The 144,179-nt window shown below is 34.7% G+C and overlaps 1 protein-coding gene across 2 annotated transcripts; it reads right to left on the bottom strand.

Annotated features, from left to right (window-relative positions):
- Positions 1–45,612: 45,612 nt before the first annotated feature.
- LOC118205719 (uncharacterized) lies at positions 45,613–142,871 on the bottom strand. Of its 2 annotated transcripts, XM_085812029.1 has the most exons (4): positions 142,708–142,871; positions 95,500–95,604; positions 66,714–66,912; positions 45,613–57,500 (listed from the first exon to the last, which is right to left on the bottom strand). In XM_085812029.1, exon 4 carries the CDS (start codon positions 57,408–57,410, stop codon positions 53,328–53,330), a length of 4,083 nt encoding a protein of 1,360 aa, XP_085668155.1. In that variant the 5' UTR covers positions 57,411–57,500; positions 66,714–66,912; positions 95,500–95,604; positions 142,708–142,871; the 3' UTR covers positions 45,613–53,327. The 2 variants fall into 2 exon arrangements, with proteins under 2 accessions (XP_085668155.1, XP_085668157.1); XM_085812031.1 differs by lacking the exon at positions 66,714–66,912.
- Positions 142,872–144,179: the final 1,308 nt, after the last annotated feature.

The raw sequence follows: 144,179 nt of genomic DNA, 5'->3' as shown, positions 1-144,179 counted from the left end.
TTTGAAATGGAAAGCCATTTTGGGACCCTCTATTCTTGGGGAGGGAGAAAACTGAAGTCTGCACTTCGCTGTCTCTGAAAAGCGGACCCTTTTCTTCTGATCTTGAAGAACTGGAAATGAACGCTCTACACGATCTCTCTTTGAATTCAGAAGGTATTTTGGGACCTTCTAATGTTGGAAAACTGAAATGAACGCTCCACACCTTCTCTCTCTCTCTCTCTCTCTCTCTCTCTTTCTCTGAAATGGGTAGCCATTTGAAAACTCCCTAACTTTGGAAAAAAACAGAAATGAACGCTCTACACCATCTCTCTTTGAAAATGGGGGTTGTCATTTTGAGACCTCCCTCCCCTAAACTTGAAAAAAAAACTGAAATGAACGCTCTACACTTTCTCTCTTTGGACATGGGTAGCCCTTTGGGGACCCTCTCCTCTTGGTAGGAAAAAAAAAAGAACTGAAGTGAAAGCTCTACACAATCTCTCTTGGAATGGGATCCATATTTCGGGAAACGTGGATCACCTCATGCTGGAAAACTGAAGTGAACCACCAAGATTGGACTCTATATAATATTTTTTTTAATTGACATCATGACCCTCCTCCAATTTGTTATTAAATTTTTTTTTTGTTTTGGTTTTTATCCCATTTCCGATGTGATTTCAGAAATGCAATTCCATAACAGTTCAATTTCATTCGAGGTTAAATGATCTAAACAGTCTTTGACCCACCCATCCGTATGATTATTTTCTTCTCCTTCCTGTTGCACCAAATTTTGTAAGTCCATATAATCATTCCATACGGGAAGGGCTGGATCCTCACAAGGCTGTCTTGAAACACTTGGAGTCTCTTTGGGATGAGTGGAGGGATCTAGGATGTCTGGACCCGGCTGCGATTCTACCTCCATGATTTCTGGACCCGTTGGAACTTGTTTACCCGGCTGAAATTCTACCTCTACGATTTCTGGACCCGTTGGAACTTGTGAACCCGGCTGTGATTCTGCCTCCATGATTTCTGGACCTGTTGGAACTTGTGGACCCGGCTGACATTCTACCTCTACGATGTCGGGACTTTTTGAAGCTTGTGGGCCCGTCTGACATTCTACCTCTACGATGTCGGGACAGGTTGGAGAAGAAGAAGAAGAGGATACTGGAAGAGGTTCTGTCTGTGAGGAGTCCAAAAGAGGCTGCCTGTTTGAACAAGTCGGGGAAGAAGAAGAAGAAGAAGCTTCTGGATTCTGAAGCGGATCTTGCACGCCAGGTAGGTTCCGGTAAGTCGACCGTTTTTTAAGAGGTAATTTTTTTTCTTCCTCCTCATCTTCAATTGTGATGACTTCAATTTCATTCCGTTGCCGGGTCGATTTTGTTTCGGGCCATGACGACGGTTTGGTCCAGCTCCTCTTATCATCTAAGGAAGGGATGGGTAAAGGTGGCGGAGGGTTTTCTTCTTCTTTTTCTTGAAACACCATCGGCGATTGGAAAGAAATCTCCTCTTTCAATTGTTTCCAAAGCGAGTACGAGCACCGATCGACGAGAAATAGACTCTTCTGGGTTGTGACGATGAGGTATTGCGTTTTCGGGGGAACGACATAGTTTTGAAAAGGTCTTAGAATATATTTCTTATATTTCATCCTGTCGCTGACTTTAAAACTTCTTTCCTTCAGATTGGGGGACGATGATTCGTAGGCGAGAGGAGCGGCTGTGGTTTGAACAATATGAACTTCGTCCTCAGCCGTCGTTCTCACTCCAAACGTAAAATATCGTTTCGTGAGAAAAATATTCTTCCACCGAAAACTCGTGCCCGGATCCGTATATCGCCGGTCTGTTTGAATGGGCCGTCTCAAAGCTCGATCCATCCGATTCCAAGAGAAGGGAGATTCCTCTTTCGTTTGTTGCGATTCGAATAAATTTCTGTATATATTCTGAACGAGCAGGTTGGAGGATTCGACATCTTGGTTGAAAGAAACGATCGCTTGATGAGGTGGTAAATGCGGAATAAATGTCGCACAATGACACACCAAAAAAATTTTCAAGTTGGAGATTTGCTTTAGCGTCTTCAAATCCTCCCCGTTCGAAATCCGTTGAGTTGGAAAAACGTCTAATAGCGACATGGCTCCCAAAGGAAAAGAAATGATCTCGCCCAGTACTCTCGCCTTTTTATATATAGACAAACACAGACACACATAGAGGCTCTATGACGTCCGTTTTATTTTTTTTTGTTTCTCTCTCTCTCTTCTTTCCAAGAAATCTTATCTCCATGACCTCTTTTTCTTTTCTTAAAAGATGAATGTGTGTGGGAATGAGGAAGTGAAAGTAATAATTTAATAAACAAAAAATTATCCAACCATGACCTTCTTCTTTTTTTTTTTTTTTCAAAGTTATCCTTTCCAATCCAAGGACGTCCAGAGATAGAGGAAGCAGGGGGAGAGGAGGAGGGAAGGGAAGGTCACACTCTCTTTCTCTCTATAAATAAAAGGGGAGAGCCCCAAAGTCGTATTTTTGTCCAAGTGGATCATGAGGAGGCATCCCCAGCTCACTACGTGTATTCCTTTCAAATATAAATATGTTGATCTTTCCTTTTATATCATCCAAGGAGTCGTTTACCTGAAAGCCTCCGATTTTTCAAAATGTGCGGGTTATCATACCGTGGGGAGTTATCAAAAGATGCGGGATGAATTTTTATCCGACGAAAACGTGTTGATGGCTCGTGACATTCCACCTTTGGATGCACAAATTTTGTTAATGAAACGAGCCAAATATTTTTACACGTCCCACTTTCTAACCGTCTCGCAAATGAATAGGATTATGGATCGTCTTGAGAAGACAAAAGGGATTCTCGTTCATTTTAGTGAATGGTTGCACAAATGTTTGCACGAACCTCTCTCGATCGAGAAGACTGGGAAGAATATTTATTATATTCTTCTCGAGGACTCTCCTCCTTCGTCTCATCTTAAAGAGGCCACGACTTTTGAAAAAATCCTCGAGCAAGAAAAAATAGAATGGTGGAACAACTACCCCATCCCTCTCCCCGAGCATCAAGAGGAGCCTGTTCAGAAGAAAAAGAAAAAACCTTTCCAAAAGCCTATCCTCATCCTCCTCGATAATGATGGGGATGAGGAGAAACCTGTTCAGATTCCTCTCAGTTTATCAAAACCCGTCGAGGATGAAAAACCTCTCCCTTCTTCAAGACCCCTTGAGGAAGAGAGACCCCTCGAGAAGGAGAGATCTCTCCCATTGTCAAACCTCCTCGAAGATGAAAAACCTCTCCCTTTCTCAAGACCCCTCGAGAAGGAGGGACCTCTTCCTTTATCAAACCCCCTCGAAGATGAAAAACCTCTCCATTTATCAAGACCCCTCGAAAATGAGGGACCTCTCAATTTGTCAAAACCCCTCGAGGATAAGGGAACCAAAACATCTCCCTCTTTCGAAGAGGAGGGACCTCTCAATTTGTCAAGACCCCTCAAGAATAAGGGAACCGAAAATCCTCTCCCTTTCTCAAGACTTCTCGAGGAGGAGGAGGAGAGACCGCTCCATGTCTCAAGACAGGACCCCCCTCTATCTCTTGAGGATCCGAGGGAAACGATTCCTATTGAAAAACCATCTATCGACGATCCCCAGAAAAGGTCTTCGGAGGAGATTAGACTTCCATGTAGAAAACGAATCTGCCACAATCATCATCATCATAATAATAATAATAATATACCCCCTTCTCAACAACAGAATCCTACAACATTTTCAGATAAATGCATTCAAACCAATCCCTTTATAGTAACCCTTTTGATTGGAGAACCCGTGCATTAGCCTCGAAAAATAAAATGAGATTCTAGACTGTTTCTATGACCAGAATGTTAAGCCAATAGATAGGTCTAGCTCAGAATTTTTCTTTTTAAAAGAAAATAAATAAATAATCCAAAGACTATTCGTAAATATAAATGGTAAAGTCTCGAGTCGGCTGGAAAAAAATTTTCAGAGCTGAGAAAAATTCTACAACTCAAAAAAAAAAAAAAATCCTTTTTGTTAATTTTTATCATGTCTTAGACATGATAAAAATTAACGACCCCCCTTCCCTTTTCGTCTGGGAATGTTGTCTCACTCTTTTGAAAAACAAATCGTGATTCATTCATGCAATGATTGCCATTAGCGAAAGGATGAGTCATGGTCTATTTTTAGAAAGGGTGAGACATCCTTCCCAGACAAAAAGGGAGGGTCATTAATTTTTATCATGTCTAAAGACATGATAAAAATCATGTCACAAGACATGATAAAAATTAACCAAAAGTTTTTTTTTTTTTTTTTTCATTAGAGAATTTTATTTCAGCTCTGAGAAATTTTTTTTTCTCCCAGCCGATTCGAGACTTTACCCATTTGTTTTTAAGAATGATTTCTCCCTGATCTATTATTTCAAAATTCCAAGTTTCGCTTCACAACCATCTGTGCTGTTGAAGAAGTAACATGATATATGTATTTTTTTTAATGAGTTCTGTCAAGATTGAATTGTGCAGGATCGACCTTGCGAACTTCTTCTCTGTGTCTTTAAATAATAATGATACCGAACCGCTTTTTGTAGAGCGCAATGGAAAAAACCTTTTGTATGGTTAGGACAATTCATGTGTTCGATCCCATTGTATTTGAGAATCTCTTGCGTCGATCCCGAAATGCAATAAATGGATCTTTGCAACCATTTCTCTAAAAACCGCCGTTTCATTTCTCCTCGCACCCAAATCATGGAAAAGGGTTCCGTCAACATCGTTAACACCCATGGAAAATAACTGTACGGAATTTCTCCTTCGTACCACGACAAGCCGTGATAATAATCACTCGCCCACACAGCGGTTCGTTTTTCTTTCTCGGTGAGCATTTGCCATGGAAACGGGCGTTTAAAAACAAATACCCCTCGAGAAGTACAGTCCAATGTGACGTAAGCCAATTCTTTCACAATAAAGGCTCCTTGAGAATCGTAGAAACCTTCAAAGTCGAGCACGAGTTCCATGTTTTTTATTTCTTTTTCTTTCCAAGGTGACCTTTATTATTATTATGATGGATGTGTATTGAGATACGCACGATATTATTCAAAAAACAAATATATATACGAATGTGACCTTTCCCAGAATTCATACGACCTGTCACGTGTAACCTTCTCTCTCTCTATATATATATATATAAAAGAGGAGACGGCGAGAGAACGCTATCCATTTTTTCCTTCAGGACACACAGCGAGAGAGAGAGAGAGAATTTTGTTTTCTTTTTTTCCTCAATTGAAGAAGATGGACATTTTGAGTGCCAAACCTCTCAAAGATTCCTACATTGTTCTGGACATGGAATACTTTCATTGTTATGATCCAAAAACGGGAGATATATGTTTCATCTTGAAAGAACTGGGCTACATCACTTGTGATTTAACCTTATGCGGATCCATGATTTTTCTCCCTCCTGTCCATTACGATGACTTATCGTCCCGCAATCAAGCTGTGGTCAACCAGACTACAAATAACCGACACGGCCTGCAATGGACCAAGGGTAGTCTTTCCTACGAGCATCTTCCTACAATCCTGAAAATGCTGACCGAAAATGTGGAGGTGATCTACGTCAATGGATACGATAAAGCCGAATTTTTCAGCAAGCTCTGCCAGCGATCCGTTTACGAGTTTTACATCCCAGGGAAAACCGAGTGGCGGAACAAGTCGAAATGCACGCGACACCAATATTTCCAAAAGATGATTCATTGTGCCGAGAACAAGGTGAGAAATTTTCGATACCATTTGATGGAGGGTAGTTACGTTTTCCGGAAATTACACTGTTACCCCTCCGAAAGCAAAGCTGTCGAAGACGAAGAGGAGGCGGAAGAATCTCCCCAGGAGAACTCGTGCGACGATGAGAAGGAGGAGGAGGAGGATGAACTTTCTAATAATAATAATAATAATAAATGTCTAAGTTGGGATGCTTTAGAGACCCAAGAATATTGGTCTCAACCCTTATCTCACCTAGACCTGAAAGAGGATCCTCAAGTGCACTCTTTGTGGTCCTCTTCTAAAATTTGGTCTTGGAGAGAACCCTTGAATATTCATGAATGAAATGGTATGTAAATCCCTAGAGAAAAAAAATAAAAAAAAGTTCCTTTTTTTTGTAATATGTTGATTTCTTTCCAATCCCATTTCTTTTCCATAACTCCACCCCCCAATCGACGAGAAGAAGAAGAATTTTCCAAGTTACACAAGACGAATCTTCCAAGTTACACAAGACGTAGAAAGATTTCACAAGGATTTATAAATCACACTCTCCCACATGATATATGTATAGAGAGAAAAAGACCCTCTGTTCTCTAGCCAATACGTCAAGACTTCCCTAAACTAAGAGAGACCATGAGTACCGAGGAAACCTTAGCAGAGCAAGTGGAAAGACTTTCAAAGATATTAGAAGAGTTAAGACTGGATAGATTTACAGTTCCGCCGACTAAAGAGGAAACTATCATCGATTTCAACAAACCGCTGTACTTTCATCCTCTACCCCAAAGAATGAGACGAATGGACTCGCCGTTGAACAGTTCCAATGAGAAACAAAATGTCACTTATTTGAATAACCAATTTCAACACATGAATATTTCATAAGTATTTTTTTGTTTTTTTTTCCCTAAAGCGTAGGGAGATCGGATCAGTAGTTTTTCCTTTTTCATCGTCGAAAAAGATTGGGAGGAAAAATCTTTCTCAGCTCTCTCAGAAAAATTTCAGCCTTAAAAAAAAAAAAAAAAAAAAAAAAAAAAAAAAAAAAACCTTTTTGTTAATTTTTATCATGTCTTAGACATTTGTCTGGGATCCCCCTTTTGTCTGGGAATGTTGTCTCACACTTTCTAAAAATAGACCATCACTCCTCCTTTCCTAAAGAATAGAATTCCAAGAATGGGATCTGGTCTATTTTTAGAAACGGTGAGACCCTATTCCCAGACAAAAGGCGGGTAGAGTTAATTTTTATCATGTCTAAAGTTCAGGGTCCATCCATCTTCTTATGTGAAACGGTGACCCTGACGAGATCGAGATAAACAAGTCCTGTGAGTTGTTTTGTAATCTTGACGCGATCCAAGAAAGACTTTTTATTTTTTTTTTTTTTTGAAATAGGCGGGGGGAGAGAGAAAATGTTCTCACGACCCTCCGATATCTTTTCATAAATATATTTTTTATCAACGTGTTTCTTTCATTCCGATCCTTTTAAGAGGTTGGAATGACCCTGACATTTAGATGGCGTCGCGATCCCGACAGAAGTCGCGCGAGTATAAAAGTGTGTGTCCTCCGCGAGATTCCTTCAGAGAACAGAAGAAGACGTGAACTGAGCTGGTAAGTCCCTTTGGTCCTATGAATATGGTTTAATCATAACTTCATTTAAAAAGACCTTTGAAACTTCTTAACCCTTTGAAAAGAAAAATGTCTCTTTCAAGACGACGACTCTAAAACGTATTATTGTTTTTTTTTCCTTTCTAAATCTTCCCTGTTATACATATATACCTTTTCGATTCTCTTTTTTGCTCCTGTTTGTGGGAGACATCACCGTATTCATCGCCATGGCGTGTTCAGAAAACTTTATCGTGCTCGATCTAGAGGGTTTCCAGTCCTACAACCACAAGAAGGATGAATTTACCTACGTTTTAAAAGAATTGGGCTATGCGACAAAAGATTTTTTGACCGTGGAATCGTTGACGTTTGCTCCTCCTCACCCCTTCCACCAACTGAGTGAAAAAAACCAAAAGACGAATGCCTGGCTGACGAGAAACCGGCACGGACTTCGTTGGAACGAGGGTCATATTCCCTACAACCATTTAGGACGCATTCTCCAATCGCTCACTCACAGCTTCTCCACGATTTATGTGGTGGGATGCCAGAAAGCTAAATTCTTTGCTAAAGCCTTGGATTATCAAAAACCCGTGACGGAAATTTATGTGCCAGATGGAATCATTTGGAAGTATCGGGAAAAATGTGCCCGACATCATCAAAGGAGGAAATATTTCCATTGTGCCGAAAACAAAGTGCGCAACTATCGATGGCATATTATGGAAGGAGATTTTCATATCAATCACGTCTATCCAGACGGAACGGAGAAAGAGGAGAGGATTCAGGAGGAAGCAGACAATCCTCTGCAAGCTTTTGATAAGGCCTACGATCAGTTAGAGAAGGATCCGTCTCCAAAAGCGTACGATAACCTCATCCAGAAATGGGATAATCTGTCCTGTTTCCAAGTGATGGAACATCCGGATGAGCATACGCCTTTAAACTTGATGAGCTCTTCTACTTCTTTGTCGTCAACTTCCTCCAATGACTCGAGGAAGACGGAGGGTTGGGGAGACATACCTGAAAATATTCCCCATTACGATCCAGCAGCCTGTTGGGATGAACCTTCCAAAGAATCTCATGAGACCCCCAAAATATCTTCAGAGGATCCAAAGACAAAATCCACTGAGTGTTGGGGCAATGAACGGACGACTCATGCTCCAAAATCCACTAAGACTATGTCCACTGAGTGTTGGGACAATGAAACCGAAAAGACGACAGAGAATTGGGATGACCGTTCTCAAAAGTATTTGAATTGATATATACATAAACTCAGGAGAATAAAATAAAGAAAAGATTTTTAGAAATAAGTAGGGAAAGGTTCTCCGCTTTCCCTATATTTATGGAAATGGACTAAGAAGAGAGAGAGACGAATTAGGAGACCAAAAAAATGGGTCTTGGAAGGAATGAGTGCAAATGCATTCGATTCCTTCCGAGACCCATTTTTTTTTGGGTCCCTCTCTCATCCAATCTTCGAAAAGAACTCTGTCCTATTTTTCTAGGTCCATTCAAAAAGAAATGAATCTATCCATAAATTTTCTTAAAAGAAAAAAAACAAAAAAGATCCTTTACCTCTTGACGGTCCAAAGTCGAGAATCTTGGAAAAAGTCATCCACTCTCCATCCAGTCAAGCTTCTCTGTAGAAAATCTAGTAGGTGCATCTGCATTCTTGAACACCCGGCAGTTATTATTGGACGCGAAACGTCGAATGCTGAAATAGTTAACAGTGAGCCCATTCTTAAAGAAACGGGGATGTTTTATTCATCCAGTCGAGTGCGGAAAAATTTCTGAGAGCCGGAGAAAAATTTCTCTGACTGAAAAAAAAAAAAATAGCCCCCTTTTAGTCTGAAAATTGATGTCTTCAATTTTTGAAAAATTGAAGACATCAATTTTCAAATTTTCAGATTTAAAAGGGGGGTAATTTATTTTTCAGAAACTTTTCCCAGCCGACTCGATGTGAATAAAACTTTACTTTTTTTTTAAGAATGTTATTTAATGGATCGATTTCAACCTATCGAGTTTCGCTTGAGTTCCGGCCGTGCTGTGGGCCCACCTGGATACAAGTTTTCCCCGTTTGGAATAGAATAAAACTTTACTGTTTTTTAAGAATGTTATTTAATTGTCGATTTCAACCTATCGAGTTTCGCTTGAGTTCCGGCCGTGCTGTGGGCCCACCTGGATACAAGTTTTCCCCTTTTGGAATAGAATTTCCGTCAAGGTAGGCTACTTTTCCTCTTTTTCCATTTTTCATGTCATTTCATTTGTATTACAATATACTGAAAACGGGCGTTCGAACTGATTTCTAGGCTATTTCTATACAAATGGAGCTCGATCCAAGAAAGAAATGATGTCTTTTTTTTATTTTGTGGACTGCCAATTTGAATTGGAATATACTGAAAACGGGTGTTTGAGTCGGTTTTCAGTATATTTCAATACAAATAGAGCTCGATCCAAGAAAGAAATGATGTCTTTTTTTTTTATTTTGTGGACTGCCAATTTGTATTGGAATATACTGAAAACGGGTGTTTGAGTCGGTTTTCAGTATATTTCAATACAAATAGACTCGATCCAAGAAAGAAATGATGTCTTTTTTTTATTTTGTGGACTGCCAATTTTGTATTGGAATATACTGAAAACGGGTGTTTGAGTCGGTTTTCAGTATATTCCAATACAAGTGGAGCTCGATCCAAGAAAAAAATGATGTCTTTTTTTTATTTTGTGGATTGCCAATTTTGTATTGGAATATACTGAAAACGGGTGTTTGAGTCGGTTTTCAGTATATTTCAATACAAGTGGAGCTGGATCCAAGAAAAAAATGATGTCTTTTTTTTATGTTGTGGACAGCCAATTTTGTATTGAAATATACTGAAAACGGGCGTTCACGTTGGTTTTCAGTATATTACAATACAAGTGGAGCTGGATCCAAGAAAAAAATGATGTCTTTTTTTTATTTTCTGGACAGCCAATTTTGTATTGGAATATACTGAAAACGGGCGTTCACGTTGGTTTTCAGTATATTCCAATACAAATAGAGCTGGATCCAAGAAAAAAATGATGTCTTTTTTTTTATGTTGTGGACTGCCCTATTTTGTATTGGAATATACTGAAAACGGGCGTTCACGTCGGTTTTCAGTATATTACAATACAAGTGGAGCTCGATCCAAGAAAAAAATGATGTCTTTTTTTTATTTTGTGGATAGCCAATTTTGTATTGGAGTATACTGAAAACGGGCGTTCACGTCGGTTTTCAGTATATTACAATACAAGTGGAGCTCGATCCAAGAAAAAATGATGTCTTTTTTTTATTTTGTGGATAGCCAATTTTGTATTGGAGTATACTGAAAACGGGCGTTCACGTCGGTTTTCAGTATATTACAATACAAGTGGAGCTCGATCGAAGAAAAAAATTATGTCTTTTTTTTATTTTGTGGACTGCCAATTTTGTATTGGAATATACTGAAAACGGGCGTTCACGTCGGTTTTCAGTATATTTCAATACAAGTCGAGCTCCATCCAAGAAAAAATGATGTCTTTTTTTTATGTTGTGGACTGCCCTATTTTGTATTGGAATATACTGAAAACGGGCGTTCGAGTCGGTTTTCAGTATATTCAAATACAAATGGAGCTCTATCCAAGAAAAAAATGATGTCTTTTTTTATGTTGTGGACAATCAATTTTGTATTGGAATATACTGAAAACGGGCGTTCGAGTCCTTTTTCCGACTATTTCTACACACATTCCACTATATTAAAATGACGTCATGGTTGAGTCCAAACAGAGTCGTCTCCGGACAAAGTCGTTCCCGGACAATTTTATACCGAATTTGTATAGAGATATACTTAAAATGGGCTTGGAGGGGAGGGCGCTTTCTAGTATATTCCTATATATTCCTATATAGGAATATACTAGAAAGCGCCCCCGTTTTCAGTATATTCTAGTATATTCCTATATACATTCGGTTGCATTCAGAAACAAAAAGAATGTCTTTTTGAATGGACAAAAAAGTTTTTGTTATTTTTTATCATGTCTTCTAGACATGATAAAAATTAACTCATCCCCCTTTTGTCTGGGTATGTTGTCTCACCGTTTCTAAAAATAGACCAGAACCCAGTCTTTTCTTGGAATTCTATTCTTTAAAAGGATGAGTCATGGTCTATTTTTAGAAAGTGGGAGACAACATTCCCAGACAAAAGAGGGGGTGAGTTAATTTTTATCATGTCTAGAAGACATGATAAAAATTAACAAAAAGTTTTTTTTTTACATCTCAGAATTTTTTTCTGAGCTCTGAAAAATTTTTCCTAGCCGATCCCATTTCGTTTTTCGACTTTCACTTTCAACTCTTCACTTTTCCTATCTACTGTCGTTGGAATTGTGTTCACTGGAGGCTATTTCTTTTTTTGCAATCTCGCTTTTAGTTTTCTCTGAGATTCTTTAGAAATGGCTATACAAATTTCACCACCTATATAGAAATGATGCCCAAACAAAGTCGTCCCCGGACCATCTTGATGACCGAATATGTATAGAAATAGTCTGAAAATGGGCTTGAGGGCCGGTTTCTGGACGATTCCTCTACAAATTCGGCCGCATCCAGAAAAACAAAAATACATAGTTTCTTTTTGGGTGACAGGAGATGATAAATTTCTTTTCTCTCTCTCTCCCAAGATTGGAGGAGAGAGTGGCCCAAAAAAATGGGTCTCGGAAGGAATCGAATGCATTTTGAAATGCACTCATTCCTTCCAAGACCCATTTTTTTGGTCTCCTGATTCAAGTCTCCAGTCTATGGAATAGGGAAAGCGGAGAACGTTTCCCCTTCTTTAAGCGACTGGAGACCATATCGCATCATCATCATCATCATCATCACCACCATCATCCTCTTTCTGATACTTTTCAACGAAGGCTTGATGTCTCTGGATGATTTTGGGGAGATGATGGATCCCGAATTGAATGATGAAAAAGAGAGGACTCTTTTTCCTTTCTTGTTCGTCTTGCACAGTCTCTCGAAGGGTGATATACGTTTCCCCGTCCTCCTCAATTTTCGTCAGAGGTCTCATGAATATTTTACACATCCAAGGGAAGAGCGACTTGTTATGCAGGGATTTCGAAGCGACGAAGGCCGCTTCATTCGAAGTGAGGACAATCTGGTTCGGTTGACCCCATTCTTTGGAGTAGTTGTCCAAATCGCCTAGTCGAAGAAAATGGTGTCGATTAGGAAAAAAGACTTGGAGAACACTCGTCGTATGCGAGACGTTCGTAGGCAAGAGAGTCAAGATATCTTTGGCATTCCAGTACAGGAATCCTAGATCCACATACGCGTGCACGTAATAGTCATCGTTATATTCCAGTTTGAGCAGCATGGCTTTTGTGTTTTTTTTTTCCGTTCTCAAGGCGAAATACTCGTCTGATATGAACAAGAGCTCGCTGGCGATCCGTTTATATAGACTCCTCAGAGAGAGAGAGAGGGGAGGAGGAACAAGGTTGATGAATTCTAAAATAAAAAAAAAATGATAACGAAATGAGATCGGCTGGCAAAATATTTTCAGAGCTCAGAAAAAAATTCTGAGATGTAAAAAAAAAAAAACTTTTTGTTAATTTTTATCATGTCTTCTAGACATGATAAAAATTAACTCACCCCCCTTTTGTCTGGGAATGTTGTCTCCCACTTTCTAAAAATAGACCATGACTCATCCTTTTAAAGAATAGAATTCCAAGAAAAGACTGGGTTCTGGTCTATTTTTAGAAACGGTGAGACAACATACCCAGACAAAAGGGGGATGAGTTAATTTTTATCATGTCTAGCAGACATGATAAAAATTAACAAAAAGTTTTTTGTCCATTCAAAAAGACATTCTTTTTGTTTCTGAATGCAACCGAATGTATATAGGAATATACTAGAAAGCGCCCTCCCCTCCAAGCCCATTTTAAGTATATCTCTATACAAATTCGGTATAAAATTGTCCGGGGACGACTTTGTCCGGAGACGACTCTGTTTGGACTCAACCATGACGTCATTTTAATATAGTGGAATGTGTGTAGAAATAGTCGGAAAAAGGACTCGAACGCCCGTTTTCAGTATATTCCAATACAAAATTGATTGTCCACAACATAAAAAAAGACATCATTTTTTTCTTCGATAGAGCTCCATTTGTATTTGAATATACTGAAAACCGACTCGAACGCCCGTTTTCAGTATATTCCAATACAAAATAAGGCAGTCCACAACATAAAAAAAAGACATCATTTTTTTTCTTGGATCGAGCTCCACTTGTATTGTAATATACTGAAAACCGACGTGAACGCCCGTTTTCAGTATATTCCAATACAAAATTGGCTGTCCACAAAATAAAAAAAGACATCATTTTTTTCTTGGATCCAGTTCCACTTGTATTGTAATATACTGAAAACCAACGTGAACGCCCGTTTTCAGTATATTCCAATACAAAATTGGCTGTCTACAACATAAAAAAAAGACATCATTTTTTTCTTGGATCCAGCTCAACTTGTATTGAAATATACTGAAAACCGACTCAAACACCCGTTTTCAGTATATTCCAATACAAAATTGGCAGTCCACAAAATAAAAAAAAGACATCATTTTTTTCTTGGATCGAGCTCTATTTGTATTGAAATATACTGAAAACCGACTCAAACACCCGTTTTCAGTATATTCCAATACAAAATTGGCAGTCCACAAAATAAAAAAAAGACATCATATCTTTCTTGGATCGAGCTCTATTTGTATTGAAATATACTGAAAACTGACTCAAACAGCCGTTTTCAGTATATTCCAATACAAAATTGGCAGTCCACAAAATAAAAAAAAGACATCATTTCTTTCTTGGATCGAGCTCTATTTGTATTGAAATATACTGAAAACCGACTCAAACACCCGTTTTCAGTATATTCCAATACAAATTGGCAGTCCACAAAATAAAAAAAAAGGACATCATTTCTTTCTTGGATCGAGCTCCATTTGTATAGAAATAGCCTAGAAATCAGTTCGAACGCCCGTTTTCAGTATATTGTAATACAAATGAAATAACATGAAAAATGCAAAAAGAGGAAAAGTAGCCTACCTTGACGAAAATTCTATTCTAAAAGAGGAAAACTTGTATCCAGGTGGGCCCACAGCACGGCCGGAACTCAAGCGAAACTCGATAGGTTGAAATCGATCCATTAAATAACATTCTTAAAAAACAGTAAAGTTTTATTCTATTCCAAACGGGGAAAACTTGTATCCAGGTGGGCCCACAGCACGGCCGGAACTCAAGCGAAACTCGATAGGTTGAAATCGATCCATTAAATAACATTCTGAAAAAAAAAGTAAAGTTTTATTCACATCGAGTCGGCTGGGAAAAGTTTCTGAAAAATAAATTACCCCCCTTTTAAATCTGAAAATTTGAAAATTGATGTCTTCAATTTTTGAAAAATTGAAGACATCAATTTTCAGACTAAAAGGGGGCTTTTTTTTTTTTTTTTTTTTTTTTTTTTTCAGTCAGAGAAATTTTTCTCCGGCTCTCAGAAATTTTTCCGCACTCGACTGGATGAATAAAACATCCCCGTTTCTTTAAGAATGGGCTCACTGTTAACTATTTCAGCATTCGACGTTTCGCGTCCAATAATAACTGCCGGGTGTTCAAGAATGCAGATGCACCTACTAGATTTTCTACAGAGAAGCTTGACTGGATGGAGAGTGGATGACTTTTTCCAAGATTCTCGACTTTGGACCGTCAAGAGGTAAAGGATCTTTTTTGTTTTTTTTTTCTTTTAAGAAAATTTATGGATAGATTCATTTCTTTTTGAATGGACCTAGAAAAATAGGACAAAGTTCTTTTCCAAGATTGGATGAGAGAGGGACCAAAAAAAATGGGTCTCGGAAGGAATCGAATGCATTTGCACTCATTCCTTCCAAGACCCATTTTTTTGGTCTCCTGATTCGTCTCTCTCTCTTCTTAGTCCATTTCCATAAATATAGGGAAAGCGGAGAACCTGTCCCTACTTATTTCTAAAAATCTTTTCTTTATTTTTTTTTCTCCTGAGTTTATGTATATATCAATTCAAATACTTTTGAGAACGGTCATCCCAATTCTCTGTCGCCTTTTCGGTTTCATTGTCCCAACACTCAGTGGACATAGTCTTAGTGGATTTTGGAGCATGAGTCGTCCGTTCATTGTCCCAACACTCAGTGGATTTTGTCTTTGGATCCTCTGAAGATATTTTGGGGGTCTCATGAGATTCTTTGGAAGGTTCGTCCCAACAGGCTGCTGGATCGTAATGGGGAATATTTTCAGGTATGTCTCCCCAACCCTCCGTCTTCCTCGAGTCATTGGAGGAAGTTGACGACAAAGAAGTAGAAGAGCTCATCAAGTTTAAAGGCGTATGCTCATCCGGATGTTCCATCACTTGGAAACAGGACAGATTATCCCATTTCTGGATGAGGTTATCGTACGCTTTTGGGGACGGATCCTTCTCTAACTGATCGTAGGCCTTATCAAAAGCTTGCAGAGGATTGTCTGCTTCCTCCTGAATCCTCTCCTCTTTCTCCGTTCCGTCTGGATAGACGTGATTGATATGAAAATCTCCTTCCATAATATGCCATCGATAGTTGCGCACTTTGTTTTCGGCACAATGGAAATATTTCCTCCTTTGATGATGTCGGGCACATTTTTCCCGATACTTCCAAATGATTCCATCTGGCACATAAATTTCCGTCACGGGTTTTTGATAATCCAAGGCTTTAGCAAAGAATTTAGCTTTCTGGCATCCCACCACATAAATCGTGGAGAAGCTGTGAGTGAGCGATTGGAGAATGCGTCCTAAATGGTTGTAGGGAATATGACCCTCGTTCCAACGAAGTCCGTGCCGGTTTCTCGTCAGCCAGGCATTCGTCTTTTGGTTTTTTTCACTCAGTTGGTGGAAGGGGTGAGGAGGAGCAAACGTCAACGATCCCACGGACAAAAAATCTTTTGTTGCATAGCCCAATTCTTTTAAAACGTAGGTAAATTCATCCTTCTTGTGGTTGTAGGACTGGAAACCCTCTAGATCGAGCACGATAAAGTTTTCTGAACACGCCATGGCGATGAATACGGTGATGTCTCCCACAAACAGGAGCAAAAAAGAGAATCGAAAAGGTATATATGTATAACAGGGAAGATTTAGAAAGGAAAAAAAAACAATAATACGTTTTAGAGTCGTCGTCTTGAAAGAGACATTTTTCTTTTCAAAGGGTTAAGAAGTTTCAAAGGTCTTTTTAAATGAAGTTATGATTAAACCATATTCATAGGACCAAAGGGACTTACCAGCTCAGTTCACGTCTTCTTCTGTTCTCTGAAGAAATCTCGCGGAGGACACACACTTTTATACTCGCGCGACATCTGTCGGGATCGCGACCCCATCTATATGTCAGGGTCATTCCAACCTCTTAAAAGGATCGGAATGAAAGAAACACGTTGATAAAAATATATTTATGAAAAGATATCGGAGGATCGTGAGAACATTTTCTCTCTCCCCCCGCCTATTTCAAAAAAAAAAAATAAAAAGTCTTTCTTGGATCGCGTCAAGATTACAAAACTTGGACACAGGACTTGTTTATCTCGATCTCGTCAGGGTCACCGTTTCACATAAGAAGATGGATGGACCCTGAACTTTAGACATGATAAAAATTAACTCTACCCGCCTTTTGTCTGGGAATAGGGTCTCACCGTTTCTAAAAATAGACCAGATCCCATTCTTGGAATTCTATTCTTTAGGAAAGGAGGAGTGATGGTCTATTTTTAGAAAGTGTGAGACAACATTCCCAGACAAAAGGGGGGTAGAGTTAATTTTTATCATGTCTAAGACATGATAAAAATTAACAAAAAGGTTTTTTTTTTTTTTTAAGGCTGAAATTTTTCTGAGAGAGCTGAGAAAGATTTTTCCTCCCAATCTTTTTCGACGATGAAAAGGGAAAAACTACTGATCCGATCTCCCTACGCTTTAGGGAAAAAACAAAAAAATACTTATGAAATATTCATGTGTTGAAATTGACTATTCAAATAAGTGACATTTTGTTTCTCATTGGAACTGTTCAACGGCGAGTCCACTCGTCTCATTCTTTGGGGTAGAGGATGAAAGTACAGCGGTTTGTTGAAATCGATGATAGTTTCCTCTTTAGTCGGCGGAACTGTAAATCTATCCCGTCTTAACTCTTCTAATCTCTTTGAAAGTCTTTCCACTTGCTCTGCTAAGGTTTCCTCGGTACTCATGGTCTCTCTTATTTTAGGGAAGTCTTGACGTATTGGCTAGAGAACAGAGGGTCTTTTTCTCTCTATACATATATCATGTGGGAGCGTGTGATTTATAAATCCTTGTGAAATCTTTCTACGTCTTGTGTAACTTGGAAGATTCGTCTTGTGTAACTTGGAAAATTCTTCTTCTTCTCGTCGATTGGTTCGTCGGTGGAGTTATGGAAAAGAAATGGGATTGGAAAGAAATCAACATATTACAAAAAAAAGGAACTTTTTTTTTATTTTTTTTCTCTAGGGATTTACATACCATTTCATTCATGAATATTCAAGGGTTCTCTCCAAGACCAAATTTTAGAAGAGGACCACAAAGAGTACACTTGAGGATCCTCTTTCAGGTCTAGGTGAGATAAGGGTTGAGACCAATATTCTTGGGTCTCTAAAGCATCCCAACTTAGACATTTATTATTATTATTATTATTAGAAAGTTCATCCTCCTCCTCCTCCTTCTCATCGTCGCACGAGTTCTCCTGGGGAGATTCTTCCGCCTCCTCTTCGTCTTCGACAGCTTTGCTTTCGGAGGGGTAACAGTGTAATTTCCGGAAAACGTAACTACCCTCCATCAAATGGTATCGAAAATTTCTCACCTTGTTCTCGGCACAATGAATCATCTTTTGGAAATATTGGTGTCGCGTGCATTTCGACTTGTTCCGCCACTCGGTTTTCCCTGGGATGTAAAACTCGTAAACGGATCGCTGGCAGAGCTTGCTGAAAAATTCGGCTTTATCGTATCCATTGACGTAGATCACCTCCACATTTTCGGTCAGCATTTTCAGGATTGTAGGAAGATGCTCGTAGGAAAGACTACCCTTGGTCCATTGCAGGCCGTGTCGGTTATTTGTAGTCTGGTTGACCACAGCTTGATTGCGGGACGATAAGTCATCTTAATGGACAGGAGGGAGAAAAATCATGGATCCGCATAAGGTTAAATCACAAGTGATGTAGCCCAGTTCTTTCAAGATGAAACATATATCTCCCGTTTTTGGATCATAACAATGAAAGTATTCCATGTCCAGAACAATGTAGGAATCTTTGAGAGGTTTGGCACTCAAAATGTCCATCTTCTTCAATTGAGGAAAAAAAGAAAACAAAATTCTCTCTCTCTCTCTCGCTGTGTGTCCTGAAGGAAAAAATGGATAGCGTTCTCTCGCCGTCTCCTCTTTTATATATATATATATAGAGAGAGAGAAGGTTGCACGTGACAGGTCGTATGAATTCTGGGAAAGGTCACATTCGTATATATATTTGTTTTTTGAATAATATCGTGCGTATCTCAATACACATCCATCATCATAATAATAAAGGTCACCTTGGAAAGAAAAAGAAATAAAAAACATGGAACTCGTGCTCGACTTTGAAGGTTTCTACGATTCTCAAGGAGCCTTTATTGTAAAAGAATTGGCTTACGTCACATTGGACGGTACTTCTCGAGGGGTATTTGTTTTTAAACCCCCGTTTCCATGGCAAATGCTCACCGAGAAAGAAAAACGAACCGCTGTGTGGGCGAGTGATTATTATCACGGCTTGTCGTGGTACGAAGGAGAAATTCCGTACAGCTATTTTCCATGGGTGTTAACGATGTTGACGGAACCCTTTTCCATGATTTGGGTGCGAGGAGAAATGAAACGGCGGTTTTTAGAGAAATGGTTGCAAAGATCCATTTATTGCATTTCGGGATCGACGCAAGAGATTCTCAAATACAATGGGATCGAACACATGAATTGTCCTAACCATACAAAAGGTTTTTTTCCATTGCGCTCTACAAAAAGCGGTTCGGTATCATTATTATTTAAAGACACAGAGAAGAAATTCGCAAGGTCGATCCTGCACAATTCAATCTTGACAGAACTCATTAAAAAAAAATACATATATCATGTTACTTCTTCAACAGCACAGATGGTTCTGAAGCGAAACTTGGAATTTTGAAATAATAGATCAGGGAGAAATCATTCTTAAAAACAAATGGGTAAAGTCTCAAATCGGCTGAGAGAAAAAAAAATTTCTCAGAGCTGAAATAAAATTCTCTAATGAAAAAAAAAAAAAAAAACTTTTGGTTAATTTTTATCATGTCTTTAGACATGATAAAAATTAATGACCCTCCCTTTTTGTCTGGGAAGGATGTCTCACCCTTTCTAAAAATAGACCATGACTCATCCTTTCGCTAATGGCAATCATTCCATGAATGAATCACGATTTGTTTTTCAAAAGAGTGAGACAACATTCCCAGACGAAAAGGAAAGGGGGTCGTTAATTTTTATCATGTCTAAGACATGATAAAAATTAACAAAAAGTTTAAAATTTTTTTCCAGCCGACTCGAGACTTTACCATTTATATTTACGAACAGTCTTTGGATTATTTATTTATTTTCTTTTAAAAAGAAAAATTCTGAGCTAGACCTATCTATTGGCTTAACATTCTGGTCATAGAAACAGTCTAGAATCTCATTTTATTTTTCGAGGCTAATGCACGGGTTCTCCAATCAAAAGGGTTACTATAAAGGGATTGGTTTGAATGCATTTATCTGCAAATGTTGTAGGATTCTGTTGTTGAGAAGGGGGTATATTATTATTATTATTATTATTATTATTATGATGATTGTGGCAGATTCGTTTTCTACATGGAAGTCTAATCTCCTCCGAAGACCTTTTCTGGGGATCGTCGATAGATGGTTTTTCAATAGGAATCGTTTCCCTCGGATCCTCAAAAGATAGAGGGGGGTCTTGTCTTGAGATATGGAGCGGTCTCTCCTCCTCCTCCTCCTCCTCCTCCTCGAGAAGTCTTGAGAAAGGGAGAGGATTTTCGGTTCCCTTATTCTTGAGGGGTCTTGACAAATTGAGAGGTCCCTCCTCTTCGAAAGAGAGAGAAGTTTTGGTTCCCTTATCCTCGAGGGGTTTTGACAAATCGAGAGGTCTCTCATTTTCGAGGGGTCTTGATAAATGGAGAGGTTTTTCATCTTCGAGGGGGTTTGATAAAGGAAGAGGTCCCTCCTTCTCGAGGGGTCTTGAGAAAGGGAGAGGTTTTTCATGTTCGAGGAGGTTTGACAATGGGAGAGATCTCTCCTTCTCGAGGGGTCTCTCTTCCTCAAGGGGTCTTGAAGAAGGGAGAGGTTTTTCATCCTCGACGGGTTTTGATAAACTGAGAGGAATCTGAACAGGTTTCTCCTCATCCCCATCATTATCGAGGAGGATGAGGATAGGCTTTTGGAAAGGTTTTTTCTTTTTCTTCTGAACAGGCTCCTCTTGATGCTCGGGGAGAGGGATGGGGTAGTTGTTCCACCATTCTATTTTTTCTTGCTCGAGGATTTTTTCAAAAGTCGTGGCCTCTTTAAGATGAGACGAAGGAGGAGAGTCCTCAAGAAGAATATAATAGGTATTCTTCCCAGTCTTCTCGATCGAGAGAGGTTCGTGCAAACATTTGTGCAACCATTCACTAAAATGAACGAGAATCCCTTTTGTCTTCTCAAGACGATCCATAATCCTATTCATTTGCGAGACGGTTAGAAAGTGGGACGTGTAAAAATATTTGGCTCGTTTCATTAACAAAATTTGTGCATCCAAAGGTGGAATGTCACGAGCCATCAACACGTTTTCGTCGGATAAAAATTCCTCCCGCATCTTTTGATAGCTCCCCACGGTATGATAACCCGCACATTTTGAAAAATCGGAGGCTTCAGGTAAACGACTCCTTGGATGATATAAAAGGAAAGATCAACATATTTATATTTGAAAGGAATACACGTAGTGAGCTGGGGATGCCTCCTCATGATCCACTTGGACAAAAATACGACTTTGGGGCTCTCCCCTTTTATTTATAGAGAGAAAGAGAGTGTGACCTTCCCTTCCCTCCTCCTCTCCCCCTGCTTCCTCTATCTCTGGACGTCCTTGGATTGGAAAGGATAACTTTGAAAAAAAAAAAAAAAGAAGAAGGTCATGGTTGGATAATTTTTTGTTTATTAAATTATTACTTTCACTTCCTCATTCCCACACACATTCATCTTTTAAGAAAAGAAAAAGAGGTCATGGAGATAAGATTTCTTGGAAAGAAGAGAGAGAGAGAGAGAGAGAAACAAAAAAAAAAACAAATAAAACGGACGTCATAGAGCCTCTATGTGTGTCTGTGTTTGTCTATATATAAAAAGGCGAGAGTACTGGGCGAGATCATTTCTTTTCCTTTGGGAGCCATGTCGCTATTAGACGTTTTTCCAACTCAACGGATTTCGAACGGGGAGGATTTGAAGACGCTAAAGCAAATCTCCAACTTGAAAATTTTTTTCGTGTGTCATTGTGCGACATTTATTCCGCATTTACCACCTCATCAAGCGATCGTTTCTTTCAACCAAGATGTCGAATCCTCCAACCTGCTCGTTCAGAATATATACAGAAATTTATTCGAATCGCAACAAACGAAAGAGGAATCTCCCTTCTCTTGGAATCGGATGGCTCGAGCTTTGAGACGGCCCATTCAAACAGACCGGCGATATACGGATCCGCGCACGAGTTTTCGGTGGAAGAATATTTTTCTCCCGAAACGATATTTTACGTTTGGAGTGAGAACGACGGCTGAGGACGAAGTTCATATTGTTCAAACCACAGCCGCTCCTCTCGCCTATTACGAATCATCGTCCCCCAATCTGAAGGAAAGAAGTTTTAAAGTCAGAGACAGGATGAAATATAAGAAATATATTCTAAGACCTTTTCAAAACTATGTCGTTCCCCCGAAAACGCAATATCTCATCGTCACAACCCAGAAGAGTCTATTTCTCGTCGATCGGTGCTCGTACTCGCTTTGGAAACAATTGAAAGAGGAGATTTCTTTCCAATCGCCGATGGTGTTTCAAGAAAAAGAAGAAAACCCTCCGCCACCTTTACCCATCCCTTCCTTAGATGATCAGAGGAGCTGGACCAAACCGTCGTCATGGCCCGAAACAAAATCGACCCGGCAACGGAATGAAATTGAAGTCATCACAATTGAAGATGAGGAGGAAGAAAAAAAATTACTTCTTAAAAAACGGTCGACTTACCGGAACCTACCTGGCGTGCAAGATCCGCTTCAGAATCCAGAAGCTTCTTCTTCTTCTTCTTCCGCCGACTTGTTCAAACAGGCAGCCTCTTTTGGACTCCTCACAGACAGAACCTCTTCCAGTATCCTCTTCTTCTTCTCCAACCTGTCCCGACATCGTAGAGGTAGAATGTCAGACGGGCCCACAAGCTTCAAAAAGTCCCGACATCGTAGAGGTAGAATGTCAGCCGGGTCCACAAGTTCCAACAGGTCCAGAAATCATGGAGGCAGAATCACAGCCGGGTTCACAAGTTCCAACGGGTCCAGAAATCGTAGAGGTAGAATTTCAGCCGGGTAAACAAGTTCCAACGGGTCCAGAAATCATGGAGGTAGAATCGCAGCCGGGTCCAGACATCCTAGATCTCTCCGCTCATCCCAAAGAGACTCCAAGTGTTTCAAGACAGCCTTGTGAGGATCCAGCCCTTCCCGTATGGAATGATTATATGGACTTACAAAATTTGGTGCAACAGGAAAGAGAAGAAAATAATCATACGGATGGGTGGGTCAAAGACTGTTTAGATCATTTAACCTCGAATGAAATTGAATTGTTATGGAATTGCATTTCTGAAATCACATCGGAAATGGGATAAAAACCAAAACAAAAAAAAAATTTTTAATAACAAATTGGAGGAGGGTCATGATGTCAATTAAAAAAAAATATTATATAGAGTCCAATCTTGGTGGTTCACTTCAGTTTTCCAGCATGAGGTGATCCACGTTTCCCGAAATATGGATCCCATTCCAAGAGAGATTGTGTAGAGCCTTCACTTCAGTTCTTTTTTTTTCCTACCAAGAGGAGAGGGTCCCCAAAGGGCTACCCATGTCCAAAGAGAGAAAGTGTAGAGCGTTCATTTCAGTTTTTTTTCCAAGTTTAGGGGAGGGAGGTCTCAAAATGACACCCCCCATTTTCAAAGAGAGATGGTGTAGAGCGTTCATTTCTGTTTTTTTCCAAAGTTAGGGAGTTTTCAAATGGCTACCCATTTCAGAGAAAGAGAGAGAGAGAAGGTGTAGAGCGTTCATTTCAGTTTTCCAACATTAGAAGGTCCCAAAATACCTTCTGAATTCAAAGAGAGATCGTGTAGAGCGTTCATTTCCAGTTCTTCAAGATCAGAAGAAAAGGGTCCGCTTTTCAGAGACAGCGAAGTGCAGACTTCAGTTTTCTCCCTCCCCAAGAATAGAGGGTCCCAAAATGGCTTTCCATTTCAAAGAGAGAGGGAGAGGCGTTCATTTCCATTCTCCAAGATAGGGTTGTCTGCTTTTTCCCAAAATAGCTTCCCAATTCAAAGAGAGAGAGAGAGAGAGAGAAAGGGTGTGTAGAGCGGTCATGTTCATTCTCCAAGATAGGGCCCATTCAAAAAGAGATCGTGACCAATTTTTTTCCAGTTTTTTCCAAGATGGGGGGAGAAGAAAACCTAGGATGGAATAACACGACACACAGAAAGAGAAAAAAAAACGCCATCTTGTCATTTTCTGATAGGGTACCGGTGTTCGAATACTTTTGTGACCGACTGTACCTCCTCACTTGTATTGATCGGTACACAAGATGGCCTGAAGCCATTCCTATTGAAAATATATCCGCTGAAACTGTAGCTCGAGCATTCATCTCCCAGTGGCTTTCAAGATTTGGCATGCCTACCACCATCACTACTGACCAAGGCCGACAATTTCAATGTCACTTGTTCGCATCCCTCACCTCTCTTCTTGGCATTCGCCATATTCGCACAACACCATACCATCCATCTGGAAATGGGATGGTGGAAAGCTTTCACCGATCTTTCAAACAAGGTCTGAAGTGCCACAGTAGCACACACTGGACAGAAGCCTTACCCCTAGTCTTGCTTGGTCTTCGCACAGCATTCAAAGAAGACATTGGTAGCACTTGTGCTGAAATGTTGTATGGTGCAACCCTCCGTCTGCCAGGTGAATTCTTTCACCCGGAATCTACTCCAGTAATCGACCCTCCAACATTCCTTCAACGTTTACGTGAGACCATGAGCAATATCTCGCCAACCCCAGCATCTTCGCATAACCAGCCAAGCTATTTTGTACATCCTGCGCTTGAGACATCTTCGCACGTATTCGTGCGCAACGATGCAATTAAGCCAACTTTAACACCTTCATATGATGGTCCATTCAAAGTTGTCAAACGAACACCGAAACATTTCACCATCATCTGCAACGGCAAACAATCAGTGATTGGAATCGATCGTCTCAAACCCGCATTTCTAATGCAAGATCCAACAACTTCCTCATCAACATCACTCCCGGAAGAAAGCTTACATCCCGTAAAAGAGCAACCTAAAACTACCAGATCTGGAAGAAAGGTTAAATTTAACCCAAAGTACTTATAACGTACCGATGGTACTTGGGGGGGAAAGTACTGTGGCGTTCCGACAGATACTTCAACTTCTATTCATGAGATGGCGCCACGTGTAAAATCCAGTTCTTAATCGGAGCAGCAAAGCGACATCTTTACTCACTCAGACTTCTCGACACACAACGGTACGCGACGCTAGCACGAACTGTGTTCCGAGCTCTGTGTTGATCTCTGCAATGTAATTTAAATTGTAATTTAGTATTTAATATATTCTTTTGTTATAGGAGATTGTCTACTCTTATTTTCTTTAATTATATCATGCATTAAGCACGCACGACCACCAAATGTTTAACGTTATAGTAGTTTTAAGGGGTATCGACTGTGAATTATTGCAATACTGCACGAATATCTAAAGAAATTTAAGCATTTTGTTTGTTCTGATAATAAGATTTATTCACTTTTATCGACATTCGATCTATTACGAACCCGTACGCAGGCAACAATATTATTTAAGATTAAAATTCTCATTATTTTAATTATTTACTTAAAAGTTTTGGATACCCAGAGATACCAGGGCTTAATTTCTAAAAGTAGAAATGCCGGAGCCCTATGAAAGACCATCACGAAAGATCAACAAGAGTAAATAAATAAACAAAATGACTATTAAAATCATTAATAATTTAAAAATTAAATAGTTAATGAGCATCAAATTAATTAATAATTATTTATTTGATATTAATAACTAATATTTATTTATTATTATTTAACTTGAATCTATTGTTTAATTAATTCACAATTTACTTTTTATTTTTATTTATTTGTCAAATGCAAGTTACATTGGCCGTTAAGCTATTAAACTCCTTGCTTGCTAATAGCGCTGAAATCTACAAGAAAAATTTATCAGTGCTTCACACTCGTCCAAATGTTCCGCCGTCATTGGCCGTCCACTATTACATAAACACATAACGGCGAATCAGCTAGTCCAATGCTAAATAAATGATTCTGTAGACAGTCATATCCAGTCAATAGTCTAAAAGATGCAACCGCAACTGTTCACGGGTGGTCAGGAACAAAAGCTGGGTTTGATGAGAGAACACTCCAAGGCTTGCCCTCACAAGCCCGAGTGGCAAAATCTCTAAAAGTCTTTTGATATGTTAGCGATGTCAGAAGGTTAATAGAATGGAGGCTTGCACTCGTTTTTGGGTTTTGGAGAACCGTAGCCCCCTTTTTCGCAAGCATATCAGCCATCTCATTCCCATAAATACCGCAGTGCGAAGGTACCCATTGAAAAGATATCTTGTGGGAAAGTTCTTTTATGACTTCCTGACACTGTTGAACACATGTGTTCAACACTCTTGGTAAGAGTACTTACACTCCTGGTAAGAGGAGATGGCCTGTATTGCTGAAGTCGAATCAGACAGTACGACACAACGACTTCATATAACAGGTATCTATCTCTCCAGTATACTATCTCGTTGGTACGACAGCCCTCCTGAACGAGCTCTGTCTCACAATTTATTATTATTTATTAAAATAATTAAAGATTAAAATAATTAAATAATTAAAATTTAATAAAATGTAAAGAGATAAATTAAAATTTAATAAGTGATTTTTTATATAATTTTATTGCTAAAAATAAACTTTTCGAGATCAAACATTTACTAAAATAATTGTTACTGTTATTTACTAAAATTAAACTTTTATTTATTAGCCTTTATTACTGATATAACTTATATTTTATTTTAAAACCTAATAGTTCACAGCAAACCATTATAACCAAGTAAACCATTTAATTTTATTTTAAAACCTAAATGGATGAAATGTTAGCATTAACAAGCTAAACTTTTAGACTCATGTACTGATCATTGGTATCTCCTTATGTACGTTAAAACGTTGTAGCGTATGATGCAAATACGAAACAGCTTCCTCTAGAATGCTATAGTAGAGGCCTTCAACTTTTCACGTCCACATGTCTATCAACAAAATTGTGTAGTCAGAAAATTTATATAAAAAAGGGAGGTTTGTGTTGCCAGACTACAATTGATTCTAAGCGAAGAGATAGTGTTACAGATTTGTATACACTTAGGAGATAATATAATCAATTAATCAATATTGTTTAGGAAATAAATTATCCAAAAAGTAAAATGGAAATCGAATTAAATTGTTTTGCAACTTTTTTTTTTAACTATGAAAAAAATATGAAGATTGTTGTACAGAACGATGTTACAAAATGCATTTACAATAAAAAAAACTTACATTCCTGGCGGAAGATGGTAGTTACCTTAGTTTTAATGCGAAATTTGACATTGTTTTTGCTTGATTAAAGCTTCAGCATCCTGTTTAATCTGTGTTGTTGCAATTCGTAAAGTTTCCTGCAAATGTCTGTCTGTCAGCCGTGTTCTTGTTTTTGATTTAAGGATTTTCATTTTACTAAAAAGCTGTTCACATATGTAGGTACTGCCAAAGATAGAAGATATGAAGAGTGCATGTTTAAGAATTCCTGGATACTTGTCTTCGGTCACGTATTTTAAATAAAAATCAATTAATGTAGGATTTTCAAGAAAGTTGCATTTTACTGTTGCACTGTAAATTCTAATTGAAGTTCAAGTGGAACACTTCCAACGTCTACTGAAAATGGCGAAGAGAACATTCTCATAAAAATTTCATTTTCAGGAAAATCAGAAAATCTGCTTATGAATTCTTCTTTCAAGTTCGAAATTGCATTGTACATAATTATTTGAATTCCACAATGTTCTTCGCACATTCTATCAATTTTGGAAAGTGACTGGAATTCTTATTTAGCAACTGACTTTCCAACAGGATTAATTTTGTCTCAAAAGCTTTCACAAAGTAATAAAGATTATGGACAAGTAGATCTTTTCCCAGTAAGCGGTAGTTCAAATCATTCAGATGATCTGTAATATCGACAAGAAATGCAAAGTCTCTCAACCATTTCTCATCCCTGAACTCGTGAATAGATTTCTCTTTAGATTCCATGAAGTGTTGAACTTCTCTTCAAAGAAAACAAGCGCTGAAGTATCTTTCCTTGGCTCAACCAACGTACTTCCGCCTAATAAACAACATCACCATATTCAGCTTCCAAATAACTTAAGAAATGTTGAAATTGCCTGTGATTAAGTCCTTTAGACCGAATGAAATTAGCCACTTTTACAAGAATATTCATCGCATGTTCAAAGTTTGAGAAGGAATTCTTGCGCAAATTTTCTGGGTGGATGATGCATTGAAAATTCATGATAGTATTATTTCCAAATACCCTTACATCAGATTTGAATAATGTTGTTACTCCTTTTTACTCTCCAGTCATAAATTTAGCACCATCCGTGATTATAGCAGATATATTATTGAAGTCTAACTCACATTTATCCAAAGTTTGTGTCAGACTCGAATACAAATCTGTTCCTCGTGTTGTACTTTTAAGTGCAAAGACACTGGCTAATTTCTCTATAATTGGGAAGTCCAGGGGAGTTTGTGAGACCCCAAAAAATCCCCTGAAACTTTTACGGACTTACTACCGACATTTTGGAGTTTCGAGAAGGGGGGGGGAGAGAAATGAAAAATTACAATTATGAAGTATTGAATGACCTAATTATAAAAGTTCAATGAATTACTTTTTTTGCAAAATTAATAACCATAAATTTTCAAACATATAAACTACTACATTTTATGTAAATATTTTAAATTGTCTGAATTAATTCTTTAAAAAAAATTATCTAATTTCTGCTGCTTTTTTTATTTTCTGATGTTTGTGGGCTTGTCTTTCTTTTGTGGTGAACTTCATAATTGCAGGAAGGTTGACTTTTATTTTCCTCATTTACAGTTGAAGAAATTTCCTCGAGAACTGCACATGCAGAGGTAGAAGCAATTTGCTTTTCTGCTAATGTAGAAGGTTTTTCAGAGACTTTTATAGGTGACTCATCTGAAATACATGTTTTTAAGTCCTCTTGATATGTTTTCCAACTTCTGTTCATATTCAGTACGAGATCTTTGTGAATTGGAACAGTCATTGGATATTTTGAGCCATATTTTTCACATGAGGTTTCTTTAGACGCCATTAAATCATATTTAATAGTCTGCACTGCATCTAGCGAATCAATCTTAAGAGAGGTTCTATAGTCAGTGACAAATGTATCCATTAAGTTGAATGCACTTTCCACTAATGGGCCATGGAAGCAGCTAAGGCAGGCTTTGACCAATTTAGCCAATGTAGGATACTTATAATCATTTGTGAAATCATCTTTTAAATTAAAAACTTTAGACCAATATTTATCAATTGTACACTTCACATGATTTCCACTTTCATCAGATGTGTAGAGCATTTCGTTGGTGGTATGAATATCACTCTGGTATAACCTTATTTCAGCTTCTACTTTTGACTTTTCATTATCACTAAAAATATGGGACATAAAAGACGATAATTTTCAAAAGCTAATATTGTACTAGTTTTACCTCTTAGCTCTGGATCTAATGCTGTAAAACTAATTAGATATGAATTTTTAAGGGGTAATTTGTTTCATATGCTGTGCTGTATTAGTATAAGCTTTCATCAGAGAAATTTGGAATTCTTTTGCTATTGGATGATTTTTTGATAATTTCTTCAGGAGAGTGGAAGCTTCTGCACCAGTAAATATTACTTTGCTAGGTAGATGGAATTCTGGATTTGTGACATCAACCTTTAACAAATCATTATAAGATGTGCACTCTATATTTTCTGGCTTCATAAAAAAAGAGAAAAATTTTGCCATCAATTTATAAATACTGGAATGTATTAAATGAAGCATTGGTTTTTTTGTTTCAAATAATTTAATATATGTGTTGAACTCTGGTAATACTGCTGAATATAATGCCATATGCAATAAAGTTTTGTTTTGCATAACAAATAACCCATTTAGTATTCTTTTTTTCCGAGCTAAAGCATCCTTTGTGAGTTGTTGGGAATGCAAGCAAGAATACACCCCTTCAACAATTTTTTTCTGAGCTGCAGAAATATTTCTTTTATTGTATACAGTTTCAACATAAGAAAAATAATCCCCTTTATCAGTTTTATCCAAGTAGTGAAAATAAAATGCAATAAGAGGATCCCACATATCTTTGATTCTTTCTAAAACACATAAAATATACACGAACCTATGGTCTGGTCTCTTCAAGGGCTTAAGTTTTTTAATGGCAAGGGATTCACAGATTTTGAAAAAATTTTCTCTTTTACTGCAGCTTTTCATATCAAAATAGATGTCATCAAACAAATCTTCTAAGTATCTATCAAAACATGAAGCAAATTTTTTTGCACAGTTATTAGCTGTGTGACATGTGTCACCATCAATATCTAATAAGTGGGGTGCTTTGTTTGATCATAGTCTGGTTTCAACACCCTTTTTTTTTCCTCGCATGGTGTTTGTTACATGAGTCCATTAATACACTAATTAAGTTTGCCCATGGAATATTATTATCTTCAATAGTATTAACAACTGCTTTAAAAACAGCTTCTGAACTGCAAGATTCCATCTTTAGAGATGCAAAATGATGAACTACAACTTCATTTTGATTGTTATCATAAAACTGCACCAATATTTCCAGTATACTTTCTTGAGCATTGCTAGTACTTTCATCCAAATTTAGAGAAAATGGAGTCTCCTTTAAAGTTTTAATGATATTTTCCTTAATAGTTTTTACGAGCCCATATTTCATCTTATAACATGCAGTAGTCCTGGACATTTCCAACGAGTTTAGTGCCGTCTGATCGCGGCTCAACTGTTTGCAGAGTTCAATTAAATTGGGAGCTACATTGAAAGAAAGAGAATTCTCGGCGATAAACGAAGTTATTAATACCTCTTGGCGTGCTTTTCTTGTCACTATATCCAATGGCCGAGCATCAGTCTCCAGTAAGTCATCAGTATTTTTTGAATTAGAATAATTACTTAAAGTCATTGAATGTCTAATGCACTTTGAATATTTTATGTGCGTCACAGTTTTAGAATGATTTGTGAAAGCCTTGAATCCTTCCCCACCATACTTCAGCAGTGAGTTACAAAAAACACAATATGCTTGTCCAGCAACATTTATTTTCTTGCACCATGTGCCGATGGTATTCCCATTACCATCTCTCCGTTCAATCCAATTCCACCTAAATGCATTCCGGACACCTTCTTCTAATTGTATAATATCACTATTTATATCGAGAAATTTCATAGTGAAATTCTCTTGCGTACATAAATAAAAAATATTTCAATAACCGAAACGAAAAATTTACACGTGCATCAATAAATGAAACGAAAATTTTACACAGCGGAGAAAAAAAAGTTGAGAAGCGATCAATGGCAAATAGCTAATACGGCGAAAAATCCCCCTTCTCTACTTATTGGCGCCACGCCAGGAGAGTCACGTGATCGCACATCTGGTCGAACGAAGTCTCTCCCTTTTTTTCTGCTGCGCCTACTTGCCGAAAAGAATCCAGAAGAGAATGTCCGAGAACCGGGGGAATGAGTCATAACTCGCAATAAGGAAAGAACAAAAAAGAAGTTTTTTTCCCCTTTTCACGCATTATCACTGCCTTTGGAGAAAGAACGGAAAAGTTTTCACCACACACACTGACCTTGCGTTTTCTGCTTTCAAAGCAAACAAAATTACCCAGATCAAAATAAATAATTCATTATTATTCCTACTTCCTTATGAACGACGATCCGCGGAATTTCCGGGTATCGAAGTTCAAAATCCCCGGAATTCCGGGGTTTCCCCGGAGCACAAACACCCCTGCTGAATGGAAGCATACGAGTAAATAACTATTTCAAATCATTATTATAATTTATATAAAAATTGCTAAACATAACTGAATGGATGCCAGCATCGCTATTTCGCTACCGACTTATCGATAAAGCATTAATTCATCTCGTTGGTTGTTCAAACGTAATTTTCTATAATGAATGATGATGCCTTTTCTTTGAAAATATTCTTGGTAAAGTGCAGAATCGCTCACTTATTTGTTCGCCACTTTTTACAAGGGTAAAAACAATTGGATTTTTGTCAATTTTCTTTTACTTTTTAAGTGAAAATAGGTCGATTTGTACATAGATAAAGTGTGTGAACATTGCCATTTTTGTGCAATTCTAGGATTTTTTTTAAGTGAAAATAGGTTGATGTGCACATGGATACCGAGTATGTGCAATTCTTAAAAACGTGTCAAGCAGTTGATGATTCTGCACTTTACCCAAAATTCTATTGCCGACCTTTCGTCATGGGCAATTCCCAAATTGTTAAATCCATACGATATTAAAAAAAGGATTTAAAATCAAAAAAGGATTTAAAAATTAAACTAGTATTTCAATGGCGTCTTAAGAAATATAGAACTATATAAACTTACGCAATCTGAAACCAACGCGTACGCTAGATTTGGCGCTTTTGCCCATACATTTTCGCTGCAATTTTTTACGGTCCTCAAAACAGAATAGTACCAATAATACAATTTTATTATTATGATTTATAAAAAAATGCTAAATATAACTGAATGGAAGCATAATCATAAATAACTATCTCAGATTATTTTATTGTCATAATTTATAAACAAACGACTAAACATAACTGAAAGAAAGCATAATTAACTATCTAAATTTATTAATTGAATTTGATGAAAAGTTAATTTCATATAGTACATTTTTTATTATTTTAATTTATAAAAAAAAGGTTAACATAAGTGAAATTAAACCGGAAGTATAATATTTTTTATATGTTCTAACATTGCAGAGAAAATTTCATTTTTTGGTGCAAACGCTTGCCCATAAACTCGGACAAAAAGAATTGAAATGCTATCCAGCAATGCCCTGAGGGCGTTTATTACGCCATTTAGCAACCCCACACAGCCGCTCTGTTGTTTGTGCATGACACCCACTTTTGGGGTCCGCAAAACTGTAGTTGTGGTTGACAGTAAAATGTTCAAAGCCGGCATTTCGTTGTTCATCCAACTTATATGATTTCCAGAAATCAGTGTAAATTTAAAATGCATCCTTCTGCGATATTTTCCATTACGACGTTCAATAAGGAGCTGGAGCGGCGTCTAAGAAACATTCATTTGATTCTCTGCATAATCCGCCAAAAACCCACTGTAGCGGATGAACACGTCCAACGTTATTCTTTCTTCTACTGGTGTGGAAACTGGGTCGTAGATACATTACACATGCGGAAAAACACGAAAACGCCCATGCAGCCAGCCCGTTCATGGGATTCGAACCTCGGACTGAATTACCAGTATTCAGTTACTTTACCGATCGGCCGCTGGTGGGCCTTTCTTCTAAAGGAAAGGCTTTTGTCCACTTCAATAATTTTGCCACATCCGTCGATAAAGCTACAGCACACACATCACGCATGTAACTATTCCAGTCTACAGTTGTAGTGTCGTTCATCTTCAGCTGGAGTTCACAAAATTCAATAGATGTCATTTCCTGACACCAGAAACAGATGAACCTAACGGCTATAAGGGAGAGAATATTCGACCCTTTGAACAATTTTGACTCCTTAAGTCTTCTCATTACAGGTGTCTTTCATGCACCATTATTTCACTATTCCGATTCTAGGAGTGGTGATGGAACCTGGGCCGAAGGCCCTACCCCATGTAGAAAAGTTTACTTTTCTAATTGTTTCAAGAGAGAACTAAAAACAGACTGTAGCTGAGTGAATTTAGAGATGTAATAATAATAAGGTAATTGAATATGAGACAGCACTCTAGATTCGAAAACCAGAAACGCCAGTTCGAGCTGGTAATTTAGCTAGAAGCTTAGAAATAGAATAACATAGGCAGTAACGTGTCAATTGGTGCATTAGGTAATTACATAAACAGCAGAGGTGAGGAGACACACTGCATAAGTGAGATGTAAAAACAAATTATATACAGATACATAAGTGTAACAAATACAAATGAATACTGTTGCGTGCGTACGGGTTCGTTATGAACTTAATGCACAAGTCCGATGAAAAATGAGTAAGTTTTATTATTATCACAACAAATAAGACAAAATGTTTAAATTTCCACAGATATTCCAATATCTCATTATAGTTATCTTTTAAACTACTAAAAACGCTAATTCAAAACAGAAACGTAGAGAAAGCTAATCCGATTTCACAACGAATTCGCAACAGTCAGTTTTCTAAGCAATACTGAGCTGAGGTGTTCTTTCTCTGGCTTTCATAGCTTTTTAAATCGGCCGCACGAGATTGTTATAGCAAATTCTCGAAATCAAAAAGAGATATTTATTTATTAAATGTTAAATGCACGAGCTCTTGTATTTTTAATTTTCCGGCTTAGCTTTCTCTTAATATTCGTCACGCGCTGCGCTGCATGAAGAATAAAACAATTTAGTTTATAATTCTACTAATATTATCTATTTAAATACCAAATCCGTAACAATACAATTTTACATTAGACAGTTATTGAAGACAACCATTGGCCTATTACTATTTGCTAAATCGTTGTAATCATAAGAACAGATTTTAATAATGGTGTTGTTTATAGACCTCTGCCTCTCATGGAATCTTTTTGCAAGAAAATAGTGATGAGTCCTGAGCTAAACAATATTTAGTTCCTCGTGGATCCGGCTATTAGGAAAGGTATTTATAGATAGAATGCTGTTTCCAGCAATTAAGGGGTAGGGTTTACCTTTATGATCTCGAAAGTTCTGAATAAAAGATGTAATGTGTAGGATTCTTGTGAGGGAATTATTGAGGATCACCCCAAGATAAGGAACCTTCTTGGCCCAGGGGATTGAGGTTCCATAGAAATTGAGATTTTCCAGAATTTTTCTTTTCTTCGTGAAGAGGATAGCCTGTATTTTATCTACATTCACCATAATTTTCTATTTAGTGAGCCAAGTCTCAAATGGATGGATGTGAGCTTGATATCGTTGTATAACTGGGCTAACAAATGGACTTTGGGCTGTGATCACTGTATCATCTGCATACATGGGTAGAGTAGTGTTGGGCATGTCGTTCACTCCTGCCTTCTTAGTGTAGTGGTCAGCACGCTGGGCACATATTCCAGAGATCCGTGGTTCGATTCCTGGCGAAGGCATTGCTCATTTTTCATCTCTCCTGCTTTAAAAAAACCTAATGTCTCTACAGTGGCGCCCGAACAAAAAAGGGTGGTGGATGATGATTCTCCACACCCAGGATTTGGCGACTGGGTCCCCTAAATCCCAGTCGCCCTTTAAAAGGGGGGAATATATAAGGTATTTCTCCAGCCTTCTTAGCATGGCTTCGTAGTGTAGTGGTCAGCATGCTGGGCGCGTATTCCAGAGGTCCGTGGTTTGATTCCTCTGGATTTTTCATCTCTTCTGCTTTTTTTTTAAAAAAAAAAAAAAAAAGTCTCTACAGCATAAATATTGAAGAACCCTTGTGGAACACCAGCTCAAATAGCACGGCTGTCAGAATATGTTCCTGAAACGTGAACGACAAAGTGTCTACCAGTAGGATTTAATTATGTTTATAATGTAGCCTGGTAAACCCAGGTAATTTGTATATTAGTGCATTCAGCCATACTTGGCCAAAAGCCTTGGCTATATCTATAGAGATACCTCCAGTGATTTTGTGAGAACGCATGCCCTCTGAAATGGTCTCAACAAGTCTAGAGCTGATTTACTGTGGAAAGTTCTCTTTGGAAAGCACGCTGATGTGGGATGAGAATATTTTCTTTTTCCAGGTGGCCATTTATTCGTTTGAGAAGTACTGCTTCGAAGATCTTCCTAAGCGTTGGCAACAGGCTGGTGGGTCTGTAAGACTCCAGCTTGGTATCAGGTTTGTTAGGTTTCAGTATAGGTATAATCTTACTTCCATGCTCTGGGAAAATTTTGCCACTGAAGCATAATGTTGAAAATCATCTTGCGAGGAAGTTCTTTAATCATCAGGTTCCTAATGTTGTCAATTAAGGACTTCTGTTATTCTTCATTTTTTTAATACAGTAGAAGTCTAGAAATCCGCAAAGCTTGGGACCAGAGGTTGCGTGGATTTTAGGACTAAAGATAAAGACTAAAAGTGCAAAATAAATAAGGCGTGTAGAAATTGTATTGCATCATATGGCACTGACAGGCAAGCGAAATTTCTTAATAATTTATTATTGAGTTTTAGCGACAAAGAATGTATATGCGTATTTACAAGGTGTATTAGACACATTTAATTAAATTATTACATACATTATTGCAATAATTTATTATATTCATTAAATTATTATTACATATATAAATTGATTACATTATAGGTACACAGCATTGAGGTTTGCCGATTTCCGGTTTTGGATTCTGGTGTTAGAATCACTGTTGCTGTAAAATTTCAACAACTTTTCTTTATTTTTCCGTATATCATACACAATCGTGTCGCAATTCCATACCATTCTGCTATAAATCGAGGAGTAGCACCTGCCTCCATTTTTTGCAGAATTTGTACTTTTTTGCGTTATTGTCAATGCAACTTGTTTACGTTTTTCAACGTTGCAAGCAGTAAAATCATGAGTGTGTTTCTTATCTGTCGTTGTATTAAAAAGGGCTGAAATTTAAAATATTCTTAATTTATCCATAAAATATCAGGATATAAAAAAAAGGCAGCACTAAAAAATCTCGTGAAATAACAAAGCTCAGAAAATACAACAACCTGAATTGCGAACTTGAAGAGTTGAGTGAATCGTCTGCTTTTTTACCTCGATGCAGAGATTAGAGGGAGAAAAACTTTTGTCTTTTTTTATGTCAATAATTTGGTATTTCCGTTATGACTCATAATTATTTGGTAAGTATTTTTTCTTCGATATTTCGTACTCAATGTTGCGGTTTCCGGAACACACAAACTGAATATTTTATAACGAGAGGCAACGCGGATTTTCGGTATTTGACTGTATAGCCAATGACTTCTGACGTCATGAGTGAAATGATGTTGTCCGTATGTGGGTTTGCAGAGTAACTGGTGTGAAACTTAGGGAAACAAGGTGTTCTGTTGTAGGATTATGAATGTTGTTAGTGCAAAACTGAGATTTCAGATGCTGAGCTAAAAGTTCTGCTTTCTCAGTTTCAGTGTAATGGCCCTTTCAAGGGTGGAATTTTGTTGCAGCATTTCTTTTTATACCTAGAAATAGATTTCTACAGAGTCATCTTTCTCAGAGAGCGATCACAGGCAATTAGCCCAGTCGAGCTGTGCTTGAGCATTTGTAAGATACTTGACAGCCTCACACAGGCGGTTGAATCTCCTTTTATCATCTCTATGCCTAGTACACTGGAATATCCTCCTTGCAGTATTTCGTTTTCTGACGAGCTTCTGTAATTACTTGGTTCTAGCATATTTGTATTTTTTCATCTTCTTCTTAGCACCATCATGTGCATCTTTAGCGGAATTTTCACTTAACCCTTTGTGGCGCACTATACGTTAACATCAGAATTTCAACAAAAAAAGTTGTATGCAGTCTATTTAGTCCTAAAGGAGTATATAGGTAAAATTTTGTAAAAATTGCACTTACCGTTTTAATTCTGCGGGTGTTCCATGAGGTGGAACACTGCGCCTGCCAGAGCTTTTAAAAGTGCGACTAAGCGAGCATTGAATTTAAGCACGAAAATGAATAGAAGCGTTTGTATAAGAATGAAAAAACTCTGTATTATGGCTGTATACATGGTTTCCTGGATATACACAATATTCTTGAATATATACGGATAAATATCTATATACAAAAATATTTACAAATTTTCGGAAAGAGTTAGACCTCTCCGCGCCATTTATGGAAAATTAATAATAAAAAAATTAACTAAGATTAATATTAACAATAAAGAAAAATAAGCCTATAATATATACATACACGAAAAATATCTACACAATTATTGAAAATAAACGGGAATGAGACTAAAATGCGACAGCAAAAAATTCGCGCAGGTAAGTAAAGATGAGCCAAGCTACTAATAAAATTCCCGCCTTAAAAACTACTCCCAAAAAATTCGAGATGCCAATATTAGGGCTTTCATTACACAAAACACACCTCAACCCTCAATACTGCTTTGTTTGAATTCATCCCCTCCAAAAACAACGGAAACAGAAAACGTGAACAACGGATGCTCTCTCCTAAGCACAGATGTTCTGATTCGTAACAGCCATGAGATCGCTAAAAGCACAGTGTTCCTGCTAATGGAACACCCGGTTTTAGTCAATGATTCTGCGCATGGTTTTTGTATGAAAGATTTAAAAAATAAAGAACGAATAATTTGCAATACAGCCAGCAAAATTATGCCTAATTTTTTTTCCAAATAAAAATTTTTATATCATTAAAAAAATAGAGAAAATTACTTGAAAAAAAGTGGATTTTAAGAACACATAATAAATGAAAATTCTGTCTCCTTGTGATATGCTGCTATCTACTGTTTAAAAAGAAAAGTTCAAAGTACATTATAAAGGCATTTTTATCTATTTACGGTTGAATTTAAAGGTTTCAGAAGTGATTCAATTTGGGTGTTCCATGTAGTGGAACACTGAGCAGCAAAGGGTTAAGCTATCAATGTAATTCCCCAAGTGTATCGCGGTAGTTCTGCAAAGTATGCTGCGCAGAGCTTTGGCATATTTATGCCAGTAAGTAATAAAGGCTTTGTTGTCTGGTGTTGTTTCGCTACCGAATTACCACTAAAGCAAAATTTCATCTCGTAGTTGTTCGATCATAATTCTTTGAAAAAACTCCATTGCAGTCATTGTCAATGGGTAATACCCACATTGTAGGAGCCATTGCATTATCAAAAAGGAATTTAAATAGTAAACCTGTATTTGAAATACATTTGGCGATTTACAAATACAGAACTATCTAAATTTACGATTTATGAAATCGGCACATTCCCTAAATTTGACGCGCTGTTAAATAGGCGCATCTGCTAGATTTGGGGCTTATATTTTCTCTGCAATTTCATACGGTCCCTAAAACGGTATTCTAGCAAATGTAGTATTTGCAGCCTTCCACATAGCAGCCATCCTAGAATTGGTTCTGTAAATGTTATATAATGTTCATTAAATTGTTTTATGCATTATTTTGCCTAACTATTTATGTTGATAAAGTATCTATAATCAATATAGAGAATGGGAGTTCAATATATTTTTACGATGAAGATAATAAACAAACAAACAACAGCCCCTCCCCCCCCCAAAAAAAAGAAAGGATAACATGCAACTGGATAAAAGTTATTAAACTGTAAAGAAAGTTCTCAAATGGTGTGAATAAATAGCCCATGCCACAAAATTCAATAAAGTGCTGTTGAGTAATACAGTCAAAAGTCGTTAATTCGGACACCCATAATCCGGACCTCAAAGCTAAAACCTTTCTGCGCATGCGCCGCGTTGGCACATGCGCACAGGCGTTTTACGCGTGCGCGTAAGACTTTGACTACTGCGCATATGCGTGTGCGCAAGTGCAGAATACGTTTTCGCCTGCGCGTTTAATGTATAACGGACGGTGTAAGCTAAAATTATCTAATTATCTATTTCAGTTAATGTTAATGATTGCGTTGTTCCTTAATCTTCGAATTGGATCCCGCTTATTATTTTTTGCAGACTGTAAGAGCAATTTTATAAAAGTAAACTTGAACTTTCGATTATGTCAAATAGAATTTCCGATGCTGGAACTTCCAAAGGATCTACAAAACGAAAGTATGTTTCGATGCCCAACAAACAAAAAGTGGAATTGCTGCAAAAAATGGATAAAGACATGAAGAATGTGACAGAAAGGTTAGTGAAAACGAAAAAATTTCGATTGACAAGTTAGTCAGTATTCTCGGCACAGCAATTAACGGGACTTGAACAGCGGAACTTTGTAACTGAACAAGAAATTATGTCTGTTTATAGAATTAAAGAGAAAGTATTATCACATAAAACGAAGCAACTTAAACAACTTACATTGAAAGAAATGTTTAATAAAGTAAACAAATAAGTATTAAGCTTTTTTTTTGATAAATTTTGATACCCTTTAGATCATAATTGTTCTTTATTTCATAAATTACGGTTTCATATTTTTAATTTTAGAATTTCTGCATGCCATCTTACGAGATTTAAACTGATGATCTATAATCCGGAAAAATCGATAATTCGGAATCGCCGAAGTCCCGACGAGCCCGGATTAACGACTTTTGACTGTACTAAAGTACAGCAGAACAGATATATGTGAGTAATATGGGAAACAAAATCGGTTATTAGTAGCTGATGAAAAAGTAAGTTTCCTTTTGATAATTAACTATTTTTGTAGCTCAGTATTGAAAGACTGATACTTCACCGATGCTGAAATAGCAATTTATATACTTAACAAACAAAAAATGTGTTGCTTTTAAAAATAAAATGTGAAAAAACTTCAAAAATCTTAATAAATTAAGAATTACAGTGCTTGATAGGAATGTACTGTTTCTTAGAAGCTAATTTTTTTGTAATTATATGCCGTATATACAGATCAAGCATAGCTGAACTTAAGCTCGAAATTCATAATTCACTTATGTTGTAATGGAGTAGTTCTGCTTTTGAAACCAAATCTGTGTTATATCTTTTTAATCAGCACTAATTTAATTTTTTGAAATCACATTGTGCATATAATAATTTCAAAGTGCACCTTATTTGCTAATCGATAAGTAAAAACAAAAGGCAAATAATTCCGTATCTGTTACTACTATGTTGATATCATTCTTGAAATGTGTCGTAGCTATTAAGGCAGCAGAAAAGATAAATGTATTGTACCTTGGGTAACACTTGCATTCATAATGTACCTCAAATCTTACCAAATAACCCATCTAATGACCCAAATTGCCAATGAATTAGTTACGTGATGCAGTAGTGAAGTTTGATCTCTATACTGGCCCTGAAGTTAATTCTGTGGGCTGAATGCCCGCATAATACAAAAAAACTACACTTTTTTTTAACCCCAATAGTTTGGCAGCTTACAGTCCCACTTCTTTTTTTTTTTTTACTTTATCATGCTTTTTACCATTACTATGAGAAGACTATATAGGTTAAGAGTAAAGAAAAATCCCTAGTTCTGTATATTCAAATTACTGCATATATTTTTACATTACTGTAAATAGCTATTATTTTATTTTCATTTTCTTCTATTCAAATCTGTTTGTAATTATAACTGAGGAAAAATTGAAAGCCCCAAGAAAAACCTTTATTTATTATCTGAAAAGTAAATTGTAGAAAAGTTTGCAATTTGTACATCCAAGGAATATGCTTCCTTGAATACAGAGCAAAAGCAGTAACAGTTATCTTTTTATTTGGTATTCTTCTATTATCAGGACCAAATTCAGAAATGAATGTATGTATGGATGTATGTGCGTATATGTATACACACACATACATATGTACACGGTTATCCAAATTAAACTTCCCCAACTCAGAGGCCTGTGCAGAGTGTTGTATGGGTCATGATGTGATAACATTTTAAAAACAGACACTTCAGATCATGCACTCGAGATTTATTTAACAAAAAAAAATTAGTACAAGAAGTTGCCGATAGGTGGTGCTGCAGATCAACGAGACATTCTACAGATGTTCTATATGTGTGCCGTGGTTCTCCCCAACTCTTTCCATTCGCAAAGCAGTGTGTTCCACAGCGGAACGCAGTAAGTTCACATTAATTCCATGAACATGTCATATAATTACATCTTTCAGATGTGCCAAAGTTGCTGGGTGTTCTCAGTCGACCCGATCTTCTAAGAATCCCCATAACCAAAAGTCGCATGGCATGAGATCAGTCGAGCGTGGAGGCCAAGCTGTAGGGAAACAGCGGCTGATCACACTTGCATTGGTAAAAGTTGCCCGTAACACCTGTTGAACGCCACGAAGAATATGGGGAGGTGCACCATCCTGCATAAATATCGTGTCCTGGAGGTGGCCACGTTGTTGCAGTTCAGGGATCACAAACGTTGTCAACATGTCCTGATACCATTTTCAAGTGACAGAGCAGGTTCTGAACCCTGTTGGAGTCAACTCTCCAAAAAAATAAGGCCCAATGACGAATGTTGCAGTGACACTGCACCATACAGTAACCTTTGGAGGGTTCAAGGGCACTTGATGGATTGGGTGCGGGTTTTCACTTGCCCAAATGCGGCAGTTGTGCGTATTCACTTGACCATTCAGGTGAAAATGGGCCTCATCTATCCAAAGCATGTTCCACGGCCTAGCAGCATTGAGTGTCATTCTGGCAAAGAACTGCAACGCAAATGTTTCCCGAACTACAGGATCCCCGTCGGACAGCTGATGACGACTATGGATTTTGTAAGGAAAATAACTGAGGATTCGACACATCACACGCCAGACGGTCATATAGGGCATATCAACAGCACGAGAAACAGTTGGCACACTGACAACACCATGTGGCGATTAGCTAGTGGAGTCCATGACCGCCAAAGCAACGTCTTCTACGCATGCAGATTCCACAACTTGTCGTCCTCTACCTGGTAAAATTCCCAGCTGTCCCATTCTTTCGAACTTCTTCATCATGTCTCGTAGAGTGCATGATGTCATTGGTCCTCAGCGTAAGATCTTCAGCCGACGGTATGCTCTTATCGCAACACAGGAGTTCTCGTCATTCTGGTAGAAAAGTTTCACAAACAGAGCTTTGTCTTTCAAAGCCGCCATTGTGCATCGGAGAGCTGGAAACAACTGCCTGTGCAAGGCCTGTCTTCCAATTTTGTAGGGCTCGTCTTTTGGATATGTTGCGCAGAAGCTTTATTTCTGCAAATCACGTTGCTGCAACATGCACATTACTAGTGTTACAGCGCCACCTATCGGCAACTTCTTGTACTAATTTTTTTGTGTAATAAATCTCAAGCACATGATCTGAAGTGTCTGTTTTTAAAATTTCATCACATTATGATCCATACAACACTCTGCACAGGCCTCTGAGTTGGGGAAGTTTAATTTGGATAACCCTGTACATATGGGTGAACATGCATACATGAACACAAACATCCCATACACAGGGTTGCCACTCAAACAGGAGAATGAAATTCCCTGACTTTTCCAGGTTTTCCAGGTGTGTTTCAAGAAAATTCCAGTCTATCCGCGTAATGTACATTGGCTGTGCTAAGAGGTAAATTAATTATGGTATTACTTGTATTGTGTAGCAAATTCACTTAATTATTCAATAAGTCCCAGAGGACATTTATTCTTAATTATTCTTGGTATACTTTGTTTGATAATTTTGTTTAGTTTTCCACTTAAGAAACTTAATAAAATTTAAGATATATATATTGGATAACAAATGTATGTTTTATTTAATTATTACTCATGATCATCACCAGTTCAACATGAGGCTAATCCGGTCCTTATAAATCACAACGCAATGTTAAATAGTTAGGTTAGATTTTAGGTAAATTTAATTTGCGTGAGATATGTTCTTAAAAGGCACCTTAACACTTGAAAACACAAATATAATTATAATAGTTGTTGTTTTCTCCACTGAAGATTGAGATTAGAATCTTCCCAATCTGGAATAAAATAAGGCTTTTTTTGCAGACATTCTGCAGTTAAACGAAAGAAAGAAATCTATTTTAATAAATTGAGGTATTTTATATTTATTTCGCAGCATACATAAGGAAAAAATATGTGCATTAAATTTCGTGATGGTATGTCATCATACTGCTATAATTAATTTCAGGATTATGCCAGAGAAAATTTCCTGAAATTTGGAAATATTATTTACTAATAATAAATAAATTTAGAGGGAAGAAGCAACATTAAATTATATGAATAACATAAAAATAATTACTTAAAAATTGAATATTTTAGCATATATAGTTATATTACATGGCTAGCCTAGATGACTGATTACTATTTTTTTATTTTACTGCAAAATGGCAAGGTATTTATTAAAAAGAAAAAAAAAAGGTTTAAAAAGATTTTGCGGTAAAATTCTAGTATACGGTAAGGCTTGGCACGATTTTGAAAATTATCGCCAAGACCAAAATGACCCGTTTACTGCGCATCAAGATGTCACCAAATCCCATTATTATTCTAACTAAAGAACGTCTATGTAAAGAAGAAAAGGTTCCATACAAGTAAAATGCTATTACGCCGCTAGAATGCGGAGGGAAAATTTGCCAAGGGATTTGGCGACTGAACCTGGCGGCCAGAATTTCCCTCTCCGCGATGTGTACAGGAAATTGAGAAACACGTGTTAAGAAGAAACGCTCTTTAACAAAAAGAAAACTACGAAAATCCGTTTTTAAATTATTGCGAAAAATCCAAGAAGAAACGTTTTATCAAAGGACGTTTCTTCTTGGATTTTTCGCAATAATTTTAAAAACGGATTTTCGTATTTTTTTTTTTTTTTTTTTTTTTCCCCTGAAAATAACTAATCCATGAATTAATTTACTTGCGCCAAAAAAATATTTCTTTTCCTTTAGAGTTTAACCACTTGCGCTAAGACTAAACTTCACAGTTGTGGTGCCGTGCGCTACAATATAACACGTCGTAAAGTGTCTCATTTACGCCGCTCCGCATCTGCGAGTGCAATCCAGAGCTGTAACTCGAGAAATAAACAATCTCGTTGTTAGGCGACGTTTGCACCACGTTATTTTCATTTTTTGCGATAAATGCTTATCGACGTGGTGTTCACGTCGCTCGCGGTTTGAGACAAAAGCATCTTGACGTGCGTGGCACGTCTTTTTAGCGCAAGTGGTTAAAGAAATTTTAAACGATATTCATTTTATGAACTCTTGATAACGTGACCTTCGAACTTCGACACCAGTTTCGAGCTTTGGCGACAGATATATCAGACATGCACAGCTGTTTTCCCTCTATGATGGAACGGAGCCACAGCCACGTCTGTTGCAGAGAGGTTTTCCTTCTTTACAATACATATTCTTTGATTCTAACCTCCATGATACCGTATACTAGGATTAAACCCATTTTGTTTTATACGAGAACAGGTACTTTCTTTAGTTCATGCACTGCACATGCAATTCTCGAGAATATTGGAAACCAAAAGTTGCGGGAAAGTTGCTTTGCCTTTCTAAAAGACAATCAAATTGGAGCTGCGAAAATTGGCTCTATGCCAGCTACCCGAATGACACTCACGTGATACATAATTCGCCAAAAAAGTTACCTCTTCCGACGTCGGCGCCAAAATCGCTTTTTTTGGCGGGATCGTTGTATGAACTTCTCTGACTTTTCCAGATTTTGACAAAAATACTTAAATTCCCTGAATATTTTGGTCAATTTTCGAATTCCCTGACTTTTCCCGGTTTTCCAGGTAGCGTGGCAACCCTGCATACACACATGCATTTCTGAATCTGGTCCCGATTACAGTACAGTACTGTTTATTTTTGTAAATAAGCATAACACACACACACAAAATTAACTTTTCATTCTCAGAGTAAAGAATATATCCTAATTCAATTTCAGACCTTGAAAGAAACAAAAATAAAATAAGAATAATTAAAAAAGAGATTACTGTATGAAAATAAAAAAATAAACATTTAATTAAGAAAATTTTATATAAACTAGAATATTAATACCTTAAACTCAGAGAAACAGCTATTTCACTTTTTTTCCAATTAATGTGTTCGCATTTCTTTTATTTCTGCTTTAAAAATACTTAAATTTTACCAAGGTTCTGTCTTGTGTTTTAATGTGCTCTGATAAATAAATTCATTTAAATAAACAGAAATACATTTTTATGAAACTTTTATTTCACATATTTAAGAGCAAATAGCACAATACACATAAATGCTAATAATTACATGATTTGCTGTGAAAAATAAAATTTCTGCTGGACAATGTTGTAATAAAATTGGAAACTGTCAGCACTTTGCCATTATTATCTCTGTGCACTTTATTAATACAAAGAATTTACATAAAACATTGTTTTTAACACAGGACTTGCTAAAATGATCAGAAATGGGATATAAAATATTTCCAAAACGTTAATGGATAAACAATGAATTACAAAAGAGAGCCAAAAGATTGAAGAAAACGACTCATAAAAACTAATTTTCTTTCATGAAATTAAAATCCACCCAAACAGATAATAAATTAACAGGTATATAGTATTAAAGAACTTTAATAATTAGCAAAACCTAACCCCTATTATTTTCTATTAATTACAATACCTTTGAAAATTAAATGATCAATAAAATTGCAATTATAATTTATTAAGGATCAAATAATTAATCTAAATTTATCTAACATTTAATTTTAAATATAAGAATAATTTTAAAAAAACTGCACAGGGCGTATGAAGATATACATAGTGCCCAATCCAAGTGACAAATAATGAAGCTGAAATCTTATCGTAACACAGATATTAAAAATTTCTATGCAGTGGAACCTTGAATCATAAAATGTTATCTGGAAAAAAAAAAAAAAAAAAACCCCTCAGATGACAAACAATGTCTTGAGTTACAAATATTTCTGCTGGCGACATGATTTTAAGGTAGCTTGAGGTAAACCTGTGCCACATAATACTCAGGATTAAGGTTAAAGACAGTTAGCAATCTGATGCTTATTATGACAGGAGATTTCACATCCATACAATAACAGCTTCTTCGTACAGGTACAGTAAAATAAAGTTTTCATTTATCTGTTCGAAATTGTGTTTATTTTTTAAATATTTAATATTTCCATCAGTCCTGGGTCATGAACTTTTACATGAAGTACTGTCGTAAAGTTTAAATAAGCAATCATCTGTGAATTGATAAGTAAATTAATCAATTTTACATTAATTCCGATGGGAAAATTGTTTTGGTTTATGAAAATTTCTATTGACCAATGGCCTTCAAAACATATCAGCCCATTGTGGTCTTAGAATTATAAGATTTGTCAGAGGAGCTCCACTCTAGCCTTAGAAAAATATATCTTAAAATAATATTTAAAATAAATCAATATGCTACATAACTTTATGGTAAAGACACTTGAAGAAAAGTATTGTATTTTTATTAACAAATTTTAATACAGTGTAATTTACTCGTTAACAGCATTAAATCGTGATCCAGGTATCACCTACAGTTGCATTACATTAAGTTACCGAGATTTATGCATTATATTTGGTTACTGAGATGTATATGCATTTCAAAGAAGACAAAATGTATCTTTGCATTTTACAGTTAAGAAGAAACACTAGTCAACTAATGTGAGTGCTTTAACATTTTCTTCTCAAATTTTCATTTTGACTCACGGAACCCTAGGGTTCCATGGAACATAGTTTGAAAACCATTGGTCTACAGGAACAAACTGAGTTCACTGTATGTATTCCTACTTTTAATTTTGTTTGAATAAGAATGTACGTTTTTCAAAATACCATTTTGTATTCAAAAAAGAAATGCAAAATGTGGATATTTTAAAACCGATTCAGTTTTAAAAATGAAATGAAATGTTTTATATTCAGGAGTACACATTTAGTTTCATGAGCTTGCAAAATGAGGACAGGTGTATCATATATACATCAGAAGCTAATCCTCTTACCAGACGGCATGCTGTTTAGCACAACTAACCTTCGAGACAGGTGCAATGCACCAGTGCATCGCCTGTCTTCAGAGGGTTTTTAGTTCAGCAACACGCCGTTGCAAAGGGGTTAAGAAAAGAAATAACATATTCGTATATATTTTTTCACATGTATTTTTTAACTGTAAACTCTTTTTTGAGGTGTTGAGACTAATATAAAATTTACAGACTGCAAGTCTCTACCTGGGGCCAGAAAATTACTTTATCATTTTGTCTGCAATAATTCACTTTAACTGTTTTGTGAGCTAACATTAAAAATTTTATTTGAAGGCACTTCTAAGAGATAAATTTGCTTTCATTTATTGCATAGACTGCAGCACTTGGATTTAAAGTTACATATTTGTTGAAGGAAGGTATGATGAATTAAATTAACAATGAATTTCCAGTATTTATTTGACTCTTTGAAATAGACTGAAAAACAGTCACAATCTCAATCAATCTCCACAAGGCCTTTATTGAAATAAGATAGCAGACATATAAAAATAGCCAAAATTATCTTTGTTCACAGGCATTAAATGCTGATTTACAAGAGTTAAAAATATTTTTTAATATAAAAATTTTAAGATAATGCACACTAAATTTCACATACCTTTTAATTAAAATAAGTAAGCAGACAATGATAATTTATTTCCTACTTTGCAATTTCTTACCATATTGACTTTTTTATCTGCAAATAAGAAGTAAACAGTTCATTCTTGTACAACAGATATTCTAAGTAATAAGATATCATTCTTAAGTATCACAAAACCATAATTATTAAATGCAAACACTGGTGAATTGGATACTCACATAAACAAAAAATTAATAAAATTAATTTTTAAAATTTTATTTAAATGAACAGATTTTCTCATTTTTACAACACAGCTTATATTATAACAATTTCATGAAAGTAATCTGTATAGACAATTTTTATCAGCCAAAATAAAGATAATAACATATATAATGAGAATGTGATAAAATTTCAAGCCATTAATACTACATTATGATCTAAAACAAATTGTTATGAGAAACTTATGAAACATCTTATTCTAAAATTTTATAAAACACAAATCAGACTTCTGTCAAAACAGCAAATTGAGTTACTGGAAAAGATGAAGAATTAAAAAGTGATGGCAAAACAGTTTGAGCAATTTAATCCAATTGATGTAGAGGTATTATAGGACAAAATTTAATTCAAAAAATCCAATTTATACTTTTATAAAAAAATGCTACATATGATCGTGTTTTAAAATTTAATGTTTTCATGCTAAAAATTATCACCTCAGCATTATAAGAAATGAAATAAAAAATTGAATTTTAAATCTTTTCAAGAATTGTGTGCATTTAAAAAGTGATTTAATTAAAAAACACAATAAAATTAATATAGATGAATACTTAATATCTTTTAACTCCTTCCCAAATGCACTGAAACATTAATGAATAAGATATATATAATTTTTAAACTGAATTTTTATGGTCAAAATATAAGCATAAAAACAAAAATAAATATTTACTATGCAACACCAATACATGGCAAACTTTACAGATCAAACAAAATATTTGTTATTGTTTACTCTTGAAAGTAATATGAAATTACAATTAATCTCTCCACAGTAAAGAATTTACTCATTTTCTTTTTTATATAAAAGCAGCCAATGATATACACAAACAAATTTGAAATATGCAACTTGGCTTATACGTAGCTTTTTTACATATGGTTCATACAAATAAACACATAACACTAAGTGTCATCACCAAAGTTTCTAGTCAAGGGTAGACTACTGTTATGCTTTTTAGAAGCCAAATTTTACATATTAATTTTGGAACTTCATGGGATTGATGTCACTAATTCCCACATATATCAAGGATCCACTGCATATATACATACACACACAGTACAAATTCCAAAACCCAGGCCCTTCTGTTTACAAGAGGAGAAATAAATAAATAAAAAAATAACTAAAAAAATTTTTCCCCTTACAAAATGTAGAAATGAAGCACACACACACAAAAAAAGGGGGGGCAAAAGAGAGAGAGAGAGAGAGAAGGTGTGCAGTTAATGTGATCCCCTCCAACTGAGATTCATGCACGCCACCTATATCTATAGGCTTGGGAGTAGCAAGTAGACAATAATAACAATACACTTATTGGCACTGTATTGATATTGGCTAGGATTACATTTTGGACCCTTAAGTAGTTGTGTGGGGAGATGGGCCAGCACTTCTTATTTAAATTCTGAAAATTTTGCTATCCTTAATTTTTGCTGTTACGTGCTTTTCAAAATTTTAGTTTATAACTTCTATTATTTTCCTTTCTCATTTTGAATGTACTGTGTGTTTTAAGTTCTTATATTCTTAAGTTCTTATTTTAAGTCTCAAGTGCGTTTTTTCGCGACTGAATTACGTTCTCCAAAAAGTACGAACTTCATTGCAAACTTTCTGTAAAATACATTCATTACATGTTAATACCATAGAGATATCTTTCATTTTGTCACATTTTTCTAGAATCTCCTAGAATTGTGGTTCTATAAATCTTGCTTTCAAACCCTTCTAAACTTTTCAACTTGCATCCTTCTTCAAGTTGTAATGCCTAATGTCCCGAAACAAAATTACCCCTACTAATTTTGTAACAGCAAACAGCCAGAAATATTTATTTAATTAAAAAAAAAAAATCACAGGAAAATGTGTAAAATAAATTTTATAGAGAAAACTGATGCATGAGAATTCTGAATATTCTGAGACAATAACATGAGAAAGCTCTTATCATGGGAAAATTAAAAAGAAGATATTTTTAATTAATTACATAGCTATTTTGCTTTTGCTAAGAACTGTTTCGTAAATTGTGCTTTATAGCATTATACCTTGTTTATTTTTCAGATTCAAAATATAATAAGTGATCAGATATAATAAGTGATATAATTAGTGATAAGTTTTCATATATAATAAGTGGCCAAAATAAACTTTATAATATGACAACAAAAAATAAAAATGTTACATTTTAATGTCAATTTTTAAATATAATTTCAATATATTACCATTATTTTAATGAAACTTATCAATGTTACAATGTTTGAAATTCCCAGGTCTTGGAATTAAAAATTTACCATAGAAACTGATCTTACAAATCGCCAAAATGTTGATAAATTCCCAAATTTAGAATCGTTCAATAAAAGCATTCACATCTTCAAAAGAGAAAAGATGTTTAAGAACTCTTCATTAGAAAAAGTGAAATAATTTCTAAATGCTTATGTTTCACTTCTTGCTCAAAGACTAGAGTATCCCACATTTACATTAGAAATAGGAACAAATTATAACCCATTCAAAAGATAACCATATTTATCAATGAATCGCCAAAAATATACCTCTAAAATGCTAATTCACACTAAAAAAAATGGCAGTCGTAAAAATGGACAGAAATTTCACGATTAAAATTAAGGACCAAAAATTGATTCCAAAAAATTTAAGGACTCTTAAGGACCATACGAACCCTGCATATCATCATTTAGAATCAGTTTCAGGAGTATGCCAGAAAAACTCCCTGAAATTTGAAAAGCAAATTTAACTAATAGTAAATAAATTTAGAAGGAAGAAGCCATATAAAATGATAAAATAACATGAAATAAAGTTAATAGCTTTAAATTAAAAACTGAATTACAATAATCATATTTCGGTGAATATAGTTATATTAAACAGTTAGCCTAGATGACTGATTATTATTATTATTTTGACTGCAAAATGACAAGCTATTTATTAAAAAGAAAAAAAAAAAAAGTTAAGATTTTGTGGTAAAATCCTAGTACACGGTACAGCCTTGGCAGGGTTTTCAGAACTTTCACCAACACCAAAACAACTCCTTTGGTGCTCATCGCAATGTTGCCAAATCCTGTGTATACTGTATACTAGGATTAAACCGATTTTGTTTTATATGAGAACAGGAAAGCATTTTCTTTCGTTCGGCGTGCACTGCATGCGAACGAGTCTCTCGATTCTCTAGGTTACTAGAAACTTGCTTTGCCATTCCAAAAGACCATCTGATTGCAGTTGTGAAAATTGGCTCTATGCCAGAAGCCAGAATAATACTCACGCAATACGTGATTTGCCAAGAAAGTGATCACTTCCCCCACTGGCACAAAAATTGCTTTTTTGGGATCGCCATTATGAAATTTCCCGACTTTTCCAAATTTTATCTAAAATATTTAAATTCCCTGACATTTTTGGTCAATTTTTGAATTCCCTGACATATCAGGTACCATAGCAGCTTTGATTAAAAAAATAAGGTACTTTTAAAATTTCTGTAAATTAATTGCTGAATTTAATGTGGCTTGAGTGTAAATTAAGTTAAATGTAATAACAAAGTTAAAAAAAAAAATGTGTTAGTCGAAGTGAGCCCAGGATCTGACTGGCAAACTCTAGTGAGATTTTAAAAGAATCTTTTTAGATTGTCTTATATTATTTAAATGTCAATCTCAAAGTGATTAGAAGAAGTGCATATTTGCATTTTATGACTTTTCTGGTAACATTTTTCCTGTGATAAGTTCTTGAGATATCCTTTGTTTACCTTGTGCTAAATTTGTACTACTGCATTTTGTATCATGGGTTTACTATATAAGTATTATAATACGAGCTGTGAACTTATTTGAGGAATTTAACTTGCTTTAGTACAGCTCATCTTGTGGCAGAACCTATAGAAAATAGGAATCTGTTTGATGCTATTGCCAGACAATACTCACTGGAAATCAATTCACCACCTAAGCGTGCCACTAGAATTACTGATGGTGTATCAGCAACTATCAGCTAATACACAAGCACCTAGCAAGAATACCTGTATTTCAACAACATTTGTTAGCTAAATTGGTATGATTATTTATTTTAGTGTCTGTTTTCATAAACTTACATTCGTTAAGATGGCATTTACATTATTAAAAAAAGTAAGAAAGCAAAATATCTTAAAATTATAAGTTATTATGTGCCAAGTAACAAAAAATCCCACGACTGGATAAAGCTGGTCATGCCACTCAGCAAGTTATTGAGGGAAAACTGCTAATTATATTAAAAAGGAAAAATATTTATGCAAAATGAAATAATGTGATAGCTACCACTAATATATTAATTGCATATATTTCTTTACATTTGCGTTAAAACTACCATATAAAAAAAGCATACAAAATAAGCCTCCCCCCCCCTTTTTTTTTTTTTTTTTTTTTTTTTCAGAATTGCAGAATAAGCATTCAAAGAAAGAAGCATTAAAATTATTATAAATATTTTCAATTCAACAATAATAAAACAATCTACATATACAACTATATTTTAAATACTTTGATTTCAATAATTAAACTTGAAGTGTAGTAACTGCAAATTACAAAATTAATCCAGCAATTTTTACAAATTCCCATTAAAAGAAACTTCGGTACTTCCTTATTATGTTGGCCCCCCAAGACTGAATCACTAATCAACCATGATATCTCGCTGAAATCTCATCACATGTTCTTATACCTCACTACATGTTGCATGTCAGTTGATTAGTGATTAAATTTTGGGAGATGCTTTAATAAGTATGTACTGAAATTTCTTTATATGCAAGTTAACAATATCATTGTTTTAAAAATTTAAACTTCAAATTACCTGAAGATATTTAAAATTACAAATGATCATATCAATTAAAAAAAATTGCTGCCATAGTTAGCAGTGTGGAGGTAAAATCTTGAATTACATCAGATCGCAACAATACACTAAAGATCAAATTAAATGGGGAAGCTGAACTCTCAACATTTTCAATTTAAAAAAATTTCAATGCCTTTCAAATATAAAATCATGCATGTTATTATTTATATTTTCTTAATTTGAAAGAAAAATTGAACATAATTACAGATGATCAACATAAAAATCTTTCACTTCAGAATTTAATTCAAGTACTGTAGTTCACAATGTTTATAACGTTTTTATCTTTAATATTATGCTCTTCAAGCAAATGAGCTAAGAAATTATTGATCTTACAAGAGCCGTAACATTTTGCACAGAGATAATCATGGGTTTTAATATCTTCTGATGTTGTAAACCCATCAGCAGCCGTAATATCAAAAGTTTCATGTATTTGTACTTTGGTTGCACCTAAATAAAATGTGTCTAGATTAGCATTAGACAGTACCTGAATTGTAACAGAGGATGAGCTGGTAACTGTACTCTGGGATCTTTCACCTGTAACAGTTCTTTCAGTTCTGTCAGTACTACAAGATGGCTGACTATCCAGAATGTTAAACGGCTGTGGAGAACACCCCGGTGAAGATGCAAATATACCACCAGGAGTCAATGGTGGAGTCAAACACGACCGTGGTGTTTGAAGCACCTGATAAGGAACTTGGCCTTGTGATGAAGTACATGCAGTATCTTTGTAAGATGAATCTACCTGTGATGAAATAGAGGAAGTACTTGCACAGGATATGTTTGCTTCTCCTGCAACAGATGTAGTAGTATCTACATAAGATGTTGTTATGGGGACTGTAACGGAAGTAACACTTTCAGGATACATATGAGAATGTGAAGCATTAAATGTATTACTTTCACACAGTGGACTTGGTTGTGATGCCTCTATTGTAGGACTTTCAAAAGATGCTGGCATACCTGCAGTACTTTTGTTCATGTCATCCAACAGGTTCTTCACAAGCTCCTCTGTTTGACAATCCAGAATTTCCTCTTTGGGTATTAGTAAACCAAATGAAGAATCAACAGATGGCTGTAAATCAATATCATTAACGTTATTTCCAGGAAACAAACTACAACGAGGACATGGTTTTTCTTCACCTTCAGGTCCAATTTTTGCATTTTTACATCGACATTCACTAAGTGTTATAAGTTTCTCTACAGAAGTATTACCTTCAATCAAACCTCTCATAAAAGACAGAAAATTGTCATCAGTCTCTGGCATTATCGGACGACTAGTTGAAGTGCTGGGTGTGTCATTAGTAGTTTCCAATCTAAAGTTTTCTTGAAATTGATAATTATTTAAAACACTTTTTAATCCATTATCTGTATTTAATGAATCAGACTGAGAATACTGTTGGTTTACATGAGAGGGCATAACTGGTGAATCAAACACATCTGTTTGAGATGTATTTTGATTTTCATTTATCGTGCATGATGCTGCTTGATGATTTAAATTTAAGCTAGGAACATTTCGAGATTTTAATGTTGAACTTAAAATAGTTTTAGAATTAAGAGATGTATCAGGTTGACTCTCAGATACAACACAAGAAGACAATGTATTGCCATTTGGCATACCTGATAAATCTGGACAAGGTATTGCACCAATATGCTGAGGATTGGTAGTATCAATGAGATTAACAGATGTAACAGTCTGAGAAAATGGTAAGTTTGCATTAGCAAAAGCATTTGAAGAACAGGATGGATTTATTTGTTGATTGTTAGATATTCTTACATCTTGTACAGCTGATGATGTCTGACAATATACAGAATTAATATTTCTAGTTAATTGTGATGAACTGAAAGTACTATTTTGTACTGAGGAGACTGCTACATTAGAATCTTCTTCCTCGGTTGTTTTTTCTTTTTTAATCCTCACTTGGGTTATTAAAGGATTCTGATTCATATGTGACTGCAACAGTTTTATACTGTCATTTATTTTAGGTCTAGGGAAAGAACAGCCAGGTTTACGATTTTGTTTCGGAAATCTATTGAGTGAAGAACATCTAACATTTGGATGCAAGTGTCTTTTTTTCAAATGTAATCGCAAGGACATCACAGTTCTCCTTTCACCGGGGTGTTTTAAAAGATGGCTTTGCGATAATATGACATCAGAGAATATCTTTTCACAAACTGGACACACATATAAAGGAAGGATTTGTTCTGAATATGTATGTGGTATGACGAATTTTGGGACCTGAACATAACAAGATTGCATATATTTAAGTCGTTCCTGACATGAATGGTTTTGGAATGAAAAACTGCTAGTACAGCTAAAACCACAGTTAGAACAAACTTTCATAGATAAACCAGCACCTGCCACATCCAAGTATAAACAAGACTTTTTATGTACGTAAAGGCCAGAGATTTGACTATAACTGGAATGACAAAGTGTACAGAGCCACTTCACTTCACTAAGAGCAACCAATTTTTTTTTCTGTTTCACAAATTTACATGAAGAATAGTGAATAGAGGCCAATTTTTCTTGCTTAAATAACTTTTGGCATTTAGCACACATGAAAGATGGGTTATTTTTATTTTGGGGTAAAAGCAGAATTCCACTGTCTGAATCAGGAAGTGACTTGATTATATTTTCAATACTTAAAACCTCTTGTGAAAGTTGTTCTGAAGGTCCTTTTAATGCTGAACTTTCAGTGTCACTTTTATTTCTTTTCACAAACTCAAATTTATTTAATTCTTCTCGATAAGAGGTATCCTTTGCAGTAAATTTCTCAGACTCGTTGCTTCCTTTATGATACTTTTTGACTAGCTTTGTTGGTGCTTGTTTCTCAAGCTTCTGTTTGAAACTGCGAGATTTTCTTCTGAATTCATCATTACAAATTTCACCTTTTTTTCTAACTGATTTCTGAATATCTTTACTTGAGTTTGATGTAGGAAATGCAGAATCCTTAAAATTATGAATTCCAAAAGTTTTGTGTTTCTTAGGGAGAAGTTCATTTTGTTGAAAATTGACATTAGTATTCCTTTTGGATTTTGTACAAATCTCAGATATGGGAAATACATTTTTCACATTTTTAATTGCTCTACTTTTCTTTGTTTTCATTTTATCAGAGTCTGAAAACTTTTTTTCATTAACACTTGGCATTTCATGTTTTTTCTTTTGTATCTTTGGTTGATGCGTTTGTTGTTCAGTATCAGAAAAATTATGAGAGATGTCATCCACTTTCCTTTTATCATAAACATTTAGAATTCTAGACTTATTATTCTCTGACAGCTCTTCTGTTTCATTAATATTCAAATTACTTGCATTAGTAGTACAGCTTGAATCATAAGGTATTGTTATATCTTTACAAGGTAATTCTTTAGAATCCAGAGTATTGCTACGCAAAACATTTAAATTAGATTTAGGCAATGTATGCCTAAGAGAGTGGTCATTTCTACTTTTATCAATGACTATTCTGCATGTGTTGCAAAATACACCGCTTTTGTTTCTAGCGGGCAAACATTTGTTACACATTTCACATTTATCAAAATATTTATCCTTGCACCTTGATCTGTGAGCAAAAAGTGAATTCCAGGTTTGAAACACTTCTTCACAAATCGAACACTTCACTCCTTTTTGAACCTTCTCACTTAATGATTCTTCTTTTTTAATCTTCTCACTTGATGATTCTCCTTTCTGAGTGTTCTCACTTAATGATTCTCCTTTTTGAGTCATCTCACTTGATGATTCTTCTTTTGGTGTCTTCTCACTCGATAATTCTTTATCATTCTCACTGTCATGCTTAGAACTTTTATGCATCTTTAATTCAAAGTCATGTCGAAAACTAGCAAAACACAATGAACAAGGATATGGAAGACATATATGGTTTACCCGGCTGTTAAAGTCACTGTAAGTGATTTTACAATGAGGGCATTTGTTAGACTCAGATGATAATTGAGATGAATCACTAGATGCTTTCACTTTTGAATTATCAGAAACTTTATTACATCTTGAATTCCCAGTTGTCTTTTTTTGCTTTTGAAAATTAACAATGGATCCCTGTGAACTACAAACTGTTTTCTCAATTTTAAAATTCGTACAGCTCTGCTTTTTGTTTTTCTGACTATTAGTACTCCTATGATTCTGATTCATTGCAGTCATTTTTGAAGAACAAATTTTGCTGCTTTTTGAACTTCTTTTCTCAACACCAACACTATCATCATGAGAGTGATCCATTAGTTCAAAGTCTGATGCATCAGAAATTTTACTGCGTTCTGAATCAACAGATGCTCGTTTCTTTGCTCTTTTAATGCAAACGTCATTCCGTAATTTATTCATGTCAAACATTTTTAATTTGTTGATGTTTTGTATTTTGTAATAAACAGCATTGCATGATAAATACTGAAGGTGATAAATTCAATGATGGCCTTGAATTTTCTAAAAAGAAATATTTAAGTGTTTGAAAATGAATGCATAAGCAATAAAAAGCAATAGTATAAACAACTTAAAAATTTCTTTTATCTTTACAATTACAGTAAACCTTTGCTGAATGTGGGGATTTCATTATTAATACATTGCATGTACAGCAAAATCATGTTCCACAAAGTTAACTTTCTATGGAAAAAAATAGGTCATGTATAGTACAGATTAAGAAAGTATGTATAATTTAAACAAACCTAAATATTATTGTAATTAAAAGAGAAAAATAAAACAAAGAGTAAATGTAAACTGAAAGTACTTCTATTACAGCTTAAGTAGCTACACAATACAAATATGTTTTTTAATATCTGGTGGTTATTGCTTGGGAGAATGTCTGATACATTTTAAATGCTTTTAAGTGATTCAAAGTAAAGAGTGCAAAGTTTTTCAATACCTCACATAAAGTATGTCTTTCTCGAGTCTGTTTCAATTGCAAAATCAGTTTTTACCTTTAACAACTATTGTATGTTGTACATTAAAGGCTCTTTATCGTCCTCACTACCAGTGCTTTTGCCATCAGTTACCATCACTACTAGTGTTACACAATCATCTAATTCTTCATTTGTCACTTGACCCATTGCCACTCTTGACTAAATCTTTGATTTGCCCTTCTTCTATACTTGAAAATCCTTCACTGCCTATTGCTCTTGCAATTTGTACAATGTTTTTTTTTTTTTTTTTTTTTTTTTTTTTTTTTAATTAATTTTTAATCAACTGAAATCTTTAAACTACTGTGAACTTGTGAACTTTTGGCCAGAGCTGATAACAGCAGACATTTTGATGAATCCTTTTGTTCTCATGTATTATCATTTCTATTCAGTGTCTTATGTTAAATTGCTTCGAAAATGCCATTAGTGTATCATGCTTTCCTTCATCTAGCACTTGCAGAGACTAAAACATGCCTGACAATAACAGGTTTTTTGATCCACTGGTTGAATTAAGGAAGCAGGTTTTTCTGGAAGGAATAAAATTTGGATGTATTGTTGTGAGAGTTTTAGCATCATATTCTGAAGCAATATCGAGGATTAGGAGAACTTTACAGCTCAGGGTTTGCTGTTCTAAACAACGTTTGTCTTGAGCTACAAGTTTTTCAAACCAATCATAAAAGAAAATTACTAAAGAAAAAACAAATCAAAAAGAAAAGCGTCTGATACTCTGTAACATACTGCATGTAACTAAAATTATAGCATTGAATAAATTACATAAAGACAATTAAGAAAATGCATAAAAGCAAATCGCATTCAGCAAGGGTTTACTATAAATAAATTAGAGAAAGTAATAAAGCATTAAAATAATGCCTTTTAATTATCTTTAAAGCAGACACACACACACGGATGAATTAAGAAAATTTACATTTCATTACAAATTACAGCAGAATTCTGAAAACCTGCATATTAGAGAATTTTCAGGATTACAGGTCTTTCAGAATTTTTTTTAACCTTTTTATATCAAATCCACATTGTTTGTACATACATAACTAATCAAAACATATTCATATCTTAAGAATTACATAATCAGGATTTATTGAACAAAAAACTGCTAAATATTTAAAAATATTTATAATTAAATAATATCAGTTTAAAAAACAGAGGTGAGGAAAAGAGATAAAAGATACAAAATCTTTTTATGAAGGAAAGAATTTTTTTTAGCTATATAGTATATTTCAGATGGAACTCAATGTCTGAAAAGTTTGGACTGATAAATTCTTATACATGTTAAATAGCTTCAACAATAATAAAAATAAATATCAATTCTTAATCAAAATGTTGTAAGTAATTACCTAAACTTAAGCCCACAGAAGAAACTCAGTCATGATTGCTCACAAAGTAAGTGCCCATATGGACACAGGGTTCATAGATATTTCTGCACATGGAAATTAAAATACTTTAAGAGGCTTTTAACACGTTCCCTGCCAGACCGTTTTTTGAAAACTTCCCGTTCAGGCCGCATGGGGCATATGTGCCCCACGCTTTACATTTGTATTATTTTGTTTCTGGCGTATGCCTTACAATAATTAAAATAGCGCAAAAATCATAATTATCAAGGAAAGGTTGTATAGTTTAACATGCATAACACAATAAACCAACAAATTTATTTTTCTAGGAATTAGTTTAACAAATAATCTGCCTGAACATTATTGTGCCAAGAAAGTTGCATCCTCACATATAATTTTTTTTATCGTACGTATTAAAGTTTTAAATATAACATTTTAGTTAAATTCAAGTTTATATGCAATTACAACAAAGGGATGTTACGATAAACTTTATTAAAATATGGCAAAAATAAGTGTGGTTTATCCACACAACTATCGCAGAATGTCGCAACTTTTACAGTACAGTTTCTTGGCGATTGGGAACCCAAATTTTTAACATTTCTTTCATAACAAATTTTACAGCGCCTTCTTATCGAATTAAAATGGCCTTCCTCGTCATCAGAATCATCACTAGAAAAACTGTTGCTGTGTGATGCCATATTTGCTTATAAGAAGTAATTATTGAAAAATTTGGAAAAGGTCTGAAGAAGAAAAGGCGGGAAAAATTGCAACCATTTTTAAATGCAAAATATCCGAATTTATTACACTGAAATAATATGTATGTACCATATTTCCTCCGTCTAACACACTGAACTATAAATCAATCCTAGCTTCAGTGAAGCAGTAAGTAGTTTATCAACGACACGCAAATAAATGACTGATCGAAATATGAGGAATGCAGTTGAAACTGTTGGCTTTAGTTTTCCACATGCAAATTTTGATCGGAGGTCGATCGGCGGTAAGCTAACGTGGTTGCCGCTGATTGGCCGATGACGTCAAGATCGGCGGGTTGGCTGAATATAATATATATGTACGCCGGTATCGCCAAAAAGTTTTTTTGGTGTTCTTGTTCTCTTGTGTTATTATGAGTTAGCATAATGCTACTTTGCTTTCACTAAATGATTTTAAATGTAAAGGCTAAAGTGTTAGCTCTTTTATTTTATTTACGGAATAAAGCAAGGATTTTATTTAGTTTAGTCTTAGCTTTATTTTATGGGAAGCAAAACATGCTTTGCCTTTATCACCACTGCCAACAGGGTTATGGGCCCAGCGTCAACAGCTAATCAGTCATCCAGTTGAACTCAGCTTTGAAGGAATGTAGGTGAAGAGGGCCGTTATCCACGAAAAGAAGCTGACCTGTCTTAGAAGTTTGTTTAAGTCGTTGTGCTCACACTTAATTGAAGATGTCATTACTACCTGAAGGTTTTGAGTTGTTAAACCATGACAACTGGGATCGATGGAAAGTCGACATGAAAATGCTCTTACTGGATAGAAATTGTTGGAGCTTCATAGAGGACAAAGAAGAAGAATTAGATAAAAGTGCAACAAAGCGTGAAAAGCAGGAGTTCACACTGAGGGAGAATAGAGCCTTCACTACATTATATTACGGAATTAAAGCTGAGTTCAGGCCGCTGATACAAGAATGTTCAAGTGGTAAAGAAGTGTGGGAAGTTCTACAGAAGCAATTCGAACCCAAAACAAGAGCAAGGATAATTCAGTTACTGGATGAATTTTTTAGTATTAGATATACGCCAAATGAAGAAATAGGATTATTCATCGCAAGAATAAGAATGACTGCAAAGAAGTTGGCTGAAGCTGGTCACAACTTGGCAGATCTTTTTAAAGGATTTCAGGCAATAAGGAGATTACCCCAAGAATACTCCGGCATTATACAGTTGATATATAGGTGGAAGGACGAAGATTTTACGCTGGAAAGAATTGCTGAAGAGCTGGTAAGGGAAGAAAGCCGACTTCGCCAGGTAATTGCCGATTTAGAAGACAGCAAGGTAAGCATGTTTAATACTATTAGTTTAAACTCAGGGAAAGATAAAGTTGAAAACAAAACTAAATCTAAGAAAAAAATGGGGAATATGAGAATAGGACCTTGTTTCAGATGTCATAAATTTGGGCACTTAATTGCTCAATGTAAAGAAAATGTAAGTAAAAATCAGAAGTTTAAAATAGACGATAAAAATGGACAGTCTAAACATAAAGAATTAATGTTAGTAGAAAATTATGTAACAACTACAGATAAAGGAGGTAACGCAGATAAATTTAATTGGGTCGTAGATACTGCAGCTACAACTCATTTCTGTAATAATAGAAATTTAATGACAAATTTCGAAGAAATAAACGATATACGTATGTCTTTAGCTGTAGGAAATTGTGAAAGTAAAATATTAGGAAAGGGTACTGTCAAATTTGCAGTAAAAGTAGGCAATCGAATAAATTGGATTGAGTTAGATAATGTGTTATATACTCCAAATCTAAGAAGAAATTTATTATCGGGAGCAAGGTTAGAAAAGGCTGGTGCTCATTTTGTGATTTCAAAAGGGAAGATGTGGATATACTTTAATAATTTGGATAGATTATGCTACGCTAAACGATATGACGGACTTTATCACGTAAAACCATTTAGATATGCAACAGGTAAAAGGGAAGCTGGTTACGGTACAGAAATTGGAAAGTTAAATAAAATAGACGATGCAATGCTATGGCATCGGAGATTTAGCCACGTAACTTTTGATTATATTGAGAAAACTAGTAAGAATCAAAGTGTGAAAGGGTTACCAGAAATTGAAAAACCAATAGAGAGGTGTAAATCATGTATTATTGCTAAATCTAGTAGAATAACTTTTAAATCTGTTCCGAAGAGATCGGATAAACCATTGCAGTTGGTTTATTTAGACGTTTGTGGCCCACTACCAGTTCCATCTAAGGGTGGGAGTAAATATTTTCTTGCTATTATAGATGACTATAGTGGATTAGTAACAGTGTATTGTATGAAAAATAAAAACGAATCGTTCTACAACTTTAAGAATTATCATAGGCAAATGGAAAGACTGACAAATAGAAAATTAATAAGTATACGCACTGATAATGGTGGGGAATTCTGTAATAGGCAATTCGAAGGGTACTTAGCCGAAAATGGAATTAGTGTTGAATGCACGAATGCGTACACCCCAGAAGAGAACGGTGTGTGTGAACGTTTTAACCGAATGGCATTAGACGCAGTTAAAGCTATGCTTAATGACAGTAAAATGGGAAAAGAATGGTGGGCAGAAGCTCTTGGCTGTTTCGTACATACGTGGAACAGAGTATGTCATAAAAGCAACCGAACCCCTTATGAAAAGTTCCTAAATAGAAAACCCAGTGTTGTTTATTTTAAAGTATTTGGTTGTAAAGCCTATGTTGGCGTGCCAAAACAGATTAGGAATAAATTAGAAATGAGGTGCAAAGAAGGAATCATGGTAGGATATGCGAAGGAAACTAGAGGTTATAGGATATGGCTGCCAGAAGAACGCAAATTAACAGAAACCTGTAATGTGAAGTTCGATGAAAAACTGTATGCAGCAAATGGCATCCTGGAACAGAAATCTAAACCTAAATTTAAAAGACTAGAGGAATCTGAGCTATTAGTAGAATCAGATGAAGAACAGGAAATTTCTAGAGAAGAAATAAAGTTGTCAGATGACAAATCTACACCGAAAGAAGTATCAGACTTAAACTGGCAAAGAAAAGCAGTTAAAAGGCCAGATGGAACACGTACAGACATATATTATTATGTAGAGGGAACAGACACCCGTTTTAGATCCTATAATGATATTGAAAAGTATTGTGAGGCAAGAAATATTAAATATGAAAAAGATAAGTTCGATTTTATTGGAAAAAACGAATACTCGGGGAAAGTTAATTTCATGGAACAGGAGACTAGTTCTGTGTCTGAAGAGGCAAATTCCGTAGAAATAGTTATCCCACAAAATTTTAAAGAAGCACGAGAATCAGTAATTGCCGAAGAATGGGATAAGGCAATGAAAGAAGAAATCGACACAATAAAGAAAAGAAATGTTTGGGAATTAGTCGAAAAGCCAGAAAATAAAACTATAATAGGAAACAAATGGGTCTATAAGCTAAAAAGAAATGAAAAGAATCAAGTGGTTAGATACAAAGCACGCTTAGTAGACAGGGATTCAGGCAGAAAAGGGGTGAAGATTTTGATGACGTTTACAGTCCTGTAGTAAATTTTTCAATCATAAGAATATTTTTCACTATACTGGTATGTTTATAAGGATGGACTAATTGTCAGTTAGATGTAAAGAATGCATATTTATATGCAAACCTAAATGAGAAAATATATATGACCCAACCAGAGGGATTTATCGAAGAGAAAAATAAAGTGTGTTTATTACACAAGGCAATTTACGGTCTACATCAAAGCGGCCGTGAATGGTTTTGTGAATTTGAAAGTACTTTAGAAAATCTACATTTTAAGAAAATACAATGGTGTAATTGTGTTTATAAGGGTTCAAATGTAATTATCTTGTTATATGTAGATGATATGGTGATTTTTAGTAAAGATCAATATAGTATAGATAAAGTAATTTCACAGCTGAGTAAGTTTTTTGATCTTAAAGTATTAGGCAAAACTAAAACGTTACTTGGAATTGAATTCTTAGAGAATGAAAATGGGTTTTTTATACATCAGCAAAAATATATCGAAGAAATTTTTGAAAAATTTAAACATTTCCAGATACCAATAACTTCACTTCCCATAGCTAAGGGCACTATTCTTACAAAATTAGATTGTCCATCTACAAGTGCAGAAATTACGGAAATGCATACATTACCCTTTAGAAATCTGTTAGGATGTTTAGTTTTTGTAGCTAACAGGACAAGGCCTGATATTACATATGCAGTGAATATCTTATCACAATTTCAGGAGAATCCTGGAATTAGGCATTGGAAAGCATTGTTGAAATTGCTTGGTTATCTCAATAGTACTAAATTATATAAGTTAAACTTATCAAAGATTAAACATCTAAATTTACATTGTTATTCAGATGCTGATTATGCAAGTAATAGAGATGACCGCGTGTCCATGGGAGGATTTATATTATATTTAGATGAAGTACCGGTAATCTGGAAAACTGTTAAACAAAAATGTGTAAGTTTATCAACCATGGAAGCGGAGTATATCGCCTTATCTGAAGCAGCGAAGGAATTAATGTGGACGAAAAATGTCTTACAAGATGAAATTTTAAAGTTTAATTTAAGAGAGTGTAAACTATTTTGTGATAACAAGTCTGCCATTGATTTTTCTAGATCGCCAATAGAAAATCGCCGAACTAAGCACATAGACGTAAAATATCACTTTGTTAGAAGACTAGTAAATGATGGAGTGTTTGACCTTGAATTTATCACCAGTAAATTAAATACTGCCGACTTATTTACAAAAGCAGTGACTGCTGTTAATTTAAGAAAGTTTTGTTTAGATGTTTTCAGTGTTTAAAGACAATAAGTATTTTTGTATAATAGAACTGAACTATGAACTTCTGTGAAAGTTTTGTTTTTGTCTTTGCATGGGGAAAAGAGGGCCGTTTGTTGGCTTTAGTTTTCCACATGCAAATTTTGATCGGAGGTAAGCTAACGTGGTTGCTGCTGATTGGCCGATGACGTCAAGATCGGCGGGTTGGCCGAATATAATATATATGTACGCCGGTATCGCCAAAAAGTTTTTTTGGTGTTCTTGTTCTCTTGTGTTATTATGAGTTAGCATAATGCTACTTTGCTTTCACTAAATGATTTTAAATGTAAAGGCTAAAGTGTTAGCTCTTTTATTTTATTTACGGAATAAAGCAAGGATTTTATTTAGTTTAGTCTTAGCTTTATTTTAAGGGAAGCAAAACATGCTTTGCCTTTATCACCACTGCCAACAGAAACAAGTTACAGAGAAAAAAAAATTGACCGTCACGCACGCCCCACGATTAAATGAGGGCATCAGCAGTAGTATTAAGATGCCCATTATTGACTGCATAATGAATTTTTAAAAAATTCTTCATTTTACAATGATAATACCAAATGGCTTGAACGGAAAGTTTAGCGCCCCACGCGGCAGGAAACGTGTTAAGGACCATTAATTGGGGAGGGGGGAAGAATCAAGGACCTATCAACATATGGAAATTGAATAAATTCAATTAAAGATATAATCTATGCTTGAACTTCACTTCGTAATGCTGTCTTAAGTTTAAAACAGATCTGTAAATAACATGCATTATTATTAAACATAATTATACAAATTTGAGAATAAAATTTAATTGTAAAATTTTTTAAGTAGCATTAAATATTTTCACTTATGATAGTTGAACATATTACAGATTTTATAGCAAATGGCATAGGTTAAAATGAGAAGTAAAGTCAATCAGCACAATTCATATAACAGAAGCTTGGCTGTTGTCACCATTGCTGCTTGCCCAGACAGAAACCTGCTGATTAGAACAGACCTCAACACCTCACCTGGTGTCGCTGTGGTTGGTATGTGCTGAAACTTAGTTATGCTCTACCTGTCTGATGCAGTTAATGTTGTTAGTCTGGCATTCAGTCCTTGGAGTTGTAAACCAGTTAATACACTTTAAATTCCCAAATAAGCAACTGAAGCACCAGAAATGATAAGTTGTTTTGTAATATTTTAAGTCTCACCAGCTGCAAGGAATACAGTTTTGCACCATTTTTTACATTTCTGCGTTGTATCTTGCGGCCATAATAAGGATAAATGAAAAGCAATAATTTGCATTAACATGCAGAGGTAACTTTTAAAGGTGAGTAATTAGTTACAAATAGTGAAATTAAGTACTTGGATACCCTTAGTCATTATAGATTTACATAACCACTATTAAACTTTATTCATTTTTTAAAAATATTTGTGAAAAAAGTGCTATGAAAATCACAATATAAGAAAATTTCACAATTTAATACACCTATAATTATGACACGGATTCTTAAACAATATTAGCATAATTATACAGATAATAATTATATATTATAAAAGTCAAGTATATAATGTGTGTGCCGCTAAAACTCAGAAATGGGCTGTGGAGTCGGTAGGGAAAATGAACGACTCTGACTCGACTCCCTCATATATAGAGTACAAAGTCCGAAATCCGGACTCGTCTGGACTTCGGCGATTCCGGATCATCACTTCAAATCAGTTTAAATCTAGTAAGATGGTATGTAAAAATTATGAAATTAAAAATATGAAATCGTTATTTATGAAATAATGAAGTATTTGTGATCTAAAAGGTATCAAAATTTACAAAAAAAAAAAAAAAAAAAGGAGGGGAGCTTAATATTTATTTGTTTACCTTATTAAACATTTCTTTCAATGCAAGTTGTTTAAGTTCCTCCATATTTTGTGCTAATACTTTCTCCTTAATTCAAGTACTCTTCTAGCAAGAGAGTCTGGGGACCAATGAACTTGAAAGCCTCTGCCTAGAGGTTCGGAGAGCTCACAGGAAAGCAGTCAGAAATAAATCTGAAGTTAACTGGTCTAACTTTAAAATCCTACAAAGAAAATTTAAAAGCGAAATCAGGAAAACTAAATACAACTCATGGAGATCCTTCTGGACAGATATTCTGTCCTACCATGAGACAGCCAGGGTACATAAGATTTTTAAGAGGTCTCAGGAGTCTCAACTCTCATCAGTTATACGACCAGCTGGCAGTTATACTATAAAACCTTTGAATACACTTTCGACCATGTTGAATTTTCATCCGGGGGACACAAGTGTAACCTTTACGGGAGGAACCCGGCCTGTCACATGCTTATGCAGATGACCTTATTGTGTTATTACAGGGTTTTAATATTAGAACCCTACACAATCAAAAGCTCAGCAAATCTTGAATAAAGTATCACACTGGAGTGAAAAAAAATGGCCTATCTTTCTCTGCTGAAAAATCAGAGGTCATAGTTTTCACGTGGAAAAGGAAATGGAAGCTGGCAGATTTGTATCTGGGTACCCAGATTATTAGACATAAAGAATGCGTTAAATACCTAGGATGTTACCTGGACAGTAAACTCACATGGATCACCCATATAAAAGAAAAGGCACAAACTGCCACAAATGCACTAGTACTCTGCAGGCGAATCGTTCGTAAACAATGGAGCCTTAAGCCACAATCTACTCTATGGGTTTATATTGCCATAGTTTGGCCAATGCTTTCTTATGGATGCGTGGTCTGGATCAATGTTATTAACAAAAGCACATATTTAAAACATTTTACAAAAGGTACAAAGACTTGCTTGCCTATGCATTAGTGGGGCTTTAAACAGAACCCCTACGGCTGCATTAGAATTTTTATTGCAAATTCCACCCCTGAAATTTTCTTGAGGAGAGAAGCAATTAAAGCCATGTATAGGTTGAATAAAAATGGCACATAGTGCCAAAGGACAGGTTTCGGTCATAAAAGCCACATTGACATATGCCTGGAATTAGTTCCAACTGACCTAATTCCAACAGGATCAGTTGAATGCTACACAGATGGATCAAAATCCAACTTCATCGGAGCTGGAATTATTAGAAGAACCAAGGGATCTGGAGAAGATTTCATTAGAATTCATCTATACCTTGGTAAATTAACAACTGTTTTCCAAGCCGAGGTTCTGGCGATAAATATGGTCGCCAGGGAGCTCTTAGCCAAAAATACGGTTGATAAGAATATAAACATTCTCTCTGACAGCCAATCAGCCATCCTTGCTCTGGCTAATCGTTTCAAGTTACAAAACTGTGTTTTAAACGGTACTCAAGATCTCAATCCTCTGGCCCATAACACTATTAGTTTAGTTTGGGTCCCAGGTCATTGTGATTTTGCTGGAAATGAACTAGCTGATAAAGTAGCTAAAGATACTCCGCAACTACCCATGTCTGGCCCAGAACCATTTTACCCAGTTTCATATCAAACTGTTAAAAAAGAAGTAAGAAGCTGGATATAGATCAAACATGATGATTTATGGTTTAAACTACCAGACTGTGCTCATTCTAAATTGGTGCTCAGTACACTTATCAGGTAAACTCATACACCTTAGTAGAAGTAACTTAAGCCAGGTAATTCAAATTGTTACCGGACATGCCTGGCCAAGCATCTCAACAAATGTGGTCTTGTCGAATCTCCTCTCTGCCCAGCTTGTTGAGGAGAAGAGAAAGCACCTTTTCACTTCCTGGGACGATATCCAATATTTTCTGTCCCTAGAAACAAATTCTTTGGGTTTCTCTATATCAGCTTCAATCAGGTCCTTCAATACAAAGGGCTCTCTGGCATAATAGGGTTCCTGATGTATATTAAACACCTACAGGTAAAGTGAATTTGAAACCACAAGAAACAAGCATTCAGACGCTTTTTGTGTGTGTGTGTGTGTGTAACAGAAACTATACAGGGATCTCCCTTTCATAGCTGTGTTTTGGAATATAATTTGGAAATAGATATCAGATCTTTATACACCACCTTTTTTAGGCTCACCATCGCACCCTTGTTTTGATTAAGAGTTTGCGTTTGGTGGTTTGGGAGGGACTGAACGGATCTTCATCCAATTGGAAGTTTTAACAGACACCCTGAATTTAGAGATGGGATCTTTTGCTGATACTATATATTTGGTTTCAGTTTGGGATCTTATCTACTTATTTATTATTTATCTTTTGCGGGAATTACCATTTGAAATCTTTGTCTTAAATGATCAAATGGCAGAAGAGCAATGTGCAACATTGCCTAAGCTCTTTTCCTTCCGTTCATAAGAAGGAAGCACCACTATTGTTATGTTATGTTCTCTTTAATTCTGTAGACAGACATAATCTCTTGTTTAGTTACACTGTTAAAGTCCTGTAACTGCTGTGTCGCGAATTCTGACTAACTTGTCAATTGAAATTTTTTCTTTTTCAATAACTTCTCTGTCACTTTCTTCACTATCGGTAGCGGTTTTTTTTCTGGATCTAGAACCATACTACAGATTTTGCCATTCATTAATTGATTGATGATTGAGAAGTATTGTGATCACAAAGGAAAACATCTTTTATATCATCTTCATTTATTACCGCTTTTCCACATTTCTTTACAAGTTCCGTTAATTGGAAAAATTCACCTTAGTTTTGCCATATAAGAAAACCTTTAAAATTTGCGGCTATCATCATCAAATTTAGCTATCCTTCACCATACATATTTGGCTATGCATCATGAGCTTGCGACTAATGACAAGTTGTTCCTTAAATTTTATCTTGCTTCTATCGTACACTGAGACAATTAAGCCTGAATTTTATTAGTTATTTATTATATTTATTTCTTGCATATCCTTAAGGCTTATCAGAGTTCTGAAATAAATTCCCACATATACTTAAGCCTTATTGAGAGCCGGCGCTAGATATCTTACCGCCTGATACAGTCTCTGTGGGTCCTAAATTCTGCAACTCGGTGCGGCAATACGAGCCCTGGCGCTGGTTCTGGGTTTATGTGAATAACAAACCAGTTATTCTTAATTCAAATAGCCTTATGAGTATCATCAACAAAATCTATTTTTAGCATATGGAAAGAAATTTTTGTTAAATTTTCCCTCAAGATTTTTTAGCGCATTTAACTTAAATCTGTAATTAACGCCAAACGCTATGTCAACATAAAAGGTTACCATACTCCTTTATTATTCAATTACTGACATAAAAAATTGTTTAGCCATCGCTAAAAGTCATTACTCAAATTGTCATGTGTTGACAAATGATATATTAAAAACAGAAATCGATAAAATGCTTAAGCATAAAATAATTGAAACAGGAGATTCAGATTACACTTATCCTATGATTTTAGTAGAAGTTGCAGGGAAGAATCCAATACCTTGTATCGACTATAGAAAAGTGAATAAATTGACTAAAACACAATTCTTCCCCTTGCCTAAAATCGAACAACGAGTAGAAACGGTAGCAAGTGCAAAATATCTAACTCCTTTGGATTTAACAAAGGGATACTGGGAAATACCTTTAACAAAAAATGCTCAAAGTTTAGCCACTTTTGTTAAAAGTTTTGGCACATTTAGACCTCTACGGATGCCTTTTGGACTTTAAAATACACCATTTTCATTTAGTAAAACGATGGCCGAAATCCTTCACGGTTGTGAAAACTTTGCTGTTCCATATTTAGATGACGTGTCAATCTTTTCGAACACCTGGGAAGAACATCTAAGTCACCTGAAAGCCGTTTTGTCCAAAATAAAGGACGCTGGTTTAACTATTAAACCAATAAAATGTAAATTTGCTCAAGATAGAGTAAACTATCTAGGACATATTGTAGGTCGTGGTATAAGAATGCCAAGTGAAGTGAAAGTAAAAGCTATTCTTGATTTTCCAGTGCCATCCACAAAAAGTCAAGTCAGAGCATTTTTAGGATTAGCGGGATATTGTAATCACTACATTCTTGTACATACACTACACTCTTGTTCTCATCTATCGCAGCACCTTTAACAGAAACTTTAAAAGGAAACTTAAAGAAAGGGAAAATAAATTGGACAGAAGAGTGCACAAAAGCATTTGAAGAGCTAAAGGAGAAACTGTCTCAAAGGCCTATACTACATGCACCTGATTTCAATAAGGAGTTTATTTTGCAAACTGATGCTTCAAACTCTGGTATGGGTGTCATTTTAGCTCAAAAAGATGAACGAGACAATGAACATCCAGTATTATACCTCAGTAAGAAGTTTACAGAAACTGAAAAAAAAAAAGTACTCTACCACAGAAAAGGAATGCGTCGCCATAATATTTGCTGTAAAGAAACTTCAATGTTATTTAGACGGGCATACTAAATTCCTCATCATGACCGATCATAATCCCTTAGTTTGGCTCAAAAATAATGCGAGTCTAAATCCACGAGTTATGAGATGGGCACTAGTACTACAACCCTACAATTACACGATCATTCATCGAAGTGGTAAAAACCATAAAAATGTAGACACATTAAGTCATACTCCCTGGCCTGATTAAATAATTTGTTTCTCTATATAGATAAAAAAAATTTTGTTCCTTCCTCTCTTCCTTGTATGTTATTATGTTATATCTTGTATTTAAATTCTGTATTGTGCTAATATTGTTGTTTTGGGAAAAAAAGAAGACCGTAAACTTTAATTTATAAAAATATAAATTAAAGTTTATCTGGAGGGGGGAGAGGTTGTAATACCTTGTTATTTAATAAATAAATATAATTATTGTTGAAGTGGCAATGCCATATTTGTATTAAAACGTCAGCAACGTGAGATATTGTTTTAAAGGATAGGATTCTGAAGATTTTTACAGCTAGGATTAGTATGAAAATTTAGTCGCTTAAGAATTGTATAAAATTTGTCTATTACCGTGACTAGAAATAAAATTTATGTTCTACTAAGAAGATTGTATGTTTTGTAAATTACTGCAAAATACATTACCACTTAAAGAAATTTTTACAAGTTTACTAGCTCTTCCAGATTTATTTCCGCAAATTTCTACCATTCTCAGCAACGAAAAATGGCAACTATTCCTCTCCAGCGTGCTCTTCAATAATTTTATTCAATTTAACAATAGCATCTTTAAACAAGTACAGGGAATCCCAATGGGTGGTAATTTTTCAAGCTCTGTCTGTGAATTATTCCTCTTTACAAAAGAATTGACCTTTGTCCGTTCACTCAGTACAGAAGAACGTATATTTTACCAACTCATCTATAGATATATTGATGATGTCATTGCATTTAATAACTACAACAAAATAGAAGTAGCTAATATCTACCCTACATGCTTAAAACTAAATAAAACAAATACAGAACAGCATAATGTAGTCTACCTTGATTTACATATTATTGATTACAATTTTATTAAAGTTTACGACAAAAGAAGAGAATTTAATTTTTCCACACTAAAATTAACTAACTGGACTTCAAATATTTCCAAAAGAGTCATACTTAACACAATTTATTCACAGCTACTCAGAATAAAAAGAATCTGCAATACTGCAAAACACTTACAAGAAGAAATACTATACTTCGTAACTATTCTGAAAAGTAACCTAATTCCTCATAAAATAATTAAAAATACCCTAAAAAAAGCTGGCATTAGCCTTACCTATTTTTAAATTTTTTGAATTAGATAATGATATTTTATGCCTAAAGCCCGAAGGACGGTATAAGGTGGATGGCTGATTCAGAGAATCTAATGTAAAAAATGTACAGATAATTCTTGTTTATACATTATCTTTCCTCCAAAATTTTGGCACATTACTTTTAACCCCTTAACTGCCGCGGGCGTATATATACGCCTTGCTCAGCCGATGCGTTAACGGCCCCCCAGATGCGCAGCCGATGCGTTAACTTTGCGAATAATTTTAGGTGTAGCAGCGCAAAGCAAATGATAGCAGTTTGGAAGGACGTATATATACGCCTGGGGCAGTTAACACATCGGCTGAGCAAGGCATATATATACGCCCGCGGCAGTTAAGGGGTTAATACTATTGTTTAAATAGTTTTAAATTTCTATAATGGCCAATTTTACTGCTTTTATTAACAAATTGGGCCTTTTCGTTTTTCATAGTAGCTTGATCGCCCGCTAGCTTGAAGAATTACGACTTTTTTAACAAATGGCTGTTTTTTCCTTTTGCTCTTGCTTTTGTGGCCAAGTTTAGTAGTTTTAGCTGAATTAGCCATTTTCACTTTCAGTAACAATTTTTTCTTCCAACTACATGACTGACGCCATTTTGAAATCTTTTCACGTTTTTCCGAGCTTTCCGACCCTCTTCGAATTCTTCCAACTACATGACTGACGCCATTTTGAAATCTTTTCACGTTTTTCCAAGCTTTCCGCCCCCTTCGAAAATTAGAGACGAGTTACAGCTAATGGACAGTCTTTTCGTATTGGCTGACGCCCACAGAACATCGCTCCCCCCTACTTACGTCACACGACTGAAGTACACAGAAGGGAATTACAACTACTTTTCAACTTAGTTTTAAGAGGGAGAGCTCTACATCGCCACAGGTCGGTTTTTCTGTTTCTTTTGTTACAACTTTTTTCTTGGTCTTAGCAAGACCCACTATGTTAGTTTTCATCTTACTTTTCTTTTAAATTTAATTACAGATTTCTAAAATCTATAAAATTATAAATCTTATGCAATCGGAATAGTTTTTACATATTTTAACACCTTAATGTGTCATTTTGTGCGGACGCGTCGGGAAATTGGAACAGAGAATTGAGACTAATAAATTTTCCAAGACACTTTGTCTAAACTAAAAAATTTTGTAGCGAAAAAGTTTCAATTGTCTGTTTTGGTGAAACGCGTAATGGGGTTAGCTTGATTCGACGTTCAAACCAGAAATATCCCTTGAAAAGCCAGTTTGCAAGTCGAGTTCAGCTAATTTACCATTTTCCGCTTACTATTTTTATCTGATTTTGTTTTTTAATGTTTTACTTGTTACATGGTTTGATTTTCATATGTATTAATTTTTCAAATGGCACATCCATAGGTATTTTACTGTATTTTTTGCCTTTACTAGTTTCCAATGCTGAGTATTTTACTGTTTTTTTCCTTTCTCGTGTAGCATATTTCTCACCCTTCAATGACATTGTTTCTTAAAACGTGTTGAACTTTTTGGAGCCACAGCTCCTGGTAACTTTTAGGCGAGCTTACTACAATTTCTAATTTACTTATTTTGCAGCATATTGCGCAAAATGTTATCTAGACCAAATTGGTCATACAGTATTGTAATAACTACCTTGCTTGTTATATATATATATATTGTTACAAATTTGATATTTAAAAAGCTAATGTTAGTTCAATTATAAATTAAATGGTTTTATTTCTCGCGCAGTGCAGCGCGTGACGAATATTAAAAGAAAGCTAAGCCGGAAAATTGAAAATACATGAGCGCATGCATTAAATAAATAAATATCTCTTTTTGATTTCGAGAAAGTACTGGAAAATTCTAGCGCGTGATTTTAAAATCTTATAAAAGGAGGAAAACATCTCAGTTTGTAGTTGCTTGCTTAGTTTGTTGTTGTTTAGAAAACTGCTCTTGTTGATTGTAGCGAATTCGCGGATTAGCATTCTTTAGCTGTTTTGAATTACGTTCTATTGGATATTTGAGTAGTTAAAACATAACTACTGTGAGATATTGTAATACTGCATGATAATTTGAGAAAATTTAAGCATTTTTGTTGTGATAATAATAAATTTTTGTTCATTTTTCATCAGACTTGTGCATTCATTTCATAACGAACCCGTACGCACGCAACAATTTTTGGTGTCAGGAGTGGGGTTTGAATGCCAATAACAAGAGGGATGGAAGAACAATTGAGACAGCTCATTACTGCTTTTGCTGCTTTCCAAGAAAAGATGGAAGCTGGCCAAACATCTTTTAAAGAAGAAATTAAAGAGAAAATGGATGCTGGTCAAAGGTCCGTTAAAGAAGAAATGAAATTGGGTCAGGAATCCCTCAAAGGAGAAATGAAATTGGGCCAGGAATCCGTTAAGGAAGAGATGAAATCTCTTAAAAATGAGATGAAAGCAGGTCAGGACGAAATGAAAAGAGAAATTACCTGCGTAATAGAAAATAAATTTGAGGCTATGGAAGGCAGAATAGACGCGGTTGAAACTAAAGGTGGACATATAGAAGAGAGAGTTTCTGCCGTCAAACAACAAATTGATGATAGGGTTTCTGCTGCCGTCGCCAAAGAAGTTGACAGCCTAAAGAAGTGCATAGCGACGGTAGGAAACAATTCTGAAGGTTTCAAATTTTTATTGATGCCTGCTCGTTCCGTTCTGAAACTATCTACATATGATGGGAAGACCTCCTGGCAGTATGTATAGGACACAATTTTCTATCGTTGCGGACGCGAATGGGTGGGATTCCCAAGCTAAGGCCTGTCATCTCGCCGCTTCTCTGAGAGCAGACGCAGCGGATATCCTGCAGACGCTTCCCGAAAATCAAAGGCTAGATTTCGAAGCTCTATCCGGCGCTTTGGAGCTGCGCTTCGGCGAGAATTGTTTAAAAGACTACAGCAGGCTCCAATTAAAATCTCGTCAACAGAAGCCTACCGAAACACTTCAGGAGCTCGCCGCAGATGTTGAAAGGCTGTCCCATCTCGCCTTTTCGGAATGCCCGACAGAAACAAGGGAAATCCTGTCCTTACAATACTTTATCGACGGCATCCGAGATACTGAAATACAGAAAGCTCTTCGAATGGCAGATGTAAAGGACATAAAAAGTGCTCTGTTGTACGCCATGAAGTTCGAGGCAGCCCAGCAAGCAACTAGTAGAGATCGCTACCCAGTTAGAGCTGTGCGAGTCCATGAGCCAGTGGATCAACTGATGGCTCGTTTAGATGATTTAGCCAGACAAGTCGAAGATTTGATACGGAGTAGGAGTGAGAAGAAAGTGGCTCTAAGGTGTTGGAGATGTGGTAGTGAAGGTCACCTAAGACGGAATTGCAGAACACCCCAGGGTACGGAATATAAAGCAGATGATTTTACCAGACAAATCAGTGGCTTGAGACGGAAAAGAAGTGAAAAGAAACTAATTCTAAAGTGCTGGAACTGCGGAGTTGAAGGCCACATACGAAGAAACTGCAGAACACCCCGAGGTACGGAAAATAAGACCATTTCCCAGCAACAACGCAGTAAACAAATTAGTGACCATATCGAGGAACGGAGGTTGCCAGATAGTGAAAAACCTTGTTTTAAAGCTCTTAAAATTTATACAGTGAGTGGCAACAATAACGGACTGTCCATCAATGGGAATATCGATGGAGTTCCTTGCAGTATGATCATTGACACAGGAGCTAATGTTACCATCATTAGGAAACATTTAGCTGAACAGTTTAAAGATAAACTTATTTGGACGCCATCCTGTTTTACCCTTCAGACTGCGTCTGGTGACAAGATCGACATAACTGGGAAGTTAAACGTAAACATCACGTTTGGAAGTGCCGCCTACCATCACACGGCATATGTGGCGGATATTACAGATCCATGCATACTCGGATTGGACTTTTTAAGGAAATACAATTTTTCCTTAGACTTGAAAAACAACAAACTGCTTTCAGGATCTAAAGACATGACTATCCATCCTAAGAAGGGATCCTCACCTGGAAATGCCGACGCTTTGTCCGAAAGAACCAGCTCGAGAAACAGCCGAAATTATGCTAGGGTCGAAAAGAAACACCAGACTACCAGCTACTCTCCATCTCAGATGCTCTTCGGTCGAGACCTTCGTCTGCCTTGTGACCGCCTGTTTCATCGCCGTACGGATGTGCCTTCATCGTCTGAGGAACACATCCAAGATGTCAAGGCCCGTTTTGAAGTGATGCACCGTTCCGCACGAAAGCGAGTGAACTTGGCGACGGAGAAAGTGAAGACCAGATACAACACGAGAGCTGCTGGACATAGATCCAACGAAGGAGACAAGGTGTGGTTGTGGAACCCGATTCGACGAAAAGGAGTCAGGCCTGATTTACAGTCACTTTGGGATGGTTCGCACACAATCCTAAACAGGCTAAATGACGTCATGGTTCGGATCCGTGAGTCTTCGAACTCTTACGACAGGTTAGCACATTACTATGGCCATAGTACGTAATGTAAATAATTGCAAATAGTATCAGACCATGGTCCTTTTCGTTTATAAATGTGTATTTAGTATTTGATTTGTATTTAGTATTTGATTTGCATTTAGTATTTGTTTTGTATTTAGTATTTGATAGCATTTGATTTGTTTTATGTATTGCATTTATTGTTCATGTTGTTTATTATAGTAATGTAATGCTTATTAATGCATTTATGCCACAGTTGTAAGTTTAGCTTCCTGTCCAGGGATCGTACTGCCCGGGACGTGCAGTCCTTGGAAAGGGGGCAGTGTTACGAATTTGATATTTAAAAAGCTAATGTTAGTTCAATTATAAATTAAATGGTTTTATTTCTCGCGCAGTGCAGCGCGTGACGAATATTAGAAGAAAGCTAAGCCGGAAAATTGAAAATACATGAGCGCGTGCATTAAATAAATAAATATCTCTTTTTGATTTCGAGAAAGTACTGGAAAATTCTAGCGCGTGATTTTAAAATCTTATAAAAGGAGGAAAACATCTCAGTTTGTAGTTGCTTGCTTAGTTTGTTGTTGTTTAGAAAACTGCTCTTGTTGATTGTAGCGAATTCGCGGATTAGCGTTCTTTAGCTGTTTTGAATTACGTTCTATTGGATATTTGAGTAGTTAAAAGATAACTACTGTGAGATACTGTAATACTGCATGATAATTTGAGAAAATTTAAGCATTTTTGTTGTGATAATAATAAATTTTTGTTCATTTTTCATCGGACTTGTGCATTCATTTCATAACGAACCCGTACGCACGCAACAATATATATATATATATATGTAAACATATACTCATGGGTTACAGCTTATTTTTTTAATATAAAAGAAGTATTAGATGCTACAGAAACAGGAAAAAAAAATTGATGGTTTAGCAAATTATTTAATTATTTATATTAATTAGCATTTATTATGATGTGGGAAAACTGGCATTAGTATAGCTTTGGCAAGATCTTTGTGGGAGGGCCATATATTCGACTTGATAAACTTCAGAGCTGAGTCTTTCCACACTAACTTGAGTAGGAGGAAGAGTTGTTACTGTTAGGGCTACTTCTTTTAACTTTTCAGGATAGACTTTTATAAGTTCTAAAAGAGGTGTCTTGCAAGCGCAGTCATATTTCTCAATTTCTTCAAAGGCCGTGTAGGAATCTTGTTTGTATTTTTTTCATTTTTATATCTAAAGGCTCTTTGTCCTTTATTTTCTTAGCCTTTTTAAAAAGGCAAAAATATTATCCAAAAATATTTCTCAAAATCTAATTCCTCGCTTGAAGAGGATGATAGAGACTCAAATGCAATGTCTGCAGTTTGACTGTCCTCATTCGAATTCTCTAATTGTTCTGAGAATAATTTCATTCTTACTGAAAGTTCATAGATGGCTTTCTTTGCCTTTTTAATTTGTTCATCATACAAGAAAATTCAGTGTTTTGGATATACATATTTTGAACCCAGCAAGATTTTATTGTCTAGCAAACTAGTTTCTCTTTTCTTCGTTGAAGAAATGATTCCTTCTGCAATACACCCTCCATTTCAGAAAGAACAAACACCACATTCTTCCATTCTTGCCTCCAGTCAATTCTTCAGATTGCAGCCTTTTTGTGACTATATAGCGTAGAAAGAAGAGTTTCCGATTCTGCAAGATCATTCCACAGTCTTTCTGTAAGTGAAACATTAGGGTTATCTATATTTTCTAAAAACGTTCTTAATTCTAACAACCTCTTTATCATCAAATATGTACTTCCTTATCGCATTGGTTAATCAATAATTGCTCCTTTTCCTGCTCGCTTAAGTATGGCATCAGTTTTGGGAGTTCTTGCTGATATTGCTGCTTACCTAAATTTACCAGTGAAATTTGTAACTAAATGAATCAGTTTAATCACTAATGGCAAATATCACATCCATCCTCTTCCCTTCTACAGTACAAGGTCCGAACCTCCATTATCCAGAATGATCTAAAATCTGGACCTCAAAACCACCACCACCGTTTCCTCGCATGCACATTTAATTCCTCCCCCCTCTGCACATAATAAAAAATCTGGAAAGTTCCAATTTTTAATTTCACTTCGACACTAAACAAATAACTTGTTATTGAAGAAACAATCATTTTAGCATAAATTTGTGTGACCAGTAATTTGGCTCCATTGCTGCATGTCTGCTTGGCATACATCTCAAACCGAAACAGATACATCGATGATCTGAGGCCAACCTGGCGAATCATTACTTATTATACTTTCCTTTCATCACCGCATGTTTGTCAAAACATGACAAATTAAGTAATGACTCATGTAGCAATGCCTAAACAATTTTTTTTTAAGTTCGTAATTGAATAAAGGAGTGTGGTAACCTTTTACGTTGACATTATGCTTGGCGATGGATGATTATAGATTTGCGCCGAGGAAAAATTTAACATATATTTCTTTCCATATGCTAAAAATAGATTTTGTTGATGATACTCCTAGGCCCAAAGATTACATTTAAGGCTATATGAATTAAGAATAACAGATTTTTTATTCACATAAACCCTGAACCAGTGCCATTTTGCAAGGAGAAAAACAAGTGATAATTGGAAAGTGTTACATCTGGGGAGTATTGCTGATACAATATAATATCCCAGCCTAGCTCAGTGATTTTCTCACAAGTCACCAAAGCAGCATGCGATTTGGCATCATCATGATGCAGTATGATGTGCTTCCTACTGAAAATCGCTGGCCTCTTTTCTTTGACTGATTTGTTTAAATTATTCATGAAAGTATCTCTCTACACTGAACTTTTCTTTAGGTTTCAAAAGCTCAAAATGTATCGATCGTTGGAAATCCCACTATATACACTGCATTTTCTTAACCCGTTTAGTGCCGCTCCCGAGTTAACTTGGGCTTAGTGAATTAAAACTCGGCACTGAACCGGCTGAAAATCGGTTTAGAGGTGGATGGAGAGGTTGTCACTAAGAATTTGAAATGGGAGAAGTAAAGCTTCAATGCCACGGAGAAAGATTCAATCTACAATGTGGAAGGCGTCGTGAAACTTTACAGGCGTAAACACAGACCTTGAAATTCATCAGCGACTGCAATCCAAAACCGCCGGCAATACCTGAGAACCTGTCAAAGCGCTATATTAAAGGGTTTAAAATTTTAATGCTTTACCTAAAACTTATAATTCTTATTTCTTTAATCTTAGAAATAAGTTTAAGTTGCCAGCTTTCATTTCGCTAAAAATCCATTTCACAAAATGAGAAGGGGTAAAAATATACTTATGGGTGCCCCATGGCAATAACTGGCGGTACATGAACACCGAGTTTGTGCAAATCTTTGACTTTATTTGGCTTTGCAAAAATCACCGCTACACAAATCCAAAATAACAAGTAAAAGAATTGCACAAACTTGGTATCCATGTACACATCAACGTATTTTCACTTAAAAAAATCAGAGAATTGCACAAACTAGGCATTGCGCACTCCCTTGACTTTGTCGATGTACACATGGATCTACAGTGGTGGCCAAAATTGTGGATACTTTTGGAAATTTCTATGTTTTTGAACTTTGTATGCTTATAGAAAATGTTACATTTCACAAAATGCAAACTTGTATATATCATTTTAAAGAGAATTTATTACTGAATTCAATACAAAACACAAAATTCAATTATTTGCAATACAAAAAAAGTTAAACGATAATAGTTATCGATATACATTAGATAGTGATGATTGCAGTAAGTTATCAATCAGTACTTAGTAGGGTATCCTTTATTTTTGATTACAGCTTCACATTGACGTTTTATTGAGCTGACAAGAGTTTTAAGCTCTTTTTTCGCTATTACATGATGCCAGGAAACAATTATAGTCTCAATTAGTTCCCTTTTATTCGATGGGCGCCTCATTCGGACAAGAGTTTTCAAACGGTGCCACAAACTTTCGACAGGATTGAGGTCAGGACTGTTTCCTGGCCATGACAACAATTTAATGCTCTTTGTACGAAACCACTCTTTCGATATTTTGGCCGTGTGGCAAGGAGCAGAATCCTGCTGAAAAATAAACGAAGCATTGTTGGGAAAGAGATCTCTGATGGAAGGTAGAAGTTTTGGTTCTAGAACAGTGTCAATGTATTTTCTGGCATTCAGTGTCCCATCGATGACATGAAGGTGACCAATACCATCTGCTGACATGCATGACCAAATCATAACACTAACTGGGTTCTTCACAGTTGCTTGAATGCAGTCAGGATGTAGCTCTTCTCCTATTCTACGTGTTACATATTTTCGCCCATCACTACCGAATAACGATATCTTAGTTTCATCACTCCATATAACTTGTGACCACTGATCATCTGTGCAATTAACGTGTTTCTTTGCCCACTGTAGTCTTTTTTTCGTTGCTGAAAATTAAGATAAGGCTTTTTTTGTGGAATTCTACCTCTCAGTCCAACATCTGTTAATCTTCTTCTAATTGTTCTTGAACTGACAGAAACACCAGAATCATTCAGATCATTTCCGATGGCCGCTGATGACATTTTGCTATCTCGGAGACATAGTCTTTTTATTCTTCTGTCATCAATAGATGTGGTGCACCTTTTTCGGCCTTTTCCTTCTTTGTTTTTATTGAATTTGTCTCCTAATATCATAAACAAAACTTTCGGACTCCAGATGTAGTCACTGAACCACCCACCTGTCTTGCAATTTCAGCATAGGAAAGACCACTTTCTCGTAGCACAATAATATTACATCTCTTTGTAGGTGTCTAACCTACTCTTTTATTTGATGTCATTGTTTCTTGACTAAATATTAAAAATTTTTACAAAAATTCCTACTTGTAATTACAGTGTATAAGAAACAGGTCCTCCTCCTACAGAACAAAGCAAAATAATGAATTGTTTCAAGTGTAAACATAATGTCAGCTTCTACTGGCAGTTACTAACATTTGATTGGTTCTCAGAACAAGAACAGTGATTGGCCAGGAAGACCAGACATTACAAACCACTTCATAACGGTGTTTTTTTATTTATATTAAAATACATATAACTTTTTTGTATTGAAAATAATTGAATTTTGTGTTTTGTATTGAATTCAGTTATAAATTCTCTTTAAAATGATATATACAAGTTTGCATTTTGTGCAACGTAACATTTTCTATAAGCATACAAAGTTCAAAAACATAAAAATTTCCAAAAGTGTACACAATTTTGGCCACCACTGTATATTCATTTAAAAGGTCAAAGGAGCAGCCAACAAAAAATATATAATCTCAATAAACTACATTTTAAATCAAGCAATGAAATAACATAAAGAAAGGGAAATTCATCTTTGCACAACACAAAGGAAATATCCACTTACCTTATTTACGAATTTAGGTGTCTTCAGTCAAACAAAAATCCTTATCATCATCCAAAAACTTCCTAAAATTATCTGAACTAGAATCTGTATATTGGCGTCGACACATAAATTCACAAAAATAAGAGTAAAAAATATTCTCTGTAGTGCGGATATCGTCTGATGTTTGACCACACGCATTTCCTTTCTACAAACAGGACACTTAATAATGGCTACTAAGTAAACCTTCATTTACACACCAGTCAATTAATGCTTTTTTCCCTTTTGTTCTAAATCGTACAGAACTTCACATCAATCTTACCATATTCAGCCATTTTACCATGTAAACCACAAAATAACAATGTACTTATCGAAAATCCGACACACACTTTCCATATCTTTTCCAATGATTCAAATTGACAGCAAGCATGTAACCAATTACGTCATAATAGATTTCGATAACATTGAATTACTCAAGTTAACATAAATGAAACAACTTAGCGATAATCCAAGGGGCACCCGTAAATCTACTCTAACCTGAGAAGGTAAAATAAAAAAACCGTATATAATTGAGTAATTGAATTGGAAACTCTCAATGGAAAATTTTATTTTAAAATTATAACCCAGATTATTAAAGAAATTTTTGAAAGTATCTCGAAAAGAAGTTTTCCTATGCAATGCAGATTATCTGCCTTACTGTTAAGAAACAATGGCTGTCCAAAATTTCTAAACTTCATCAAATCCCTCAAATTTTAACATAATAATGACGGTAACCACAAAATGGACAATCCTAAAATTCTTCTCTGAAAAGAACAAAACAGAATCTAACAGAGTAGCAACGCTACCTGGAAAACTGGAAAAATTCAGGGAATTCGAAAATTGACCAAAAAATTCAAGGAAAAGTCAGGGAATTTCATACAACTATTCTCCCCCAAAAAGCGAGTTTTGCGCCGATGCTGGAAGTGACCACTTTATTGGTGAATTATGTGTCGCGTGAGCATCATTCGGCTAGCTGGCAAAGAGCCAATTTTCCCAGTTCCAATCAGATCATCGTGTCATTTAATGTTGCTTCTTCTCTCTAAATTTATTTATTATTTATTAGTAAATAATACTTTCAAATTTCAGGAAATTTCCTCTGGCATAATCCTGAAATTAATTCTAGCAGTATGATGACATATCATCACAAAATTTAATGCACATATTTTTTGCTTTTGTATGCTACTAAATAAATATAAAATATCTCAATTTATTTTAAAATATCATTAACTAGATTTTTCTTTCATTTAGCTGCAAAATATCTGCAAAAAAAGACATTTTTAAATCCAGATTGGGCAGATTCTAATTTCAATCTTCAGTGAAGAAAACAACTCCTATTATAGTTATAATAGTAGTGCTTTGGAGATTATATATTACAAGTTATATGTAACTGGCAAATTTTTGTGTTTTCAAGTGGTACCATAATCAATTTATCTCTTAGCACAGCCAATATGCATTACACGGATAGAGTGGAATTTTCTTAAAACACACCTGGAAAAGTCAAGGAATTCCATTTTCCTGTTTGAGTGGCAACCCTGATCTAACAGAAACAATTGCAAATTAACTCTTATCTTAAAACCTAAATCTTACTCAGAAACAATTAAAACACTAACCTCCAATAAAAATGTTTTCGAATTCTTTTGCGCAATGAAGAAGCTAGAAAACATCTTCGGAAGTACTAAATTATCCTAATTAACATTTCTTATTAACAACTTGCTGTAATTCTACCTTATGTCTTAGTTTGTTCAGATATCTGATCCTCCGTCAGCCCCTTGACCTTCATCCAACCCCAAGCAGACAAGACATGGTCAGTATTTGGGAGAGTGACCACTGCAAAGGATTATTTAAGTGCTATGTTGTGCATTTTTTTAATTATTATTTTAATAATAATGTTACACAAGTTTATTTATGAAAATATATTACCATAGACATTTAAAATGGAAGCATAGTAGATAATGAATATAATGGTAACCATTTATTAAATATTTAAGTGCAAAAACGATTAATTGTAAATCGGATATTTTTTTGTAAAATAATTTTTTTTAAAAAACCGTATGCAAAATACATTGTAGAATACAGTTTTTAAGTATAAATAAGAGCAAAAGCTAATTCTCAAATAGCAGATTTATGCTTCGTTCTTCACTAAAATTTCAATTGAAGGAATTTCACCAGCACTTTGCGCCTTTGCTTCATCGCATGCTGGTTTGAATTCGAAAGCCACCTGATGTTTAGTTAGGCTGCTTTACATTATGTCTATGAGAGCTTGCCTTCTTCTCCCCTTCATATTTTTTGGTTGTCAGGCCTCACACTCTGCTTATTTTTCTTGATGATGTTTTCGCAGGTAATCTTTTTTTTATCCCCAGTTGTTGATTTGTTTCTATTCCGAGTAAGCAGAGATGTGTAAATGACAACTCTATCATGCAACATGAGGTATACCCATTTCAAACATTTGGTACTCTTGTTATCGCAAACGTATTCACAAATGTATGGATGCATGCATGTATATATGTACATGTGCCAGTTAAGTTCAGTTCGCTCACTGAGCTACTAGAGACAGGGTGGACTTTTCAACACTTCGTTAGAACTTCTGGGTACTGGGTGAGTAAGGTATTTGTATTTAAACACCAATCCAAATCCCATCCTGAGCAGAGTTATCGATACGAGTGCACTTAGTCGCACACTTCACGAAAAATGGAGCATAAATTAATTGATCCTGCTAAATTTATGGAAAATTTAAAAAGATGATTTCACTGAGGGCTCTCCGCTATGGAGATATTTCACATAGCTGAACTCAGAAAACAAATTGTGGAAATTAATAAGAAAGCCAGGCTCATGATTAAGGATAAGAAAATTCTTTTACCAAGCAGAACTTGAGGAAAACCAACACCTCCTCTCAAATATTGTGATTAATAGTAAAGAAGAAGTTGAGAAACAGACTGCTCCCCAAAACAACAATAATAGCGATCTTAAAAATATGCCAAATGAAAACTGACTTGAACCTATTAACCTTGATAATAACTATATTATTATCAAGAAAAAGACCTCACCAAAAGAGGATAAAAACATTGAGGAAATCTTAAACAATTTGTTTGAGAAACATAAACCCAAGGAAAATTTAGAAGAAAACTCTTCCGATACTAATGCTAATTTAAATAAAAATGATGATAAAAATACCTCTCCTAGGCAAAACCAAAATAACAACAGTATACCCAAACCTATTTAAGTTCCACTGCTGGTCATCACTGATTCCAAATGCAACTTTAAACAATTAAGACGAGAACTGAAGGGAAAATTGAAGATGACATCCTAAAATTAGAACTGTTGAGATTGAAGATTTCAGAAAAATCCAAAAAAAGCTATCAAGGAAAATATTTCTTTCTACACATTTCTGCTTAGTCTAGAAAGGTTGTCATAAAAGGTCTCTCAGAAGACTTCACACCACAAGATAACCACCTGTAACCCCACAATGTTAATGTTTTAAATCTTTTGTCATAAAAGGTCTCTCAGAAGACTTCACACCACAAGATATTGAAGAGGAATTAACCCAAAATGAATGATTCCAAAGGATGCAAGATGGAGTAGCCGTCCCATTACCCGTCTTTTATGTAGAAGTACCCAGAACACCTCAGGGTAAAAAAATATGGGATATACAATTTTTATGCAGCATGAAAATTAGAATCGCAGGTTACAAGAGCAGACCGGGGCCCACACAATGTTTTAAATGCTAACACTACGGACATATGCAAAGAGCATGTAGAAATATCCCAAGATGTGTTACATGCTTAGATTCGCATCAATCATATGAATGTCCTATTAAAAACCAAAAGGAAGTCTCAGCGACTTGTGTCCTGTGCAAAGGACAACACGCAGCATCAGAAGTATAATTTAAATCACCAGAAGTATTTTGTCCAAAACGAGCAGGAAACTTCAAAAACAGGAAGCTCCCAAAAAAGTAGTAATCAAGAAAATAGATACCGTATTTGACGGCATATAAGACGCACATTTTTTCCTAAATTTGGTCTAAAAAAATTTACCTGCATCTGATACGTGAAGGACACAGGTTAACTTTCAATACTGAATGCTATTTTTAGCCCGGATAAAGATCTAGACACGCATAACTTTTTCTACATCTGCCATAATTATTTTGCGCATGCATGAAATATCTGTCGCCAAAAAGCACCAAAGCTCGAAGCTGATGTCGAAGTTCAAACAGGTTCGATCATCACATTACATCTATGGAGCCTTTCCTTCTTTACATAGACATTATTTGACTCAGCCGACACACGTGTCGGTATTGGTGCTACTCTGTATAAACGTGTCGGTATCGGTGCTTAAAACTATTTGTTTTAAAAAAATACCCTGTAAAATATGACTACAGGAAACAAGAGATTAAGCTATACAATTCAGTATTAACTAGTAGTGTTAAACTATGCCAAAGTGCATGGAAACAGAGCAGCAGCAAGGCATTTTGGTCCACCACCTACCGAAAAAATGACACGGTGACTGCAGGAAGATCAATTGAAGACTGCTAAAAAAACAAAAACATAACTTTCGATGCCCAGCTCCATCTTGGCCTGAACTTGAAAATGCCGTAAAAATGTGGATGACAGATAAGAGGAAATCTGGGATAAGTGTTTCAACAAAAATGATAATCAATGAGGCCAAAGCATTTGCAGAAAAACATGGGAATCAGAACTTTTCAGGGTCTCAGGGCTGGTGCTACAGGTTCATGAAAAGGCAAGGCTTATTTTGCGCACAAAGACAACTACTGCACAGAAAATGCCAGAAGATTATGAAGAAAAAAATACTAGCATTTCATAGGTTTGTTATAAATACACACAAGAAAACTTCTTTTGAGCTCGATCAAATAGGAAATATGGATGAAATTCCACTCACATTTGATGTACCATCCAACAAGATTGTGAGTATTAAAGGGTCTAAATCAATAACCATAAAAACCACAGGTCATGAGAAAACCAGATATACAGTTGTTCTAACTGTTGGATTTCAAAACATGTAGTTTGTGTTTTGTACTTACTTTCCTCTAATTTTTTACTTAAATTATACTTATATATTTACAATACTTATTACTTTTACTTTTTGGCCACTAATAATTGTTGTTAGTTTGGATTTATGAGAGTGGCAGCAGAGCAATTTATAGAATTAGGAAAATATGTTTCTGTAATTAGTTAGGCTTATTGAAGATTAATTGTATGTTATATACCCGAGTGATGTTTTATTAAATAAATGAATACAATCAAAAGTCGTTAATTTTGACACCCATAATCCGGACCTCAAAGCTACAAACTTTCTGCGCGTGCATCGTGTTGACACATGCGGGAACGCTGTGGCGCACAGTGAATTGGAAGTTGATCTGTTAGCACTATCCTTATTTTCAGGGCAGATGTTTTTATTTTATTTGGCTTATAATTCCTTACTAAATGTAGTATTTCATCTCGATGTACTCCGTCTTTGATATGATTTAAATCAAATTCCTCGTCATTATAATTCGCTTCCAATAGTGAAGAAAGTGACACAGAGGTTATTGAAAACGAAAAAATTTCGATTGACAAATTAGTCAGTATTCTCGACACAGCAATTATAGGACTTGAACAGCGGAACTTTGTAACTGAACAAGAAATTATGTCTGTTTTTAGAATTAAAGAGAAAGTATTATCACATAAAACTAAGCAACTTAAACAACTTACATTGAAAGAAATGTTTAATAAAGTAAACAAATAAGTATTAAGCTTTTTTTTTGATAAATTTTGATACCCTTTAGATCATAATTGTTCTTTATTTCATAAATTACGGTTTCATATTTTTAATTTTATAATTTCTGCATGCCATCTTACCAGATTTAAACTGATGATCTATAATCCGGAAAAATCGATAATCCGGAATCGCCGAAGTCGGATTAACGACTTTTGACTGTACTTTAGAATATAGTAGTCTCTTTAGAGTCCGTGATACGCTGGTAGCGTAATAGTTTGACACGTAAGCGAATATTTTAACAGTACCCTCGGGTGGGACAGAAGAAACGTTAGTTTTTAATTCTAAAGTATAAAAATGGAAGCTAAAGAAGCTATTAAACTTGAAAAGAAGATTTACAGAGCTGCTTTTACAAAATCCTTCAATGTTTTAGAAGAAATTTTAAAGAAAAGTGAGATAAATTCTTCTGAATTACAGTCAGAACTTAAATGTTTTTGTTTTGAAAGCTCAACGTTTGGAAGATACACATGTACGTTATCTTAGCACACTGTCCGGAAACGAAATCGAAGCAGAATTTGATGTTATTGAAGATTATCATGACAAGGCCGTTAGAATTGAAACTAAAGTGAAAGATATTCTTCAGAATCTACAAAAAGTACTTCAAATTTAATTTTGAGTGATTCTGTTAATGAGAATGTATGTAAACGTACATTTAAACTTCCAAAGCTTACGAAAATTTGATGGGGAAATTAAGGAATGGTTATTTTTTTGGAGTCAGTTTGAAAAAATTGACAAAGATACTACGATTTCTGATAGTGATACATTTCAATATTTATTACAAGTGACTGTTGAGGGTTCGCATGCAAGGGAGGTTATAGAAAGTTTTCCCCCTACATCTGCTAATTATCCCAAGGCCGTAGAATGTTTGAAGGCTCGTTTTGGTCGAAATGACTTGCAAGTGGAAGTTATGTGAGAGAATTGTTGAAATTGGTCCTGAGAAATGCAAATACTAGTAATTCCTGTAATAACTTATGTGCATTATATGATAATTTGGAACAACAAATTCGGGCTCTGGAAACCTTTGGCGTCACTACAGATAAAAGTGCTGCATAACTTTTATCCTTTAGTTGAATCTTGCTTGCCTGAGGATTAAAAGCCTATCAAAGAAGTGCAAAGGTTGACCATGGTCCAGACCCAAAATGCAGACCGAACAGTTTATTAAAATTTTTTAAATCAGAAGTAGAATCCGAAGAATGCATAAGTTTAGCTATGGCTGGTTTTGGTTTGAAGAACGAAGTGACCTGTGGGATTAAATCTATTAAAACTGTTCACGATCGACCATCAATGGCAGCAAGTTTGTTGAGTACTGATTCTCCCGCTAAGAAGTGCGTGTTTTGCATTGGAAAACATAATTCATTTAATTGTTTTAAGTCTCAAAAAATGCCATTTTCAGAGAGACAAAAGGTCTTAAAAGATAAAGGGCACTGCTTTCACTGTTTAAAGGCTGGTCACTGTGCAAATAAATGCAGGAGTTCTATTAAATGTGCAATTTGCCATAAAAATCACAGCGTAATTATGTGTTTAGAATTGCTTAAAAATAAAATAAATGTTAAGAAGCCTTCACCAACTATCCACAAGCCTTTCCTATTCATCTTCTGAGTGATGGATGTGGTAGAAATATGACTCTGTTTCTTGCTATGAAGAGATACAATTGCAATTTAAAAGAATGTTTGAAAAGAATGGATGTTTCTACTCACAGAGCATTGCGACTGCTTACTCAGCTTTTGAAAGCTCTAGTGCACTTGTTTCAAAATGATATTATTCATCCAGATTTAAAGACTGACAGGACTTTATTAAATTTCTAGTACAGAGCCTCCTCTCCTACACTTGCAGTAACTGACTTTGGATGCTCTCTTGAAGGCTTCCATTTGGTTTACAATTCATATGATTCTGAGAAAGGTGGAAATATAGCTTAATGATTCCAGATATCGTAAATGCTGAAGCAGTTCCTTTCTCAGTGACTGATTATTCGAGATCAGATTTATGGAGACCAGGAACAGCAAATGGAATATATGGAGGAGCATATCCTTTTCGTTCAGTAAATTCTTGCTTGAAAACTGACTCATATGATGAAAGTGATTTTCCTCCTCTTCTATCAAAAGCACCACCAGTAATACAGAAATTGGTCAGAAATATTCTGCATAAAAAAACAGGAGTGGATTAGAAGTCAGGACTATCCAAAGACTAGACTTTCTGCGCATGCATTAAGTACTTAATAAATGTTTAGACTTTAATTCAGTTCTTTTATGTTTTTAAGTTTTTCTTTAATATTTCGAATAGGTTGTTTCCCAACAACTTAAGGTGGGAGAATGTTGGATTTCAAAACAATGTAGTTTGTATTTTGTACTTACTTTCCTTTAATTTTTTACTTAAATTATACTTATAATTTTACAATACTTATTACGTTTACTTTTTGGCCACTAATAATTGTTGTTAATTGGGTTTCATGAGAGTGGCAGCAGGGCAATTTATAGAATTAGGAAAATATATTTCTGTAGTTAGTTAGGCTTATTGAAGATTAATTGTATGTTATACAGTCAAAAGTCGTTCATCCGGACTCGTCGGGACTTCGGATTATCGATTTTTCCGGATTATAGATCATCAGTTTAAATCTGGTAAGATGGCATGCAGAAATTATAAAATTAAAAATATGAAACCGTAATTTATGAAATAAAGAACAATTATGATCTGAAGGGTATCAAAATTTACAAAAAAAAAGCTTAATATTTATTTGTTTATTTTATTAAACATTTCTTTCAACGTAAGTTGTTTAAGTTGCTTCGTTCTATGTGATAATACTTTCTCTTTAATTCTATAAACAGACATAATTTCTTGTTCAGTTACAAAGTTCCGCTGTTCAAGTCCTATAATTGCTGTGTCGAGAATACCGACTAATTTGTCAATCAAAATTTTTTCATTTTCAATAACCTCTGTGTCACTTTCTTCACTATCGGAAGCGAATTATAATGACGAGGAATTTGATTTAAATCATATCAAAGACGGAGTACATCGAGATGAAATACTACATTTAGTAAGGAATTATAAGCCAAATAAAATAAAAACATATGCCCTGAAGATAAGGATAATGCTGACAGATCAACTTCCAATTCATTGCGAAATGGTTAGAGAAACAAAGGATATGCCTTTATTCATTTTTTGCAGCAATTCCACTTTTTGTTTGATGGACAAAGAAACATACTTTCGCTTTGTAGATCTTTTGGGGTTTCCAGCATCGGAAATTCTATTTGACATAATCGAAATTTCAAGCTTAATTTTATAAAATTGCTCTAACAGTCTGCAAAAAGTAATCAGCTGGATCCAATTCGAAGATTAAGGAACAACGCAATCTGCAACATTAACTGAAATAGATAATTAGATAATTTTAGCTTATACCGTCCGTTATACATTAAACGCGCATGCGTAAACGTAAAGGTCTTACATGCATGCGTAAATGCCTATGCGCATGCGTCAACGCGACACATGTGCAGTAAGTTCGTAGCTTTGAGGTCCGGGACGCATGCGCAGTAAGTTTGTAGCTTTGAGGTCCGGATTATGGGTGTCCGAATTAACAACTTTTGACTGTATACCTGAGTGATGTTTTATTAAATAAATGAATACTTATAGTATAATAATAATAAATAAATAAATACTTATAGTTTTATTAAATAAATGAATACTTATAGTAAATAAATGAATACTTATAGTTTTATTAAATAAATGAAAATAGAATATAGTAGTCTCTTTAGAGTCCGTGATACACTGGTAGCATAATAGTTTGACGCGTAAGCGAACAATAACATGCTGTGCTGATGGCATAAAACTATTGCCATTTTTCATATTCAAAAGAAAAACTCATCCGAAAGAAAAACTTCCAATGAGTGTAATTGTTCATGTTTATCCGAAAGACTGGATGGACGAAGCTGGAATAAAACTTTGATTACAGAACATATGAGCGAGGCGACCTGGTGGACTCTTAAGAAAACCCTCTCTTTTGGTTTTGGATCAGTTTAGTGTCCACAGAACTGAAACCATAAAGAATAAAGTGAGAGAATTAAAAACACAGATACTGTCATTCCTGGTGGACTGACTAGCCAATTGCAGCCTTTAGATGTATCGGTGAATAAGCCATTTAAGGAAAACGTGCGAGAACGATGGAACAAGTGGATAGGAGAGCCACATCACACCCTCACACCCTCAGGTAGAATGAAGTGGCCTTCGATTTCACAAGTGTGCAAGTGAGTAAAAAGATCTTGGGAGGACGTAAAGGCTGAAGTAATTGTTAAGTCCTTTAATCCTTTGTGGTGCACTACACTTTAAAGTCGGTATTTCAACAAGAAAAGTTGCACGCAGTCTATCTAGGCCTAAAGGAGTATACAGATAAAATTTAGTAAAAATTTCACTTACCATTTCAATTCTGTGGGTGTTCCATGTGCGCCACCAGAGCTCTGAAAAGTGCGACTACGCGAGCATTGCAGTGAAGCATGGAAATGAGTAGAAGCTTTTGTATAGTAATGAAAAAACACTGTATTATAGCTGTATACATGGTTTTCTGGATATACACAACTTTCATGAATATATATGGATAAATGAGATAAATATATTACATACACAAGTCCTATATACAAAAATATTTACACATTTTTCGATTTCATAGCTTCGTGAAATTTTCAAAGCATGTCACATCATTTTGATAGAAGCATAAACCAACTTTGCAGGTTTTGAATTAACTGCAATTAATATTAACAATAAAGAAAAATAAGCTATGAGATATACATACACAACAAAAAATATCTACAAAATTATTGTAAATAAACAGGAATGACACTAAAAAGCGATAGCAAAATAATTCGCGCAGCTTCCCTAAGTAAAGATGACTCAAGCTACTGATAAAATTCCCGCCTGAAAACTACTAACAAAAATTTCAAGATGCCCATATTAGGACTTTCATAGCACAAACCACCCCTCACCCCTCAAGACTGCTTTGTTTGAATTCATTCTCCAAAACAATGTAAATAGAAAACATATACAACATATGTTTTTTCCTAAGACAGATGTTCTGATGCGTAATAGCATGAGATCACTAAAGGTGCAGTGTTCCCGCTAATGGAACACCCCATTTTATTCAAGGATTCTGCGCATGCTTTTTGTATGAAAAATTAAAAAAAATATATAACAAATAATATAGAGCACAACCATCAAAATTATACGGAATTTTTTTTTCAAACAAAATTTTTTGTGTGACAAAAATATAGAAAATTACTAGAAAATAAGTGGATTGTAATAACACATCATAAATGAAAATTCTGTGTCTCCCTGTGATATGCTGCTATCTACTGTTTAAAAAGAAAAGTTCAAAGTATATTATAAAGGCATTTTTATCTATTTATGGTTGAATTTAAAGGTTTCAGAAGCGATTCAATTTGGGTGTTCCATGTAGTGGAACACTGAGCCACAAACGGTTAAAGAACTTTTTGAACACTAAGTGATCACTGAACTTTAAGCGACCATGAACTCATGTGAACTTTTGTATTTTCACTTTTACACGATAGATTGTGGTGCCACTTTTATCAGACCGTACCTTGATTTCTTTGCATTTTTCTGTGCAATTTTTATTCTTCATTTATTATTCCATTTGAAGATATGTGAAATATGAAAGTAGCCTTTGGGCGGTAGACTTTCGAATCAGTGCAAAAAAAGGGGACAGCTCTGTATTCTACAGGGCTGATTGATGAAATTAAAATTGTGGTTTTCATGTCTCAAATACGTATCCTAAGCTCAACTTAGGATATGTATTAGATTTATATACAGCGTTATTCTATTCTATGACTGAAACTATGCCTAAATAATAAATTTTGTAAAATTTGGTGCAAATTTACAGAGAAATTAAAAAATTTATCTTGGCGTATTTTTCTCAGTTTGGGCCAAGAATAATTTACTTGGCAAACTTCCTAATTTATAGCAACCTATTTTCCTTTCCTGTTTTGCACAGCAGACAAGCGAGGGGGGAGTCATCTTTAATCCTTTCAAATAATTCTAACCAAGTGCATAAACCACATTTGGCGCTATTATTGCTCAAAAATAAGTTGCCAGATTTCAAAATGCACCAATATGTAATTTCATGTATATCTTATAAAATTTTGAATAAAAGATTCTAATTTTTTGCTGGTATGCCTAAAAATATATCTACTTTAAAATCATGTTAAAAATTTCACAAGTTATAATACAAAAGTGTTTTTGAAAAATTTATAAAAATTATTTAAAAATACAAATTTTAAAAATAAATCACAAAAAATGTGCGAATTGCATTTGGATTAAGAATAAATTTTGAATTCTGGGAGAAAAAATCACTTACGTTTAATAAAAAAAAAAAGAGATATTAATAAATATATATCCATTTCAATTAACATTAAGGAGCTAATATTTTAAAAGCTAATTTTTTAAAAACTATTTGTGCGATTTTTTAAAAACTTGGCAGTTTGGCCTAATTTGAAGCTAATTGAAATACGTAAAAAAAATGTACGTCTTTTCAGAAAAAGTTCGATTTTGCATCAAAATACCTATGTTAAAATAATGCTATATATAAATGTAATATATATCCAAGTCCTGCTTTCACGACATGATTCGTCAATCGGCCCAGTAGAACAGGAGATACAGAACTGTCCTTTTTTTTCCTCTGCTGTGTATATACGTATGTATACATACATACATCTGTGAATCCATTCCCAATAACAAAAGAGTACCAAATACGATTAAAATGGTTTATTAAGCTCAATTAAGCTTTCCACAACCTCCGATGTTGTCCAAAAAGGATCTTGCTCTCCCAATGTAACTTATCATTAAGGTTGAAATCACCTGCTTCAAATTTTTCAAACCATCTCCACCAAAAACTGTCACTGAATTTAGACACATTTCTATAGCATTTCTTGCTTGTTGGAATTTGTACAAAAACAGTATTGTAAATTAACTTTTATTTGTAGCTATAATTACATGATTTCACTTAATAATGCTATAAGGCAATTTTGTTTCAATTAATTTAGAAAAGCAAATAAATGCAATGATAGAGACAACCATATGTGTCTCAAATGAATACCTGCATGCATATTGAAACTTGAAATAACATTATTGGACAGAATTTTTCCGTAGACCTTATATTTATTAAAAATAATTTATATTTTAACACTAATAATGCAAAATGTCTTCATTAAATATCTATACCTTCAAAAACAGAACTAACGAATTTTAAGCACTGTAAGAAAAACTGCAGCATTAATTGCCCACCGGGTGTTATAAACTTGATAAAAAATTAATCATGAAAATAAAAACTGTACACCAAATTTACAATACATTTCATAAATTTTAACATATACAAAGTTACCTTTCAAACAAAAATTATTCCAATATAAATGATAAAAAATTGCTTACTTAAACACCATCTCAATTCACACATAGCTCTTAAGAAATTCACACTACAGTAAGAGACTCTCACTGACTATTATATAGGATTCCATTCATCGAAAATAACTCTTCCTGTTATAAATAGTAAAGCATACAATAATATTTTTTTCAATAGTTGACAAGTACTACACAACCAAGGTTTAAAAATAACATTATATTCTAAAGACTTTCATGCATAGCCTTTTTTTTTTTTTTTTTTTAAGCACAAGAAGAAAAGACACTGTAACAAAATTTCAGGTACTTTTCCGTTTTGGCGGTGCAAACGATGAAGTCGCCAATAATGGTACAACTGACGCCAAACAGAATATCTTCGCTGGTAATCTTTTAGGCCTCATTTTCAAAACAAGTCGCAGCCATTTCTTACCAGATTGATTGTTTCTTTCAATACTTGCATATAATTTACATAGAATATTTACAAAGATAATTAAATTTATTGCCCTAAGACCATTTGCTGTAATTAAGTTTGGTTTGGTTTGGTTTATTAAATTATGGCAAAGCACTCAAGGGCTATCTGCCTTAAGGGAGGGATGCCTTCATGGAAGGCTTTCTAAGGGAAACTGGCTCATATATACATTACACATTCGCAGTAATTAAGTCAATTACGATGCAATCACACTGCTCACACAAAGGCGAAAATATAGAAAAGGCAAAATCAAGGGTGGAATTCATCAATTCTAATGAGAATGCACTAGTGAAGTAAAGCACTACGGTTTTACATAATTTCTGAGTAAGCTATTCATACAAATCGAAATAATTTTTGCATTTTAACTTGTATTCCAAATTAAGATTTAACTTGAAATTAATGTATATATAATTACTGAGAGAATTATATTTTTGTAGCGTAGTTTACGTGAGATGAGATCCCTTGGGGTCACGTAATATGAACTGGCGAATCAGGATGTTGAACCATGATAGCATAGTAAATTCTTAAATTAATGTTTTTTTACAAATTTACTGTCTGTATTTACTGGCTTTTTACAAAATTATAAACCATATTAAAATGTTTATGCTTTCAAAATAAAAAATTCTTAGAACTAACATTTGTTAACATTTTTTATGTGTATACTGCATGTTGTCACCAACAAAGTCTGTTTGGCGAGATTTGCACTGCCAAAATGGAAAAGTACCAAATTTCATAATAATGAATACAGAAGTAATGCTTTAAACAGCTATGAGAAAAATAAAATTAATTTTAATTATTGGTATTTCTATAAAATTGCTTAAAAAACTGTTTGTTAATTACATATTGCAAAATTATGTATTGTTTTGTTAATTACACATTTCTAAAATTTAATTAATTATGCAAGCACTTTAAATTCTTCTTCCTTCAAGTAGATGAAACTATAATTGTGGTAAGACAAAACTCAAAATACCGGTCTCCAGTTTTTGCCTTTAGAAAACAACTAATGTGCTTGTACGCATAGTTAATTCAAATGTAAATTAAATCTGAGATGAAACTACTAGTATTCAATAGTTTTAACCATTTAGTCACAGAGATTGTTATTACCAGAGATATTTTTAACGCGTCTGAGAGCGTATTTCACGCATTGAAAATCGGAAATACGCTTTAAAAAACTAGCCAGGCGTATTTTCACGCACTGAATTTTTAACAAAGGTTTAGCTTAAAAAATTTTTTCTACTCAAAACACCACTGAGACATTTTCGCCTGACTTCTTCGCGGCAAGAAATATAGGCGCGGTATTGCGCAGCGCCGTGCTTACTCAGCAATCACGGCCAGAGGGTAGAAGATAGAAATTGAAGTTTCACTGTATATTTAAGAGCACTGATTTCGTCACGTATTCCACATTACTGGATCGTCATTCGAATAGTAAAATTGGTTATCGACACACGTGGTTTGGGAGTTCGGTGAAATTTCACATTACAAGCTGAAAAAATCTTTTGCACTTTTCAGAAAATTGAAGGCGAACTAAAAGCATAAAAATAACTAAGTTTTTTAAAAAAAAATTTCTAGCATGATTTCTAATATGCCTTTAAATTATTTTTATGCTTATAGTGTTTGCATTTTTAATTCTTTCATTATTCTGCGCTAGTCAAGAAAAAAAGTCGAAATTTTACCGAGAACTACCAGTACAAAAATAAAATTTTAATTCCAATCTTCTTTTTTAAAAAGTCCTTATCTTCACTAGTCTTACAGCGCAAATCTGGGTGCTTGATTGCTATCTTTTCGTAAAAAAAAAATAGCAATTTTATTACATTTTTCAGTACAAAAATTGAAATCTCATCAATAATTGTCGGCTGTGATAAATAGACATCTCCTTTTATCTTCTAGTGGGCAAATCGGGACTTAACGTTCTATTTATATGAAATTACCGTATTTACGCAAATCTAATGCGCATCGTTTTTGGCCAAATGTAGTATTCAAAATTGGGGTGCGCATTAGATTCGAGTGCAAAGTTTGCCGATGACGTCAACCAAATTTCTCGACTACATTTACCGTTACATTTATCATTGACACATTATTGCATAGAGGATACAAACTGCAGAGTACGTAGTCACGAATGGAGGGCAAACAGAGAAAATGTCATATGACGCTACTTTCAAACGTAAAGTAATTCTTTATGCTGAAAAAAATGGCAATAGATAGGCAGGGAGAGAGTTCAACGTAGCTGAAAGCAATGTTCGCTTGTGGCGGCAACAGAAATTGGCACTGTTTGCAACTAAAGCTAGTAGAAAGAAATTCACTGGCCCTTGCAAAAGAAGACACCCTAAAACTGAAGAAAAAGTTTTGGAATTTGTATGTGAAAGGAGGAAGAATGGACAACCTGTGACTAGTGACACCATAAGAAATAAAGCAAAAGAGGAGGCTGAAGTTCTTGGAATACTGAAACAAGAGTTTAAGGCTAGCTGTGGATGGGTGGATCGGTTTATGAAGTGGATGGGTTTATCTCTAAGATGCCGTACAACAATATGCCAAAAGCTTCCTGCAGATTTTGAGGGAAAACTACTAACATTTCAGCGGTATGTCATCACACTTCAGAAGGAAAAGAATTTTTCAATGGGACAAATTGGCACCGCTGACGAGACAGCAATTTGGTTTGATATGCCTCGTAACTACACCATTACAGAGAAGGGAACTAAGGAAGTTATAATCAAAACTTCGGGATGTGAAAAACAACGCGTAACAGTGATGCTGGCAATAACAGCAGATGGGTGCAAACTTCCCCCTTTCTTAATCTTCAAACGGAAAACATGCCCTAAAACCCCTAAGAATGAAAAGCTGTTCCCAGATAATGTCCTGATTCGAAACCAAGAGAAGGGGTGGATGACGGAATCATTAATGCTTGATTGGCTCCGAAATGTATGGAAACGCCGTCCCGGTGGGCTCTCTAATCCATCATCAATGCTTTGTCTGGACGCATTTCGTGGTCATCTCACCGACGACGTAAAAAAGAAGATGCATAGCCTAGGCAGTGATCTTGTTATCATTCCTGGAGGGATGACATCTGTGTTACAACCCCTGGACGTTAGTATAAATAAACCTTTTAAGGGGTACGTTTAGGCGGAGTACGAAAAATGGTTTTGTGAGCCAAACCGTGTATTGACCCCGACAGGAAAAATTAAGTGTGCTGCCCAGCACATTGTTGCACACTGGTTTCTGCAGCCTGGAAAAGCATCGAAGCACCAATGATTGTGAAATCTTTCAAGAAATGCTGCATTTCAAATTCGTTGAATGGCAGTGACAATGACGTGCTCTGGAACGCCGAGGATGACGATGATGAGGAAAGAAGAAATGAATCTGCTTCTGACGAAGAGAGCTGCGAGGATTCCAGTGATGAAAACATTAGTGAATAAAGACGTTTACTACTAATCACTGACTGTAGAAACTGTTAGCTAGATAGAAAAGTTACGATTTATTTCATGTTCATATTTTACGATAGATACCGTATATACGGTAGTGCTAATTAACAATGATTGTTTCACATGACAATAGCCCACTAATAGGTTAATTCTATGTTCCGCTATAGTTTATATACAAATCCATTGTCGTATAAAATAAGATTCAATAAATGCCTCATATATCAATGATGCGCATTACATTGCCGACAAACAATTTTTTATTATTTAAAGTTTTAAAATGGGGATGCGCATTAGATTCGATGGCGCATTAGATTCGCATAAATACGGTAATTCGTCTAAGAGTCACCCCATGCGAAAATCGATACTTAGCTAACATCTATCTATTCAAAAATCAGTATTTTGCGTAAATTTTGAGATTTTTACTCTTCCTTCTTGCGCATGCGTTGACACATGCGCAGAATGTGTGTAGCTTTGAGGTCCGGATTAAAGACTTTTGACTGTAGTATATATGTGGAATATTTGCAAACAATGAAAGTCAAAACAGTCTTTGGCCAAATTTAAAACTATCGGGTGAATGCAATGCAGATACACTGAAAGAAATAATAACAAAGTTTTTTAACGAAAAAAAGTACTGTTATCAAAAGTTGTTGGCCTTTCAACAGACGGTGCTGCTGTTATGATGGGGGAAAAAACGGACTTGGCAAAAAATTTCAGGATATGATACCTGGTTTGTTGCACTGTCACTGCATAGCTCACCATTTAGCTTTAGCTGTTTTCCAAGCTGCTGATGGAATATCCCTGTTTCAAAGCTGCCTGAAAATTTTAGGTTCATTGTATGCTTATTTTCACATGTCCAATATTAGGATTGTAAAGCAGAAATTGATGCAAGATGTGTTAAATGAGCCAAACTTAACTCTCAAAGACATAAATGCTGTTCGGTGGTTGTCACTTGGGGATGCAGTTGATGCATGTCATATCAGTTATGATGCTGTGATCCTTGCCCTGACAGACATAATTGCAAACAGAAAAACAATCAATTCTATGGACAAGAGCTCAGGATTAATTAAACAATGCTCACAATTTTCATTTGCAGCCACCTAGTCATTTTTGAGAGATGTGTTACTGATTATATGAACAGTCAGAAGAACTTTTCAGAGCAATGATGTGGACTTCTCTGTATAGGTTAACAGTCTAGAATCAACTATTAATCGCATGCAGGAAATGAAAAAGGAGGAAGATCATGGCACTTATCTAAAGGAATTTTTAGAGTCTGCTTTTAAAAATGGGCATTATCGAGTTCAAGATATTAAATTATCTGTTTCTACTATATCTTTAAATGATTTCATGAGTGCTAAAAATGCATTTTGAGTGCACTGATAGAGAATCTGCAAGAAAGATTTAATTTGCAGCAAATAAAATTGCAGATGCATATTTTGCAGGATTTTGATGTTTTGTTGAATCCCTCTTGTGTCAGATTGGAACAGGATCATCAAGATTGGAGTCCCTAGATAATGTTATTAAACATTATTATAGGCCAGATTCTACTTCGGTTTTGGGTGTTTCAGCAGAAGAGTTAAAGCAAGAGAAGATTGAAGTAGAGTGTTTTTATGCACGCTACAGAGAATTCAAATTTAAACAGCTTGCCAATTTGTTCTCTCATCAAGTTTAGATGGTGAAGTCTTATATCCAGGATTTACAGCCCTGGCATAAATAGCTATGACTATACCTTTGTCAACAGCTGTTTGTGAAAGAAGATTTTCTACTCAAAATAGGATCAAGTCAAACAGGAGAAACAGATTTGGGGGGGGGGGGGGAACAACTGGAAATTCTAACGAAAATATCTGAGCAAGGCCCAGATTTCAAAGAACAAAGAGGAAATGTTTTTTGTGATTTTAATTTTGAAAGAGCTGTGATACTATAAGGAAATCAGGGGAAAAAGACATTAAAATTGTAATGTAACCAAGAATGCATGTTTTTTCTAACTTTAATTTTGAAAGAGTTTTGATGTTGTAAGGAAATCAGCTGTAACACTGTGGAAAAATCAGAGGAAAAGGATATTAAATTTGTAACATTAAATAAATATTTCATTTAGAACGTTTAATGTAAAATAAATTCTTTTATTTATAATGTTTAATAATTTCTACTAATATTTAACATATGCTATAATTATCAAAAAACAAAATAGCATCCTCATTTTTTTTTTTTTTTTTTTTTTTTTTTTTCCCATTTTGTCCATTAAAAAGTTTTTTTTTATAGAAAATTTGTCTCTGTAGTTGATGCTTTTTCCATATTTCACTCGTCATAAATGAATTTCACTCCTCCTAAAAAAGTCAAGGAGTATTTTTACTCTTCCAAAAAAATCCTAGGAATAACACTGGTTATTATACTTTCCACTAAGCATTTCAAATGTAACGCATTAATCAAAGTTTTCCTGTGTTACGCAAAGTATAATACTGTTACAAAATGTACAGGCGCGGTGAGATAGCTTCCACTCAAAGAAGGTTTAGGGTTGCTATAAAATGGTAATGGAAGGCAGGACTGCCACATTTGGCGACAAAATTGGCGATTTGCCATGAATGGATAAAGGACCTTCTGGAATGAATTCTTACCATTTTAGGCCAGAATGTTTTCAAACACAAACCAAAAGCTATATAAACCCTGCTGGTCCGCAGTTAGTATCGAGTTGGTGTCTCATCTAGCAGTCAATCCCTGCAGATTTAATCCAGTTGACAGCCGGGCAGTGAGTGCCAAGTGGGTCATCGAATGCACTAAAGAGCCTCGTAGTATATCATGGTTAGTGCATTGTCGAGAGATCGTGTTGAGCTCCGGGAATGACTGAACCGAAGAGTCGGAAGCTGTGCTCTGTGTGTCGTCAAGTGCATCGCGAGTTGTAGCGTGGAGAGTCTCGAGAGTACGTGGAGTTCTGAGAACGACCAAGCAGTCGGGAGCTGTACCCTAGTGCTTTGCCGTGAAGCTGTATCCACCGTAATAGCCTGGTAACCTGGAGGCTGTGTTGCTGATCGTGTCAGCGTCTTTATAGTAGTTCACCGACGACTGTAAAAACGTTTTTTGGAGCTGGCTTGACAATACTGGCCAATAAAGTGTGTTTTCATACTTCATCAAGTAGTATTGTCATTATTCACACCAAATAATAACGAACCCTGTACAAACGTGAAGGAAGAAAATAACGTAACAACTGGTGTCAGAAAAAAAAACGCAACAATACCGTGCATTTTTACAGAATATAAAAAGGGTCAGAAACATTTTAATGCAGTGAAGAACATTATTAATATCAAAAATAATTCTGCAACAGAACATAATTTGAAAAGTATATTTATAAAGGCAATATTTAAAAAATCTTATATAGCAAATCTGAATTTCTTAGCTTGAGGACATATGCAATGTCACCAAGCTTGCTCGATATTAGCAATTTTTAATCTTTGGCTCAGCTCACTTTTCCAATTACAAAGCGCAGTGGACACAAACATAGCTTGCATTAAAATTTACAACTGATAAGAAATTGTACACATTTCAAATGAAAGAACTGCTTAATCTCGCAACTGCGGAAGGCTAAAATGGTTTGCAGATCTTCGGCAGTTTTTGATTTAATAATCACCTGAAGTCTGCAAATGGAACTAAAATTTGATTTGCTTATTATGAAAATATAACATTAATATTATAATAATAAATTAAAATCTCACAAAAATGCACACTATATAAGAGATGCTCAAATTCTTTAAGAATCCTTGCTCTACACAGTCATCAAGAGCAATTTGTAACCATGCTTCTTTTTAAAATTAAAAAAAATGCTTGAACAAAATGCTTAAAAAAACTTTCAACTTTATTCTGTAGTAAATTATTCAAATATTTATTTAACAAGAATTTATTATAAACTCCTCTTCCAGAAAAATCTGCTACACAAATTTCAATAAATCAACATTGGCCTTCATTTTTATACATTCAGAAAATGCTTTTCTTATTTCTATTTTCAAACGGTTTTCTTTAACAATTGTTTAAAGGGAGTAAAAGGATTTCAATCCAAAGCATTAAAAGATTTTACAGGTACATAAAAAAATAAACCGCATATTCATGAAGTAATATTTGCTACCCGAGGAAGTTCTCATCAGTGCTGTTTTATAATATTTGGGCTTGATATTTAACCTCCAAGAAGCCAGGCTATATATATATATATACAGGGGTTGGACAAAAATATGGAAACACCTTTAAAAAAACATGTTTCTTTGCTTAATATGGTGTAGGAAACCCGTTGGCATCCAAAACAGCTTGCAGTCTTCTCGAAATGGATAAATACAGTTCCTGTACGTTTGCCAAGGGAATATTATACCGTTCTTCCTGCAAAACGGTGGCAAGTTCAGATAACGATGTTGGCGGTGGATAACGAGAACGCACTTTCCGCTCCAATGTAGACCACAAAGGTTCGATAATATTCAGGTCTGGTGACTGTGGTGGCCAGGGGAGATGGGACAACTCATCCTCGTGCTCAGAAAACCAGTCCTGGACAATGTGAGCTGTGTGAACAAGGGCTTTGTCGTCTTGGAAGACACCATCACCATGGGGGAACAAAGTTTGTACCATGGGATGAACTTGATCGGCCAAAATGTTCACATAAGTCTTGGTAGTCATGCGCCCTGACACAGTTATCATGGGGCTAGCAGAGAACCATGATATGGCTGCCCAAACCATAACAGAACCCCCGCCATGTTTCACTCTTGGCAACAAACAGTCTGTATTATAACCTTGAGATGGCGTTCTCCAAACGTAAACTCGGCCAGAAGTGGGAAACAATGTGAAAGAAGACTCGTCAGACCATATTACTCGCTTCCACTGCTCTATAGTCCAGGCTTTATGACTTAAACACCACCTTTTCCTGTTACGGGGATTAGCATCACTGATGAGTGGCTTCTCAATTGCAGCACGGCCAGCAATTCCCTGTTTATGAAGCTCCCTTCTAATTGTTTTGGTACTCGCAGGGTTCGGTAACACAACATTCATTTCAGCAGTAACTTTTGCAGCTGTGGTCTTCTTATTTTTCGTCACAATTGCCCTTAATGATCGTCTGTCACGATCACTCAGGACACACTTTCGTCCGCACTGTGATTTAGCAGATGATGTTTTTCCGCTTTTCAAATATGCGGAATAAATCTTCGATACAGTACCTCTTGAAACACTAAACACCTCGGCTACCTTGCTTACGGAAGCACCTACCATACGTGCTCCAACAATTTGCCCACGTTCGAAGTCTGTTAACTCTGACATAATGCAATGACAACCTCACATAACAGTACTCTGACAACAACTGAACTGTTTAGCACATTTACGAAGTTGTATAGGTGGCGTCAGTAGACAAAAATGCCAGCACCACCTACATATTTCATTAAAATCAATCTTTCTTTTCAAACACGCATTTCACAAGGTGTTTCCATATTTTTGGCCATCTACTGTATCTTCTAATGTATTTTGCAGTAATTGACAAAACAGATAATCTTAGTAAAACATAAATTTTATTTTTAGTTTACGGAGAAAGATAATTTGTATACAATTCTTAAGTGGCAAAATTTTCATACATCTACTAGCTGGTCAAACTTCAGAATTCTAATCTTAAAACAATTCCTTACGTTGCTGAGCAACGGTTACATCATACAAATATGACACCACTCCAATATCAAAGGATAAATATTTGTTAAATAATAAGATATCACAACCTCACCCCTCCACATAAACTTTAATTTATATTTTTATAAATTAAAGTTTACAATTTTTTCCCCCCACCCAAAACCACATCAGCACAATACAGAATTGAAATAAAACAAATAACATACACTGAGGAAGAGAGGAAAGAACAAAATATTTTTTATATATATAGAGAGAGAGAGAGAGAGATTATTTAATCAGGCTAGGGAGTACAACTTAATGAGTCTACATTTTTATGGTTTTTACCACTTTGATGAACGACCGTGTAATTGTAGGGTTGTAGTACTACTGCCCATCTCATAAGTCGTGGATTTAGACTCACATTATTTTTGAGCCAAACTAGGAGATATGATCGGTCATGATGAGGAATACAGTATGCCCGTCTAAATAACATAGAAGTTTCTTTACAGCAAATATTATGGCGGCCGTTGTGTCTTGCAGTGTGGGCTCAGTGAAGTACACGATGCAACCAAACAGACTAGTTCACGGCATAAACATTTATTTCTAACTCATAAGATAGCAGCGATGCGCTATTTACGCAGTTACATTACATTCTCCTCTACTCTCATTCACAGAGGTTCTCAGGTATAAGAGTACTGATACTCTCGAAATCAGATGTTACAGCCCTCCCCACTTATTTAGAGATTTAATCTCTGAGGAGCTTTGCGGATGCGCAAAGATCATCCAAGTCCTGGCTGGAGTTGCTGCAACTCTTTATCAGGATTCACTGGAATGACTGGCTCAGTTTTCCTTGGAACTGACGATGTTTCAAGTCTGGCTGAAGTTTGCACAGCTTCACTTCTTTGTTCAATGTCCTTGTCTAGAGCCTGTGGCTTCACGTTGCCATCTGAAGTAGCAGCCATACGACGTTCATAGATTAGCGGTGCAGACGGAACCTCGCTCCCTACCAATCTGATCTGATCGATGTGCCGCCGCAGTAAAGTTCCCTGAACGTCAATGGTATAATGTAGCGCTCCATCTTTACCTGTCACTCAGCGAATTTTCCATCGGCAATTAGCTGATCTATAATCCTGAATGGCAACCTTTTCTCCAATCTCAAAATTTCTGTCTTTGAAATCATAAGTATTCCTTCGGATGCGTTCTTCCATTCTTCATCTAAGATTTGGAACAACTAAATCAATTCGAGTTCTAATTTCTCTTTTTAAGAATAACATTGCTGGACTTAACAAGGTTGTCAAGTTCGGTGCTTTTCTATAATTCATGAGGAACATGGCAAGTTTTTGCTTAATATTTCCTGGATAACCTTGCATTGCACGTAATGCTCGTTTAACGGTGTAAACGTACTGCTCTGCTTGCCCGTTACTTGCTGGTTTAAATGGAGCACACGTTTTGTGTTTAATTCCTTATAAAAGTTTCAAATTCCCCAGATGTGAACTGAGGACTATTGTCACTCACTACTACTAAAGGCAGCAGGTATCTTGCAAAACAGTCTCTCAAACATTCAATTGTCTGAAAGGAATTTGTTGACTTTAAGGTATACACTTCTAGCCATTTAGAATGTGCGTCAATGATAATCAAGAACGTTCGTTCAAAAATAGGGCCTGCAAAATCTACGTTAATGCATTCCCAAGGTGTACTTGGATATTCCCAGCGATGGACCCTTGCCCTTACTGGATCTGATTTGAACTTAACCCGCGGGAAAGCGCGTGGGGTGTATCATACCCCAAACCTCCATAAAAGTGGAATATTCCTAACTTGTGAAACTGAAATTCTGTGCTGCTTTCAATAACTGAGTTTCTAGTTGTGGTTGACTTTAAAAACCGCTTTTTCTTTGCCTGTGTGTTTCAGAAAAAGATTTATCAGTATTTTGTTGGAACTGGGGTATGACACACCCCACGCGCCTGTCCGTGTAAGTGTTTTTCTGACTGAATATTTACCGTAATTTCCGGAAGAAACGCCGCGCCGTTTACGTGTTTAAAACTTAAATTTTCAGCAGGTGCGGCGTTTAGGTGCACTAAAAATAAAATATTTCCTAAGCTATACATTTCTTACCTTTAATTTATTTTTGAGTTATGGTTTCATTTCATGCATTTTTCTTAACTGGTATGTCAAATATCAGGACTTAGGTTGAGTTTTTGCATCTATACGGCCCACGAAGATGTCACGCGCAATTTAATCTATTGCGGCGTTTCTGTGTAATATTAATTTTTTTCCCACCATTTTTCTCGAGTGCGGCGTTTACGCTGATGCGACCTTTCTTCCGGAAATTACGGTAGTTTAGAAATTTATTTTTAGAGTGTAACAGTAAATATTTCTACTCGCAAGTAATTTTAAAGTACTTGACATTAAATTCTTAAAAATTTCTAACTGCATTATGGTACAAAGAATGAGTCCCTATGAATTGGAGATGCAACGCATGTGAGATTTATTAGAAATATTTGAAAGCTATGAAGATTGCACTTCGGAAACTGAAGATGAAACTAAGAATTTTTTCTACAATGTTTTGGTTTTGAAAAAGATAAAACATTAATTCCTGATGTTCTTAAAAAAGAAAAAACTGTTCTTATGCTTTCAGCATTATATAACGATCATACTATAGATGATACTACAGTCAAACCCCGTTAATTCGGACACCCATAATCCGGACCTCAAAGCTACAAACTTTCTGCGCATGCGTCGCATTCACGCATGCACACAGGCGTTTACGAGAGCACGTAAGACCTTTATGGCTGCGAATATGTTTGTGCGCATGCGCGTTTAATTTGTAACGGAGGTATAAGCTAAGCTAAAATTATCTAATTTAGTTAATGTTGCAGATTGCGTTGTTCCTTAATCTTCGAATTGGATCCGGCTTATTATTTTTTGCAGACTGTTAGAGCAATTTCATAAAAGTAAGCTTGAACTTTCGATTGTGTCAAATAGAATTTCCGATATATATTTACTAATATGTAATTTGTATCTACAAAGCGAAAGTATGTTTTGAAATCCGAAATCTGTTTATCAATTTCACGCAGCGGATTGGAAGTTGATCTGCCAGCACTATCCTTATCTTCAGGGCAGATGTTTTTATTTTATTTGGCTTATAATTCCTTACTAAGTGTAGTATTTCATCTCGATGTACTCCCTCTTTGATATGATTTAAATCAAGTTCCTCGTCATTATAATTCGCTTCCGATAGTGAAGAAAGTGACCCAGAGGTTATTGAAAACAAAAACATTTCGATTGACAAATTTGTCCGTATTCTCAACACAGCAATTATAGGACTTGAACAGCGGAACTTTGTAACTAAACAAGAAATTATGTCTGTTTAATAGAATTAAAGAGAAAATATTATCACATGAAACGAAGCAACTTACATCGAAAGAAATGTTTAATAAAGTAAACAAATAAATATTAAGCTTTTTCTTTTTGTAAATTTTGATACCCTTTAGATCATAATTGTTCTTTATTTCATAAATTACGCTTTCATATTTTTAATTTTGCAATTTCTGCATGTCATGTTACCAGATTTAAACTGATGATCTATAATCCGGAAAAATCCATAATCCGGAATTGCCGAAGTCCCGACGAGTCCGGATTAACGACTTTTGACTGTATTGGAGAAAATAAAACGTCAGGAATTATATGTATTAATAATATGACTAAAGGAACAGTGGATATGAGGGATGAAATGTCAGCCAATTATTCAATTGCCAGAATAACAAGGAGGTAGCCAATGGTAATTTTCTTTTCTGCACTGAATGTTGCTGTAATAAATGCTTGAATTATATTACATTCAACTGCTAATCCACCAACCTGAAACAGAAGTCTGTTTTTGATGGGTTTAACATTACAATTAATGAAAAAAGTATTGAACAAAGATCAGAGATTAATACTTTTCCAAGAAATTGATGTACTTCATGCAAAACAAAAGCAGAAGTTTCGACGAAGAATTAAAACGAATACATGAAATTCGAAACAACTAAGTATGAAAGATGACAAATTTTTTGCTCTCTCGCCAAGGACAGAAGAATATGAATGCAATGTTTAAAATGTGAAAACATTCTGTGCCAAAAACACATGAATGTATTTCGTTCAAAGTGTGAAGAAATAAAACAAGCATGGTGTATTAGAGATGCAATGAAGCTTAGAGGCATGATGTTTATTTTTTTATTATTTTCATTTATCTTAATTTTAACTCTAAGATTATTTCGGAAATTAATTTTTTGAAACCCAATTATTATTCACGTATTTATAACACACGAAAACAAAAACAAAAAAAAAAAAAAAAAAAGTTTTAAAAATTTCAAATTACATACAGTTTACATTTTTTTCACATACCACTTCACTTTAATTTTTTTCACATACCACATCATTTTAATTTCCTTCAAGCAAACATACATCTCTTGATTGGCTCAGTTACTTAACTCCCTAAATAATTAATATTACTACCTTTAGGATTTTTAATTTAATTTAATTTAATTAATATTAATATTTACAAAAAAGTTTTTACTATAACAAAGATAACAGCTTGACACTCAACTTTACCTACATAAGCACCCTCTATATAATTTGAAGAACACACTTTTGCAGACCCCAACAATCATATAGTAGGGAAGTTACAATTAAAACTTACTATTTACTTGCTTTAAATATTAAAAAAAAAAAAAAAATATGTAGTATCTAAGTATTTTCTAAATATGAAATTATATTTTTAAATATATATTTTTTTTAAAAATTGTGAATTAGTTCTTTTTGTTACTTTTTGTTTCTTATTGGTTTATATGGATTATGTACAGTTCTTTTATAGTTCCTTTTTATTGATATGCATATTCGTGTAGGGGAAGTTTCTGTAGACAAGGATTTCTAAAATACATTGGTTTCTAAATTTTTTTTTATTATTTTATAAAAAATTAATTTTTTAAGAAAAAGTTTAATTCTTGACTTTACTTGCTTGTTTCTCAAAAGACTTAATTAGTATTTTCCGTTTTAAACTTTAATTCTTAAATGTTAATTTCTAAGGGTACCACTTTATTGGAATTACTTTTGGTTTTGACTTTTACCCTTGCCTGCATGAATGACGAAACACGAATTGAATGATTGGAGAGTTAGGTTTGGAGGCACCTTCCCCTTGATAAGTCTGTCTCCTGCCTACTCTACGATCATTCCCATATGCATTTTTTTAAAAACTTGTTTAATTTAATTTTAATTTATTAAATAATTAGATTTATTTTCATGGATAGATTTTACACTTGATTTGCTTATGCTTCTGAATTTAAATGATATTGTAGATTAGTTCGAGATTTAAATCTATTAAATCTTTTACATGTTTGCATATTTTTAAATTATTTTGGCTTTTTTCCTTTTTTTAGAATTTAAATTTGCTTTTCGACTTTTTTACTTTTATACGTATTTGTTTAGAATTTAAATTTGTTTAAATTTAATACTATTTTTATCATATTTTAAGTATTGGGGTATGTGATACCCCACGCGCCCACTCTAGTAACTTTTCTTGGTGCGACTTCCGCTGGGTTAATACAATCGACACAGTTTCTCAAAACTTCTTCAATATCATGATCAATTCCCTTCCAAAAGATGTAGGATCTGGCGATTGCCTTCATTTTAATGATTCCTGAATGTCCTTGGTGTAACTCTTCGAGAATTGTAACTTGTTTTTTCGGAACAATTACCCTCTGACCACTCATTATAAAGTCATCTTATAAGGTGTACTCTGCTTCCCTACCTTTCAAACTTTCTCCAGATTTTAATTTCATATAAAGACTATTTAATTCTTCATCAGCTCGCGTTTCCCGAGCTATCTCCCTAGCTGTTACCGGAAGAGTTTCAATTTGGGAGAGTTGGAATATTTCAACATCATCCTTAATGCTTAAATCTTCGGACTTAAGAGGCAGGCGCGACAGGCAGTCAACATTACCGTGTTCCTTGGTATTTCGATATACAATATCAAACTAATATGCCTGCAATATCAGTGCATAATATAAAAGTCGGGTGGCTGCGAGGATAGGAAGTCCTCTTTTCGATTTGAAAATAGCCACTAAAGGTTTATGATCTGTCACCAGAGAAAATCGTCTCCCCTTTAGATATAGATAAAACTTTTTTGACAGCCCAAACAATTGACAGTGCTTCTTTATCGATTTGGGCGTATTTCTGCTCTGTGTTAGTCAGTGTCCTCGATGCGAATGCTATACACCTTTCTGTTCCATCAGACAAAACATGCGAGAGCACTGCTCCATGACCTACTGGAGATGCATCAGTAGCTAGCATTAACGGTAATGTGGGATCGTAATGCATTAAAACTATGTCTGAACAAATTTCCATTTTAATTTTTTCAAAAGCTATTTGGCAGTTTTTTAACCAACTCTATTTAACATCTTTTTTTTTTTTTTTTTTTTTTTTTTTTTTTTTTGTTAAATTATGTAAGGGATGTGCCAAAGTTGCCAAATTAGGGAAAAATTTGGCATAAAAATTCACTAATCCCAAAAAGATTTTGATGTCTTGGACGCCTTTCGGCATAGGAGCATTAGCAATTGCCGAAATCTTTCCATCCGTTTTATGCAATTCATCGGCATCAATTTTATGTCCTAAAAATTTAATCTCATTTTGAAAAAACTTACTTTTAGTTAAGTTTAATTTTAAGCAGTGCTCCTTGCATTTTTTGAAAAATATTTCCAATGCTTTTAAATGAGACTGATCATCCAGTCCTGTCACTCGAGCATCATCCATAAAAATTTTAATTCCTTTGATCCCTTGAAATAATCCCTTAACATAGTGCTGCCAAATAGCTGGGGCAGCATTGAATCCATACATTAAGTGTTTACAAATATACAACCCCTTATGTGTGTTTATTGTTAATAATCGTTGGCTCTCTGGATGCACCTTCATTTGTAGATAAGCATGACTGAAATCAAGTTTCGAGAAATTTTTACCTCAACATGAAAATATTTCTTCCGAGTTTTGGTAATGGATGCTGTGGCACTTCCAAATTAGGATTCAGAGTCACAGAATAATCAGCACAAAACCTAATGGAACCATCAGATTTAACAATTGGCACAACTGGTGTTGCCGATTCTGAAGTCTCAACCCTCTCAATGATACCTTTTTCTCAAGCTGATCAATTTCTGATTCAACTCTATTTTTTAATGCCAAAGGTACAGGTCCTACAAAATATTGGTTGAGAGTTTTTAGGTTTTGAGGTTTCAAATTTAGTTTTACTTCGTGATTGTTAATTTCACCTAATTTACCGTCAAAAATTTCCTTATACTCCTCAAGCAATTTTTTAAAATTCAATTCACTAGAAGTTTTCAATGTTTTGATGGCATTAAAATCGAGATTGATTTTATACAGCCATTCTCAGCCGAAGATTGTGTCCAAATTTTCCTTCACAATGTATAAATTTAAAACTAATTTTTGACTTTCGTATTCAACTTTAACGGGAACATAGCCTAAAGGTACCACCTTATCACCCCTGTAAGTTTTAAAAACTAAATTTGTAGGCTGAACCTTTTTATTGGAAATATATCTAAAGTTATTTATAGACATTAATTACCGAAACTGTTCCCCCAGTATCAAGTTCCATGCTAACTGGTTTGTTTTCAATTTTAACTTGAACCATTATTGGCGGTCTTTTCAGCTCTTCCTCTCTTAACATGTGCGTTCTAGAGCTAAATCCATAGATGGGGACCACATTTTTCGAATCATAATCATTATTTGCCTCAACTTTCTTTTGTTTAACCTGTCGGTTTTTCCTAGACAAATAACACGCCCTTTCGATATGTCCAATTTTTTTACAAAAGCGACATTCACTTGTTGCAAATCTACAGTTGTTTTTATTGTGATTTGCTCCTAAGCAATGCGAACAAGTTCATTTTTACCTTTATTATTCTTAGCAACAAAGTTTTGCTTCCCCGGTTTGGATTCATTTTTCTTGGTTTTAAGTACTTTCAGTTCTACGGAATTTCCTATAATCTCATTTGTACCCTTAACCGCCTTTTCCATCGCCAAGGCTATCTTTAATTTTTTCTCTAAATCAATATCATCTTCCTGAAATAATCGATCTAAGATATTACAATCTTGTAGACCGCTAACGAAAACATCCCTTACATACAACAAACATTGTATTTAGCATAGCCTCTTTATATTCACAAGTAATCGCTAACAAGCATAATTCAGTGACATAACTACTAATTGATTCCCCCTCATGCTGTTTTCTATCAATAAACATGTGCTGACTAGGTATTATTATAGGATTTAAATGATTCTTAAGAACCTTTTTTAGTTCGGTAAAATTTCTATCTGAAGGATCATCCGGAGAGAGTAAATTTTTCAACAAATTATACAATTTCACATTCAAGCTTGAGATCAGAACTCTCCCACATTTTGCCTCTGGAACATTTTAAATGTCCAAAAAAGCCTCAAATCGTTCTATGAACGAATCAAAATTTTCTACCGTTTCATCGAAATTATCAAAAGAAACAGAAATTTTGTCTTGTTTATGTCCTGATTTCTCTTGCAATGCGACCATTAAAGCTTCATTCTGCTTTATTAATTCTTCAATTAACTTCTCCATCATGTCAAAATAAAAATCAAATAACTTTCCTACCTTTTGCAGTTTTTGGGGAATCCCTTAATCCAAGTTTTGGTTTTGCTACTACTTACGCGTGTAACCGAGTGCGCCGAGTCGGGAACCATGTGGTTCGCCTGCGTGGGTTCGAATCCCATTCTCGTCGCCAACTGTTGTGTCTTGCGGTGTGGGTTCAGTGAAGTGCATGATGCAACCGAACAGACTAGTTCACGGCACAAACATTTATTTCTAACTAATTCATAAAACAGCAGCGATACGCTATTTACGCAGTTACATTACACTCTCTCGTTCACAGAGGTTCTCAGGTATAAGAGTACTGATACTCTCGAAATCAGATGCTACAGCGGCACATTCCTTTTCTGTGGTAGAGTACTTTTTTTCAGTTTCTGTAAACTTCTTACTGAGGTATAATACTGGATGTTCATTGTCTCGTTCATCTTTTTGAGCTAAAATGACACCCATACCAGAGTTTGAAGCATCAGTTTGCAAAATAAACTCCTTATTGAAATCAGGTGCATGTAGTATAGGCCTTTGAGACAGTTTCTCCTTTAGCTCTTCAAATGCTTTTGAGCACTCTTCTGTCCAATTTATTTTCCCTTTCTTTAAGTTTCCTTTCAAAGTTTCTGTTAAAGGTGCTGCGATAGATGAGAACAAGAGAATGTAGTGATTACAATATCCCACTAATCCTAAAAACGCTCTGACTTGACTTTTTGTGGATGGCACTGGAAAATCAAGAATAGCTTTTACTTTCACTCCACTTGGCATTCTTATACCATGACCTACAATACGTCCTAGATATTTTATTCTTATCTTGAGCAAATTTACATTTTATAGGTTTAATAGTTAAACCAGCGTCCTTTATTTTAATCAAAACGGCTTTCAGGTGACTTAAATGTTCTTCCCAGGCATTAGAAAAGTTTGCCACATCATCTAAATATCGAACAGCAAAGTTTTCACAACCGTGAAGGATTTCGGCCATCATTTTACTAAATGAAAATGGTGTATTTTTAAGTCCAAAAATCATCCGTAGAGGTCTAAATGTGCCAAAACTTGTAACAAAAGTGGCTAATCTTCGAGTATTAGGTGTTAAAGGTATTTGCCAGTATCCCTTTGTTAAATCCAAAAGAGTTATATATTTTGCACCTGCTACCGTTTCTACTCGTTGTTCGATGTTAGACAAGGAAAAGAATTGTGTTTTTGTCAACTTATTCAATTTTCTATAGTCGATACAAGGTCTTGGATCCCTCCCTGCTACTTCCACTAAAATCATAGAAGTGTAATCTGAATCTCCTATTTCAATTATTTTATGCTGAAGCATTTTATCAATTTCTGTTTTTAATATATCCGTTTGTCTAGGAGACATTTTGTATGGTTTACAGTGGATTGGGGTGTTTTCTGTCAATTGAATATCATGTGTTATTAAATGAGTTTTTCCAGACTTATTAGAGAAGATTTTTGAAAACTTCAGCAGCATATCATGCAATTCTTGAATTTGTTGTTCATTTAACTTATCACTTAAGGAACGGTTTTCTTTAATGTCCTCATAATCGAACAATGTTGGTTCAGAGACAATTGTTGGGAAATTTTCCTCCATATCATCAATTTCAGATTGATCTTCTGTAATTGCAAGGTTAACCGATTCTGCTCGCTTATGATAAGGTTTTAGCATGTTACCATGCTAGACTTGATTAAAGTCTTTTTTTTCCTTCGAAACTCACAACATAATTAGTTTTGGATAATTTCTTCTCCCCCTTCCCAGGATCTTTCCATTCAACTGCTAGTCTGTTTGGTTTATTCATTGATACAACTAATACTAAATCTCCTTCAGAGAATTCTCTTTTGATAGCTTTACGATCGTACCACACTTTTCTTTTGGTTTACACTTCCAGCATTTTATCTGTAGCCAGCTCTTTGCATCTTTTCAACCGATTTATCAATTGAAAAACGTACTCAATGTTATTTCCTTCATCTTCAGGATTCATCCACTATTCATATAATAATGTTACAGGTGTTCTACGATTTCAGCCATATACTAATTCTGCAGGTGTAAATCCCATACTCTCATGCGTTATTGTTCTTAAAGCAAATAGAGCTGTGGGGACTTGCTTCTCCCACTCAGAGGCTGCTTCAATACATAAGACTTTTAAAATTCGTTTGATTATTCAGTGAAATCTTTCAACAGGGCTGCTCTGTGGATGTGTACTAAGCTTCTAGTTATTTTTATTCCAAATTTTTTTTTACAAATTCAATGGCTAGATTGCTCATAAAAGAGATACCTTTATCAGTTTGTATTTCTTTCGGGAAATCCATTCTACTAAATATTTTAACAAGGCTTCAATTACTGACATTGTGCCAATATTAGGGACAGGTACAGCATCCGGATATTTTGAAAATAAACAAATAGCTGTAATCTTAAAATAATTATTTTGAAGATAAACAAATAGCTGTAGTCAGGGTTCGTACACATTTCTGCACATGGAAATTAAGTGCTTTTAAGGACTTTTAAGGACCATTAATGAAAAAAATTAAGGACCTGTGAGCAAATGGGAACTGAATAAATTCAATTAAAAATACTATCTATGCCTGAATTTCACTTTTGTAATTCCTAAGTAGCATGCATTATTAGTAAACATGAATTAATTAACATAATTATTAATAAGTTTGAGAATAAAATAAACTTTATGCAATTTATCAAGTAGCATTAAATATTTTACACTTAAAAAAGACATATTTGAAAGAAAATAAGCAACATTTATGTTTTACTAACAGTTAGCTTTTTAAGTTGATTTTTTGTACATCTCATTTTGTCACATACTTGGTCAGTCTAGAGGTTTAATAAATAGCAGGTAGATTTTATGTCATATGGCATAGGTTAAAATAAGAAGTAAGATCATAATCAGCATGATTCATAACAAAAGACTGAATGCTGTCACCGCTGCTGCTTGTCTAGAGAGACCTGCTGATTAGAACGAAATCACCTCATATGCGGTCAGGTCGTAAATTTAGAACCCCTTTTTTCACGGGAGGGGCTGAAAAGGAGCTGGATAATCTTGCTCGTGGTCTTGAGAAAATGTGGGGGGTCGTTTAAACATCTAACTTCTCTACATTCAGTTTTTATACAGAGGAAAATACAAATAGAACTCTTCGAATGAATGCAATTTTGTACAATGAAAATGTATTAGTGAACTATAAAGTGTAAGGCAAATAACATCTTTTTTTAAAGTAGGAGTACAGATATTTGTTACACGAATGAATTTGTAGTAAATATCGAGTTTTTCATTTCGAATGCTATGTTCCATGCATGCGAAGTAGCTGAGTATCTGAGAAAATAGTCTTAACACAAATAGTCTTCAACCTTTTCACGTCTAAAGGACTGTTTTTCAATTACATTGTGGTTGCCACTTTTTGGTTAATTTTCTAATGACATATAAACATTAAATTGTTTTTAATTTGAGACTTGTGAATAAAATAACGCAAACTAGACTGCAGAAAATTCTTCAGAATGAAGTTAATACTGAAAAATACATTTATCCTATTATCCAATTTTATCCGACAAATCTTTTAAATAGTGTGGAATTAGCAGTGCGCTAGATGGAAAGATTTTAGCAACAGTGATGACGAATTTCTGGGATTCTAAGAAACGCTGATATATTTGCTAATTTTTTAATGCAACAGTTCCGCTTTCGTTGTATGAAGTGTTATCATTAAAATAAGTACTTAATCCTTTTCTGTCTAAGTATTTTTTGCAAGTTTTAACCTGATAAACCACTGCGCATCTTACAGGCCAGGAAATTGAGGTATAGTATAAATCGTCCTTCATTTCGTATCAGTGACGACGATTTCGATGAAAAAGGGTACCTTTTTAAAAACGAACTTCTTAACGAAGGAAAGCCGTTTTATGTACAGCGTAATGTCTAAAAATACGGTCAAATTAAACAATCTTGACTTTAATGCTTTTGTATGCATTTCTTGAATTGATTAATAAATGTAAATTTGTAATTTAAAGAAATGTATAATATTTTATTTAGTTACATGCTAGTTATCTGTGTTACTGCTTTGTTTCTGGTATAGACCACCCCCCTTCCCAGAAAAAAGCCTTTTGCTCCTCGATCACAAAATTTTCTCGATTTTCCATTACTTAACTAGTGGAATTTCCTAGTTCCCCCCCCAATAAAATTACAGCTCTGCGACAACAACTGAGTGAAGTATTTGCAGCTCTTTACACATAAATTGAATGTTTATTTAAAAATAAAATATTTCCTGATTTTTATATCCCTTTTCTAGTTTATATGAAATTTCAAAATTTAAAGTTATCAGTTAATGAAATACTTGCAAGTAATATAATGGTTCTGCGAAATATATTCTTGATTCCAAACCCTTACTGCTAGGCATCAGCCAATCGCTTTTAGAATACATTATTAGTCCAAAGGGGCAATTTGCCCAGAAGGATTATTAATTTCATTTTGGCATTTTGCATTGAAAATATAAATGGCGAATCACTTTTCAAATTGTTGCCACCAAATATTATTGCCCTGTATTATATTTAAAGAAATTAAATAATGAAGAGTCTGCATGAATGTATGTATGTTTCTCGCTTATGATAAAACGACGGTACCTAGAACCATCAAAATTTGAATAACGTAATCTTCCATAAAATATCGGCGTGTGGAAGATCTAATTTGGTTTATTATCGATTTCATATTTTATAACACTTCAACGAAGTTTTGATTAACAAACTCAGAGATTTCAAAGCGAGCAATGGCAACACTGTACGGAAAAAAAAAAATATTTTTATCTCCAGCGAGCGATATATATTCCTGATATACTGATACTGAATGAGACCTAAAAACACTTTTCTTTTAAAATAGATCTTCCCTTACGATCCCTAACACAGCCGTTTACTTTCCCCTTCCGTAATTAACGTCAGTCTCCTGCTCTTGATCGCATTTGCCAAGCCACCATTAGAACAAACCTGAAAGGCCTGATGTAGGAGGCACGGTTGGCAAGTGTTGAAAGTTAGTCTCTGTTTGATGCAGCTAGTGTCGTAGCTTCGTGTAGAGATCCAGGGGTTGTAACCCAGTTAATGTACTTTAAGGTTCCAATAAGCCATTAAAGTACCAGAGGCGATAAGTTGTTTTGCATTATTTTAAGTCTCAGTAGATGCAAAGAAAAAGTTTTACTTGAATTGTTACATTTTTGAATTTTATCTTGTGACCACAGTGATTATTAATGAAAGGCAATAACTCGCTTTAATATGTAAAGATAATTTTTAAGGGTAAGCAGTTAGTTATAAACAATTAAATTAGGTAGTTTGATAACCTTAGTCATTATGAATTTACATGACCACTACTAAATTTTATTTTTTAACAATATTTGTTAAAAAGGACCTATTATAGTCAAAATCTAATAAATTAATCTAATTTATTCTTAAACGATATTAGGATAAAAGTTACAAAACATATGTTTTGTAACTTTTAATGTGTATCCTAATAACAAAACATAAATGTTTTGTAACAACAACACTCAACAAAATAGTTATCCATTATTTTAATTTGAAGCCTTTCCAGACATTTTGGCTAGTTTATATCGATTTCCTTCTCTTTAAGCATCTTTTCTAACAATTAAAGATTTGTCTCAATATGCATATCAATGCTCTTGCTAGTCTTTGTGTGCGTTATCTCCTAACTTGTCAACATCTCCACAATGTAGCTATGAGGGTTTACTTGATCTGGTAAAAGTTAAATAATCCAAAAACCCCGACAGACATGAAGGATATTACCACTATGTCTGAAAGTAACTACAATATCAGACAAAGGTTTAAATAAGCCTCTTATTTAAAAAGAACTTAGAACATAAAGACATGTTGATGCTAAAAAAATCAATTACAGCTCATGGTGATGTAATTAAACAAGAACAGTCAAATTAATAATGTGGACTAGTGGTCAAAGATTATACAATTTAATTTTATCTGGCTCAGTAACTCTATCATATGAGGAAATAGAAATGGGAAATTATAGTAAAGGCTGAACTCATAAACAATTGGGTAATTTAAATAATAATAACTGCATGTATCTTTGGAGAAAATTTAAAATACTGTATAATAAGTTGCCAAAATGAAACTTTACAATATGACAGCGAAAAATAAAAATATTTTATTTTAATGTTATTTTTAAATATAATTTCAATACATTACCACTATTTTAATGAAGTTCATCAATGTTACAATTTTTTAAAAACATTGTTGAAAAATTCTCAGATCTCAGAATTAAAAAGTTTCTATAGAAACTGATCTTAAAATCGCCAAAATGTTGAAAAGTCGCCAAATTTAGAACCATTTAATACAAGAATTCACATCCCCAAAAGCAAAAAGTTTTTAAGAGCTCTTTATTAGAAAAAATGAATTTCGAAATGCTTACGTTTCATTTCTTGCATATACGTCAGTGAATCGCCAAAAATATTCCTCCTAAATGCTAATTCCACTCAAAATGGCAGTCGTAAAAACAGACAAAAATTTCAGATGATTAAAATTAAGGACCTTCTGCTGATTTTGGTCAAAATTAAGGACTTTTAAGGACCAAAATTCAATTCCAAAAAATCTAAGGACTTTTTAAGGACTCTTAAGGACCGTACGAACCCTGTTTTTAATTACATGAATATCATTTAAACAGCTTCAAAACCATATAGCTATCCAAAGAATAATGTTATTCCAATTTAATTTTAAATAACAATTCAATTTCTGATACTGTGAATTGAATTTATGACCTGAAATTTAAAAATGTTAATGGATTTACATTACATAATAGAGGTTATCCTTTTCAATCATTCATTACCCTTTCCTCCCAAAAAAGCACGATGTCCCACGCAAACATGGATATTACAATTAAGGACCGTACGAACCCTGTGTAATTTTTCGGTGATCTTTCTGGTATTTCGAATCATCCCATTTATCAGAATGCTTAAAATGAGGCGGATGCTCTCTTTTTTTCATAAAATTATCATAACAAGGTTTAAATTATCCTTTGTTAATTTTCTCAGTCTGATTGGCAGACAATTTTGGTTTTACTGTTTTTCTCACATCTCCAAAATCTTTAATTTTCTTAACCATCTCAGTGGGTGAAATTATGGTAGTTTATTCATCCATAAAATGTTCTGTGAAATCAGGAGAAGTACACTTTTTAATTTGATCAACTAGTATGAGATCTTTTAGCTGTTCAAAAGTTTTAATGTTTAATCCATTAAGCCATCCTTCTAAATAATTCTTTGATTCATATTAGAAATTATATTAAGTACTTTCAGTAGATTTTTGGTGTTTATTAAATAGTTGTCAAAATTTTTCCGCACCTGATTTAAATTGTTGTAACAGTAAAATTTTTACATATTCATACTTTTTCGCATCCTCTTCTGGTTCTCTAGCAATAAGCTGAACAATGTCAGGAGGCAGCAATGAAATAAGTTGAGTCACTTAATTTTCAGCAAGTATATTCATCATTTTAGCTTGACGCTCAAATAACACCAGAAATAAACTTATTTCATCTTCTTTAGGGATGAAACGTGGCATGACAACATGAATTCTGATTTTTAAAGGCTGCTCAGGTAATTGCGTAGTTTCTACCAGCTGTGCTTTTGTAGCCACTGCTTCAAACTGAAGTTTCTGTAACTCAAAGGCTCTAATTTACTCTTCTCTTTCGCATTCTTTTTCTCTTTCTTCTCTTTCACGTTCCTTTTCTCTTTCTTCCCTTTCACATTCTTCTCTTCTTTCTCTTTCGCGTTCTCTCTTCTCTTTCGCATTCTTCTTTTCCTTCTCTTTCTTCTCTAATTGCAGCCAGTAATTCTCGAGTAAACGCCTCATCTTAACCAGGACTTTCAGTAATCAATTTATGCAACTGAGCAATCTTAAATTCAGGTCTCGCGGTCAGGTCAACCTAACTCTTCTGCCAGTACTTTTAAATCCTGTTTTTTACTCCTAGCTAAGAATGATATGCTGAACAAGTTACCTTTAATAGCTTTCTTTTAAAATTGAATCTAAAAGATCGTACTTGTATTAAAAATGTATAATTTCTGGCGAGACTTAATTTGTCAAAATTCACACTAACCAATCGGAGAGAATTATTTAAACAACTTTGCCAGTTTGGCACAAAATAAAATAACACTACGCCGGGCTGACGTTTTAACTCACTATTCACAAGCCTCGTTAGCTATAACTATAGAAACACCTTTGCCAGTTAGGCAATACAATGGAATTTTACCCACATTAGTTTGACGATTTTACTATCTATCTTCACGCCTGGTTGACGATAACAAAAACAATTTTTGCCAGTTTGGCAATACAAATTTTACAATATACACTCTGTAATACGTCGGGATGATGTTACTATCTACCACACGCCTGGATGGCGAGAACTAAGAAAAAACTTTTGCCAATTTCGCAGTATAATCAAATCACACTACGTCCAGTTTGATGTTACTACTTATTTTCCACGCGCTTGCTTGGCAACAAATTCAAAAACTCAGCTAGCAGTTCTTTTTTTTTATACATATAAATGCCGGGATGGCTTACCCATATAAATTATCAACAAATAAATTCAAAACAAATAATAGTAAAGCCTAAATAATATTTTTTTTAATACTTCTTTACCACAAATATCGATTACATAAATTACTCCTACTATTTTTAGTATCAGTTATTTTACACAGAAACTTAAAACTATTTAAATATAATTCTGAAATGAAACACTTTTTTATGAAAACCAATAGTTAATCTTATCTTCAGAGATCAGCAATATCCTGTTTTAACTATTCTTTGCTCGGACGCAAGTTATAAGAAGCACAGAAGATAACCTTTGAATGATCTGCTTCAAAATCTGGCTTGAAAACCACAGACTTCTGACATCCTTTTCTCCTTGAAATGAATAAACTCGCCAATTGATACTAGCAAACTTCTCAAAATTTCAGCAACTTCCTGGGATTAGGAGACTAGCACCATCGAAATTGATAATTACACTCCTAATTTCCATTATCTTGGTGGAACCTCCAAATTTATAAGACTGTAATGTATTTTGCAGTAACTGACAAAACAGATAATCTTCTTAGTAAAATATAAATTTTATTTTTAGTTTAAGAAGATAGATAATTTGTATACAATTCTTAAGTGGCAAAATTTTCATACATCTACTAGCTGGTCAAACTTCAGAATTCTGAACTTAAAACAATTTCTTACATTGCTGAGCAATGGTTACATCATACAAATATGACGCTGCCACTCCAATATCAAAGGATAATAAATATAATTATTTGTTAAATAATAAAATATTTAAAATATTTATATTATTTAAAATATATATATATATATATACACAAGGTAAAAAGAGAATTCTTCATGCTTTTGCTTAAAAGTCATTGTGATACTGTGGTTCCGGTGAAAAATTTTAACGCAAATTAAAATAAATCGCAGTGAATAGTGCTAATACAAAATAAACAAAATTATCACAAATTATTCAATATAAGCTAGTAGTGTTAAACTACGCCAAAGTGCATGGAAACAGAGCAGCAGCAAGGCATTTCGGTCCCCCACCCACCGAAAAAATTATATGTACTTGGCAACTGCAGGAAGATCAACTGAAGACTGCTAAAAAACAAAAACATAACCTTCGATGCCCAGCTCCATCTTGGGCTGAAATTGAAAATGCCATAAAAATGTGGGTGATAGGTAAGAGGAAATCTGAGATAAGTGCTTCAACCAACATGATAATCAATGAGGCCAAACGATTTGCAGAAAAACCTGGGAATCAGAACTTTCCAGGGTCCGAGGGCTGGTGCTACAGGTTCATGAAACGGCAAGGCTTATCTATGCGCACAAAAACAATATTGCACAGAAAATGCCAGCAGATTATGAAGAAAAAGTACTAGCATTTCATAGGTTTGTTATAAATGCAAGCAAGGAAACTTCTTTTGAGCTCGGTCAAATAGGAAATATGGATGAAATTCCACTCACATTTGATGTACCATCCAACAAGACTGTGAGTATTAAAGGGTCTAAATCAATAACTATAAAAACCACAGGTCATGAAAAAAAACCAATATACGATAGTTCTAACATGTTGTGCTGACGGGACAAAACCACAGCCGTTTTTCATATTCAAAAGAAAAACTCATCCAAAAGAAAAACTTCCAACGGGTGTAATTGTTCATGTTCATCCGAAAGGCTGAAAGAACGAAGCTGGAATGAAACTGTGGTTACGGAACGTATGGGCGATGCAACCTGGTGGATTCTTAAGAAAACTCTTTCTTTTGGTTTTGGATCAGTTTAGTGTCCATAGAACTGAAACCATAAAAAATAAAGCGAGAGAATTAAAAACCCAGATAGCTCTCATTCCTGGTGGACTGACTAGCCAATTGCAGCCTTTAGATGTATCGGTGATTAAGCCATTTAAGGAAAAAGTGCAAGAACAATGGAACAAGTGGATAGGAGAGCCACATCACGCCCTCACACCCTCAGGTAGAATGAAGCGGCCCTCGATTTCACAAGTGTGCGAGTGAGTAAAAAGATCTTGGGAGGACGTAAATGCTGAAGTAATTGTTAAGTCCTTTAACCCTTTTTGGTGCACTCCACTTTAAAGTCGGTATTTCAACAAGAAAAGTTATATGCAGTCTATCTAGGCCTCAAGGAGTATACAGATAAAATTTTGTAAAAATTTCACTTACCGTTTCAATTCTGTGGGTGTTCCATGCGCGCCACCAGAGCTCTGAAAAGTGTGACTAAGCGAGCATTGCAGTGAAGCACGAAAATGAGTAGAAGCTTTTGTATAGTAATGAAAAAACACTGTATTATAGCTGTATACATGGTTTTCTGGATATACACAACTTCCATGAATATATATGGATAAATGAGATAAATATATAATAGAACGATAAAACAAGTGGATAGGAGAGCCACATCACACCCTCACACCCTCAGGTAGAATGAAGTGGCCTTCGATTTCACAAGTGTGCAAGTGAGTAAAAAGATCTTGGGAGGACGTAAAGGCTGAAGTAATTGTTAAGTCCTTTAATCCTTTGTGGTGCACTACACTTTAAAGTCGGTATTTCAACAAGAAAAGTTGCACGCAGTCTATCTAGGCCTCAAGGAGTATACAGATAAAATTTTGTAAAAATTTCACTTACCGTTTCAATTCTGTGGGTGTTCCATGCGCGCCACCAGAGCTCTGAAAAGTGTGACTAAGCGAGCATTGCAGTGAAGCACGAAAATGAGTAGAAGCTTTTGTATAGTAATGAAAAAACACTGTATTATAGCTGTATACATGGTTTTCTGGATATACACAACTTCCATGAATATATATGGATAAATATATAATAGAACGATAAAACAAGTGGATCGGAGAGCCACATCACGCCCTCACACCCTCAGGTAGAACGAAGGGGCCCTCTATTTCACAAGTGTGCGAGTGAGTAAAAAGATCTTGGGAGGATGTAAAGGCTGAAGTAATTGTTAAGTCCTTTAAGAAGTGCAGAATCAGTAGTGCTCTTGACGGAACAGAAGACGACACTTTATTCGAAGAAGGTGATACTAGCGATGACAGAAACAGTAGTGATGGCGATATTCTCGTTTTCGGTGATGATGATGATAGTGAAAAGGATTTTTATGTTTTTGAAAGTGATTAAAGTCTAATTTCATGATAGGCAATGTTTTCCTTGAATCTGAGTTTTTTGTTGTTTCTGCTTTATTTTGTATTATGTTTGATTGCTTGCCATTCATTCATTTATTCATTACTGAAATTTACATATCATGTTCAAAATACAGTCAAAAGTCGTTAATCCGGACACCCATAATCCGGAATTATCTATAATCTGGACCTCAAAGCTACAAACTTTCTGAGCATGTGTTGAAAGCTACACATGCACATATGCGTCTGCTCATGCGCGTTTAATGTATAACGGACGGTATAAGCTAAGCTAAAATTATCTATTTCAGTTAATGTTGCAGATTGCGTTGTTCCTTAATCTTCGAACTGGATCCGGCTTATTATTTTTTGCAGACTGTCAGAGAAATTTTATAAAAGTAATCTTGAACTTTCGATTATGTCAAATAGAATTTACGATGCTGGAGCTGCCAAAGCGAAAGTATGTTTCGATGTCCATCAAACAAAAAGTGGAATTGTGCAAAAAATGGATAAAGGCATACCCTTTGTTTCTCTAACCATTCCAAAATGTTTATCAATTTCACGCTGCTCTGCGGGGGGGGGGGGGGGGGGGTACGTTGCAGCACGCAATGAACTGGAAGTTGATCTGTCAACACTATCCTTATCTTCAGGGCAGATGTTTTTATTTTATTCAGCTTATAATTCCTTACTAAATGTAGTATTTCATCTATGTATTCCGTCTTTGATATGATTTAAATCAAATTCCTCGTCATTATAAATATCACGAGTACACATCAAATAGTTTTCTGGTTGCAATTTTCTAATTTCGACTATGCGTAATGTATGCTTTACGCATGCACGTGTTGAAAGAAATGTTTAATAACGTAAACAAATAAATACAGTCAAAAGTCGTTAATTCGGACACCCATAATCCGGACCTCAAAGCTAAAAACTTTCTGCGCATGCGTCGCATTGGCACATGCACACAGGCGTTTTACGTGTGCGCGTAAGCCTTTGACTACTGTGCATATGCGTGTGCACAAGTGCAGAATACGTTTTCGTGTGCGTGTTTAATGTATAACGGACGGTGCAAGCTAAAATTATATAATTATCTATTTCAGTTAATGTTGATGATTGCGTTGTTCCTTAATCTTCGAATTGGATGCGGCTTATTATTTTTTGCAGACTGTAAGAGCAATTTTATAAAAGTAAACTTGAACTTTCGATTATGTCAATTTCCGATTCTGGAGCTCCCAAAGGATCTACAAAACGAAAGTATGTCTCGATGTCCATCAAACAAAAAGTGGAATTGCTTCAAAAAAAGGTTAAAGACATGAAGAAGGTGACAAAGAGGTTACTGAAAACGAAAAAATTTTGATTGACAAGTTAGTCGGTATTCTCGGCACAACAATTACGGGACTTGTAACTGAACAAGAAATTATGTCTGTTTATAGAATTAAAGAGAAATTATTATCACATAAAACAAAACAACTTACATTGAAAGAAATGTTTAATAAAGTAAACAAATAAATGTTAAGCTTCTTTTTTTGTAAATTTTGATACCCTTTAGATCATAATTGTTCTTTATTTCATAAATTACGGTTTCATATTTTTAATTTTAGAATTTGTGCATGCCATCTTCCGAGATTTAAACTGATGATCTATAATCCGGAATCGCCGAAGTCCCGACGAGTCCGGATCAACGACTTTTGACTGTATTAAGCTTGCTTGCTTTTTTTTTGTGTGTGTGTGTGTGTGTGTGTGTGTAAATTTTGATACCTTTTAAATCATAATTGCTCTTTACTTCATAAATTACAGTTTCATATTTTTAATTTTATTATTTCAGCATGCCATATTACCAGATTTAAACTGATGATCGATAATCCGGAATCGCCGAAGTCCCGATGAGTCCGGATTAAAGACTTTTGACTGTAGCTTGCTGTTTGTTAATTTGCCTTAATAAAAATATGTTTGGTAATTGCATTCAATGATTGTTTATTTGGCTTTTACGAAACATGAGAACTAAAAGAAACCACATTTTAAGTTATTGTGGTACCACGCTGTCGCACATACCACTGAAACTTTTTTCCGTTGTGTGTGGCCTTCTAAATAAGGGTGCATCTTATATGCCGTCAAATACGGTAAGTGTATTTAAAACTCAAATCAAATTGGAAGTAATATGTTGATTAAAGTTAAGACAAGAAATACAATGGTTATATAAGACATAAGCCAAAATACAAAAAAGTGGTAAATTAGCCCAATTCGAATATCACTATTGACTCTTCAGGGGAAATGCATAATGGTTTTTGCATCCAGCTAATTCCATATCGCGTTTCATCAAAACAGAAAATCGATACTGTTCACGAAACTTTTTGAATGTTTAACTGATAAAATAACCTAGACAGAAACTTTACTATCAAAAAAAATTTTTATTGCCAATATGCAGCTGAAAATTGATCAGCATAAACAAAAAGAAAGATTAGAGTTAGAAAAAAAGTTAAGAAAAGAGTAAAACAAAAGTTTAAAACCTATTTTACAAAGACCCCAAATATGCAAAATTCACTTTTTTAGAGTCTTTGTACTAAACAGGTTTTAAATTTCTTACTTTTTGTCTCTCTCTGTGTGTATATATATAACATATTTCTATAAATACAAAGTAAAAAATATTTCAAAAAGTGAGCCAACTGCACACTGATAACAGTACCAAGTAGTGGTAATAATACAAAACAAAATAAAAAATATTAATTGTGAATAACCATATGCCAAAACCAAAAACCAGAAGCACAGTGGAAAACTGCAAGAAATAGCAGGGCAAAATATGCCAAAAACAAAAATAATATAACCTTGGCTATTTTGTTTCTTTTGTAGCATCAACCACTGACGATGATGTAGCCGAAGATGTAAATTCCATATGTCATTTTTGGATTTAGCATATTTTGCCATCTTCATCATTTCTTGCACTGTGCTTCTAATTTTAGAATATGGTTTATTCCAAACTGAATATGGGGTGAGTTTCAAACATATTTTTTTTTATTTTATTTTGCAGTATATATATATATACACACACACATCCAAGAAAAAATTTAATGACCCTTTTAAATAATTACCTACACATGTATGTATCTTAAAATGTGTCTAATTTGTTAAAGATGTTTTCAGAGGAAATCTTTGGATAATTGAAAGGTTAATATATTATATTATAATCTTGAAATGCATAAATTATTATGATACCAGATTCAGTGCCATAAGTTAACAATTCATTCAAGCTAGGTTTTCCACAAGACAGTTTTTTAAGGGTTAGCCACAGATCATTGAGACAAAAAGAAGAAACTGATGAAATAAAACGCAAACTGACAAATAAGATATCACAAAGTGCTAAACATCTTGAGAAACTGAAATAAGAAATAATTGAAAAAAAAAAGATTTTAACAGCTTCATGTTCAAACTGTTGTCTACTAATTCATCAAATATTTTTAATGAAAAATACAAATATCAATTAAATTACCATCAAGATGATATGAATAAGAAAAAATTCTTCATTGAGGGAAAAAACGCTTGAACGCTGTATTTCTGCTACTATTAAGGAAAACAAAATAAAAACTTGAAAATTATCTAATTTGAACTTTTGTAATTTATTCTGATAATATAACAATCTTCAGAACATACTTCCCAACAAGGTAAACCAAATTTTCCTTTATACTGCTACGAGTTTTAATAGTTACAAAAAGAAATTTTCTAAATAAAAATCAATTAAAATGTGCCTAAAGCCTACAAATGACTGACCTTGCTTATTATATTGGCTGCTGAATGGCAAATGGAGTAAAAAAAACTTCTACAGTATCACAGATGATTTTGCTAACAGAAAAAAGGCAGAATAGCAATTCAAAATACTGGAATTAAAGTTTGACTTAAAGCCCCATGCAGCAAAAGTTCTAGGCTTTTCACTGACATTGTTATTAAACACTATACAATGTAAAATAATTTTTGGTAAAATCTTAGTATACGATACAACCTGTAACAGCTTTAAATAGTATTAAAATCTTGTAGTTTAAATAATTTAAATAGATGAACATTAAGTTATTTGTAAATGGCAATATTTGAAACCAGACTCGAGTGCCACGTGCAACTCTCGCACGAAGAATGTATTTATTTTTAAATGATAGAATATGTTTTCTCTTCTTGTTTGTATGTCGCCATTTTTTTTGAGTGTTAAATAAAAGTTATTGCTGTGTTCCATCATTGGAGTTGCTTCATATCGCCAAAGAAGTATTACAAGCCTTCATGTGAGTTTGAAAATTGTTGCCAACACCAAAATGACGCATCTACTGTTCATCCTAAACAAAAAATACTGCTATGAGAACTACAAAAATCACTATAAGTTGCTAGAAGTAAAATCAGTCATGGTCACGAATATAAAATGGCTACACAATCAACAGCTCCACTGATCCCCCCCCCCCAAACAAAGAAGTAATAATCTACTAAACCTCTCCAAAATCACTGATAGAGAATGTTAACTTTATTGCGCCCCAAATGTCGTTGCAGCGACAGCACCAAACAGGCGATACAAACTAAAAAACTCTAGAGAAAAACATCAATTGGCGAAAGACAGTAAACCTGTATGGCAACCCTATGGGCTGACAGAGAGAGACGAGTTTTCTCCAGCAGTCTAGTCTTGTGTTACACTTGAGTCTGTGCGTTCAGTGGGATAAGTAAATTTTGCCATCCGTGTCTGTGTTGGGACTATGCTCTTTCTTATGGCATTATAATGTATCTATATTACTTTTCTTTAATAAATTTCATTATTAATTTTAAATGCGTATCTCAATTATGATTGCTTTTTTTCTACATAATGTTACCAATACTTTAGTACGCACGTGTTACTCGCACGTACCTCACTACGTGGTCAAATTTTTTTTTCTTGCCTGTGATTGGTCTTAATACATTTTGGTACTTTTCCGTTATGCCGGCGCAAGCGATAAAGTCGCCAATAACGGTACAACCGATTCCAAACGGAATATTCTCGCTGGTAACCTTTTACGCCTCATTTTAGAAACAAGTCGCAGCTTTTTTTTTTATCAGATTGATTGTTTCTTTCAATACTGGCATATAATTACATAGGATTTTTATCAGATAGTACAGTTTTATGTCTAAGGCCATTTTCGGTAATTAAGTCAATTAGAATGCAATCACAGCGCTTACCCGAAGCCGAAAATATAGAAAAGGTAAAGTCAAGGCTTAAATTCATCCATTCTAATGAGAATGCATTAGCGAAGTAAAGCACTGCAGTTTTACATAATTTCTGAGTAAGCTACTCATACGAATTGAAATATTTGTTGCATTTAAACTTGTGTTCCAAATTAAGATTTAACTTGAAATTAATGTAGATAATTACTGAGAACATTAGATTTTTGTAGTTTACATGAGATGAGATCGCTTGGGGTCACGTGATAGGAACCGGCGAATCAGGATGTTGAACCATGAAAGCATAGTAAATTCTTAAATTAATGTCTTTTTACAAATTTATTGTCTTTATTTATTGGCTTTTTATAAAATTTTAAGCGATATTAAAATGTTTATGCCTTCAAAATAAAAAATTCTTAGAACTAACATTTTTTTAAATATTTTTTATGTGTATACTGTATGTTGTCGCCAATAAAGTCTGCTTGGCGAGATTTGCACCGGCGAAACGGAAAAGTACCTACATTTTTTATGTGCTTTGCTATAAAATTATACGAGTTCTAATTTAAACTTAATTATTCATTGTTTAAAATTGATCTTTGTGTAATATTAGTGATCGCAATTTTATTGAGATACTGAATGACTATTCTGATATGATACATAAGCCCTAAATCATAGTGCAAATCACTGTTAACTATTTACGATACATTTATAAATGTTAACCATGACAGGATCGTAAGGCCAAACAAACGATGAATCTAATGTAGCGGCTCAGAAGGCAAAAATCTCACACGTGGTGGTTAAAATTCCCCCTTTATGGAAAAATAATGTTAAACTTTGGTTTATTAAAGTTGAAAGTAACCTTGCTCTGGAGAAGATTAGAAACTATATTACGAAATATAATCATCTGATTTCTTTCATAGACCCCGAAACTGTCTCCACAGTATCAGACATTTTATTTCATCCCCCCCCCCCCGATGGAAAAATATACTGCCCTAACAGCTAGGTTAATAGCGGAATTTTCGGATTCGGAAAACGGGCAAATACGCAAGCTTATTTCTGAACTGCATTTAAGGGATGACAAACCATTTCAGTTATTGAGAAAAATGTATAACTGACGAATTTTTAAAATCATTATGGCTGCAAAGGTTACCTTCCGACGTACATGCCATTTTGTCAATTAATTCTGAATGCTTGGATAATTTAGCAAATATGGCTGATAAGATATCTGAAGTGTGCATGCCAATGAATAATATCGTGTTCGCAGTCCAGGCAGCTGCGGCGAGTTCCTCCAGCGATTCGAACGATTCTTTCACACCCCTTAGGGATCTTAAGCCTTGAAGGAAAAAAAAAAAATCGCAGCCCTAAGTAGACAAGGTCCGAGCGACTCTCCTGCGAAAAAATGAGGAATAAATTTCCCTGGGATCCACAAAACAGACCATGTAGTTTTTCAAGTGGGCATTCTTGAGAGCACGTTAAAAATTATTGCTATTTTCATTAGCGATTTGGTAATAATACACAAAAATGACGAGAACTTTGTTCTTTTTCTAAGAATACTACGGCCCAGGAAAACTATTACTAGCGGCTGTCGATCGAAACTCGTTGGCAGTAGCGCATTTACGTTGTTTATATGCTTATGATAACAGAAGAAATTAAACATTTTTTATCGATTCGGGCTCAGATGTTGAATGTGTGCCACCAACTGTTAAGTTTACAAAAATGCATCCTGATTGGCTACAATTATTTGCTGCGAATAATTCCAGAATTTCTACGTATGGAACAAAATTGTTAAATGTAAATTTAGGACTAAGACGAAACTCTTCTTGGAAGTTTTTAATCGGTGATGTACCAGTGCCTATAATAGGAGCCGTTTTTTTAAGACATTTTGATCTTATAGTTGATTTAAAACGAGGTAGGCTCATCGATAATACTACGAAATTAACTCAATAACTCTTTACGATTCTGAAAATTATTTTTCAGCAAAGCTAATATCGGGTGATTCACCCTATCACAGAATCTTGAAAGAATTTCTGGATTTATTCAAGTTAAAATCTGATTTAGACAGATTAAAGCATAGTGCGGTTCATTACATCGAAACAAACGGTCCTCCAGTGCATAGTAAACCGCGTAGGTTAAGCCCTAAGTTATACAAAGCAGTAAAAAAAGAATTCCAATTTAAGGTATTGGTAGACCATAAAAAAAATCAGCATGCTCATCACCTCTTTCTAAAAGTTCAGGTGACATACAGCCAATACGAGACTACCGAAAATTAAACACGTGCACCGAACCCGACAGACATCCTATCCTGCATTTATAAGTCATCAGGAATATACTCTCTGTCAATCGTTAAATGTTTTCTAGCAGCCATTTCTGCAAGAAAAAGACGGCAAAAAGTGAAGTTTTGAGCGGTAATACCACGTATCTTGAAATGCCGCAATTTAGTGGACAACTAACGACATCTGCTGACCAAAACGTAAACTAAATGTCTAATACTGTATATAATTTATTTCAATGGTTAAACGGAGGAAAAAACGGGATGCACTCCTCAATAAAGAAGAAAAACACATGCCTGAGGAAAGCGCAAGATGAGCAGCCAGAGGGTTAACCAACAAATATTTTTTTTGTTCAGAAATTTCTCGTGGTGGGCATTAGAGGGTTAAGCTATTATAATGTATCTATGTTACTTTTCCTTATTAAATTTCATTATTAATTATATATACCTATCTCAATTACAATTGCTGTTTTTCTAGGTAATGTTATCAATACTTTTGGAGACACGTGCTACTCGTGCGTATCTCATCGTCAAATTTCTTGCACACTAGAATTAAGCCTAACCTATTTTTTTTTTAGTACAGCTATAATTTTAAATCGAAGCTCAAACTCAGATGAACAAGATTTTCCCAGTGAATTATCACTTTAATAATAATAATAACCAGTTAAAAAAACAGTTTAATAACCAGTTAAAAGTTCTTTTACTGGAGACTTGTTATTGATAACAACCAGTCAGTCTGTGATCCCCCTTTGAATATTTATGAAGCAAATGCTTTAAGGGCAAACACTTTAAATAATCTGCTCATAAAGTACTCTGCACAAAAACAAAAAAGCTCGGGCAAATGAAAATAAACAGTCCATTAAAGAAAATATATTTAACCAGGTAAAAAACTGCTAATTAAATATTTAGTAACAAACAATGCAGAGGAAAGCAGCAGATGATCTGAAGATGATACAAACAATCCAGATTTGACTGGACAATGAAACAGAAACCTATGTCACTGGATAAGGCCAAAACAGTGCTCCATGGACATAACAGAATACAGTTAAAATGCTCTGCACGTGTATATGTGTTACTAGCGGGCAACAAACATTTTTGGGGTAGTTAATACCTTGAAGGAAATAAATATGAGATACAATACAGTAGGCCACTTTTTATCACCCAACACAAACTCTGCTGCTCTAAACTCTGCTAATCAGTGCCACCAAAATTTTGCTGCCCAGTAAAGGAGCATTGATAGCATTAACTCTTAACTCCAAAAATTTAGACTTCATATTATTCTATTCTCCACCACTCTCTCAATAATAAAAAAAAAAAAAAGCATTTTTGCTTTTAATTCAGTCAAACTGCTTTATCACTTTATTTTGCCACCACTCCCCCAAAAAATAATCAATACTTACTCTGTTCACACTGAAAAGGATGCTAGTTCTTGATTACATAAAAACTGACAAATTATCCAAACGTAAGATATTTGCATGCCAATTAAAAATTATAATTACTGAAAATACATTGTTCTTATACTGAATTAAGCATCTTATTACTATAAAGATATCTATAGAAGCTTAGTCAATTCAGAAAATGAACAAAATAACTTTCATTGTAAAAATATATTTCAGGGTGCCCCTCGGAGAAAACTGGCGATTGGTCAGCAAGAAACTATTTCAAGATGGCTGCTAAACAAAACAAAAATATCAAGTCAAAGAATTGTACAAACTCGGTGTCCATGTACACATCAATCTATTTTCACTTTAAAAAAAATCAGAGAATTGCACAAATACACATTTATCTACTTTCACTTGAAAAAATCAGGAGAATGATGACATCATATAATGTTAGAATAAAGTTACTCATGACCACAACTGAACAAAACTTGTAGCCAATCGAAACTCAATAAACTGCATTTTAAATCACACAAAGAAATAACATAAAAAAGGAAATACATGTTATAGCATATACGCACTGCAATAAGGAAATATCAACTTACCATATTTAGAAATATCTGTGTCTTCAGTCTATAGCACACAAAATTCCTTAACAGCATCCTAAAAACTTCTAAAATTACCTGAACTAGAATATGCATACTGCCGTCACCACATAGATTAACAAAAATAAGAGTACAAACTATCTTCCATAGTACTGGACCGTCGGTGATATTTCTTGCATGAACCTTTCTTGTGACAAACCCATTAAAACCAATCTGAACAATCATTACGTTCAAACATGCGCATTTCGTACAAACAGTTATAATGACTACTAAGTAAACCTTCATTTACACACCAGGTCAATTAATGCTTTTCTTCCCTTTCGTTCCAAACCGTACAGAAACTTCAGATTAATCTCATCACGGTATTATTCGGTTTCGAGGGCCGTAAAAAAAATCGCCAAACTATTGTTGATGCCAATGCTGCCAAAAATAATTACGGCAACCCTAATAATTGCGGCAAGAAGGTAAGTATAATAGTAAATAACTATCTAAGATTGATGTTTTAATTTAGATGAACAGTTAATTTCATATAATACTTTTTTATTATTATTATTTATAAAACATGACTGGATGGAAGCATAAGAGTAAATAACTATTTCACATCATTATTATAATTTATATAAAAATTGCTAAACATAACTGAATGGATGCCTGCATCGCTATTTCGCTACCGACTTATCGCTAAAGCATAATTTCATCTCCTTGGTTGTTCAAACGTAATTTTCTATAATGAATGATGCCTTTTCTTTGAAAATATTCTTGGTAAAGTGCAGAATCGCTCACTTATTTCTTCGTCGCTTTTTACACGGGTTAAAAACAATTTGATTTTTGTCAATTTTCTTTTACTTTTTAACTGAAAATAGGTCAATGTGTACATAGATAATGTCAAGAGTGTGCACAATGCCATTTTTGTGCAATTCTAGGATTTTTTTTTAAAGTGAAAATAGGTCAATGTGCACATGGATAGCGAGTATGTGCAGTTCTTAAAAATGCATCAAAGCAGTGGATGATTTTACACTTTATCCAAAATTCTATTGCCAACTTTTCGTCATGGGCGATTATTAAATCCATAGGATATCAAAAAAGGATTTAAAATCAAAAGAGTATTTAAAAATTAAACTAGTATTTCAGTAGCATCTTAAGAAATATATAAACTTACGCAACTTGAAAATCAGCGCGTACGGTAGATTTGGTACGCTGTTTAAATGGGCGCGTTTGCTAGATTTGGCGCTTTTGCGCATACATTTTTGCGGCAATTTTTTTTTTACGACCCTCAAAACAGAATAGTACCCTCATCATAAACAGCCATTTTACGGTGTACAGCACAAAATAAGGAACGTACTTCCTAGCTGACGTCCAATGCAGAATACGCCCTTACAAATATTTTCCCATCAGACAAATTCACCACAATCATGCAACCAATCACGTCATAACAGGGTTTCCATAACATTCAGTTACTCGGGTTACCATAAATTAAACAACAATTTGGCGATAAATGAAAAAACTTGGCGATAATGCAAGGGACACCCTAAAATATAAACTAACTTTCACAGTAAACAAAATGAGGTACTATCCTGTTTTGAGGGCCGTAAAAAATTTCAGCGAAAATGTATGCGCAAGAGCGCCAAATCTAGCAGACGCACCCATTTAACAGCGCGCCAAATCTAGCGTACGATTCAGATTGCGCAAGTTTATATAGTTCTATATTTCTTAAGACGCAATTGACATTTAAATCCTTTTTTGATATCTTATGGATTTAACAATTTGGGAATTGCCCATGACAAAAAGTCGGCAATAGAATTTTGGGTAAAGTGCAGAATCATCAACTGCTTGACACGTTTTTAAGAATTGCACATACTCGGTATCCATGTGCACATCGACCTATTTTCACTTAAAAAAAATCCTAGAATTGCACAAAAATGGCAATGTTCACACACTTTATCTATGTACAAATCGACCTATTTTCACTTAAAAAGTACAAGAAAATTGACAAAAATCCAATTGTTTTTACCCTTGTAAAAAGTGGCGAACAAATAAGTGAGCGATTCTGCACTTTACCAAGAATATTTTCAAAGAAAAGGCATCATTCATTATAGAAAATTACGTTTGAACAACCAACGAGATGAATTAATGCTTTAGCAATAAGTCGGTAGCGAAATAGCGATGCAGGCATCCATTCAGTTATGTTTAGCAATTTTTATATAAATTATAATAATGATGTGAAATAGTTATTTACTCTTTTGCTTCCATTCAGTCATGTTTAGCCTTTTTCATATAAATTATAATAATAAAATGTATTATATGAAATTAACCTTTCATCTAAACTAAAATATCAATCTTAGATAGTTATTTACTATTATACTTCCTTTCTTGCTGCAATTATTAGGGTTGCTGCAATTATTTTTGGCAGCATTGGCATCAACAATAGTTTGGCGACTTTTTACGGCCATCGAAACCGAATAGTATCCAAAATGATTTTGAGTTGCTGATTTTTGAACGAAATTTTATTATATAAATACAGGGCCAGAGGCAGGCTTTTTGCCATTTGGTGTTATTTCTGGGGTTCTTAAATTCTGCCACTTTGTGCCTTCTTAAACTTGCTCCTCTTAAATACTGATGCCTAGTGTGGTCATTTTTGTAACTGCTATTTTTTATGCTGGCCCTGTGCAGGGATTTCTACACAATGGAATTAAAGGTGAAATTTTCTTGCTAGATAACCCATATGCATTAAACATTTAACGGAATTCTACACTCTGAATATTTAGTTTTGTAAATCACATGTTTTCAAAACTTTAGGAATTTTAGCACAAAATTTTTCAATTAAGCACCAAAATAAAAATTTTATATGCAAGTTCAGATCACATTTACATTCGGCTAAGCCCACTGCATGAAATATGTTTTTTCGTAAATCCTATTGTTGATAATGTTGGCAAAACTAGCCTTGGGTTTTTTTTTTTTTTTTTTTTTTTTTTTTTTTTTTTTTTTGTTGTTGTTGTTGTTGTTTTTGTCATTAAAAAGGGGTTATTTCTGCGAATATTGCCAAACGTGTTTTGATAAATTTAGATTTTGGCTATTTTTTTAATAGTAACCCTTTCATACGGACCCGGGTTTTTGGTTCTTACCATTCTTTTCAAATGCTGTGTTTGGTTGCACGTGCATGGTATGGTCTTGTATTTTGAACTTGCTATTATTTTGCTGTGGTGACTAAGAGTATGTCTGAGGTGACTAAGAGGATGATTTAAGGCTTCTAAGTCAAAATCAAGTCTAGCTAATTAATTTAAACTGACTTAACTTTCATAATTCTTTAGAATCACTTGCCAGGTAACACTTTGCACTTTTACTGTACTTTTCACTGATAGCCAATCAGAGACGAGCATCGAAACTTATCACGACCAATCTGGCAGCAGCATAGGCTGCGACTTGACATTTTTCATTGACGACTTACATTGTGTTCTGGAGGGATCTACAGAGCCAAGACCTGCCTATAATGTATAATTTTTTAACTTGACTGAGCTTTGCTCAGCTACTACACACAAAATGCTCTGACATACTTCGTTAAAAAATCCCCCAACCTATTACTCCAGTACAGTGCTACCGTACAGGTGCCTGTTTTCTGAGAATTGCGTTCGCCTAATCTGACTAAGAGAATGAATGTTGATGGATTGGATTATGACAATATTGTAAATTTGAGGTTTTTGTACGGGTTGGATGATGGAAGAAAGACATTTGATTTTTACATGAAAGCTGGTTTAATTGTTGATAAGATATGAATGAGCCGAAACAACAAAACATTTAATTGAATTGCTTACTTGGAGGATGGAGGAAATGGTAGTAAGAAGCCTAAATGTAAGCACATGAAAAAAAAAAGGTATGTTAAAAAATTGAGGTTTCATTCATTTATTCGTCTTTGTGTGTTAATATTTGTTAAAAGATTTGTTGTTTAATGTTTTTATGCTAGGAAATATGTATTGTTGGTTATTTATTCCTCTCTGTGTATTTTTGGTTATTTGTTCGTCTCTGTGTGTTAAGACAGTGGCATATTTTTTCTGGGGGGAAAGTGTAGAATCACCCACTGCTTGGCGAGTTTTTAAGAATTGTATATACTCGGTATGCATGTACACATAGACCTATTTTCACTTAAAAAAAAATCCCAGAATTGCACAAAAATGGAACTACGCACTCCCTTGACTTTTATCCATGTATACACATTGACCTATTTTCCCATAAAAATCGAAGAAAATTGACCAAAATCCAATTCTTACTCTTGTAAAAAGCGCCAAACAAATAAGTGGGCGATTCTGCACTTGACCCTTTTCTGGTTACCATGATAAGTTTTAACTTTAGCTCCCTGATTTTGTTTAAGTGAAAATTTATCGATGTGTACACGGACAAAGTTAAGGCAGAGAACAATTCCTAGTTTGTGCAATTCTCCATTGTTTTTTTAAGTTAAAATAGGTTGATGTGTACATGGACACCAAGGTTGTGTAAGTCGACTTCTTAGTTTGGTTTTGTGTAGCGGCCATCTTGAAATTGGTGCTGATCCTTTCTGGCTCCTATCTTGGTGTAAAAAAAAGAAACGATTCGCCAAGGGGTACCATAGATTTTTACCTTTACACTCCAAATCAGTTCATAGTTACACTAAGTAAATACAGTTAAAATACATTTTACAATAGTATTATACAGTTTACATTATCAGTATATTTAATTGTAATGAAATTGTAACACAGCTATAATTGGTACTTGCAACGGACTCATTTCATTAACATACTTTCTATAAATAATTTTTTTAAAACCTAGAGAACAAGAAAAATGAGTCGCACACACTTTAGCAAATCATTGCATTTTCTCAAAACGATAGCAAATCATTACATTTTCTCAAAACGATGACAAGTTATAATATTTTTATAAGAATGTTAAAACATTGATTTTTACAACTATAGCTGTCAATATAATTCAAAATAATTTTTGGGGAAGGTGCAGAATTGCCCACTGCTTGGCCCGTTTTTAAGAATTGCACATACTCGGTATCCATGTACATGTCGACTCATTTTCACTTAAAAAAACGTTTGATCTTTACATTATGGTAACTTGGCGTTTTTTGGCGAAAATTTGGCGACCAACTCTCCTACAGCAACCCTATATTTTTTTTTCCCGCCGCCATTTTGTCTTCTCGAAGTAAAGACATGTTTCTTTTCTTTTTATCTACTGAACACTTCTTCCAACAATCTACTAGCCGAATTACACTTATGCTACAAATTTTATCTAACAAAACTGCTTAATCATGACAAATATTCACTGCAAAATTGGGAAAAAGTGCACAATACCATACTCCTTATGCGTTTTTCAAAATAACACATACACATAAACCATGTACACGCCGACTTATTTTTACTTAAAAAAAACATCCCAGAATTGCACAAAAATGGCATTGCGCACACTCTTCACTATATCCATGTACACTGCTTTTTTCTCATAAATTAGAAAAATTTCACGAAAATACATGACAATTTTCTCAATCTTTAAACCCGGTAAAAAGAACATATATGAAATTACCTGATCGCGAAAAGGTATTTACCCTTTCCAAATATGAACATTTCCACGTATAAAATAAATAAAATATCCAAAAACTTTTACCTCTAAATCATCTATTACATTATACACGTCACCAACGAATTCATACCGCAAGCATTACAAATACTTAGTATCAAATATTTAAATTATTTCCATGCACGTTTACTTCAACTCAAACGTATACCAAATTCCTACAAACATAAAATTCACAAAATAACTATCATTTAATTAAAATATCACTAAACCATGTACACGTAGACTTATTTTTACTTAAAAAAACACCCCAGAATTGCACAAAAATGGCATTGCGCACACTCTTCACTATATCCATGTACACTGCTTTTTTCTCATAAATTAGAAAAATTTCACGAAAATACATGACAATTTTCTCAATCTTTAAACCCGGTAAAAAGAACATATATGAAATTACCTGATAACGTATACCAAATTCCTACAAACATAAAATTCACAAAATAACTATAATTTAATTAAAATATAATTAAATTCACAAACACTACTTAAAATATAAATGAGCACATACATAAAATTAATAAAAATTACCTTACAATCCTAATTACTTTAAACTAAATCATTGCTAATAACAATTTTCCCAATAATACCAAATTCCTTTACTTCCACCTTACATTTAGAACAATGCATAAAAATAATATCCTCAAATAATTAAAAATACTAACTTACCTAATCTTCTTCAGAATCTTGATTACTTTCCGATAAACTTTTCTTTAGTTACGGCCATGGGATCCAAAAATTCACGAACACTGTTACACACAACACAGAATAAACCAAATACAAAATTTGCAGACTTTTCCCGATTTCCCCCCTTTTCCGATTCAAGAACCATAATTCGTCCATTAATATCACATGACATATCCCATGATTTCTCATTTCCCTCACACAAAATAATGCGTAATCGGAACTGAGTACTGCTCACATTATTACCAAAGTCCCAGGTAGTAACCTTTATCGCTTCCAAAATGTCGCCAAACTACCAGTTACCATATTGTAAAGATCAACCAAAAAAACATCCCAGAATTGCACAAAAATGACATTGCATACTCCCTTGACTTTATCCATGTACACATTGACCGATTTTCACTTTAAAAGTCACAGAAAATTGACAAAAATCCAATTCGGTTTAATCCTAGTATCCGGTTGCATACAAGATTTGGCTACTTTTGGCGACTTTTATGATAAGCAGTAAAAACGGGACATATACGATGAGTAGTAAACGGGTTATTCAAAGAATATATATAGTTATACAATATAGTGATAGTATATAATGTATAGTATATACATAGACGTTCTTTGAGTCATTTTTGGTGTTGGCGATAATTTTCAAAATCGCACCAAGGCTGCACCGTATACTAGGATTTTACCTCCAATTCTTCTTACTCTTGTAAAAAGCGCCAAACATATATATAAGTGGGCAAGTCTGCACTTTAGCCCAATTTTTAGTTTTATTTAAGATAGCACATAACTTTTCTCTGATAAAACATATTAAATTGAAGAAATGCCATCTTTACAAAAATTTTAAAACTATCTTATTGTACAAGATCTTAAATTAAATATTAATTATACAAGAATGCAACAATTTAAGATGCACTAAAAGACTTATGCAGGCATCCACCGCTTTCAATTTATGATAAGAATCTATAAATTTGATGCCTAAACCATTCCTTAATGTTATGTAAATTTCAAAATTGTTGTTCATTTTACTGTACTGTTGAGTACAGAAGTTGTTTCGTTTTTATAATAATTTCCAAATGATAAAATACAGTATGTATGCCAAGAAATATGTCGGCGATGAAAACACAAACTAAGAAATGTTTCAGGAATAATTGCTGAAATCTATACAAATCGTTTACGAAAGCGGTCCGTTACAGAACTGAAATGAAATCGAATAAAATTACATTAGTTATTTAATAACTAAAAATACGCATTCAATTAATCATTCTAAAAAGAGTCATCTAACCATAATAAAATATTAACCTACTGTTACAAGAATTATGATTATCTCAGGGCAAATCGTGAAATGCTAATTAGTTAATTGGTATATTATACGACTAAGTGCCGAATATACGAAATACACACAATCAATAAAATCATAACAATGAAACTATCTCTGACAATTCCGAGAATCTCTACTCGGTTTAACGGAAAGTGAACGAAGTCCTTAATATCAATTATTTGTTTCATAATAGTTAAGCTACTTCTGGTGGTACATTATAATGAGGGATAATTTAAATCGTACTGTTATAGTTCCAGCTTACATACCAAAAATACGTTATTCCTCAGAACACAAAAACTATCAGATGTTTATTAAAATAAATATTTCAGTGCTTCATATTTGTCCTCTCATGAATAATACGACGTTATTTTTCTTTTGAGGTTAATACACAGCCATTACAATTAATGATACCAAATAAACATATATATTTACCTTCAACTATTCGTTCATCGCGGGAGTTTACAATAATGGTAGACGAAGCGCTTCCTTCATCAAGATCGACCGTTTTAAAATCACCATTATATGAAACCTAAATTATAAAAGAAAATATTTTCAATATTAAAAAACAATATTGTAAATTATCAGATTAATATGAATTATTAAAGTAAAAATCAAACTAAAAAAACTATAATGTTATTTATTTTTTCGTTCGCTTCCAAAAGAACTCTAACTTTTTCAGCAATCATATGGATTAGGAAGTTTCTAAAAAGGAAATGGTTTGGTTTGGTTTATTTAATTATGGCAAAGCACACTAGGGCTATCTCCCTAAGGGGAGGGATGCCTTTGTGGAGGACTTTTTAAGGGAAACTGGCTCGTATACACCTAAAAAGGAAATGTCTCAAAGGGCTGGATTAGAGTAACATTCACAGAACAACAGCCTTGGTGGCGACAATTTGGCTCCCTTAAGGATGTGGGCGACATTTTGTTATGCCTACAAATGGTGAAAGAAGGAAAGAAACAATCTTTTGCCATTAATTGAAAAAAAAGAAAGAAAGAAGAAAATAATAGTCCCTCAGAGACAAAGCCCCTTTGGACTAATGAAATCGGCTAAATACGTGTTTTGTATGTTTGTAATTTTATGTTTAATTTGTAAGTTTGTATGTTTGTTAAGCTCAGATGAGGAAAAAGGTTATGAAGTTATGAGAAGTTAAGTTTCTCTTACTGAGGATTTCCCTTAAGAATGTGGGCGACATTTTATTATCCAACAGAAGTACAAAACAGAGGTTGAAAGAAGGAAAGAAACAATGTTTTGCCATTAATGAAAAAAGAAAGAAAAAAAATCGACTAAATGCGTGTTTTGTAAGTTTGTATGTTTGTTAAGCTCAAATGAGAGAAAAAGGTTATGAAGTTAGAAGCTAGGTTTCGCTTACTGAGGACAGTAAGTAACAGAACATCTTCAATAAGTTTATATTGAGCCACCCACCTGCGCCAACTGCCGAAAGAATCACACTTCCAACTTCAGGGGTTGCGAAAAGTTCCCCAAAATTAAAGAAACTCTCAAATTTAAGTCCTATGCAGACCGGATTATTACGAACAAATCCTACGTCAGTGCGCTATCCGGACGAATATCCCCAATTGACCTCACGGAAGCAAAGCAAATTCTAAAAAGCCTGACTGGTCTGGTTTCCATCATAAAGGAATCAGGCATTAGCCAACTCTCCAAAACTAAGAATTTACTTACTTTACATCAAGAGCAATCTGGACAAATAACTAATGGATCAATACACCATTAAATGTGCTCCTACTCGTGTCATGATCTGGAATGCCTGTGGCCTCCACAGCAGGTTAACCGAACTGCACAACTTTTTAATGGATCATGATATTGACATCGTTATCATCTCGGAAACGCATGCGTCCCGTGGACAAAGACTAAACATTGCTAATTATGCGTCCTACAGTTGTGA

Source organism: Stegodyphus dumicola, chromosome 2 (assembly GCF_044657685.1).
Source record: "Stegodyphus dumicola isolate Sdum_Otavi_A_Nest chromosome 2, ASM4465768v1".
Classification (NCBI taxonomy): domain Eukaryota; kingdom Metazoa; phylum Arthropoda; class Arachnida; order Araneae; family Eresidae; genus Stegodyphus; species Stegodyphus dumicola.
Note: the sequence above shows the minus strand (reverse complement) of the source record. Positions and strands in the feature narration are given on the sequence as shown.

What these genes read in the sequence shown, in the direction of transcription:
- LOC118205719 (XM_085812029.1), bottom strand. Translation starts at nt 57,410, where the DNA reads ATGTTTGACATGAATAAATTACGGAATGACGTTTGCATTAAAAGAGCA.